The sequence below is a fragment of the Populus alba genome, chromosome 1 (assembly GCF_005239225.2).
Source record: "Populus alba chromosome 1, ASM523922v2, whole genome shotgun sequence".
Lineage (NCBI taxonomy): Eukaryota > Viridiplantae > Streptophyta > Magnoliopsida > Malpighiales > Salicaceae > Populus > Populus alba.
Genome location: NC_133284.1, coordinates 16,052,363 through 16,196,110, shown reverse-complemented (window position 1 = coordinate 16,196,110; position 143,748 = coordinate 16,052,363). Strand labels below are relative to the sequence as shown.

The following is a 143,748-nucleotide window of genomic DNA, read 5'->3' as shown; positions in this document are numbered from 1 at the left end:
GAAAGTGATTTCCTGGAAAAATCACTTTCCGGAAAACAAATATAACTAAAAGGGAAAACATTTTCTTGAAAACCAAGCCAAATTTTTTTTTAACTTTTTTTTTCGGTTGATCAAATTTTCTAATAGCAAATAAATACAGAAAATTTTAAAAAATAATTTTTAAAATTTTATTTTCAAAAAACATAACATGATATTAATTCGTTTTTATTTGCCTTATTTTGGTTCGTGTTAAATGTGCGATAAAAAAGACAACACTTGACTTCAACTTCTTGTAGCTGGGTTCATCCACATCATCTTATTGAAAAGCGATATCCATGCATCAATGTGACGTATTCCAAGCTCAATTATTGATGGAGAACATATGCTCTCCACTGAGTTGTCAATAGCCCAGTCACTCACTCCACTCTTTAACCCTGGGTATGGTCATATTTGGATTTATTTTTTAAAATAATTTTTATTTAAAAATATATAAAATAATATTTTATTTTATTTTTTTAAAATTATTTTTAATATTAGTACATTAAAATAATTTTAAAATATAAAAAAATCAATTTTAAACAAAAATAAATAAATTTAAGCTAACTTTCGTTTGAGCCGTTGTTCCAAACAGGAGTTCTAGGTACAAGCTGTACCGGGCATTTCTTCAGGCCAATTTTCTTTTATAAATAAGATAAAAAAAGAAAAAGAAAAAAAATAGAGGCATTTTCTTTAATTATTGTAATAGTATTTGTAGTTTAAAGTATTATTTGTTTAGAAATATATCAAAATAAATTTTTATTTTATTTTATTTTTAAAAATTATTTTTAACATTTACACAAAATGATTTAAAAATATATTAAAAAATAATTTTAAATAAAAATAAATAAAATTTAGCTAACTGTCGTTTGAGTCGTGCTTCCAAACATGAGCTTAATAAACCATGCTTCCAGGTACCACTGTACCAGACTACTAGCCATCTTCTTAAAGCCATTTTTTTTTTTTAATATAAATAAGAAAAAAGGGAAAATAAATAAAGATATTTTCTTGGATTATTGTGGTAGAGATTGTAGTTTAAAATGCTTTTTATTTAAAAATATATTAAAATAAAATATTTTTATTTTTAAAAAAATTATTTTTGATATTAACAAATTAAAACAATTTAAAAACATAAAAAAATTAAAAATTAAAAAAATATATAATTTACATTACATTTTCAAACAGAGCTTATATGCGCTCCGGTTAGTCCGTATTTGTAAGTTTTCTAGCTTGTTTGACAGTGTGGTAGCGGTTGCTTTTCAAATAGTTTTTCGTGTCGAAAAGCATGTCAATGATGTTTTTTTATTTTTTAAAAATTATTTTTAACATCAGCACATCAAAACGATACAAAAAGTACAAATCCAAACTCAATTTTTTTTTTTTAAAAAAAAAAATTTAAATTTAAACAAAACACAATTTCAAACGCAGCACCAAATATGCTTTTCGTTGTGCTTCGGAACCACCAGATGATAGACGTGGCTCATTGGTAAAATTGAGATGGTATAATTACAACTACAAAATAAACAAACTCTGAAGGGTGTTTTACTGTAAGTGCTAGTACTATGGTGCCCTCGTAGTTCACTATAATGGCTTTTTTTTTTTAATCATTAAACTTCTTTATTGGTTACATCTTATAGTGTCTTGGTTTTTGTTGTTTTGTGAGTGGATGGTTATTTATTTGTTTTTTCATTATCTAGAGATTTAAAGGTTTTTATCACATTTTAATCTTGATTGGATGCTAATTAATAAAATATAGTTTTAGTTTGTAGTTTAAAGATATAATTAAAAAATAATAATTAAATAATAATAAAAATCACATGGTCATTTTGAAAAAGTACTTTTTATTCCATTTGTTTTTTCTTTGACTTCCTTTTTTATCCCTTTATTTTTTATATAATTTTTTGTGTAAAACTTCATTTGATTTACCTTCTAGTCTTTGATATTGGGAGATAAGAGAGAACGTAGTTAAAAAACAGGGAAATGAGAAAGAAAGTTATTGACTAGCCAATTTACAATAACAAAAAAATCATTCTTAATTAATATGGATAAGTTAAATTTAATGAAAAAAGTTCCATTAAAATGTTTTTTCTTTTAATATCATTAAATAAATAGATTGAAGTTTTGGAATTTTTTGAATCAGGTGATTTCTTAGTTTTTTAATGATTAAAAAAAATTGTATTAAATATGAATTTATTAAGATTTATGAGGTGTTTTATATGTTTTCCCATTAAATAAGTTAAGAAAAACCTGCTTCCAAATACATGAAGTGTAAGAAACCTATAGACCATGAGATTTAGATTTTAGGACATGCTTATAAAAAATGGTTAAGGTCCGGATTCAATTTCTCGAAACATCCTGACACATTAGCCTCTCAATAAAATTCTTTAAATTTTGAATTCTTCTCTTCCTACTCTAAGTTAATTTATAAATTTTATTTTTTTCCCTTGAGGCTTCCTATCACAAGTTTTTTTTGGTTTCGATTTAATGGCTCTATACGTTATATAATAGGGTAATTCTTTAATTTTTTCCTTATATTTCTAAGTGAACCAATTTTATCATTAATTATACAATTAAATTAAATTTCTAACACATCTTTCTAGCAAGATTTTCAAGCTAAACTACCATAATTAGCTATGTAATTTGGACATGAAAAGCATTTAATTTATCTAGCTTGCAATGATACTTTAAGAATAAAAAATAATCATGCACTAAATAATTATGTGACTAATTTGGATTATTTGACCTAAAAAACTAGTCAAAATACATCATGATGTATAGAAACTTAACTTATATTTTAAGATAAAACTGAATCAATTGAAAATATAATATTAAATTAAAGAACTACTTTATTATATAAGGATAGATTGAGAATTTAAACTTTTTTTAAGAAACAAAATCAATAAAGTTTGTTTGACAGTGTGGTTGCGGTTGCTTTTTAAATAACTTTTCGTGTCAAAATGCATGCCAATAATTTTTTTTTGTTTAAAATTATTTTTGATATCAGCACATTAAAATGATTTGAAGACATTAAAAACATATTAATTTAAAGTTAATATAAAAATAAAAAAAAATTAATTTTTTTTAAAAACGCTTTTAAAACATAAAAATAACTAATTGGAGAAACTAAATCATAGATTTCGTTACAATCTTCTATTCCAAATTAAATTCAAAATTAATCTTTAAAATAAAAATTCATATATAAAATCATTATTCAAAAAAAAAAAAATTAACAAAAAAGATAGTGTTGCATTGTAAGTTGAAAATAACACAAGTAAAAGTAATATTTAGTGATAAATTTGTCAATATTAATTGTTACTGCAAACTTATCCGGTCATTAACTTTAGAGTATGAGAGAATTAATTAAGTTGTGTGTAAGTTGATCTAGATACCCCCCCCTCTCTCTCTCTCTCTCTATATATATATATATATAGTAAAACATAACATCCACCGATTACTGCCGCCACTGCCATGAGCCTAGTGAACATAAAACAAAACAAAAAATGATACGAGGGAGGGTTTCAAATTGTTTGTAATTAAAAATAAAAATAAAAAATAAATTAAAAAAAAACATGAAGGTTTTTCATGTTCACCTTACCGCCTATAGAGACACACTAGCCTTGATACCTGCGCAATGCTGCAGGTGTCAAAATCTGTAATAAAAATTAAGTTTAGATTGTTAAATTCAAGCATAACAAAAGCAGCGAGAGGTAAATATTTTATGCTTTATACATATAGCTAGAGAATTGAACGCCAATGAGCGGCAAGTTGTATTAACAACGTAGATGATGAAGACGCCCAATCAGGTTGTGATGTTGGAAAAGCAAGCATTGACTAACCCAACGTTAATTGGTTTCCTATTGGAAAAAATAAGTGTAACTGTAAGTTATAAATTTTATAAAGCAATAAATATTAAATGTTCTTAAAGATAAATTAGTAATGCGAAATAAAGATGTAATTATTGTTGAGCATGTGAGTTCATAAGGAAGGGAAAGTAATTAGAAGTAGATGCTTACTTTTTCAGGTGATGAAACAGAGAGGTGCTGCTTCTTTGAAAGTTGGGGTGCAGGATTGTCATCATCTTTGTAGAGATGCTCCTTTGATGAGTCTGCGTTCAAGGGTTTTGGGTGGGGAAGCTGGGTGCTGAATCATATGTTGAAAGGAAGTACTTAAGGAATGGGAAATGTAAACAATGTGAATGAAAGACAAAACAATTTATTTATTAGTAGAACAATTAAGTAATAACTTTCATAGGATGAATGTAGAGCAAATATGAGATAGTGGTGTCTTGGAAGTTAATATCTTGAAATCAAGAAATAAGAATAAAAATAATGATATAGCTGACATAGCATCAGCATATTAGTCAACTCAAACTCCATGTGCTGCTGGAAAATACATGGATGTGAATGATCTTTCAGAAAAGTTGTAGAGAATATATACATTCACAACGCAAAAGACAAAAAAATCTGCTTCCCACACATGTTCAGAAAATGACAGATTTTTGTACCATGTGTTCTATAATTGAATAACCCACTCAAAATTACCCTGTTGAAGAACAAAAAGTCTTAGTTTACTTCTAATAAAACTCTAGTCAATTTCAAGTTCGTTGTTGCCTAAAAAGTGAAAAAGATCAAATATAAACAATTCCTTGAGTGACTGTTCTGGTTCAGAGAACTGGATACAAAAAATAAAGCAAGGGGAGGGAGGCATTGCAAAATAACCAGAAAAGATATACATGTCGAGCAGCTACACATCTTATCCATGGACTCTACAATGCATTTTCAAAGAAAAGTTACAGTATAATGGTGACGGAAAAAATCCCAAAATCAATTACTAACAATCCTACTATTAACATATGTCAAATTTCTTAACACCATCAAGTGTTCATCATCAGAAATGTGGAGCTCATCGCGTAGGCTTGTCAAATTTTCTTCATCTTCCCAACTCAAAGGCCCTGCACTATACAATGCCTCAACAGTAGAACAATAGGCATGTAATTTTGACCTATGGACTTCAACTCCAAATTTCTCATCATAGGATGGGGAATCTTTTATCTTATATTCTGATCCATTTGATGATTCAGCATCACTATGCAAATCCTCTAAATTTTTATCACATAGGTTTGGACAGGGCAAATTGTGACCATAGCTGCCTACAACACTACAACTACCAACGGAGGACATACAACTATCAATGTCAACAGATACTAAGAATGAAAGGGAAGACTATTTATAAAGTTGTAGATCAGGCAAGGAATAATTGCTAAAGGAATGCATATAAAGGAAATGAGATAGTGGCCTCGGCTGGTGTGTCATGTTTGCACTGGAATTATTTGTTATGTATGGGGAGGCAAAGCAAACCTGTCATGTGGCTCAGGATCATTGAAGGTTAGTGCTCTTTTTGACTGGCGATGGCAGCTGTCATGGAACGTGTCTTTTTGTGGAGAGGTGTGCTGCTGTGAAGCTGGAGTTTGAATCTGAGATTGATCTACATTCAAGGGATCTGCAATGTTTGGTGTTGGAGGGGTGCAAGTCCTGGAACTTCCAGCAGCAGAGGTTATTGAGGCTGTTGTGTCAATGTTTTTAATGGGGCTAGGTGGGCTAACAGATGCTTCAGTTGGTATGTCGTCGAAGATGTTGCAAACATATATCTCACATCTGTCGAGAACAGATTTGTATGCTCCAAATCGAAGTTGAAATATTTTTGTCTTGTTTAATTTCTCAATCATTTGAGGTGGAACAGTAAATGGGTCAGTGAATTGTTTGTCGAACACCAAATGATGAGCTGAAACATTGAAAAAATACTCAGCTGTCTTGCCAGAGAGAAGAAAATTCATGACATCTTCACCATCGCTGACGATGCAATTAAGTCTGAACCTAAAAGATATGAAAAAGAGCTTCAGTTAAGAATGAAATAAAAGCATGGGTTAATATATGTTTCAGCTGAAAACTCAAGGATGTTTTTGTATGCATATTAGTTGAACCATGGGACTGGTGCAGAGGATGGATAGTCATGCTCTATGCATCGTAAATTATTAGGGAGTCCAGAGAGTGGCTTGTTGCAATCTGGACAGCTTTGACACCACCATCCCTTGAAGAGATCATAATCAACTATGAAAGCTTTACATGTAAATCTTTCATTCTGCAGGTGTCAATTAAAGTACAAAGTCATACATTTTTTTTCATAAAAATGAAGGCTATGCAGTGTTGGTGATTGCCAACAGTAGTGTAATCATAATAATATATTTAGCTGGAACATTAGGAAATCAAACGAATAGAAATTAAAATTTCAGGTGCCAAGGAAAACTCCACTTTTGACCGATTGAGACTATGAAAAATCAGTTTATGGTGTACAATACAAGCTGAGATCTTTATTTTTCAAAAAAGAAAAAAAAAAAGGTGGGCAAGAAGAAAGACATTGAGAGGTTTGTTCTAGAAATGGTATATGTATTTAGGTAGGAGGGGTAATGCCAAAAAGAGAAAGGAAAGGTATAAAAGAAAACGGCGGGGAACGAAGGAATTGACTGATTGAATGATTTCAGAGTTCAATCACTCGATTCAATAGGAAGAAGAGGAGTCGGAGCTAGTTTTTTATTTATCCAAGAAAGAGTGCCAGTGGAGCGGAAGAAGAAGCTTGGACAGTAGACCTGGCTTTTTCCGGATCGGTAGCAGTGTGAGTTTTTTTATTTTAGAAGAGGATCGTATGGAAAGGTGCTTTCGTTAAATTTACCTCTGCCACGCCCATTCTTTACATCAGTGGATGGGAGGAGAGCAAGTCAAGTGGATGAGCTGAGTGGGAAGATTCGTTTACTACGTATATAAAATGGGTCTGGAAGCAGCCATCAGATATAAAATTATAGACCTTAAACTTCTATGCCATGATTCTTGATCCTAGATACTATATTTGATGATCTATCTCTATTAGACAATTGCTAGACTTGGGCATCACGACATGAGAGGAGTTACACTGTGTTTGATTGATAACCACATTGCAATAAGTAATATTTAAAAAATAACATCATAGATACCTTGTGTTCGTATGGGTCCATACAGAGGATCTCTCTTATTGTCCTTCTATTTTCATTTATCTGAGTTTTCAATGACAGGACAGCTCCTGATGATGGAGGCAGCTGGTGTAAGTCAACAACCATTTGAGCATAGCTATGGAAAGATAAAGAAAAAGGTGTTGAGAATTAATTTAAACATTAATACATAAATTGGATTTGAACAAATGCAAAAGGTTCGAAGAATATAAAAATTTACTAATGCTTGTATGCTAATAATTCTAGCATGTCCGGGTTAAAATACCAAACTGAAGCTGTGGTGCTAATTAGATTTGCAGATCCTATAAAAGATGTAACAACCACATATTTATCGGTGTATATTTAATGCGAAGAGGTTATGAAATTTGAACTGAAAAGCTAATAACATTGAATGATGGCAGGCTTGATGATAGAATGAAGGAAACCTTTAAATTCAGAGACACGAAAACCAACAAAAGCAACGATAAGAGGAGAATCTTGTTCTGCCAAAGAAGCGTCGTCAAAGCTTCGAGCAATGTCACCCCATAAAGTGATACGAAGCTCCTCGCCTCTAAACAAAATAAAAGTATATTAGACTAATGCTAGGAGGAATTGAATATAATAAATAATTTGAATTTATCATTAATCGTATATTTTCAAGGATGAACTCCCTTTTGTCTTCAAGTGTTTTCCCCCGAACCAAAATCTTTTCAATTGGTTGTATTGCTTTCAGCCTACCAAGAACATCTATATAAATAATTGAATAATCATGTTAGTGGAATGAAAAAATTACGCATGATACAGTTTGGTACATAAGGGTAAGAATAAAGAACACCTGTGAGAAGTCTTGATCCTTTTTCTTTGTTAAGGACATGTGCAAAATCTGTGAAATTAAAGTAATATCGTGGAATTGAAAGTGGGGGAGAATTGAGGCGAGTGACTTTGGTGTCAGACTTAAGATCAACAACAGCTTCATGGCCAACAACAACATTCATGTACCAATTTTCAAAGGTGTAGAAATTTTTGACTTTATAATATCCACCTTCAGTAATGATTGAAGAAAAATGTGCAGCATCTCTAGATTTGGCTGATCCTTGTATTGCACCACCCTTGTTCATTAAAAAAAGGCAAATAATTGGTGTCATTGCATAATTGTGTGGGAAATTAAAAAAATGGACCAAACTTGGCAGTAGATTATGTAAGTATTTGAACATAAGGATGCTAAGGGGATTGACTATATTTCTATTCTAGAATAGTTTGATACCTTGATTGGTCCTAGAAGAAGTGGCTGCAAAAAAACAAAGCATGCAAGCAGAGGTAAGAATTTGAAGAAAACAATAATAAAGATCATATTAGTAGATATGTTACATACCTCACGATCAACAAATAGGCAATTGAAGTTTGTTGCTTGTCCATTTTGTTTTGGAATCCAAACACGACATACTCGAGCTCGGATTAAAGGGTAGAAAACATATTTTTTAATGCTATGTAAATGAATAGTCATCACTCTGCATTTAAAAAAAGCAAGGAAAAATTGAACAAATAAGTGAATAATTAAACATGAGAAATTTAAAATATAGGAAGATAGCAGTAGATCCAAATGGAACCCAAATCTGAAAATATAAAGATAATATGGCAGAAAAGTGTCATCATAAAAGCATAAATTCTATTTAATTGCAGGAAATATAATTCAGATCATGAATACATGTGTATGGCAATTGATTATTTTCATACATGTATGGCAGAGGTGAAAGTAGTATATGAAACAAATTAATGGTTAGGAACAATAAAAATCAAGAATTATGCTTTTACAATAGTAGTATTTTATGTATAAAGATGTTAAAACATTGGAGAAAAGCTTGGTTTAAAACATGGGAAACTAAAGTTAAATTTTGAGAAGAGAGACGTTATTTATTGATTTCCTATCTAGCTGAGATCTCCAAGGAGAATGTACATGAACAACGTGAGAGCATGAGTTGTACTCCGTGTGTTTCTACAAAGTTTGTTTTTATATAGCAAAAAAAAAAAAAAGAGTTTCCTGTAACTCCTTATTAGCATTTTGCTAAACAGGAAATCTTGTCTCCAAGTTGTGTTTGTTTAATTAGCAGGAAGGATATGGGTTTTGATTTTCTCCCTTTTGAAAACATTAAAATCGATGAATGGTTACTTAATTCATGTGCTGGTCATGGTAACATGATTTTGCTACTGTATTTCATATGCTATTTTACATAAATATAATATCTTCTTGCTCTAATATCTACTTATTTAAGTTATTTTCTTTTTTTCACTGTACTCCACACAGTTATCCGCGGATAGCCGATTCCTCTAAAACCTTAATTCCCAGGTCGAGTGGGGTGATTGTACTGTTGAAGAAAGAAATAAAGCTAAGGAGATGCAAGTTGATTTTAATATTTTTAGTGCATAATAAAGAGTGCATGAAGACAGGATATGTAGAGAATCATATGATGATATTGTTGAGCAGATGCTACCACCAAACAAAGTAAAAAAAGGAAAAAAGTAAGAAAGAGTTTCAAAGTAAAAACGCTGTCACTTTGAAACAACAGCTATAAGCAGTGGAAAAATAAAGAAGATTGATAACAGTTGAGGTTTCTTTAATGTCGAGAACAACTTTTTGCAGCTGAAGAAATAAAGGAGTAGATGAAGAGTATGATTTTAACTATTAATAAAATGAATTGATTGATGTATGTGTGATATTTAATATAATTGAAATAATTTTATAGTCGTGATGCGTGGATCGACCAAATTATCATGTATTTGTTGAAGAAGCAAAGATTTATATTGAAGATTATCAAGAAACTTTAAAGAAGACTGGTTATATACTAATAATTGATAGGTGTATAAATCAAAAGATAATTTTAATTACAAATTTCTTATTAAATTGTCTTAAAAAAATCGTGTTTTTTAAATTTATGGATTTATCAAGTCTTTTGAAGATTTATGAGTTGTTACAAAAAATGTTGTTCAGAGAGGCTGTTTTGTATATTGAGCTATAAAATATAATGTATTTAGTAATCGGTAGTGCTTTAAATTATGTTATTGAGAAAGACTCAAAGAAAGACTTTTCATTAATGTTTTAATCTTTTTGTGTTAATTGCTGCGCCAACTTTATACTTAGAATATTAGTAGAATATGCTTTCAGCTAGTTCTATTTTTGGGCATACTCTATATTATAAAATTATACACAATCATTGTTATGCTTTTTGTGTGTTTGTACATCGTTAAATCCTCACAAATTTTTTGAAAGGGTAAAAACATTTAGATTGTAATATTTTTGTATATTTATTAAAAAATAAAATATATTTTAAACTGTATCATTACTGAATAATAAAGAAGGTCGCATCTTTATATGACATGCAATAACTATTTAATTAGATTGAAGATCTTAGCTTACTGATAAGCTTAAGGGCAGTGGACTGTCATACAATGTTAAGTCTAATTAAAAAGAGAGCATAAAGAAGTTTGTTGGATTATTTATAAAGTCCAGGTAAGTTTTCACCTACAAAGAAATGGAAGCGGAGAAATTGTCTGGATTAATGTTGGCATAGATATTTGAATCAGTTTACTATATATATATATATATATATATATATATATATATTATATATATAATATGATGTAGCATTCCACGATTCATACGTAAAGAAATAAAGAGAAAGAAAGAGAGAATGGTTGAAGGCGCTTCTGTTGCAGCATGTGGTGGAAAGAAATACCCTGGAAAGTTAAGTTTGAGGGTGTTCTTCAGTTGCGTTTTTGCAGCAATAGGAGGTTTGATTTTTTGTTATGATTCTGGTATTCCAGGTGTGTAATAATGTAGAATCAAGCAGTTTATTTTTTAAGATGTAATAATCCTATCTTGATTTTTATGTGCTCCTAACGACTTATTTATTTTATATACTAATTTTATGTTTATGATGTTTCCTTGTGTTGAAGAAGGAAAAAAAAATTAACAATGATTTGCATTGGGATTTGTTTTGTGTTTAGTGTGAATGAATAATTATATTGTAGGAATTTGAGGTTAGTTGATAAGAGGTTTTGAAGATTGGAATTAGCCGTGGGTATAGCCATTGAAAATTTTCTGTTTTAGTAGCTGTGTGTCAATTGATAGAGAAAAATTGAAGAATTCATTTATTTTATAGCTTGATTGCTCTGTTATCTTTGTTTTTTGCAATTGCTGTCTTTATTACTTGCCTGCCTTATTATCTGAATTGTCTATCTCTGTGCTTTATCTTGTTTCTAAATTTTTCTTTTTTTATCTGTGGTCATCATCGGTTGCATCATTTGTCATTGTTGCGTTTGAAAATAGAAGGATGTACATTTATACATATAGTCATTTTTTACTGGATATTTAAATATTGTTTGCCTTCTCCATTGATTGAATTTTCTTGAGGTCTATTTTAAACTAATATTATGATCCTTGTCGCACCCGACATCGCGGGCGACCCTAAAAATAATTTTAAATCTTTGAAAGAACGGATTTCTGGCATCCTGTTCTTTCATGGGAATATTCTTGTTTAAGGAAGTCACCACCTAGTATTCATGGCACTAGGAACCCTAACTGGCCAACAGAGATTCTACGGTACGTGACTGGTTACATAAAAGGGAAGATATTATCACCCTTTAAACGTCCTGCCTAAGGCAGGCTGCATTGCTATTATTGTCATTATTGCTAACAATATATATTTTTTTATTATATCATGATGGTTTGCATATAATATTCCTGACTCTGGCGTCAGTGAATATTAAATTAACGGATATTTCCAACTCTAGCATTGGTAATATTACGTAGATTTCAGAGTGAATAAATTTAAATAATTACCTTTTTTTAATCCTGACTCTGACGTTGGTGAATAAACAAATAAAAATCAATGTATATTTTTTTTTTTTGTTTTTTTACTCATGCAGATTATTTTTTTATTTTTATGTAGCTAAATAAAAAATAAAAATAAAAAAATACAATAAAATAAAATAAAATAAATTTTTATTAGTATTTTTTATTCTGACTCTTGGCGTCAGTGAATAAGCCAATGAATTTATTTATTTTTTTTGCATGCAATTCTTATTTTTAGCTAGATAAAATGCAACGAATAAAAATAATATAAATTTAAACCGGTGTTTTTTTTATTCCTGACTCTGGCGTCAGTGAATAAACCAATAAATTTACATTATTTTTATTCATGCATATGCATTTTTCGTTATTTTAATTTATTTTATTTTATTTTTATTTTTATTTTTATTTTTATTTTTATTTTGGGCTGGGCTGGGCTAAAATCCCGCCCAGCATATAATCTTTGGCAGGGCTCAGCTCAGCCCACATGGGCTGGGCTGAGCCCAGACAACCTAACCCGGGTCACTGGCCCAAGCCAGTGACCCGGCTATAAAGAAAGAAAACAGATGCACGCGTGAAACAATTTCACGTGTGCATCAACAGTGCGAAGGTAATTAAATTACCTTTGCACTGTTGCAAATGTTATTCAACACGAAAAGAACAGAGAAAAAAGGGAAAAGGCGCACCTGTTTCTGGCCCCGATTGAAGGAGGCTGCAGCGTTGAGGGAGTTCGACTGCTTGCTGCTTCAAACGATGCTGAGGGGTGGTTGCAACGCTGGTGGTGGGTTATACTGCGAAGGGCGAAAACAGTTTCAGATGAAAAAAACTGGTTTCTAGCAGCTCGGGCGAAAGCTGGGTTTGATGTTGTTGTTCTTCTCGGTATCTTCTCTTTTTTTTCTGTGTTTTTTTTGTTTATGTTTCTATAATGTCTTTTTGCTCTGTTTGTTGGTTCTGTGTTTTTCTTGTTTGCTCTGTTTTTCTCGTTCTTCTCTGCTTTTTCTGGGTAAAATTCCCTGGGTTTTCTCTTTTTTTTTTTTCTTTAGGGTTACTGCTTCTCCCCTTTTTATAGAGACACCCCGCTTCAGTCCTGCCTTTGCAGGACTGTTATCTTCCATGAACGAGATTGTGGGTGAGAGCCGTGATCCACGATCGGATCAATCTGTTGCAGATTTTCGGCCTGTTGACTCGGGATGGAGAAGATGAACACGGCTGTTCCACCCGCACCGACGACGTTTTGGCAACACTGGATTCCCAATATCAACGGCACCGTTTCAGCAACAGTGGCATTTTCATTTTGACCCCTAAACTTTGGAATTGTAACAGTTGGATCTCAATTAAATAAAAAATTCCTTTTAATTTTAGCCCTTTTCTGGATAAATTCTCAATTAAGTCCCTCAATTGGTGGCAATGTTTACAAAATAGTCTTTAATTCCTGGATTATTCAATTTGGTCCTTAATTAATTCTTTCAATTCTGCCCTTTTTTGATAAATTTCAAGTAAGTCCCTGAATTATTTAATTAATTAAACCAAAGTTTAATTAAGTCCACAAACTTAATAATTCTTTTAATTTCATTAATTAAACTAATCCAAATTTTAAAATAAATTTTCAAACTTATCAATTCTTCAATTTCTGACAATTTATTCTCAAATCTGATATTTTTATCCCTAAAACTTCAAATTTGTTATCTTAACCCCATTCTCAAATATATATATATATATATATATATATATATATATATATATAATCATTGATTTTATATTCTTTATAAAAAATTGGGTATGACAATCCTATCAATTGGAAAAAAAGTTGAATATATGTGGTAATTGCAGGATGTTGCTGTGAAAAAATTCTCATGGAGCAAGACTTTCATGTTGAACGTTTTAAGGAATTTCTGAGAGAGGTGTGTTTTACCTAAAAAACAATGCAGGATCTTGTCTCACAAAGCATGAGACTGAAGATGAGTGGATAAACAACAGGACAACTTTCATGGAACAAGCTGGCTTTACTTTATCTAAATGAAACCTGAAGGCATTCAATGTATTATGAAAAAGAGTGATTGGTTGACTTTAGTTTAAATGAAAACCTGAAGATGTTTAAGTGTATTGACTATTTGGATGCCTTTTTAATAATTTTAAAGATGGTGAGATGTCAGATAATTCTTTATTCGCTTAAGTCTGTAAATTTTACAGAAGAAAAAGAAAAGCTAATTACAGAGAAAGAAAAAACGACAACATAATTCCTCAAAGTATTTAAGACATGTCTATACATAAAATAGAAAGAATTATGTTGAAAGAAATATGGTTTTATATATCAAAACAGAAAGAAATAATCCTCACTGATTAAGTGGTCTTCTAGACTAACTTTTTCAACATTTTGTGTGGCCATTTATTACATGGAAAAAGCATTCACTCATTTAATTTTTGTGGAAACATAAAGACTGTGAAAAGGGAAAAAAAATTTAAGACACAAGAAATTCTTTTATTTGGTCGGAAAGGCAAGAGAATGGACATAAAATGGTCTTTAAAATCACGAAACTATATTTTTATTAATGTATTCTTTCATCCCAAACTTTGCAAGGAAATTAGAGAAAAGAGATGAAATGGAATTTTATAATGAAACAATGAGTGTCTACCATCAATGATGATGCATTTGTAGGCTAATCAGAGAAAGAGAGCTAAATGCTAAGGTAAAGCAAAAGACGACGATCATGAATGAGATCACCTTCATATTATTTCATTTTTTGTTCATACGATTTTATCAAGTGGCTTTCCAGGTTTAAAGGTGGCAATTCTTACTAAAGGAAGAAGATGGTGTGTTTAAGTGATTTGTGATTCTAATTTTATATTTATGCCACCGTGCTCTCAATTGACTTTTAGAGAAAGTTTATGAAGTTTATGACCACTAATCTATAGGTCCATTATGGCTACCATGTTTTGCTGATGATTTTTTATCTTCAGCGGAGAATAGAAAGACAGCACAGCCATCACAAACACTATACGCATAGTTTCTATATATTTATTTAATAAGTTAAAATTCTTATCAAATATAGTTAATCATATTGGGACCAAGATATTTCTATGAAGTAGGCAACAATAAATCTCATAGGGCTAGCATTTGTTATCTGACACATAGAATTAATTTGTTAGGAGTAAGGATCTCTTGAATATAAATGTGGAATATTTCTTATCACAAGAGATGTTTTGAGGAAAAAAAAACAAAGATTTGTGATTTGGAAATCTAAAAAAGATGTGGATTGTTGTTTGTAGGTAGCAATATTGACAAAATGTATGAGATGTGCACTGCATGGACTAAAGGCTGTGAAGAAAAAAAAAACTTACATGAAACAGCAAAGGCAGGGAGCAAATTCGTTGATCCAAAGCAGAAAAATAAATTGCAGACGAAGTGACAGACTAACCTGAAAAGACATGAAAAGACTTTATAAAAAATAGAGGAGCATGAGAAATTATTGTCCGTATGCAGCAAAAAACAAAAGAAGCAAAAATTTAAATATATTATAGTTAAAATGGAACTAATTTTTTTTTTTATGTTGAAAGAAGACTCATAGATGTTCAAGGTTATGAATAGAAAATTTTAACACACAAAAGATACAACAACAAATACAAAGATTACCTTTTGGTAATAATTGAATGATATCTTTGTAAACAATGTTTTTAGCATAACATTATGGTTTTCCTTCATGATCGAAGGAAATGATTCTAAGCCCATTCTTTGATGTAACTCTTGACAAAGCAACATATAATTGACCATGACTGAAAACTTGTTCTTTCAAGAAGACACCAACAAACTTAAGTGATTGTCCTTGGCTTTTATTGATAGTCATAGCATAGCAAAGCCTAATAGGAAATTGTCTTCGTTTGATTGTGAAGGGGCATTTTTTATCATTAACTGGAAAGACAATCCGTGGAATAAAAACTCGATCTCCAATGTTAGAACCAGTAATAATTTGGGCCTCAATAATTTGATCGGCAAGCTGTGTAACAATATGTCTTGTTCCATTACATAAACTAGCAGAGGGACTGAGGTTCCGAAGTAACATGATCGGTGTGCCAATTTTCAATTGGATAGAATCATTAAAGTCAAGTTGGTTGATAAATTCAATTGGATACAATAAGTCAATGTTGTCAATATCACCAGAAGTTGTTTGGATAGAATCACAACTAAGAAAGTTGTATTTATGACCAGGTATAATATCAAGGATAAAATTATTAATCTCAGAAACAGTTAAGTTCTTCGGTGTAACAATTGCCCTGTCTTTAAAATAGAATGGGTCAAGATGAGCCCTTTCAATGTCAGGATATATGGCAGAGACAACAGCTGCAATTGGAGAATCAATTATTTGAACCTGAAGCTCACATGGGATTTTGATAAATGTTGCATCATGATCATCTGAAACAGCCAAATCACATATTTGTCCATCACCAATCAAAAGGATCCACTCTGCAAACTGTCTAAGTTCATCTTTTTGACCTGGGCTTAAACCATCAGCTGATAGCCGCATATTTTGATTCAAAGTGAAGAATGTGAATGCAGACCAAAGCAATGAGCTAGTAAAAGAAGCATTAATAATTTCTTCTTTTGTTCCTCCAGGTATAACAGGAAGAATTTGTCGAAAATCCCCACCTAATAAGACGGACTTGCCACTAAATGGATTGTTAAGTCTAAGAACATCTCGTAGAGACTTGTCCAAAGCTTCAAAACAAAATCGGAGCCTCATCCCAAACAATGAGTGATGTCATCTCTAGCTGTCGTGAAAGGTGAGTTTTGTGTTTAATCTCGCATGTTGAACTCTCACTAACTTCTAATGGAATTTTAAATCTAGAATGGGTTGTTCGCCCTCCAGGTAACAGAAGAGAAGCTATTTCAGATGAGGCAACAACAAGAACAATTAAACCTTCAGATCTAACTCGATTAATAATTGTATGCCATAAAAAAGTCTTCTCTGTTCCACCATGACCATGAACAAATATGACCGCTTGTCTCTTTTGTAGTACAGATGTAATAACAGATTCGTAAATGTTTCTTTGACATGGATTAAGAAGTGGCATAGCCAATGAATGGTTATTTCTAAGCTCAACAAGATCACAGTCAAGCTCTTCTCTTAAAAGCTTGTTCCTGACTTCGTCCATCAAGCGACCATTTGGCATTGGAAGTTTATGATCTTCCAATGATGTCCCGGAAGCATTTAAAAGTTGTTCAAGTTCATACAACATGTCGCATGTCGGAAAATCCCGCGCGCATCGGCTGGCGATTTGTTTATTATTTGTGTTTTGCTTGGTTCATTGGAGTCGCCACCTGGTATTATGGTCACTAGGAACCTATGGTCTGCGAGAGTCTGAGTAAGGGACTGGTTGTGCAAGGGGAAGACGCATCACCCCCAGTGCACCCTACCTAAGGTAAGCTGCAATGTTGCTTGATTGTTTTTTCTAGGTCGAATTTCTATTCGTTGGTCTTTCTAAGATTCAAGGTAGATCTATCTTCATGAGAAAGTCTCTACCTTATTGGATTAAAACCTAACCGTTCTAACGTCTGAATGATATTTATTTACATCTTGTATCTTTAATACTTGAGGGTGTACTTTATCATGTAATTTTACACCTTTCAAATATTAAAGTCTACATCTAGATCTTAGAAAAAAAAGATTGGCAAAAGATTTTTGATATTTTGGCCAAACCCTAATGGATAATCATAAACTAGTTATGATATCCATTTTTTGGATTTTTTCAAAAGGTGAGAAAGATGCAATTTTTTTTGAAAAAAAACATGCTTGGAAAATATTTAGGGCTTGGCCGTATGCGATAAAATATTTTTTCTTTTTGATATTTTTTTTTAAAAAATATTTCAAAAAAACTAGGTATTTTAATACCGGACTTGTATCTTACAATGTAAGTATACAACCCAATATAAGCAAACTTGGTGGAAAAATATTTGAGAAAACCACAAAATTTTTAAATGATTTTTTTTTATATTTTGAAATTTTTTAAAAAAATAAAAAAAGAAAAACGAATAAAAAACTAAAAGGCATGAACAGTGAACAGTGACGGCATGAACAAGACTAAAGGCATGAACAGTAGACATGAATTATAATTCACGTCTACTGTTCATGCGTGAACAGTGACGCGAAGAAGAAGAGGAAGGTGAGCGGACCACCTGGCGTGGCGGCGATGGCTGGCTGGAGGAGGAGGACCTGAAGCTGGTGGTGGAAACAGCGGTGGAGTTGGCTGGAGCGGTTGCAGCTGGAAAAGGAAGAAAAAGAAGAAAATCTGCAGCAGGAAAAGGGAGGAAGGCTGGCTTTTTGGCTTACTTTGGACCTGATTTTCTCCTCCCTCTAAGCACGAAATTGGCTCCTATTTATAGGGATGGAAAGAGGGTAATCTTTTCTTCAACGGGGAAAAAGTCTCAGCCCTTGATTCGACTCGAGGAATCCAAGCCGTTGGTTCAAAGTGTGCACCTCGAACTGCAAAATTTGGCAATCCAAGGCTGCAGACTGCCCGAGGGTGCCACTTTGGGCCAATAAACGGAGCCGTTTCCAAGATTTTCGACCCGACCGGACCACTCCACCGGATAAAGGGATTTCAGGTGAACATGTCGGTGCATGACTTGTCGGATTTGGGGAATAAACGAGGTAGAAAATGCGCCTGGAAGTCTGCCACTTGGGCAGCTTCACGAGAAAGATGATGAACAGTAACCCGTTTTTTTTTTTTTTTTAAGCAAAGTCGTTTTGGGTTAAAATTTGGGATTTTTTCTGATTTTCAATTTAGTCCTCCATAGTGCCAGCCTTTATTTTATTTTTTGATTTTTATTTTGAAATTTGGGGAATAACCCAAAATTGGGTTATGACAGTTGCCCCCTCTTACAATGCTTATGATAGAAAGTCTCGTAGGAGACTTTTAGATAGTAAGCGTTGTAAAGAAGAAAAAGGGAAGATTTTTTTTTTTTTTTGAAAATTCAAAGATTTTGAAATGGTCGAATTGTCATGGGTGACCTACCCGGGTGAAAAACACAAAGATGTTTTAAAGTGGTGAAAAATACAGAGATTTTTCAAAGTGGTGAGAAGTGCGAAGATTTCTCAAAATGGTGAAAAATACAGAGATTTTTCAAAGTGGTGAAAAATGCAAAGATTTTTCAAAGTGGTTTTGTTGTAATGGGCAACCGGCCCAGATGAAAGGTTTTGAAAAATACAAAGATTTTTTCAAAGAGGTGAAAAATGCAGAGATTTTTCAAAGTGGTGAGAAATGCGAAGATTTCTCAAAATGGTGAAAAATTTTAGAGGTGGTGAGAAATGCAAAGATTTCTCAAAATGGTGAGAAATGCAAAGATTTCTCAAAATGATGAAAAATGTAAAGATTTTTCAAAGTGGTTTTGTTGTAATGGGCAACCGGCCCAAGTGAAAGGTTTTGAAAAATACAAAGATTTTTTCAAAGAGATGAAAAATACAGAGATTTTTCAAAGTGGTGAAAAATGCAAAGATTTTTCAAAGTGGTTTTATTGTAATGGGCAACCGGCCCAGAATGGAAAGCAAAAGGAGTTTTTAAGGTGGTGAGAAATACGAAGATTTCTCAAAGTGGTGAAATTGTTATGGAGGTGGTAAGAAATGCAAAGATTTCTCAAAATGGTTTTATTGTTATGGGCAACCGGCCCAAATTGAAAAAGTTTGAAGGTGGGGAGAAATGCAATGATTTCTCAAAAATGGTTTCATTGTTATGGGCAACCGGCCCAAATGGAAGATGAAAAGTGTTTTGAAAGAGGTCTGATTATAATGGGTGACCTACCCGGGCGAAAAGGCAAAATGTTTAAAAGGGACGACATGATAGGACTCGATGGGGAACGAGGGCTGAAGAGCGCACTCGAAAGGTTGTAGGGTTAGAAAAACACACTACCTAAGAGCTGAGTGCTCCAAGGCGCACTCTAAAGGAGGTAAGGTTTGAAAACGCACTACCTAAAGTAGTGAGGGCTCAAAGGTGCACTCGAAAGGAGGTAAGGAGGTAAGGTTGGAAAACGCACTACCTAAGGTGGTTAATGGCCCTAAGGCGCACTTAAAAGGAGATAGGGTTGGAAAACGCTCTACCTAAGGAGTTGATGGCCCTAAGGCGCACTTAAAAGGAGATAGGGTTGGAAAACGCACTACCTAAGGGGTTGATGGCTCTAAGGCGCACTCAAAAGGAGGCAGGGTTGGAAAACACACTACCTAAAGTGGTTGAAGGCTCTAAGGCGCACTCAAAAGGAGATAGGGTTGGAAAACGCACTACCTCAGGGGTTGATGGCTCTATGGCGCACTTAAAAGGAGGTATGGTTATAAAACACATTACCTAAAGTGGTTGATGGCCTTAAGGCGCACTTAAAAAGAGGTAGGGTTACAAACATGCACTACCTAAGATGTGAGGGCTCGAAGGAGCTCTCAAAAGGAGGTAGGGTTGGCAAACACACTACCTAAGAGGGTTAGGGCTTAAAGGCACACTAAAAAAAGAGGTAGGGTTAGCAAACACACTACCTAAAGGGTGAGTGCTCCAAGGAGCTCTCAAAAAGAGGCAGGGTTGGAAAACACACTATCTAAGAGGGTTAGGGCTCGAAGGCACACTAAAAAAGAGGTAGGGTTAGAAAACACACTACCTAAGGGGTGAGGGCTAAAAGACGCCCTCAGAAGGAGGTAGGGTTGGAAAACACACTACCTAAAAGGTTAGGGCTCGAAGGCACACTAAAAAAGAGGTGATGGTGAGACACCGATCTGTCAAGGATGAAAGTAATGCATCATGATCAATATGCATGTATACTTACCTGAGAAGTATAGGTCCCCTTTTCTTCATGGAGTTCTCCTTTTTCAAAAGTTTGAGTCTCTGATAGTAAGCTTTGATGGCTTTTGTCCCCCTTGCTTACTCGAGAAATATCTTACGATCTTGGCCTCTATGAAAGACTTGATGCCATCATTCTTCTTTGTTCTCCGCCCCTTTTATCTCAAGGGTTGCCAATTTTGCCCAATAATTTCTTCGAAAGGGAATCATGGAGTCGGCTCTACCAGATGTTTTGATTGCCCCCTAGCTTGATCATGCCCCAAGTATTCAATTCGGGTTTGGGGATGAGGCTATGTGAAGGAAGGTTTGATAAGGAGTTGTTTTCATGCAGAATTTTTGGAATTTCAAAGCTATTCCAAACACAGAAATCATATTGACATCGATTCAAAGTGAACTCATTCTGAAGAAATTCAAGTGATTCCTATTGAGAGGTTATCAAAAGTGATGAAAACTTTTTGTTTTGATTTTGGTGAAAATGTGAAGAACACGAAGTGACATCTGGTTGGTCACAAAAGGTTGAAATTTCAATTTTAAGGGTTATTGAGAACCGTTGGTGAAAATGTGAAAAACACGAAGTGACATCTGTTTGGTCACAAAAGGTTTAAATTTCAATTTGAGGGTTATTGAGAACCGTTGGTGAAAATGTGAAGAACACGGAGTGACATCTGGTTGGTCACAAAAGGTTTAAATTTCAATTTGAGGGTTATTGAGAACCGTTTGTGAAAATGTGAAAAAACACGAAGTGACATCTGTTTGGTCACAAAAGGTTTAAATTTCAATTTGAGGGTTATTGAGAACCGTTTTCAAAGCATTCATTTTATTTGCATGAATAATGATTTTATTTCGCATGAGAAAGCATTGCCTACCGATCCAGATTGCTTGCCTTTGATCAGAAAGGGCTTGATTAGGCACATAATGTAGGCTTGGGCTCTTGGCTATGAAGAAAAGGATATTTGTAGGCTCAAAAGGTGTTTAAGGGATTTTAAGACTAAGGATCACAAGTGCTTATATCCCAAACTCTTTTGTTCATACATTTCTGGACCTTGAAATTGATTTGTAAAATGGTCCACGGTGCCCTCTAGTGTTGGGCTTGGGCTCTTTCTCTTTGTTTTTCTTTTCTTAATTGGATTTTGAGCATCATTGCATTGGCCTTGTTTTTTTTTTTTTATGCTCAGAATTTTGGATCCTTTGGATCTTTTTTCATGCCCCCTAACTTTGTATGGGCACCTTTGATGATTGAGAAATTTCTTTTTATGCCCCCCAGTATTGTTTAGGCACTTTCATCGTTGAAGACTTTTTCATGCCCCCAAGAGTTATTTGGGCACTTTCAATCATTATGGATTTTTTGCACTTGCCCCCTAGTGTAGGGTGTGATCCTAGCCAAAGTTATTTTTCAAGAAAAATTTATTAGGCTCAAAAAGGGACTGCAAATGATATATTTCAGTCTTGCGAAAGGATTATCAAAGATGGCCTTTCTTCATCTCGAATGCATGCGTTTAGGATCGGTAAGCCTTGCTTTCATGCGAGTATGCAGAGTGATTTCTCATTATTCATGCAAATAAAACCCAGCTTTTGGAGTCACTTCATGGTGTTTTTTTTTTTTTTTGGTTTTCTAGGTGTATGGTTACCTCTCTAAGGAATCACCTGAATTTCCAGAACTCGTTTGTTTCGGACAAACATCAACATGATTTCTGTTTTTGTACTAAACTTTGAATTCCCAAAAATCCTTGTGAAAACATGCACAATTTTGGAAGAAAGGGGAAACACGCCCAAAGATTCTTGACGCAATGGTTTCATGCTTGAAGGTTATGCTCAATGTGTTATTTGCATGAAACAACAAAAATAAAGGCATGTGATGAACACAGGAAAACACAAGAAAGGCTCAATGGACATGGAAAGTCTTGTGGAATTTTGAGCCAAATTGCCAACAAAAACTGGAGTAGGTTGAAATAAAAAATCAAGTTTTTGGAGGCATGATCAAACAGAGGTAGTTATTTTGACAGAGCAAGAACAGGCTCCATTCTGCAACGGTGATGCAATTCCCCTTCAAATTGTGTTGAGGCTCTTGATCATGTTGGCCCCTAATTTCTTCGGGTTGAGTCTTTGTTGGGGCTTTGAACAAAAATGACTGGCCGATTGGAAGGACCTTCACTAGAGGCATTTCTAAGTGTTTCCTCGAGTAAGCTAGAGGTGAGTCACACTTTTGTTCAGAGACTCTAACTCTTCTTGGAAATGGATGCTGAGATGAGCACGCTCTTTGTCTCCAATGTTTCTCTCAAAATCAGGTGTTGTAGCCTCAGAGGGGACCTATCTTTCATCTGGGTGCATGCATGACAAATGTATGAACATGAAGTCTATATGATGAACTTGCCCTTCGAGGGGTGACAACATGGTCGTAAATCTTGTATGATGGAACAAGAATCATGATTTTTGCCCAAACTCTACAATGAAAATTTTCTGAGTGACGACCATGGTGTCATCCACAAATCTTGAGTTCAAGATGCTTCAAGAAGGGTTCGCCCCGATGCAAATAAATGATAGCACATACAACCTAAGGACAGGTTCTATTCATTGTATGAACATGGGTAGGTTTTCTATCTGGTCTCAAAAGGGTCTATGAACTGCCCAGTGACGACCTCACGTGAAGGTAGTATAGGGGTTTACATGGAATGGTTGGGGCACCATGTGACCGCCATTACCGAGTAAACACTCAGCTCATAGTTGGATGTTTCACAAATCTGAACCCCGACTAAAAGTCATGAGATAGACTGCTACTCCCCGCCTAACTTAGAAGCTTGTATGTGCTTTCAAAAATAAATAAGTGATGCATGAAACAATTCTATAAAATGCATGCATAGAATAAAACAAGACAAAAATGGCAAAATTTAAATACATCAAATACACAAAGCTTAGTCCAATATTGTCAGAAATAATACCTCCCCAGTGGAGTCGCCATTCTGTCGCATGTCGGAAAATCCCGCGCGCATCGGCTGGCGATTTGTTTATTATTTGTGTTTTGCTTGGTTCATTGGAGTCGCCACCTAGTATTATGGTCACTAGGAACCTATGGTCTGCGAGAGTCTGAGTAAGGGACTGGTTGTGCAAGGGGAAGACGCATCACCCCCAGTGCACCCTACCTAAGGTAAGCTGCAATGTTGCTTGATTGTTTTTTCTAGGTCGAATTTCTATTCGTTGGTCTTTCTAAGATTCAAGGTAGATCTATCTTCATGAGAAAGTCTCTACCTTATTGGATTAAAACCTAACCGTTCTAACGTCTGAATGATATTTATTTACATCTTGTATCTTTAATACTTGAGGGTGTACTTTATCATGTAATTTTACACCTTTCAAATATTAAAGTCTACATCTAGATCCTAGAAAAAAAAGATTGGCAAAAGATTTTTGATATTTTGGCCAAACCCTAATGGATAATCATAAACTAGTTATGATATCCATTTTTTGGATTTTTCAAAAGGTGAGAAAGATGCAATTTTTTTGAAAAAAACATGCTTGGAAAATATTTAGGACTTGGCCGTATGCGATAAAATATTTTTTCTTTTTGATATTTTTTTTTAAAAAATATTTCAAAAAACCGGGTATTTTAATACCAGACTTGTATCTTACAATGTAAGTATACAACCCAATATTAAGCAAACTTGGTGGAAAAATATTTGAGAAAACCACAAAATTTTTAAATGATTTTTTTTTTAATATTTTTGAAATTTTTTTAAAAAATAAAAAAGAAAAACGAATAAAAAACTAAAAGGCATGAACAGTGAACAGTGACGGCATGAACAAGACTAAAGGCATGAACAGTAGACATGAATTATAATTCACGTCTACTGTTCATGCGTGAACAGTGACGTGAAGAAGAAGAGGAAGGTGAGCGGACCACCTGGCGTGGCGGCGATGGCTGGCTGGAGGAGGAGGACCTGAAGCTGGTGGTGGAAACGGCGGTGGAGTTGGCTGGAGCGGCTGCAGCTGGAAAAGGAAGAAAAAGAAGAAAATCTGCAGCAGGAAAAGGGAGGAAGGCTGGCTTTTTGGCTTACTTTGGACCTGATTTTCTCCTCCCTCTAAGCACGAAATTGGCTCCTATTTATAGGGATGGAAAGAGGGTAATCTTTTCTTCAACGGGGAAAAAGTCTCAGCCCTTGATTCGACTCGAGGAATCCAAGTCGTTGGTTCGAAGTGTGCACCTCGAACTGCAAAATTTGGCAATCCAAGGCTGCAGACTGCCCGAGGGTGCCACTTTGGGCCAATAAACGGAGTCGTTTCCAAGATTTTCGACCCGACCGGACCACTCCACGGGATAAAGGGATTTCAGGTGAACATGTTGGTGCATGACTTGTCGGATTTGGGGAATAAACGAGGTAGAAAATGCGCCTGGAAGTCTGCCACTTGGGCAGCTTCACGAGGAAGATGATGAACAATAACCCGTTTTTTTTTTTTTTGTTTTTAAGCAAAGTCGTTTTGGGTTAAAATTTGGGATTTTTTCTGATTTTCAATTTAGTCCTCCATAGTGCCAGCCTTTATTTTATTTTTTGATTTTTATTTTGAAAATTTGGGGAATAACCCAAAATTGGGTTATGACACAACACATAGTTCCTAAGTTCTTCATTAGATAAACAAACATTCAACATTGAGAAAGAAGATCTCAGATGATATTCAATGTCATCATGCATACAATGCCAAAAGTGATCGAAAAGACAATTTGGATCAGCAACCTCGCAAAACATAATAATATTAACAAAAATTTGCCTTAGTTGCGGAGAAGAAGCTGTTGGAATAGCCTTACCAAATGCATCTGACCACTCTTTATCATCTCCTAACAGCCCCAAAGCCTTGCATGCAAGCTGAAAAGTTGGAAACATTGTACCAGAGACTTGCCGCAAGTCTTCAAAGCTCTTAGCTCCTCTAACATGATTAAGTAACATTCTGAGAAAATACAACTCCCCCACTGCAGGATGGACATACACAATGCGACCAAGGAAAAATCCACGTGATCTAATAATCCATTCTTTTTGCTTAGCATCCCAAACATACCTGCTTGGAAACTATGAGTAAAAAAGATCTCGTGCATTGACATCAACTCTATTGCGCTCAAACCACTCTGTGAGCATTGTCTTATTAATGCCAGGTCTTCCAAGAACCGACGATAAGGATTGATTTCCTGAAAAAAAACATATGGTGTTGTAACGGCAGATGGACTTGAAGTCTTTTAACAGCTGGGCTCCTTGAATGGATTGGGAATTGGAATAAACGTCATACTGCTTCATATGGACAAATGAATCTACAGTTCAGATAAGCTTGTATTTCATCATTAGTATCTTTTTTCATAACCATTCTGCATCGATCAGCTCCTTTGCTAACATACTTAAAAAGATACTTGATAAGCAGAGATTGACAACAAATTTCAACATTAATGTGTGCATTGTATCGAAGCAAAAGTTCTTTGTTATACGGGACAACATGACAATTTGACAGGGAAATGCCATTTTTAACAATGTGACCACTAGGTTGCATGTGTTGTTTATAGTAAACAAAGCCATTCTCACCAAAGATGGTTGCATCTTTGTTTTTATTTGGAAATCGTTTGGAACATTTATTCTTTTCCATACATTGAGCCTTTGGATTTGCAGCGCCGCATGGACCATGCATCATAAATTTTGAAACTATCTCAAAGCAAATAGGATCTTGATGCTTGTCAGGTATTTCAGCTGAAATAATAGAGTCAACATCCTCAGGCGAACAAAATTTGAATTCTAGAGCTAGCCAAACTAACAAATGAGTATGCGGCAAACCTCTTTTTTTAAAACTCCACAGCGCAAACATCTAAAAAAAGAATGCAAGTAAAGAAGTAAAAATGGGTGTTTGCAGAAGGATAAAAATAGGAACTTGAAATTTAAGAAATAAAAAAGAAATACCAGCAATTGTTCGTCCGAAAGGTTTTCCGGACTTGATGAATGACATCATATCAATTAGCTTGGAATGAAATACCCTTGCGATGATGTCAGGTTTGTCCTCAGGTTGATAGCTCTTTGTTTTTTTAATTTCTCGGCAAATTTCAGGCCAATTAACATTGCAGGTAAATGTGATAAAAAGATCAGGATTCCCATAACATCTACATATGGCCACAACATCTTGGTAATTATTAACCATATACCAAGGGCTTCCTGTTAAAGAAGATGGAAGTATAATTTTCCCTGTAGTTGATCCATCAATATCACCTCGAGCAATAGCATCATGTATTCCTTTGTAATGCTCACTTCTAAGATTTTCTTGGTTTGCACGTATAAAATCTAAATGTTCCTCTTCAACATTAACAAATGCATCAACCAAAAATTGTTGGTACAATCTTTCGCCTTTTATGAGAGTGCTTTCTTGTTTTTCTCTTTCATGAATGAGATAAGCATAATAGGCTCTCATTGAAACCTTTTGTCTTTTTTTAGGTGGTTACTGCTCTTGATGAGCTAATGGAATATCAGTGTGGAAACCATCCTCACCATATGGAAAAAGAAGTGGGTAATGAAGGGACATAAATTTTGGATGAAGCTTTGAGATCCTCTGAAGTGTTCCAGATAAACTTTCAATAATTATGTCCCGATCAGATTGACAATGACCAATGTCTCCAACAACCAAACCACCAATGTCATTTAAAGAAGGATCATCGTATTGCCTTGAGTCATCATCTCTTTTACCAATTAACCGAAGTTTGAATTCTGGAATGTCGACATCCCCAAACCTTTGTCCAGCATGACGGAACAAACGAACTAATTGATTAGATGAATCAAACATATTGATCAGACCAACAACAATCTCACTATCCAAGATTGATTGAAAATTTTCATTGCAGAATGGTTGCAGACGGTTAGAAACCTCATTATCTGTATCGAAAATATAAAGCTGCGCAAACTTGGGGCCTTTATTATCCATGGGAAGAAGAGAACCCATAAAATAGTGGCAGTATCCATTGACCTTAAAAACATAAGATCCAGGTTAAGAATTAGCAGAATGATCAACCACAGCCCCCATAGACGTGAAAGCGAACATTGAGTTATAAGCATGAATTTCACGCCGAAAGTTTTTGGATAATGAACCATTGTTTGGGTTAAGGAGGTTATCAAGGTAGTTAGGTGTTTCTTGTGGAGCAGGAAGCACGACCTTCCCATTATTACAACAAAGTGTAAAGCATGGGTTTGTTTTGGATGAACGGGCCAAGCATTCTTGCAACCAAAAAAAGAGCATTGCAATGCTTACACTTGTATGTTTTATCACCAAAATCAATGTATTCAATTAAATAACCTGTAAAAAATGAAGCTAAGATACTTGAAGGAATGATATAAAAAGAGGTAATTACAAATAAAGCAAAAATGGCCACAAAAGGTACATGATTGGATTACATACGCCTTTTTTTTTCTGATATGATGCTTGGCTTATAGTAGATTGATGATTAACGGTTTGCTCAGAGAATCCTTTAGATTCATGACTTGAAACTACATCACTACAGTGAAATGAAGCAAGGGCGGTAGATTGTGAAGGATTGGATAGCCTTGTTGCACTAATTTCATTAGTTTTAGTTTGCACTGTGTTGCTTGATAAGGAGAAGGTGGTTTGTATATCTATGTGCTGGCGTGAACAGACCAAAGTGCCAACCCCTTGAGTATGTTGTGGAGTAGGTGGTGTATTTGAAGAGCTTGGGTTATCGGATAGCAAGATTCTATAAACAGGGGTTTCATAGCCATTCAAAACAAATTGTGAGGATTGAGAAGATGGCGTATACGCATCCGGCTGAACATGTCCATCAGGACTTGTCATGTTGATGCTCTAATGAAACCATGGAAATAAAACACGAAGTTAAATGAAAGGAAAACACAAAAAAACCATGATTAGTACATGATCATGGCCAAGTGAAGGAAAACACAGGGATAGAGAAAATCTTAATGACATGTGCTTTCTAAAGAAACCATGTAAACATAGGAATAATAAGTAATTAAAAAACAAAACATAATGAAATTAAGTGCTGGCCAAAGATTAATTGGCTTGCAAGGTGAAGGAATTACATTAGACTGAAATCTTTGATATATTATGAGACATGATGATAAGGCAGGCTTAGCTAAGAACACAACTCCTTGGTTCAGGAAAGGATGAAGATATAACAATAAAAAATCAAGCAATAAAAAAAAGGGCATTACATGTTGCTAAACATAGAAACACCATAACCATGATTAAGCATGCAAGGAAATAGAAACGCATAAAGTAAATAACAGAAAGGCACAAAACAAACCTGAGAAAATACCGACGATAAATAAAAGTGGCCGCTTTAAAAGATCTGAAAAACAAAGTTAAATTATAATTAATATGTGCAAGAATAAAAACGAATAAACATGTGGTATAAGGCCTAGACAATGAGGCATGAAAAAACAAACAGAAATAAAAATAAAAGATGAGGCAACATGTTTAGGTAAAAGAAATTAAGATCACAATTTCAGCAAGCGCTTAAAAAAAAAACCAAAGGAAAAAAGGGAAAAAAAAACCAGAACAATCTTTGTAATTTTTTTAATAAGAATGTCCTGTGTCCTGCAATGTTTTTTAAAAAATCAAAACATAGGATCAGAAAATTTTTTATTTTCGAAACTGTACTATAACCCATAGTTTGACTTATGCAAACATTGCCAAAAACACTAAGGACCCGTGACCTGCTTTCTTTATATGATCATTAGACATGTGAAATCTGTTGCAAGCTCATACCCCAAACGAATAATAATAATTAATCTAACCTCATCATAAAAGTATAAGTCTTATGTTATTTCATGAAATGTCACCCACACCATCAACACATGTATGGCAGTTATGAAGAAAAGTGTCTATTTGTACATATCAATGAATACTCTGAATTTCTCTTTTCACATCAGATGTAAAATGATACTGTGTCAAAAAAAAATTTTCTCTCAAGCACAATGGAAAAAGTAATGCCCACACCTCTAAAAAAAAAAAAAACATGTCTTAATGAATATAATATAATCCAAGCTTCAATTCTGATGGTGAGAAAGATATATAAATTAATATTGAATATGATGAATCATATGTGTTCTAAAAACCAATACTTATGAGCAAAGCTAGTTTGTTTTTGTCGCCAGCAACGAACGGCCATGTAAAGGGAACAATGAACTGCAAAGGAAAGCATAACAAATCATGGCCACCCGAATACTGAACAAACAAAAGTTGCAGGAAAACATACCTTCAAATATTATAAGAGAGGCAGGAGCTGAGAGAACTGGGTCGTTAAAAACACCATTTCAAAATAGCACCATCCCATGCAATTAAACAATTAGAAAGCACACTAACCAGAATAAAAATGCCAACGAAAATTGAACATGAAACAATGAAAACGGAGGCAAGCTTATGTGTATAATGATGCCAACGCCACATCCATTTAATGCACCATTAAAGAAGATTAGCCAGCTTGACGTTATTCTAAATGAAGCCTGAAAGCATTTAATGCACCATTAAAAAAACACTGGCTGATTTGACATTGTCCAAATGAAACCTGAAGACGTGTAAGTTCATTGCTTCTTTGCATGGCATTTTAATTATTCTAAAGGTGATTAAATGTCAGATAATTCAGCATACCTTGAACCCTATAAACCTCACAGAAGAAAAAAAAGACCCAATTACAGGGGGAAAAAAATGATAGTCTAATTTTTCAAAGCATTTAAGACACTGGTATCATGATGTCGCTTTTTTCAATCTTCTGCAGTGACAATATATTTTGTGGGAAACCGAGCGAGACACTCTACTACAATGCAGAGACGATATATATCTTGGTGGGGAAAGCTACAGTACTTTCCCCACGCGTTTTAATGAAACTTGAAGACGTGTAAGTTCATTGCTTCTTTGCATGGCATTTTAATTATTCTAAAGGTGATTAGATGTCAGATAATTCAGCATACCTTGAACCCTATAAACCTCACAGAAGAAAAAGAAGACTCAATTACAGGGGGAAAAAAACGACAGTCTAATTTTTCAAAGCATTTAAGACACTGGTATCATGATGTCGCTTTTTTCAATCTTCTGCAGTGACAATATATTTTGTGGGAAACCGAGCGAGACACTCCACTACAATGCAGAGACGATATATATCTTGGTGGGGAAAACCGTGGGGAAAGCTACAGTACTTTCCCCACACGTTTTAATGAAACCTGAAGACGTGTAAGTTCATTGCTTCTTTGCATGGCATTTTAATTATTCTAAAGGTGATTAGATGTCAGATAATTCAGCATACCTTGAACCCTATAAACCTCACAGAAGAAAAAGAAGACCCAATTACAGGGGAAAAAAAAACGACAGTCTAATTTTTCAAAGCATTTAAGACACTGGTATCATGATGTCGCTTTTTTCAATCTTCTGCAGTGACAATATTTTGTGGGATTTTGTGGAAACCGAGCGAGACAACTCCACTACAATGCAAGACGATATATATCTTAGCGGGGAAAACCGTGGGGAAAGCTACAGTACTTTCCCCACGCGTTTTAATGAAACCTGAAGACGTGTAAGTTCATTGCTTCTTTGCATGGTATTTTAATTATTCTAAAGGTGATTAGATGTCAGATAATTCAGCATACCTTGAACCCTATAAACCTCACAGAAGAAAAAGAAGACCCAATTACAGGGGAAAAAAAATGACAGTCTAATTTTTCAAAGCATTTAAGACACTGGTATCATGATGTCGCTTTTTTCAATCTTCTACAGTGACAATATATTTTGTGGGAAACCGAGCGAGACACTCCACTACAATGCAGAGACGATATATATCTTGGCGGGAAAGCCGTGGGGAAAGCTACAGTACTTTCCCCACGCGTTTTAGAGTTCTTTAATTATACTTTGCAATCCTCAGTGCAATTTCAACTGTTCATAAAGTGCTCAATAGTCACTGCAACTTTTTTTTCATCTTTAGTCCATCTAATTTTTAGCTTCTTACATATTAGTCATAAAATCTTATTTTTCTCACATTTCAATTCCTAAAATCTTATAGAGAAGAGAAAATCATCTGAAAGAAAAATGAGAAAGAAAATCTTTGTTTGACAATAAAAAAAAAAAAAAAGACTCATTTTAGGTTTGTAATGAAAAGGGAAGTTTGATGGAAGTGATTTAATTATTTAATTATATATTTATAAAAATACATTTAAATCTATAAGGTTTGTTTTGATTTTTAGCATGTGATTTTGAGTATTGTGATTGATTTCAGGGTATTTTGGGATTGAAAATAGGATTATTGAGGTTTTAAAATATCTTTTTATGTGTTTGAGAAGAAAAAAACAAGTTAAAATTTGAGTTTGAAGAACAAAATTAATCAAAACCTAATTTTCTAGCCATATTTGGTGGCTAAATTAGTTGCGGTGAATGGCACCCCTGTCTCTGTATAGGCAAAGAACACGTCATACATTGTTTATAATTGAACCTGTTTGAAAGTATGGTTACAATTGTTTTTCAAAATATTTTTTCACTCGAAAATATATTAAAATAATATTTTTTTATTTTTTAAAAATTATTTTTGATATCAGCACATTAAAATAATATAAAAATATCAAAAAATATTAATTTAAAATAAATAAAAAAATAAAAAAATATATTTTTTAAAAACATTTTTAAAACATAAAAATAAACAAGAACAATGGACACCCAAGCTTAGCCTTTTAAGGCAATGACATTTGATTTTTTTTAAAGGATATACTCGCAGGTTTAATTTTCCAAACCCAATTATGTTCGTGGGCCTGAGCTCGATTCCTGGCTCTTCACCCTATTTTTGTTCATTTTTAATTTATTTGTTTTACAATTTTTTAATAAAAATATCTTTAAATAAAGTTAGTAAAATAATATTTTAAAAAATAATATAAGATTAGAACTTTTTATATGGTTATATTTAAATAATCATATATGAACCTCGTATAATTTTTTTTTATAAAAAACAATTGCTCATAAATATTCAATAAAAATAAAAATATATATTTTATCATTTAATTGTTTCATATAACTTTCTTAAATTAATTATCATTTTTAAAAAAAAAAAGAGATGAACTGTTTAAACTAATAATAAAACACAGCACAGACATTGGGCAATGATTAACAGAATGACAACGGGAAGACCTCAAACGACGTCACAGCATCAAGAAAAGAATAAGGCCGTGACAGCGGCTTTCAATTTAGAATGTTAGATAGATTAACTAGATCTATCTGCTGTTCATAAAACTGTCGGCGCCAGGTTTCTGATGCCCATGTTCTCTCTGACAGAACATGAACAACCTGAGGTTTGGTTTTTGTCCAAAAGGCACTAGCACTATACGTGTGCTTATATGTGCATGTTTTGTATGTGTACAAGGATTTGACTCTCTACTTCAGCTCCCGCAATCCGCGCCAGCCAGAATCCGACCCGGTTCCAAAAGGGTCCTTGTTGTCGGTGATTTTGGTGCAAAAGGAGATGGTCTTAGTAATGATACTCAGGCATGTCATCATTATACGGTTTCCACTATATACACTACGTTTTTTTTAATGTTTTATTTGATCTGTGTCTTCTGTTGTGCGACGTGGTTTGGTTACTCTACTTGAGTGTTGATCATTCGACTTGATAGGTTGTTTTTGTCAATGTCAATGTGGTGTTACATGTTGAATGATGCCCATTTTATAAGAATGCATGATTTTTGTTTAGAATCTTATGGGCTCTGTATGGGGTATTCGATTTTGAGATTCTGAGCAAATCAGCAATCATGTATATTTTGGACAATTTTGAGTAACTTTATGTGTGGGTGTACCATGTCTAATTGAATGATTCCCATTTCTTTTCTTTTTGGTGGAATGTATGAGCTCGTTTAGACAACAAAACTTTAATTTCTATTGCAACTAGTGAACATCATATTTCTTGAGCACAGCTAGTTTTCTGTTCGAGGAAAACTTGAACTTGTTATGAGCTTCAGGCTGTAGATTTTAATTTCAACGTGGGGTTTGGGTTAATATATTTCTTTCTGTTCTATTGGAATGTAAAGAAAATGAATGTTGTAAGAAATCAAAATGATGCTCTCATCTTTGTGCACGTGAATGGTCTCACCAAATTTTCGATAACAAATGAAAGTCAGTCATTTCAATTTTAATGGTTAAACAATTGTTGTTGTGAAAACTGAACAATTTTTTATTTCCTCTTTGTTTTCCTCCATTACCTGGCTATACGATCAGCCATCATGTTTTCTTTACCAAGTCTTGGTAAAGAGTTTTGAACCTTGCCTATTGAGATGCAATAGACTGCATAATACCAAGCAGCCAATTATCTGCTTTTCAAGCAAAAATTTCAGATCTTTTTAAGAGTTTGTTTGGACTTTTTATGTCTTACTATGTATTTTAACCATGTGCAAAGTTATTGTAAAGTATAAATTCTCTTGACGTGGTATTATTTATTGGCTTACAGGCTTTCAAAGAAGCTTGGGAGATGGCTTGTTCTTTCCGGGGTCGAACCAGGATTGTAATTCCAGCTGGTTATAATTTTCTGGTCCATCCGGTTGATTTCGGAGGGCCTTGTAAGTCAAAGGTCACTCTTGATGTAAGCATAACAACTAACTGTTTTGTTGTGATTTGCATCATTTCTTCCTTCTATGTGAATATTGTTCCCCTATCAGTTACTGCATTGGAATTGTGATTTAATAGATCTCTGGTACGATTGTTGCTCCTGAAGACCCTGCTGCTTGGAAAGGTTTAAATCATCGCAAGTGGCTCTACTTCCATGGGGTAAAACACCTTACAGTAGAAGGGGGAGGAACTGTCAATGGTAGGGGATGGTTATGGTGGGCTCAGTCTTGCAAGATCAACAAAACCAATGTATTTCTGTGACTCGTACCTAAATCTTTCTCATATTTTTTTTATTCACGCATTTTTTTTTAACTATAGCTTCAATTGTTTGTAACAGCCATGCCGAAATGCTCCAACGGTTAGTGCTGCTTTATTCTTTAAGCAATGCAGTTAGTTCCATTAATTTACTTATTCTGTTGTATCTTTCATCCTATTTTTTCCTCAAGAACAATGTTTTCCTTTCACTTTTTAAACACTCTAATCTAGTATAGTAATCGTGCTGCAGGCCATTACTTTCCACAGGTGCAAGGATTTGAAAGTCGAGAATCTTAAGGTGGTCTGTGGTCAAAAGATGCACATAGCATTCACTAATTGTCTCAGGGTTATGACTTTCCATCTTGTAGTGAAATCACCTGCTGTTAGCCCCAACACTGATGGAATCCACATCAGTGCATCCCATGGAGTAAAGATCAAGGATAGTGTTGTTAGAACAGGTTGGTAATTCTGGAAACTGGCACATAGTTTTATTATTAGCATCATGACGTAAATGTGTTTTCTCTTCCTTCTGTGTTTGCTTCATAAGTTTGCAACTTTTTGATGCATGTAGACATTTCTTTATAAGTATAATTTGATAATGTTATTTGCAACTGCAAAACAAAGAGAGTATGTTAATAATTTTGCTTATGACATGCCATGCAGGAATCTTCATTTATGAACAGATATTTTTATTTCATTTGAGTTCATTTCAACAATTCTTTTAGTTGCTTTGATAGCTGCACTTGGAAGTCATGTGTCTTTTCATTTGGGCTAATGATAATAGTTTAATCAGGTTTGATTGAGAATGAAATAAAAATACCTGCTGCAACACTATTTAATGTCTGTTTCATTCTTTGATTGTCATGTGTGATGACCTCTCTGCTATAATAATTTTTCAACATGTGTGATGACCTCTCTATTATAATATTTTTTCAATTCCATATTAATATCAGCTTGTTAATGGATATATTCCTTGTAGCTCGTTAAATGCACAAGTACATGATATTTCTGTGGTTAGGCTGAGCACAAGTGGTTAAGACTTGGCTTATGATGTTACAAAAAAGTTCTGGGGTTCTAGTTTTACCTTACATGCTCAGAGCAGAAGTACAATGTTCCATATATCCATTATATTTTCTCCATAAGATGCTGCCCATTAAAGTATAACACAGTATGTTTAATTGAAGATAGTTTGGAGAAAGAATCTCGAATTGGATTTTCTTGAAGCTAAACTTTTCTAACTCAGAAAAAGATGGTTAGCTAGAGTATATCATCTTAAGTTGGGATTTTAGGGATGGATTTTTTTTTCTTTTCCCGAGGTTCACAAAAAAATTCGTGAGATATAGGACCAGAATGATATTGTTTGTGCAGAGGATTGATTTGGGAGATATATAGGCTATTGGGTTATGGAGGCCTAAAATATAGGCTATTGGGTTATGGAGGCCTAAACTTGATTTTTTAATGAATTTCCCAAGAAAACTATCGATGAACACAAGATATAGGTGGTCGATATCAGTTACAGTCTTTTATACTGATGTGTTAGCCTGGATCGGAGCTTGCCATCAAAATATCACTTCATTATGTGCAAATTTAAATAGAGCATCATATGTATATTCTTATGATACACCCTATTCAATCAATCACAAGTTTCATACAGTGAACTTCAAATTCAGTTAATGGTCTATAAGAGCTTTCCATTGTATCAAAAAGTCACTTACCTTGGATTTAACCATAGATATATTGATTCGTTGATATTTGGTTCCTTTAAATAAATGGTGCTCAAATTTTTAAAAAGAAAAGAAGAGTATCTATTTTATTTTAGTTGCTGATATGGTGGAACAGAACATGATGATCCCTTTTCCAACTCCATGTCTTTCAAACGAAGCTTGTGAACTTGTGGTATGCAAAGCTTGAGGCTTCACACTTGCATTTTTTATGCGTATTTTGAGTGGAAATGTTATCATGAGTTCCAATTTTGCATCTAGGAGATGATTGCATCTCTATAGTCAGCAACTCTTCACGAATCAAAATCAGAAACATTGCCTGTGGGCCAGGCCATGGTATAAGGTAATAACAAAGCCCGGCACTCTCTAGCACTGCAGTATCATGAACGTCTTACGTTCTTAAACTTTTCTTGTTTGTATTCATTAGCATTGGGAGCTTGGGGAAATCAAACTCGTCATCATTGGTGCGGGATGTAATGGTTGATGGAGCTTTCCTTTCCAACACTGATAACGGGGTGCGGATAAAAACATGGCAGGTAAAGTTCTATCTCTCTGCCACACACCTGAGCACACACAAATCTCTACGTGCATCTCTGAATGGATAGACAGGTGTTTTAACTAGTGAATTCTTTGTAATTAATCGAATCCTGACCTCTTTGAACTTCACCAGGGAGGTGGTGGTAATGCCACAAATATCACATTCCAGAACATATTCATGGAAAACGTATCAAATCCAATTATAATAGATCAGTATTATTGTGATGCACACGTGCCATGTGCAAATCAGGTATGGTACTGGCCTTTATCAGATTTTAGAGCCAGGAATATGAAATTGTTGACGAATTTATAAGCAATGGGCCACGCTTTTTATGAATCATATTGGACCTTTAAATGCATATAGATTTGGCCAGCATCTCACACTCATCACACGATGGTCAAACATTCAACAATAAGGGTTACAGTGACATGTTCCCAGTCAGTAGCCTTAAGGAATGCGTCCTAGTTAATCGCCACTGAGACGGTTGTGTTGGATAGCTACCGCTGCATGATTCTTTTTGGCTGGTATATAATTTGAATGCATTTCTTGAATTGAAGAGATTATATGACTTATTAATGCCGTGGAATGCAGACTTCAGCTGTTAAAGTGGAGAATATATCCTTTAGGCGTATCAAAGGAACTTCAGCAACTGAGGAAGCTATAAAATTTGTTTGCAGCGACGACTTCCCCTGTAAAGGACTATACTTGGAAGATGTTCAACTTCTGTCACACACAGGGGGATCGACAAGGTCTTTTTGTTGGCAAGCTTATGGCTCAAGCCGGGGTCTAGTGCACCCTTCTCCTTGCTTCTCATGCAGCGAAGGCTTCATCAAGGAGAAAGTCCCATCCCACCTCCTTCAGTCTTTTTGAAAACAAACTGCACAATTTAAAAAGCCAAACCAGAAGAGAATCATGGTCCATGTTTTTTAGGACTCAATTCTCTGTGATAAGTTTAAGACATGGTAATAGAACAAGGGTAGAGAAACAGCTCGTGAGAAAGGGGAAAACTTGCCGTGAACTATAATCGTGTGTTGTTGTCGTGTATTCTATTTCAATAATCAGTATGTACAGGTGTATTGCATATACACAGGGAGTGATTCAACCAGCACCTGCTAACTTTAATGCAAGCTTCTCATTTCTGTTTTGATAGGTGTTTTATATATATATATATATATATAAAATTCAATAAATATAATTCAAATTCAAAATAAATTAATTATAAGTTATGTAATACAAACATAATGTCAAATAAATATAATTTTAAAATTTAAAATATTTTTAAATAATCAACATTAAATAGATTTTTAATTTAAAGTAATTCAACTTAAACAAAATATTAAAATATTATGAAAGTAAAATGTTTTAACACAAATATTTTAAATATAAAGCTAGATCAATGTTATCAAGGCTAATAGGATCTAAAACATTTCTTGTTTTGCGCAAATTTCTACAAAGTATAAATATGAAAAAAAAAAAAAAACATGAATACAAACCATATATATTAATGATAAATCTAATTTTAAAAAATTAATATCATTGTTAATAAAAATTATAATAATAATTTTCAATATTATTATTAATATCATTGTTATTGAAAATAGTAATAAAAAAGAGCTTTTTATACTTGGGTGGTTTTAATTAATTAAATTGAACCAGGTTCCATTTGTTTCAATGACTTTTCAAGACCGGAACGAAACATGTGAAATGAAACTAGAACATTCCATCCGAAATTTAGCCGAAAAATCCAAAACGGATCGAGATTTGAAATGAGATGAAAATTGTTCCATTTTGTTCCCTTTTTTTAATTGATATGAAATGTTTTGGTTATTCCAGACGAAACGAAATGAAATTGACAACATTGGTTTAATAAGCTTTGTATTACTAATAATACAACAAATAACTATATCTAGTTGAGCCTAAAGTTATGTTTGACCATATATTACTTCAATACTTCTTAGCAAGTTGAATGGAATAGGTACTATATTCAACGAATGGGATAGGTACTATATCTAACTTGAATCATAAAAACATAAATGGAGATGATAAGAGAGGTTACCTTTATTTAGCACATTAACAATCCAATCATTAAAAACAATAAATTGAACTCAAAGTTTCTTTTGAGAAATCATATCATGTACAAAGTGAAAATCAATTTTCACATATTACAAGCAAGCATGTAACACTAAATTAGCAGACAGATAATGGCTTCTGAGTTATCACATTATACTAAATGGTGAGTTGTTCTGAAAATACAAAGTTCATGAAGTAGAGATTTGACCATTTTGAATTCGATAATAGAATTGACAATAGCTTTATATTTGACATCTATATAAGAGTGAGTAACAATGTGTTGTTTGCTAGATTTCAAAGAGATCAAGTTATTCTGAGTTGAATAGCATAATAACTAGTGGACCTTTAGTCATCAATACTACCAACCTAATTAGAATCACTAAACCTATTGAGTGAGAGATAACTATAATGAATTAAGTGCAATCTAAATAATAAAGTACCAACAATTGAATATCCATGACAGAATGCATAAACTAACATATCTTGTTAATTGCAACGCATATATTAGGTCAAGTGAACATGAGCTACTAAAGAGCACCTCTAATCATCTAAATTGTATAGGATTTGAATAAGGAATGCTAGTTGATTTGGACAAAGAAGAACCAGCAACAATAGAAGTAGTGATTGGCATACACTCAAACATACTAGCTTTATTAAAAGATCATCATTGTATTATAATTTTGAAAGACAAGATCATTTACATTGGAAGAAACCTCGACTCCAAGGAAATAATTAAAAAGGCCAAGATCATAATAGTAAATTTAGTACCTAAACGTGTAATAAAATGCTTTAGAAAGACTGAATTGCCACTAGTTAGTAAAACATCATCAGCATAAACCAAAAGAAATATCATAGCCTTAATAAAACGAAGAATGAATAAGTATTAGCTTTAGAGCTATTAAATCCAAAGGAGACCAGTAACTAACTAAGCCAATCAAACCATGCATATGGTGTTTTTCAAATATAATAAAGAGAATGACTAAGTTTGTAAACATGGTGTGGCAACTAAGGATAAAAAAAAATCAGGGGCTAAGTTATATACACTTTTACATCAATAAACCTATTAATGAAAGCATTCTGGACATCAAGTTGATGTACCAACAAGCCATGAGTAACACTAACACTAAGCATTGTCCAAACAGTACAAGGCTTCACTACTAAACTAAATATTTATTGAAAATCAACCCTTTTTTTTGTTGATGATAGCCTTTGTCCACTAAACATGTTTTGTCGTGTTTAAGAGTTTTGTATACCCTACATTAAATCTTGTATACCTACTCACAACCTACCATATTCATAATAGGGTATTATGGTACCAAGAACCAAGTATCATTAGAAGTCAAAGCAAAAATTTTAATATTCATAGTTGATTGTCGTTTAAGATATCATTTAGTCTTAGTAAAAGATAATGGTTTAGGGATAGAGTCGGAAAGGATGCTAACAACGCTTTAGAAGGACAAGTAGGATTAAGTCATAAGATTATATGATGTTCATTTTGTACATTTAGAGGAGATATGAAAAGAAAAGAAAGATGATGTGGTAGTGAGCCAAGATCAACAAGAAAATTTAGACTTAGAGTGGTAGATAAGAATAAAAAGAACATTAGAAAGAGAGTGGCAATATGATGAGAGAAAGGCGAGGGGGTGTGGATATTAAAAGGAAGATAAGATGGACTTAGAACATGTAGGTTTTTGTTTCTAAACTACTAGAGACAAGACAAATTGAGAAAAAAGATTATTAAAGAGTTTAGATGTTGGTAGGGTGACCTAATCAGTAGAGATAAAAGTCAACTATGAAGAAGATTGAGAAGAGAAAATACTAATTAGACTAGTGAGAATGAAAAGAAGGGAGAGGGAGAGAGAGAGAGAGAGGAAAGAATGACTCATTAACAGTACAATGACAAACAATATATATATTATGAGAGTGAATATCCATACTTTGGTAACTTACATATAATGAAGAATGTTATATATTAATAATATAATAGTAATTTAATAGTAAATTACTATAATACTACTAATTCGAATAATAATAATAATAATAATAGTAATATAAAGTAAAAAAAAGGTTAAAAAAAAAATTATTGATGTGCTTTGTCAAGCCTTGCAACAAAAATCTCAAGACATTTTAAATGCTATGCATTTGATGACTAGCACAAAGACTTTAATTCAGAAGTCAAGATATGATGGTTAAGAAACTCTTTTAGAAGAAGTTACATCATTTTATAAGCATCAAGGCATTGAAGTTCCTGATATGGATGCTTGTTTTTCTAGTGTGGGACGATCTCATTGTAAAATAAAATCAGTAACATTTGAACATCACTACCGAGTTTATATATTTACAGCTATCATTGATTAGCAATTGCAAGAACTAAATAATAGATTCAATGAACAAGCGATCAAGCTTTTAAAATTGAACACAACTTTAGATCCTAAAAATAGCTATAAATTATTCAATGTTGAAGATATATGCTTACTTGTTGACAAGTTCTATCTTGAAGATTTTTTTGACCAAGCAAAAATTCATTTGAGATTTATGTTGCAACATTATAAGCTTGATGTGCCCAATCATCCAAACTTAAAGAATATATTATCAATTGCTGATTTATGTCAATGATTGGTTGAAACAGAAAAATCAATAATTTATTCATTCATTGACAAGTCGATTTGGCTTATCTTGACTCTTCATGTTTCGACAGTAATTACTAAACGAGTTTTCTCAACAATGAAGATTATTAAAACAAGACTTCGTAATTGAATGGATGATGATTTTCTTGTAAATTATTTAATTGTCTATATAGAAAAAGAAATTGCTGAAAGATTCACAATTGATATGATAATCGATGATTTCTATTCTATGAAAGAACAACGAGCACAATTAAAATAAATATGTAAGAATCATTCTTTATTATTTTTTATTTTATTTCAAAGTTTATTAAACATAAATAATGCTTCGTTTTAGCTAATATTTCTTATATATTTTGTATGTTTGTATTTAATAAGTACAAAGACCAATAAAATTAAAGTGATGAATACATCATGAAATTAAAATTAACTTCATCGCTTTAAGTTATTTTGATATTGCTCTAAACCTCTTACCCTGTATAAAGATTATTATATGTTTTATAATATATTCTTTAAATAAAACTAAATCATATATTTTATTTTTATTTTTACAATTCATATATAATAAATTTAAAAAAATATTATATTTTTTTTATTTTCTAATAAATAATTCTAACTCCGTCCATGAAGACAATGTGGCTTCAAGTAACCGAGAATGAAAAGTAGTTAGCAATTTCACAGAAAAAATCAGCTTTCGCTGCCTGTATTTTGTTTTCTATTTGTTGTGCTACCAAGCTAAGAACTAACTTGACAATTCAAGTGACAGGCGGCATAAATTTAATGAATCATGGGGAATAAAAAATCCTATGAATATATTTTAGACCAGTGCCGCATCGATTTCTAAGCATTAACAAAATTGTTGATTAACCAGTATCATTGCCTATTTGCTAGAAACAAGTCAGTGTACTACAGATTTCTGCAAGAAAGCCAGAACAGATTACTGCATGTCATCGAGAGAATGATAGAATACAACGATAAAATACGGAATCAAAATTTCATTATGATATTCTTCCCAAGTCTTTTTTATTTATGTGATGGTTTCTTTTGAGTTTTTGGTGTTGCAAATGATAGCATTTGTGTCACAGCTATAAAGAGGGAACATGCTAAAATACATCATGCAAATTTTAAGCTATCAGTAGTGCCAACATCTGGACACTCCAGAATCTCAATTTGCAGCCATGAACAGTTTAGAGCAAGAAAAAAAAAATCCATTTACTTTCAGCTGAAACAACATTCAAAGTTGAACAGCAGAAACCATTTGGAACATGCTGGCAGAACGAATAATCATATTTTTCTGTGCAGTTCTTCCAGAAGAACAAAAGAAAAAAAAGAGAATTTAAAGCTATGATTACTACATAATCAAATTGATCAGGAAGCATCAGATAATTGATTTCACCATGTCCCATAAATTGGATTTCAGACTAAAAGTTAACCTCTAGCACCAGCTAGCGAGAACCAGGCTTTGGGCAACCCTCAGCAAGAGGTAAGTCCAAATTTTCCACAGTTCTGAATGTTCTTGGGACCATCTTGTCAACATAAAGAGTTCCTTCCAAATGATCACACTCGTGCTGTAGGATACGAGCCTGCCAACCAGAAGCATCCACTTTGATAGGCTGGCCATCGCGACTCAAACCTTCAACCTCAACATCAAGATGTCTCTCCACAATTGCTCTGAACCCATCAACACTGCAAAAATACCATAAGAAAAAAAAGATTACCTGCATTGCTCATCAATTTAAAAACTTTTCGCTATCCATAAAGAAATTAACAATTTGTTATCTGCTAATGGAAACCAATAACACCTGGATGGTATCTTGGTGAAAAGAGAAGGAGGAAAAAAAAAACAGTGGTAGAGAAATAAGTGCACCTTTAATCGATAATTATTCTACCTGTTACTGGTTTGCAAAATGCAAAATATCGTGGCATTGTAACTGGGGGAACAAATTTGATCCATCTATTCACCAAAACGCTAGCAAACAGAAATCAACTTGGGGAGACCTCTCATATCAAGGCTCATGAACATTTCTTATTTTAAATGTACAAGATCAACTTCAGCAGGATGAAATCTTCCAACGAGAAGAACATTGCATCTGCCTTCTAACATTTAAACCTCCTCTTTTCTTTATTAAAAGAAGGGTACATTTGTAAGTGAGCAAGTGCTTCAAAATTCACAAATATAGCATGTATAAGACTAGAGGTGCCCACCTCTCATGCATATTTCCATAACTTAGTTTTGACACCATTAAAGTGGAAGCATAAGAGGTGAATTTGGTGACAGTCCTACGCTCCATCATTTTGCATGAGTGACTGCTCTCGGGACCTGAACCTGCACCCTTAAGATTGAAAGCCTAAGACTTCTAGTTTTATGGCAGAACCAAGCAATGACCCCTTATCTCGTATCTCTTCAATCTTGCTCATTCATCTCGTTCTCTAGAAATTTTTATGGTGCCTAAGCTGTCATATTGTGTCCTACATCTTGAAACTAACTCAAGCAGCCTGATTATACAGTGAGCCTCAACTTCTGTAATATTTGTCAAGATATAAATGCATGGAAACAGAAAGGAAGGGAAAAGAAAAGCACAAACTTAAGCACTTACAAAACAAATAGCTTTGTAAAGAATGAGCTTTCAACTTTGTGTGAATCAGAGTGTGTCAAAGATACATATCCGAATGATCTGATTTCAGCATACAAACAAAACTAGGAGCCTAAAATGAGTGTGTGTGCACAAGTATCAACAGAATTGCCATGGTTCTTTCAGGTTCACACTCCATAAGTCTTAAAACCCACCATTTAATATCGAAAATTGAGGGTAAAAAGCCATCCCCATGCATGATTATATGAAGATAGTTAAGTGAATTTCCTAGCAATATACACAATCACTAGGGGAACTGAGGAAGCGGAGAAGGTAGGACCAATTTCTTTGCTTGTTAACAAGGGATGAAATGTCAGCTTCTGGAAAATATTTTCCATAACTTTTTAATAAACTTCAGACAACGAAAGGTGCATGTGCGTATTATTTACTTTGTTTTGTGCACATAAGAATATGTACCATGGTAGAACATTTAGTTATAATGTAGCATTTTATTTGGAACATAGGTAAAAGGTCAAAAGTGAAAAAAGAACTACGCAGCAGGAAACCAAATTTCATCATGGATCTTCCATCTTACCTCAGACACCCCTCAAAAAAGAATGCGGTCCTATTGCTCTTCTTCTTAAGCTTTGGGTTCACGATCACCTGCCCCAAATTAGCTAATAAATTGTAAAAGTAAAGTGAAAATTCTTGGATGCTGAAAATCTATATATTTATTGGAATGTTCTCCATAACCAAACAAACAAACGTACCAAGAGATCAAAAGGGCGTCTGTCTTGTGCTTTAGTCTCATTCTTGGGTGCATAACCAATATATTCTGCTGTATCTTCCAAAACTATGATCTGCAGAAATGAAAAATGGTGAAACTTTTGTTACATGGAGTAGATTTCTTGTGTTGGGATTGCAAGGCATTTGCAAGAGCTGAAACCCTTTGGATATATAGCACATCAAATGGTTTGCTAACAATAAATGTCGTGGTAGTGGGGAAATGGTGTCTTGGATTCTCAATCACCTGTCAATGTTTTTTTCCTATTCCTTTGATTTCAATGCAGACTAAAAACTTAAACGCTGGCACTTGAGAACTTTTCATCACTCAAAATCTATAAAACCCAAAACTGTAATCTACTTAATTCTACTTCAGTCTATCACCATCACCATCTAGCATATTCAAAGTTGTGCTAAACAAATCTTTAACAGGTAAAGATGGACCCCCACATTCCCTAGATTTTCACAATTTTGTATACCCTCAGTTCCATGTAAGCTAAAAAGCATTAACAATCACCAAACTTTCTTTAAAAAATAAACAGAGGGAAACAGAAAAACCAGCCCTTAAGGGGATTCCAATCTGAGGAGCAGCGAGACCAACACCAGGAGCCATTCTCATAACCTTAACCATATCATCAATTATCTTCTGTATCCTCTCCGACCCAATTTCCTTCGGGTCAACTTCCCGGGCGGGCTCGTGCAGAACCGGGTCACCCGCTTTAACTATATCAGGTAAGTTGGTTTTCTTCTTTTCTCCCATACCGAGAAGCCAGCCCGCTTTGGCTGTGTGAGAGGAAGAGAGAGATTTCCGGGTAGTGAAGTGGGGGTTTGGGTTCATGAACTCGGGTTTTGGAACGAGCATTCGGGTAAAACGAAATATCGGTGGGAGAGCGGTGGGTTTAAAGCATTTTTCAGCGAGTGAAATCGGGAGGAGACGGAGAGAGCATCGGTGGAGAGACTCCATATGATATGATGATGAACGTTGAACTCCGACTGCGAGCAAGATGAGACTCATGAGAAGGGGTTTTAGGGGGGCGGGGGACGAGTTGGGCTGAAAATCCATTGGGCTATGCTTATGATCTGAACATGCTGGATGGGCTTTAATTAGGCTCTGGGAAAAGCCCATACTAGAAAAAAGTTATTAGTCGAGACCAACTCAAAATTATAAGATTACCCATCACTAATAGCCGGCCCAACTCACTAACTTGCCTCTTTTTGACATTTGGTTGTGATCCTTTTTCTTATTTTTTTCATTTTCTTTTCTTTTCTTGATATAGAAGATTGGAAAAGGTATTCATTTATTAAAAAAAAAAAAAAAAAGACAAGTCTTTTCATCTGAAAAAATTAAAAAATACATCAACATTACAGCTATTTTTTTACAGAAATCAAAACCAGAATTTATAATAGTCATCTTAATATTTTGTACTCGGGATAATTTAATTTATAATACTAATTTTTATTTCCTTCAAAATTAAAAAATACAATGAAAAAATATATTTTAAATTAAATATATTTTATATTAAATCTAAAAATAAAAATTAAATTTGTGAAACTAACTAAATATAAGAATGTGAAAAAAACAATATAATCGTTTACATTGTTAAAAAGTGCTTGTATGTAAAATAAAATATTTTACTGTCCATTTTTTTTTTAATTTAGAAAATATTAAAAAACTTGTAAAAGAAAACTATGAAGAACCACTAAAATATATTTTTTCAAAGTCACCATAAATTTGAAAAACTAAAAAACTAGTTTTCTAGATAGAGAAGCATTGTATTTGAACAAGAAATCTTAAATTTTCTTTTTCTGACTTGATAAGAGTTGAATTTTACACCTTGTTTCTATTATTTTTCTATGTTTCATTGTTAGTTCTTTGATTTATTTATTTATTAGGATTATATATATATATATGTTTTTGTAGGCGCTTTGGAGGAGGGAAAATAGAGTTTTTCGGCTTTAAATATATTGGTGTAAAAAATACTTCAAGAGAAAATAAAGTTTTTTATTTTTTAAAATTTATTTTTAATATTAATTCATCAAATGAATTTATATTTCAATCACATTTCAAAAAACAAAAACAAAAAAGAACCACCTCCATTCACCGACCTAAAGAAAAAAACAACCACTCGGCCTATATGGTTCCAAGTAGCAGAGGGGGCATCCAACTTTCAGGAAGAATTAAATATATTTTTTAAATAAAAATTATTTTACAAAAATAATTGTTAAGACAAAACCAAACAAGCTCCAAACATATGTCGTGATATCTTCTAAACCAATCCAAAAGCATTGATTTATTTCTATTTACCGGGGCAACGAAGAAAAATTCCACAAAAAAGAAAACTTTCAATAGATTCCTTCTCATCAAATGAATAAATAGAATGAAGCAAGATGATCATCTCCACATAGGATCTCATTTGCTTTGTTTTTATTAACAGTACAAGAACCAACCAACAAAAAGGAATATAAAAAATGCACTCAACAGAGACCAGAGACCCAGAAGCTGCTTCTATTGACCATATGGCACCAGCCAACCAAGTTGTGTTCTCCCCTGCTGGACCACTGGCTTCATTGACGAACAAGATTCATAGAATTTTATCGACCATATTGCACCTAAATTGCTCTCTCCTGCTGGAGCATTGGCCTCTCCTGCTGCATCGTTTGAAGGTTCAAGCAAGAGCATGATCGAGCGACTTCGCCCGCCAGAGGGATCACTGGGAGATTATCACAGTTGCAAATCTCGATCATGAATCCATCAGGGTCGTGAAAGAACAACTGTTCAACCTGAATCCCACCTTCCTCCACTAATGCTCGCACATGCTCAATTCCCAGTTCTTTCAGCTTCTTCTCCACTGCTCCCATGCTCTCACACTGTATACGACGACAGAAGTTGACGCGTTACATTTAGCATGCATATTCCTTCTTCTTAACATAACAAGAACATTTTAGCTTTTAACAACTTGTTAATTAGATGGTGAAATCACTCTGAATAAATTCCAATTCTTAATAAATTACCTGAAACGAGATATGATTGTCCTTGGGATTAATTTCACTTTTCCTTGGCATCTTTTCTGGGTTTTCTGATCGCAGTAAATGAATTCCAATTCCAAAACCAAATAGCCTGCATGAACAATCAAACAGAATGATGAAAGATCAAAAAAAGAAATCCCTTTATGAAGAAAGTTGTGATGTTTTGTTTTTTGCTATGAAGTCAATTTCTTGAGATCTTTACAGTATCGGGTTGCAAGGGCCGGGGGGTGTAAGGCGATTTACGTACCATGCCCCATCAAAGTTGAAAGATCCCGGCCTCCTTATTGGCACAAAACCAAGAACATCCCGGTAGAAATTAATGGATTCCTCAACTGATCTACACAAAAGTGAGATGTGATTCAAAAGACTTGAGGTGGAGTGAGTTTCCCATGTGGTCCTTCATTATCAAACAAATCCAAGAACCAAAAACAAAAGGCGAATGATTATGAGGCGAAGAAGTCGAAATGGTCACGGCAACTCCGATTATGCAGACGGATAGAATCTGTGGGTTTTACTTATAGAAGAAAGAACACGGTGGTGATGATCTCTTCATGTACGCCACGTGTATTTGGATGATTCCGACACATCAGAGCCCACATGCTGAGTAGGCTTCTCACCTACTCTATCGGGTCACGTACACGTAGCCTTACCCATTTTTAATTTTCTTTTCGGGTTGGATGGCATGAGCACCGCCTCCATGCTCAAAAACTCCACGGCTTATTAGCTGTCTTCGTACAGTAGTCATTTTCAATGACGTGGAATTTGGATAAATTAACACACAACACCCCTACCATGATGGGCTGGCTATTTGCCTTTTGGAAACAAATTTGAGACCGGGAGAGTTTTCCCGGAAAATCAGTGATTGACTGGACGGAAGTTGTTTGTCCTCATATTTATCTTTTTTCCTTGGCAATATTGAATGTTTCCAATTATTATTATTATTTTTGATGAATCATAAGTTTTATTTTTTATTTTCTTGTATTTGTCTTCTTCTTTTTTCTAATTTAGTTTTAAAAAGAATTTAATGAAGTCTTGCTAATTACTCCTCAAATACTATAAAACTTTTAGAATGGTTTTTTCATATCCAATATCATAAGAAAATGTTGTTGTTAATTGTTAATTAAAAAAAATATGAATTCATTGTTTTTTATTATATATTGCGTGACATCCTATTATTTATTTTAATTGACTCTCTTTTAAAAAAAAGGATATGCATACGAAGAAAAGTGAAAATCAAATACATAATTTATAGAAAATAATAAGAGTCAATATTAGAGCTGCAGAATCAAATACATAATTTATAGAAAAGAAAGAGTATGCAAAAGCTGCACTTTGTCAAGCTTGTTATGGATCATTACGCCTTGCAAGAACCTTTGAACAGAAAGCTGCAGAACTTCTGGAAGCTATACCAAAACCCTTTCTTTCGCTACATCTTCGATTTGAACCTGACATGGTAGCATACTCAGGCCTTTCTCCTGCCTCCATAGAAGCCATTGAAGCTGCAAGGGGAGACAGAAAACCATGGACTGGGGAGGTGGCTCGTGTTTACATGGTGATTTTCCAGTCGTGTGTTTTTCTTCCCCGTTATCGTGTGATATCCAGGAATGACTTTCGTGCATTTAAAATTACTGTCGCCTTAACCTGTCTAGAAATACTAAACTTTGTAGCAAATGTAAAAACCAAAACAATTTGTAGAAAGTGGAATTTAACTGCAGATCGCACATTTAACCGCGGATCAACAAGAATTTCAGGTATGAAACATAGAGTCAAAACTAGAGCAACAGGTTGAAGCTTCGTTCATCATACTAGTGCTAAAAAGTATCATTTGAAGTTGCCTAGTCAAACACAGAATCCTATAAACAACCAAACTCAATTCACAACGCGGCGGAAGGCGTTCAGGTATCTCAATCACAAGACATTATTGTTCTTGCCCAAAAATGCAGCACCAATTGTTTGCTAGCAATTCCCACTTTAATCCAGATCTGCAAAACCAGAGACTAGCCATAAAATGTTACTCTGTTGAGCACTGAATGCATCAATCAATGAGGTCAAATTTCTAATAGAATGCCACAAACCAAGAATGTGTCAATTCAAATTCATTTTCTGCTGCCAAAAAGCCCCATTAAAATATTCCACCTTGTGGCCGTAGCCCCATTACTTTGCAACAGCATCCTTTTTACAGGTCTCCTCTCTTCCCTTTCAGGCTGTGCCAATTTTGATTTGTGAATTTTGTCCTGTACAGTTACAATTACGAAAAAGGTAAGAATTCCTACCATTTGAGCAGAGGGATGGATTTCAAGAACAGGAAAGGATGCCTTTTTCCCTTACGGCGGGACAAGAAGCATGTATTCATGAATCAATTTCATTAGAACCCTCCAATGTGTCTTCTTTTTGTTCCTACCTATCCGTTAGTAAATATACATGAATAGAAGTGATTCAGTCCATATAAAGGTTATGTAATCTTTCAATACAGAAAGAATCAGTTCATGAATAAAAATTCCAGAAACTCAATCTTCTCTTAGGTGTGACTCCTAAGAACTCTAGGTGTGAAGCTTCGTTTTCTATCCTCTAGTGCGACTCCTAGAAACCATTTTAGAGTGGCTAATAGTTTTTACAAGTTCCAGCAATTCAAATCCCCCCCATATTCCAATCATCAAACAACCTCCATTTAATTACTAAACATCCACACGTTCTAGCCCAATCAGTCCTATAGCTATTGACCATCAAAAGATCACCTCAAACCCTAAAATAACTGTTCACATCGTAGTTTGCAGCCTTAAAACAGCCTCCAGCTGTCCTGCATCACATACTCCAATATAAGTATATAACAATGAAAATAGAAAAAAATTGTATCAAAACATCAGCCATCACTCTTAACATTTATCAGCTTATAGTGATTTACTTAACACAAGTTCAAATCTGAAATAGAAGGCATTTAGAACAATGAAGCAGTAAGTTCCACAAATCAACTCGATGCATCTGCTAAGCCCAGCAAACAAAAATGTGCAAAATATTTGATGCTTACCAACGATGCCATCTAAGTAATAGATATGAAAAAGATGAAACCTTTTCAGCTGGCTATCGAACTCTTAGTCAAATGAAGCTGCAAAAGTTTCACAAAAAAGGCATCACCTTAGAAATGAAAAATCAAATCAGAATTTTAGTTGAAAGCCAATTTCTATAACACATCTGATGAAAATTTGCCTAACATACAAGTCAGGGCAGAAGACATGGTCGTATTCATAAATAAATGCCCCACACAATGAGGAAGTTGCATGATGATTTTAAAAAAAAATGTCATGAATCCAAGCAGACAAAGGTGAATAAAGATGGCACGAGACATTGATTTTCAGCAAGTATAGTGATTATTGACACGGTGAAAGTCCAAAAAGCACATGCTCCAACACTCATGGATTAGAAAGAGAGATCATAGGATTTGAAACAGATAAAGGAAGAAATTGCATGAAAACTTACAAGAATCATGGCACCATCCACTAGAAGTTCAGAACTTTCATTTCACCAGGAACTTAATCAAGGCGCTAAAATCAATTAATCGAAGAAAGGGGAAGTTCCCTGTTTGATGTTAAGGATGAAGATATGATGTCCATTTAGTTCTGTTGTTTGATATAGTGAAAAGAATAGTCCCTGCTGTCAAGCTGTGGTGTTACAAAATCAGGCTTATCTGGGTATTTCCATCACCCCAATTCAACTTCTAGACAATACAGCTCTGCAAGGAACTCAAATGACTTGAAGGAAAAGGTGGCATTCTCCTCTTGGCTAAAATCAAGATTACCTTAGCCTTGTTAAGCTGCCCATTCTTCTTTAGCCCTTCAAGCAGTGTATGAATGGTATCCACGTTCAAAAACCAGTTGGTTCTCATGCAGTCTCTACACATCGTATATGCCAAATCAAATTCCCCACCCTTGCATAAATAATGAACCATTATTTGGTCTACTTTAGCATTAAATTTATGCCCCTTGCCACGTAAGGAAAAATACACCAGTTTGGCCATCTCAAGATTACCAGCAAGGAAGAAGCCTTTTAGAACCAAATTATATGCAACCTCATCGGGCACAATCCCGATTTTCTGCATCAAACGCATCGCATCATTTGCATGCCATGCCCGTCTTATATTGACCAAATACTGAATCCTAACATTAAATGTTGCAAGATTGGGTAAACACCCCTTAAGCACCATAAGGTTCCACAATCCATTGCCAATCTCTGCTTTGTTATTCTTATAATATGTCGATACAAGTGTGGTGTATGTGATGACATCTGGCGTTACCCCTGACTTTTCCATCTCTACCATGAGCAGATATGATTTATCCAAAATACCCCTTTCACATAAAGCCTTAACAATAATGTTAACTGAAACTATGTCAAACTCGATATCAAACTTCTTTGGGGCCTCGTTAACAAAGGTCTCAATTGTTGCTAAATCACGGGTTCCAGTCAAAACCTTGAGTGTAGCATTGAAGGATTTAACGGTCCTTTTACAGCCGCGCAAATGCATATTATGGAAAGTATCGATAGCATGCTCTATCATTCCAGCCTTTCCATACAACATTATAATCCTCACCATAAACCCTTTGCGCCTACCCTGTGGAAGAGTCTTTTGGTGCTCAAGTAAATCCTCAATGTAATCAAACCTGTTAACACCAGCTAGGCGAGAAACGGTATCTTCAAGTGCAAACCGATTCTCCGCAACAAGCTTATTCTCAGCATTGGCCTTGAAAAGATTAAATAGCTTTTCAAGGTCTCTCTCAGCTTTAAGCTTAAGAAGGCTGTGAGTTAATGCAACGGCAGCAGCAAAGTTGCGGAATCTGCGAGTGACTCGCAGAGAGAGCATATCTTGATTTCTTCCTCAAATTGAAACATACTCATGTCCCAACCTCAAGATTCTATGCAGTAATGTCAAAAAATCTTCACAGTCCATTCAACAAGAAAAACGCAGGAAAAAAAAGAGGATTTCTATCAAACAAACACAAAAAGCCAGCCCACATTCAAGAGCCTAGCTTGACAAGAATCTTAAAAAAAATGCATCCCCACGACATATGGAAAGCTCGCAGAGGAATTTTATCAAACATAAGAATACCCGTATGCTAAAACCATGATCCCAGGCAACGAGTTGAAGAAATCTTCAAAACCCGTGTGGCAAATAGAAAAACAAAAAGGATGAAAACTCAAAAAAAAAAAAAAAAAAAGAAGCAGCAAACTTGAGATAGAGAGAGTAGGGGCTATAGAAACAAATATGCAAAAAAAGCGAGAGTGGATATGAGGGAGAGAGTGAGGTTTGGCTCTTCAACGGAGACGGGGGGTTAGGTTTTGAAGTTAGGATTTATGCATTTTTGCCAAGTGTTTTGGGAAGATGATGGAAAGCCGGTGTATCTGCGAACGGTTATGAGGGGATTCGGGCTTTGTTTCGTGTCAAAAATTTGACCCTAAACTCATTCATGGAAAAGAGTTCCACTACGAAGAGGATTATACGAATACAGAGGTGAGCAGTCGCTATAGATTTTTATTTAGAAATATATTAAAATAATAATTTTTATTTTTAAAATTTATTTTTATAATAAACACGTTAAAATAATTTAAAATAAAAAATCAAATTTTTAAAAAACATGTGACTGGAACATAGGTGTGCTCAAGATGTAAAAAATGAGTGAACGTCGGGACACTCATTTTAATAAATAATTTAGGAAAGAAAGAACTGTTGAACGATCAGTCATCATTATATATATATATGGAATCCAAAGAAAAATACAAAAGAATTAAACTAAAATTATCCTCCAGAAAAATAAATAAAATAGAGCATGGAACCTATTTGGTTGTTTCAATTCATCAGGTTGCAGGTTGGCTTTGCCCCTCACAGTTCTGTTCTGTGAAGGCGCTGAAGCTTACCTGATGAAAATCGCAGTATAAAAACAATAAACATCGGCTGTAAAGGGAAAGATTAACTTGAAAAACTCATAATCAACTCATTTCACTAATTCGGCTTTCATTCGAGCATCTCAGCTTAAAATGTCGAGGGAGTTAAGCGTAAGCAGTAAATGTGGAACAGTTAAACCAAATATCTAACAAAACAATGATCATCTACCAGTTTAATGTATCAAATAAACCAACTCTTTCTTTTGTCCAACTTATAAAATGGCTAATAAAATGATACATTCAAGGAAAAGCCAGGACAATGGGTACTAACTACTACATTGCAGCTTTTGAATTTTGTTTCAGCCATTAGTCCTTTGAAGTTATGACAAGCAATCCCAAAGCGCCGATAAGAATATACTGCAAGAAAAGAATGAAGGTCATTAATTAAACAGGGTGTTTATTTTGTATCACAGTGACAGTCAAGAAACAAGATTTCACTTTTGGCAAATGATTGACAGAGAAGATGTACCTTGATAATAGGCTTTTCAGTCATTATAATAGTTACCCAACCAACATATGGTAAAAATCTGCAAAAATGAAAGCCAGCAACATGAAGAATCTACTTGATACTATCAAGTTCTAAAACTTTTTTTTTTTTTTTGGGGGGGGGGAGTAAAAAGCATGACACAAGAAACAAATCCTGGAAAAGAAGATAGAGTTACAGTCAAAACTTTTTACCCAACAGCTCTGCCCATGATGTGGTGCCGCTGAAGCCAAAGCTGCCCTTGAGCATATAAAAGCCTGTCATCCCCATAATTGTTATCTCCTGGAAAAAGTATCATTTAAGTATATCAGGATTTTCAATAGAACAACAAATTTTTTTTGTGAGATCATATGCAAATTTTCAACATTGAGAAGGGTTGTACAATGATAATATCTAGAAGAAGCCACCACCTTTTGTGAGGACATCAACTTCCCCAGTATCTTGCCTTTCATGGACCTGCAAAAAAATTAAAACTATGCCATTACATAGCAGTAGGATGATAACTGACTAAAATATGTTTGCAATTAATGATGAGACGCCTTTTAGTTTTCTCCCTTATTTTCATGAAAGAAGATTTTGATTTGAGATCAGGTTAAGGAGGTCATATCAGCTACTATCCAACATAGTTTATTTATCCTGGTAGTTTCTTTGCAAATGGACATTGTTAACATCCATCTCCACATACTTGAGGTGTGTTTAACTGATAGGCAAACAAAGGACATGTTCCTCCCAACCCAACTATCACACACAACCCACATACTCTCACTAGTATTGGCATCTGGTATGCATCACTTCAATTTTGTTGTTTCAAATGTAGTGCCACCCAGCTTATCCAAAGTAGTTTTCGATATCAATATGGCATTAAACTAAATGTGCAGTAAGGTCAGCCAAATCTTTACCTTAATCACACGATGGACAATTGGAATTTCACGACCCTGATCAATGAAAAAGTATTTTCAAAATGAGCATATTAATGGGGAAAAGAGGCAGAAGCATGACAAAACATGAGCAAATATTGAAGGAGAAAATATTCCAAGAACATCTATAAAATTTGTATTGAAACTATAGCCCCAAATAATCACTCAACTGAAAATTCAAAACTACATCACATTACAGACCATTTTTTAATTGATATGCTAGATTATATTTTAACATCCATTTGCCTTTTAAAGTGTTATGGTAAAAACTTGATAACAGTTTTCCATGAAAAACAAAATTTTGTTTCACATATAACTGATTTACAATTAAAATAAATTATTAAACTCCATCTTTCAACCAATATAAAGGTAAAATCAACATGGTAGAACTTCTTATAATCTGATATATGCAATTGTTCAATAAATTGACGGTCCTTTCCCATTATCTCCCATCATAAGATTGCAAGCTTCTATTCATTGATAAAGGAAACTATGTTTTAATGTCATAGGAATATTAGAACTAAGCTTGAAATAATAGAGAAGGGTAAAACTGTGTCAAGTTATCTCAAACCAGACTTAAAAGCACATGAAAAATCTTCACAAACAGAAGGCCCCTAAAACCAAATGTGTTCCTCTGATATCCATGCTCAGATGCGCAAGCATATCACTCAGGACAAGAACATTGGACCTCAGTTTCTATAAAATCCAAACCTAAATACTTCAGCCATCAGTATAATCAAGCATACAAGTTTTACGACAGTAGTACTTAATATTGCAAAACCAAATATTTTTATAGTCAAAATTGATTGTATAATAGAGTTATAGTGTCACAAAACCAAAAACTCATTTCAAAGCAATTGAAAAGAAAGCAGATGCTGGAAAACAGAAGGAAGCCTCATCATTCTACATAAAAGCAGACTGAGAATGCAACCAAGAATATTATGCAAACAATATATATATAAATCTGAAACTTACATCAACATTAAAAACAACAATTTCTCCTGTGCGAATAGGATCTTTACTCATGTGCAAGAACAAAATGTCACCCTGTAAAAAGTTAATATAATTAATCAAGCATTCTGATCAAATACTATAGATTAAAGGAGTTCAAGTGCAAAGAAACAGTATTATCATCACTGAAACCAAGGAGAACGGTTAAAGCACTAAGAAGAACTTTATACTGCAAATATTTAGTTGAAGCATTACTACAACAATCTCCTGAAATATTCAAAAATGAATTTACTAAATCAACTAGCTAATTGAATATTGATGCTAGACTTCATTGAAAATATTCAGAAGGAGCAGAGTACTTAAATACATAAATAACAAGCAAATGGTGTCCTGTAAGTCTTCCATTGCATCCAAATCAATCATTTACATAATGTGGTTTCGTGTTGCCACTGTTTATGCTTAACCTGAAGCATTGGTCAGATAATGCAAATAGTTATGATAGCTATGTACAAGAAATGGGGAATCAAATTTTAACAAGGTCAATAACAAGAGAGAAATTCAAGCATGGAGGAGCAATGTTAATAAATATTTTTAGTCCCCATTATTTGTGATGGTTAAAAACTGTAAATTCAATTCAATTTCTCCTTTCTTTCTAATTAAAATGAAAATCCTATGAAAAAGTGTGTAATTCTTGTCAAGGATATACCAAGAGTATTATGCTAAGACAAAGCATTCCCAAAAACAAATTGGCCACCACCACTAAATTGTAAAAAGGTGCTCGCAATCAAAGAACTTCAAGAGAGAAGGTAAAAAAAAACAAGGGGAATGCATGAAGATGGGTAAACATTTTGTCATAAAAACCCCTACATATATACAGGTAACTGTTCACAAAAATTGACATGGTACTTTTGACTTCTTTTGAAGCCTCCAAGAGACAAGGTCATTTGGCTGAGAAAACATCAAGGCTGAGGAAGAATTCAATCTCAGCTTCCATAATTGTGAAAACTGGTGAAAGAAATGATTCTGATCCTCCATTCTTGACAAAATAGGGGAGAATGCACGTCTCTTCCTTTATTATTGTTACTGTAAGTGTATATTATCATATATTTAGATAATGAATTAAGAGTGAAGAATGAGACAACACGACTGATTATAGATCATCTTATACCAATAATAATTCCCATGATTCCCATGTTAGTCTGCTTACCCTCTTGAAGCCAGGTTCCATACTTCCAGAGAGAACAACCACCACAGGAGATTCACTGCCAGTGATGCACATCAATGCCTTCCATATTATTAGTGCAGATGTAACAATCATTCCTGGAGCCAAAAGAAGAAGGTTCAAAACACCAGATATCCTAGCAGAAGGAATACAACAAAACACCAGCACAGAGTTCTCTAGAACTGCAGTTTTCTTCTCTAATGTCGAACAGATTGTGCTTGAAAATTTGAAATTCAATAAGGCATGCTATCTAAAGTGTCAAAGTGGAGGTGAGGTAACTTAACCAGTTGCAAACAAATCACAAATGTAACAGGAGTATTCAATGTCATAAACTGAATTATCTAGCTTACATAATTAAGGAACTACAACAGATCGAATATTAGAGAATCTAGGTATTACCTGCTTACTTTTATTCTATGCTATTCATTTTATGAAAGGGACTAAGAATAGGTATTACCTGCTTACTTTTATTCTATGCTATTCATTTTATGAAAGGGACTAAGAATTTGCATGCAAGGTTCTTCAATTGAGAAAAAAATGGAAATCTAAACACCTAATCATGTCAACCACAATCCCAGTCCCAAACTAATATAAACAAATTACAGTAGAATGGGATTTAGCTTAATTAACCGAAAATTGCATTGAACCATGCAAGAGATAGTATTTACATTAACAGATTGCAATAATTTCGCAGTTTGTTTTCAATAAATGATTAAATGGCAAGCAACCAATTGGTACAGAATCATGGTCAGCCTCAAAGGCTTAAACCCATTATTCACTGATAACATATAAAGACAATACAGAGTCCAAAAATGAAAATTCTCAGGCAATTTTGCATCTGGTGTTTTATGGTCTATTCATCTCGAATAAAAAAAAAAAATAAGCTCATTGTACGATTCGATATGAATCCAGTGACTACATTAAGCTCACTAAATTTCAGTCCTTTATGATGTTGAAGCTCCAAATTTGAAACCAACTGAAATTAAAGCCCTTCTCAGTATCGTCACTGCACGGCGGTTTCACCCACCAGGCACCACATTCCATGCACAAATAACCAGGCAATAAAAAAAATAACGATAAAAGGCATAAACAATCGCTCTCTTAAAGAACCAAATGAATTCAAACTCTGAAAAAAGGAATTACATAATGTATCTGTAAGAAACTGACCTAAACTGACGGCCTGGGTGAGTAGCTGCCGAATCTGGATCGATTTAATGGAGTCTACGGTGTCTCCGATCCAACCCATTTTCCTTTTCTTCTCTCTTGTGATTGTGATTGATTCTACCCTCTTTCTTTCTCTGTGATTTTAGGCTTTTCAAGACAGTGTAGAGTATACAGTTGTTAAAAACGTTTTTTTTTTTTGAAGACCACATGAAAAATATAATATAAATTTAGATAGCGAAGTTGAATAGTAAAATTATAAGCAAATGTTTTTAATTAATTAATAATTATATATTGATAATTTTAGATAAAAATAAATTATATTAAAATTTGATAAAATATATCAATAATATTATAATTAATGAATGATTTAAATGAAAATAAAAAAAAATTAAATAACATGAATCAATAAATTAATGATATAAATAAATAAAAAATTATAAAATAAAACTTTTCAATACAAGAGAATCACTTACTAGTAAAAAGTACATATAAAGCTAATAAGAACTTGATTTTTTCTATTACAATAAATTCTAATTGATTCTTTATGGGTTGTAAGCTAATGAGCTTAAACTAATAATTAATTAATATAGATTTAATAATAAAATAAACCCCTAAATAATATCTAATGCAGTAAAAAAAATCAAATTAAAAAAAAATTCAAAATTAAATAAAAAAAATAAAAAAATCTTTATGTTAAATTCCTTCATGTAGTCTAAATCTCTAATTTTCATATATTTTTGATATATTTAAGTTCTGATTTAAAATATATTATTCTCTTTTGTTTGGATACATTACTAGGTCTACAATATATGGTTCTCTCTCGGTTGAAAAAGCTTCAAATATCTAGTTTCCAATTAACCTTTAACCACAACAAAATTCTATTAGTAGCTTTAGATATATCCAAAATAATATACAAGGTCTAGTTTTATATATTCGACAAATTTCATCTATTAAATTTGACTAATCTTGAAATGTTATGTTTTTAAACTCTATTTGACTTTAAAAATTTATTACAATATATTTTTATGTGTCTAATATTTCACTGTAAAATTTCAGCTCTATCCAATATATAATTTGAAATATATGTTTAATTTTAAAAAATTAATTAGTAAATATTTTAAGATCAAATTTAAAATTGACTTCATTCATATTATAAATTTATAAAATCAGATCAAATTTATAATTTTACTGATAAATCTAATTTTACTAATTTTCAAATTTTTAATTTAATTTTAATTATTAAATATATAATTTTATTAGTTAAATCGTAATTTTGAAAAATAAGAAGCGTTGCTTTTGTAGGAGAACAGCAGCAGCTCCTTGCTTGCCGCGGGCAAGCATTAAACGACATGTCAGAGATTTTTAAACGCTATGTCGATATGTCAGTTATACAGAGAATTTTTCCCGAAGGTAATTTCAAATCTTTTTTCGCACGATATGATATTTCTTCTATTTGTTTCGTTAAAAAAATAGTTTTTTTTAAAAAAATATATATTTATGAGAAAAATATCTTTTCAAAAAATGTGTTATGTTTCATTGTTTTCCTGTGTTAATTAAATATATTTGAAAATAATTAATAAGTGGAGGGACTCAAATAAAAATTGTTTTGTAAAATATTTAAGAAAGTTATTATTTTAATTTCAAGATTATTTTTATTTTATGATAAAATATTTTTCATTCACATATTTTTTTCAAATTTTACGTTAAACAAACACAAATTTTATTTACTAAAATAAAAATATATTGACATGTAAGTATGTAATCTTTTAGTTATTATCTGTACATATAGCCAAAAAATATAAAAATAGGATGTGGGGTACCTACATTATATAATTTTAAAAAAATATTTGAAAATATGATAGTGGTTATTTTTTAAAATATTTTTTATTTAAAATTATATATTTTTTATTTTAAAAAAATTACTTTTATATTAACACATCAAAACAATTTAAAAACTTAAAAATAAATTTCAAATAAAAGAATAATTTTTAATATTATTTTAGAGATAACATATTCTCGTTTTTTTAACACTAATAACGGTGCTGGTGAAATATAGATCTTTTAGTGTGAATTTCAATTATTAAAATTTATTTCACCAAGTTAGTGGTTTGTTAAAATCTTTTACAATTAATAGTTATTTTAGTTATTTCTCTTTAAAAGGAAATTCAAATTATTTATTTCAAAATCATTTTATTCAACTCCAAACTACTGAATTCTAATTGATGCTGAGGATTATTTCATATGCTTGTTTAACTCTATTGAAAATATCAATATACAAGTAAAATAAATGCAACTAGTTATGCTGCTCAAGTTACGAAGTGGATTCAGATTTGAAGTGTCTTAACATTATGTAAATTCATAACATGGCTTGATAGATAGAATGACATTGTTTTTTTTAACATAAAAGACTTATTAATAATATTATTAAACATGATACAGTAAGTTAACCTTAGAACCTTCCATCCTGACTCTCTACCTAGCCTAAGCTTCAAATTAAATCCATATTGAAGTTATTCCAAAGTAACCTCGATCGATTTAGAAGGTCCAAAAGTAACATGAACAACTTGTCAAAATGTGATTTTGCTTTTAAAAAAAAAAAAATATATATGACATTTTTTTAGATTAAAACACAATATATATTTAATCATCTGAGTTAATCTAAGCTAAACTCTAAACCTTAGATAATAGACATGAAAAATAATAAGCTATATAGGGTCCATGTAATCTCTTTTTTTCTCTATCCTTCTTCTCTTCCTAATTAGGTTTTTATTAAACTTAATGAGATGAAATTCAGAACTAAATTAAAGATCTAATTGGGGAGGGGGGGATTTATTTTCAAAATACTTTTTTCAAATATAATTATATTCATTTTTTATTTTATCAAATTAATATAGAAAATCAATCTTAAGAATTAAAATAAATTAATTAGATTAAATTATTTTTTTAAATGAATTAAATAAAATTAATTAACCAAAAAAATATAAGAAGAAATGTTTTCACTTGATGAGTGAGTTTATTAACATTATGAAAGAAAATGAATAACATTATTAAAAAAATTAATAAAATAATTAAAACATATATAGTATAGAGAATGAAAATTGGTTATGTTCACAAAGAAAATTAAATTTAATGACGGAGAGGTCGGGGGGTGAATGATAACAAAAAATATCCATTTGTGGTGAGATTATTTTCTTGGAGTTTCAATTGTGTTAGATATTAATTTTATGTTGTTGAAAATATTTTAATTGATATATAACTTATTTTATTATTTATTTTATTATTAAATATACTTGAAAAAATAATTTAATATAAAAGAAAATTGTAATATAATTATACAATTTTTTTAGCAATGAAACATATATTTTATGATGGTCACAGATCAACCAATATGATTTTAATGAGTGAAAAAATTACTAATTTAAATTAGATAAAAAACAATAATGCTCATTTTAAACTAAAGGGAAAATAATGTCCATTATTACCCCAAACAATGCAAGTTTATTATAATACATAGACAAAATAAATTCATTCATCAACCGAACAATCGCTGTATTTTATACGTCAAAACCAAACACAATATAATCTTTAATCTTTTATTTCATCTCATCGCCTGGTTATCGTCATCTATTTTATTTTAAAATAATAATTAAACACAGCAATCAGCCACACTAGCAGGCAGGCCTGCAGTGGTCTTAGAATTTTGCAGTCCATAAAAGAACATGCTAGAAAACTACACCTCCTGGGTTTTAGGAATTTAACGGGTCAAATTTACTTTGGATATGCCACACACACACACACCCAAATCTACCAACCAACCACCTGAGCCAAACCTCAAAGGCTCGAAAAACCGTTTTCTTTATTTTTGCAATAAAACAAAGAACAGAGTTAAAACTATTCTTTTTCCAGATATTTAGGGTTGACATGAGATGTCAATGCATTGAGTTGGAAGTTTAATCGCCCCATGCAACTGCCTAAATATACACGGACATAAACAATACACAAACTTTAACACCTTATTTGGTCCAAAACTACTTTATCGAAAGAAAACAGTCAAAATAAGTACAAGACAAAAAAAAAAAAAATCCAGTCAGTATAAATGAGGCACACAGGTCATAAGGATACATCCCAGAATAAATCCACTTCCTCCGCCCCAACATGGCATGTCGAGAACTGCAGAATCTTCATGGACACTAGACTTAAATCCCCAGTAATTGTTCCAATCAACTTCTTCAAAATCCATTCTTAATGTGCAGTGTAAGAAACCGTTGATACAGCAGTCAATAACCTAAAACTCGCGTCCTTTATATGGCATTTCCTGTATGGAAACAATAAAATGTACATAAGTTGGCTAATACCAGTTCCAGTGACCTCATATGGACGGAAAGGTAAGTTACATTCCATTTTCAAGAAAATAGAAATATGCTCCACCCCAGCTGCATATGCCTAATGCATTGCATTCCTTCATCTTTCACTGCCACATATCCTCCTCCACGGGAAAAAGATAATTAAATAAAACATTCCTTAAATCTTCAACCACATCATACCAAGTCATGACTAGTGAATTGATGGTCAGAATTCAGTCCTTCCCAAAAAAATATAAGCTTCAAATATTACTTCTATTTCTCTATTTGTTAAATGGAAAAATAGCTATTTTAGGCTTCTTTGAAAAACAAATTATGCACGCTGTTCTCTATTTCAATATAACTTCAGAAATATGATAGCTCCTCGCTCATCATGCAGATGAAACCAGCTTCAGTGTCTTTCTTATAGAGCACTCATTATTATGCAGCAAGGAAGAAAAAACAGACAGGAGAGGTCCTCCCTATTAAAATTAAAGATCAGAAATTGCTTACAGGTTGGTAGCTTGGCATGTACAAGACTTGCCTAGGGTGGCCAAGAAGCATCTGCTGCCCGAACTGCAGTTACATGTATACAACTAGTCATATATATATGTGTGTACATTTGGATAACTATCTAAACAATTTTACATTGAGGTGACATGCCCTGAAGAATCCCAAAATCACCTCAAACACGATTAAATATGGTACCTGAGGTCCACCTGGATGAAAATATGCTTGTGGAGCTTGCAAAGGTGCAACCTGCGGATTAAACATGACAGGCTGTTGCCCATTGAATGAAGGTCCAGGCTGCAAAATCTTGGAAGTTAGTCACTTCTGATAACTGAAATTGGATGTAAAGTTCAAAAAGAACCACCCACACCATCTGTTGAATACATATTCTTACATCTAAAGGACAAATCACCATTCCCAGAGTACTTGTAAGCATTGAGAGATAGAATCACACCATTGAATCAAGATAATTCAAGAATGATATTATAAATCAGTTTTACATTTTTCACTATTATTTTTTAGTTCATTTCTACAGAAAAAAGAATCATCCATCAGTTTTCCACCCACAGTATGGAGACTAAAAAGACATAAGAAAGCATCACTGAACCTAGCTCTTCTTATACTTAAACTAAATACAAAAGGCAGAACAAATAAGCAATCAAGTTATATCTTAGAAGCAATAAAGTCAAGTCAGTACTTACTCCGACTCCCACAGGCATCCCATGCATATGTGGTGGAGCAGAAAGATTAGGTTGAAAATAGAAGGAACCATCTGACAATGGGGAAGGGGGCCTAGCAGGTGTTTGAGAAGGAGTGAAACTCTTGGCGTTGGGATTAAGTTTAAATTCCTGATAACCAAATTAAAAAAATAGAAAGAAAGAACACTCAAATATATTAGCCAGTGTCAGAGAACTATAGATAATATATTCTAAAATATGCCGTGCCCTTCATATGTATGACAAATAGAGTATGTTCCATGTGCTTGTGCTACTGCTGACAAATAGAAAGTATATCCATTCATATATACAATGTTGAACCAAACAAACCTTGGCATGGGGATTTAACGTTGACTTCTCAGAAGATAATGAACCCATTGATGAGCTTGGTGATAAACCAGGACCGCTAGAAGCTGGCAAGGCACCTGCACGATCAGAATTTGATGATGCGGAACTACCAGGTCGTCCACGAGAGTTTACTGGCTGCAAATCTACAGCTCCCTTGGCAGATGCCGCACTGTCTAACAGTTGACCAGGGGAACTAGTCTTTTTGTTATTTTTTGAAAAGACATGGGATGAAGGGGTATATGCAGTGGTATTAGAGGATAGCCTCCCTTTATCAGATTCATTTTTCTTGTCATCCAATGACTTAGAATCTACAGAAAAAAAATAGAATGATTGTTGAAAGATGAAGAAATTCAAAATGCGCATGTGCCATTACCGTAGGTATTGTCAAATAATCATTTAAACTCAAAAGCTTAAGCTATTAGAAGAGACCCCAAGATATAATTTATATTACCCTCCACACCTTAAAGTGAAAACTTTTTAGGCTTGAAACTTGCACAAGTCCATTAGTATCTTGTGCTGAATTATTGATTTAATTAAATAGAATAGGGGTGGTGAAATTTGAACTTATAACTATTTGGTCATCAAAACTTTGATATCATATTAAAAAACTATCTCAATTCAAAAGCTTAAGTTATTAGATGAGACCCCAAAATATAATTTATATTGTTCTCTAACAAGTACCCTACTTTTCTACGCAAAAATTGCAACACTAAATAGGCCAAGTGTAGCTGGAAAAATGTAAGAAAGTAAACTGAACAAATTTTTTAAATAATTGTTTCTTTATGACATTTTCATAACTCACTTTATTTTTTGACAAGTTTATGCAATGACTTCATAATAAAAGAAGTTCATACTACAACTTAAATGAATGAATGAAGTAAAAGCATTGCAAAATTACTGACTCACCCTTACCTTTTGATAATTGAGCATCCTCAGTTAGCTGTAATTAGATGAATAGAAATGAAGAACAAGTTTATATTAGAGGCATCACAATTAAAGACAACTAATAAAGCTCTCTTCCAAGTTTTCAGCCAAAAAAAAATTAGTCATTAAAATTTGACTCACCATCTTCTCTTCTACATGCTCCTTAATGCTGTCAAGTTCTCCATGTTCAAAATGTCGATCCTCTTGGGCCCTATTACAAATGGAATTCAAGAATTTCACAGCACGACAAATTCATTTGTCCTCCCAAAAACCATTTTCGTGTAATGAAATGCAACTTAAATTATCATCAAGGAAATACTGAATTAAATACAATAGTAAACCTGCTTCCACCATCTGAAGTGGACAAACTAGTAGGAGGTTCTGATGCCAGCTTTGCAGCATGATCATGAGATCCTGGATGATGCAAATCTGCACAAGTGCTTGATTGAGAACATTGTACCTCATCCTGAAAAGAAAGATAGAAATACAGTACAAGTATGACAATAAGTAGTAATTCCTTGAAAAAGAAATAACAAATCAAAACTAACTACCAGGCAGGGGATGCTTAAAATAAATGACTACATAGTGCTCCATGTTGAAAATATGCAAAAAATAATTTTTAGAATTATAAAGCAAGTAAAAAATATGCTCTGAATAGAAATGCTAAACAATAATATCTACATAAACTGAAAGTGATTATTTGAGAAAATACCAAGGAAGAGGTTGATAACACTCGAGTCCCAACATTGCTTTTTGCATGGGTCAAATCAGCAGGCTTCTTAATGGAAGAGGCAGATGGCCCTCCAAAAGTTTCACCGTTGAGAGAACTCAACACTACATCATCAAGTTCTTCATGCCCACCATCATCAATGGCTCCACCTCTATAGACTGAAGAGAATCGGGTCTCCTCATCAACCTCAAAACTTTCATGAAGATGGATGCCTCTTTCCTGTTGGATAAATTGACAAAAAAAAATAAGACAAACTTGCAGAAAAAATAAACCAAAATAGAAGCAGAAAATAACATTAGGATAACCTCACCTCTGCTAAGTGAAGGTCTCTTGTTTCCTCACCCTCGATCTCTCTTGCTATCCTCAATGCTTCCCTTTCCAAGTTTTTCGTCTGAGGACCCCTCTCCAGCTTTGTTGTATAAAGTTCCTCGTCAAAGGTGCTTTTTACTCCAAACAACATTTCATTTGTTTCAAATTGATCCCAGCCCCTAATATGCCAATAAACAAAAATAGGTTTCAAATCAGTAATAAAAATAACATGGGGATGAAAAAAAAAAACAAAAGAAATTTTAAGATGCGTATATCAAAAAGGTCCCGCAGGGGGGGGGGGGGGGGCGCGGGCGGGCAGGCTATCAGCCAAAACTCCAATGTCTATGTGACACTGGGTTCCAATTCAATTATAGTATCAACCACAACCTTAGCCTACCTGTACCTGAACTTCAATACCTCTATTTTCATAAAGTTAATCAAATCCTGAAAAACCTAACCATAGTTAAGAAGCAGGGACAGCAGAGAATATGTCCACCCAAAGACATCATTCAGGGGATGTAATCTATTGAAAGCAATCCTTCCAGAATAAGGTTTTCTATGATATCTTGCTGACCAGTTCAAATTAATACTATAACTGTGATGGATTTAAATGGGAGAGGATGGGAAAACATGATTAGAAAGCTGCAAGAAAACAAATTTAATTCACAAAAATACAAGCCACTGACAGCAAGTAAAAAATCAGTCAGTTGATATTCTACTCTACCAGAGAAGATTAAAAACAGTAGAACAATTACCAAGAAATTTGGGGAAAGAAATACTTAATATAACAACCTATTCCAATGGCCATCAAATATGTTCTCTAATTCAGGGCATTGTGGCTCGTCTTCGTCAGGGACCCAAGGTTCCAGCTCTCTCTCTGTTTCAACAAGTCGTGACTGTGATATAGAGGAGTCGATCATAATTTCTTGCTGCTTTGCATGTTGGAGCTCATTGGACATCCCATCTATGGTAACAGAGACATCCTGGCATCATATATCATAGAGCCTGATTAAATCACCACTAAACAAAGAGCAAAAACATAAACATCCATATAGCCTGACACAACCAACTTGTCCTCTACAACATTAACTAGCTAATCAAATGCAGTTTTTTTCCTTTTTTGTTCTTTGTTATCCAATAAATATCATCTCAAAGGTTCCATTCAGAACCACATGTAAACAACTTGAAAATCAACTTCACTCAAGAAGAGACCATACTTGAGGATGCAGAATAAAAAATAAAGGAAATGCAGCAGAACCTTTGCAATAACTTGTACAACTTCTTTTCCAGGTAAAATCAAAGTCTTTGATGGAGCCTTGCTGACACACTCTGCCTTTTGGCCTCGGAGAGAAACATCCTTTATCAAGCGAGCCATTTTCAAAATTATTGCTGAAATTGAAAAACAAGGGAATGCTGAGAAGGAAATAGACTAAACACAGGATTGCACATGATAGTAGAGCATAATTAGAATCAATTTACAACACAGTTAACAACAAGTGTAAAATCTCTTCAACTAAACTAAATCGACAAAACTTACCAAATTCCTTTTCAGCATTTGTTGTGTAACATGTTCCAGAATATACAGATCCATTTTTCAGCTGGACCTCCACGGGATGGCCAATAAGACAGGTTGTTAAATATACTAGCCGATCACGCAAAGGACTCTCATAAACTCCAACTTTTCCCGTTGCACCTATATCAACATTGTTAGAATTGGAATATATAATCTAGAGTGACAAGAGCTTCAGGCCATGGAAGCCCACCTGCATTACTCGATCTATTGGCGTGTGCTTTTCCAGATTGCACCTTATTTTCAAACCTTGTCCCCCAATCTTTTTCAGTTCTCCGACGACCAAAACCATTAGCAGAAGATTTGGGCTGCATAGCCTGTTGCAAACTCATCTCAACAGCAGCACCTTCCTCTGACAAACAGAAACAGGTTTAAAGTCAGCTCAAATCAATGCACTACAGTGTGGCGCCAAAGATAAGTATAGATACCTTGAAAGCACATATAGATGCAATAACAAACAGATTTTAAGGGGAAAAGGGTACGCCAAAAATTTCCAAACATGTGGAAGCAATATGGCCATAGATGGAGTAAAACATAGAGATATAATTTACCCAGCCCTGACAAGTTTGAACCAAACACCTTGTTTAGTAACACAGGTGCCATGCAGTTACTGGTTAAGCACTTGCATAACTGACATGATACTACCCACCGCCAACAAGATGTGACAATTTCAAAAGGCTATATTCATTTGTGTTATCCTGTTCATTTAGTGATCTTAGCAATATGGGTTATTATCTCAGTCTTAAACACGCAGCTTTAAATTAGTATAACATGTAAAAAAGTGCCGATGCATAACTTAGTAAAACTAGTAGCACCCAACACTGGAAACTACATTACTCATTTCAACAAATCTAGAATAGCCTCATGTCAATAAGAATTTTAATTAGCTCAGTTGCTCTGAAACTCAGTCACACCGTTCCTCTCATTTCTGGAATTCTTACCCCCTTACTTCCAGTACGATTTCTTCTATTATAAGAATGCATTCTCTAACCAGTCTCAACAGACCCTTGATAAATTCTTAATCCAAGAGATCATCATCCCTGCAACTAGAGCGACACCCTAAAAAGACAACATCAGTTGTCTTAAAAATTCACCTTTCCTAACAATCAGAACTCAGCAGCTCTTCGACATAACACAAGTCAATCTGACAGCCCTTATGCATCTCATCTCACAAAAATCAACACATAGACAATAAAACAGTATAAAACCCTAAAGTTGGTAACCAGAAAATAAACAAAAGGCTGAATTAAAGTAACCCTAACACACAAATTGCTTATTAAACTATTATGATTCAAAACTTCAAGCAGTTATTTGATTTGATTACGCTTGAAAATACTGAAAGTGTGAAATCAATGGAGACACAAAAGTAATTAGGAAAACGATCGTCATTTACCTGCAATAAGCTTTAAATAATTAAGCTGTAATTTACTTTTGACGCAGCGTCGACGACTCGAGTGGGGGGAGGGGGGGGTGTTAGACTCGCTGAGTTAGGGTTTTTTATCACAGAGCGTAAATCACGAGGGGAGAGTGTATATACATGTATTAGCGAGGGGAAGTGAGCGGACTCGGTGTGATCGATCGAGAGGGGGGAGGGGGTGGAGTTTTGGGTATGTTATTTTGAAGAGAATGCGAAATACAGAGGGTGGTGATAAAAGTTGAAACGGAGGAGGAATGATCAGGTATATACGAATGTAAGGGAGTGTTTGGTGGGCGGAAAAAAAAAAACCTAAAAGAAAAGGAGAAAACTACGAAAGAAAATAGTATTTTCTCCTTCTTGGCCTTTTAAAAAAACATTTAGCAAAGTACTCAAGGTAAAACAATATTTGCATTGGGACAATTTTACATAATTAATTAGGGATATGACAGATATTTTATGTTTTAATTATATAGTTAATTTACATCACTAGCCTTGAAAGAAATAATTTTCTTAGCTTCTACTAAGGGTTAGTTTTGTATTTTTATTGAAATATGAACAATAAAATAATATATCTACTATTAGATTAAAAAAATAACTGACAATAGGGCTTTCCATAATTTTAATTTTTGTTGTATAATAAAAAGTTATTGGTGTCCCTTATGTCAAATAATTTAACCCTTTGGTTAAAAAGTATTTAAGTTATTTTATTGTTGGTTTTTTATATATATAATTAATGAGTTGAGGCGGGTCATTTAAGTATTTTAATAAATAAAAAGGAATTATAAAAAATAAAAAAAAAAAAAGTTGATGCGTGTACAAGCGTTAGCATGCCAACTCCGGAGTCTTAGGATAGTGCATGCAGCTGATTCAAAATACCAAAATTATCTTTTCAAGGTTGTTTTCAATGCACCTCGGTGTATTCTCCATAAAAAAAAAAAGTGCATGCATAAATAAGTTTGTTGGTTTGTCGCCGGTGATAAATCCTTTTTTTTTTCTCCATCCTTACCTCCCTCTTCCTCGGTCATTATGTCTGTCTACCTATAAGTTTTTTAGATCAACCATTAAACTTCTCTTTTTTTTTTTTTTTATTTAGGCCAAGTTGTTTTGGTTATTGTTTTCTTTATTTATAGCAAGTTCTTGCTTTATTAGATTTGGTTTTTTTATCTGATTTCTTTTTTGATTTTACCCTCCATTATTATTATTTTTAAGATTTCATCTTTTTTTTGTATTTACATGGGGTGTCCGGGCCAACTTGCGCGTATCTCGACTAATTCCCATGGGTTTTGAAGTTAACGACTAAATAAATCTTTAGTAGCCAGATTTCATTCTTATTTTTTTTTATTGTTGTTTTTTTTTCTTTGCAAAGTTTTTAAAATAGTTTTTTTTTTTTTACTCAAATTCATCATTCAACTTTTTATTTGTTTGGATTTTAGCTTCTTGGTCTAGGATTTCACAGATTACGAGTTTTGAAAATTAACCAAACTTTAGAGAGTTCGTTCAAGATTCATTTGTTTTTTTTAATTTTTTTAAAAGTTGATGTTTTTTCAGTTTTATCCTTTGATGTTTATTTAATTGAAGATTATTCTCTATTTTTTTTCCAACTTTTGTATCCTTTGTTTTTTTATTTGATTGGTTTCTTTTGTGTCTTTTTACTTTTTTTTTTTATTAAGTTTATATTCATAGATAAACTTAATTCTTGAGTTAAATAGAATTGATTTGTTGAATATAGGTAGATAATCACTCTTTTTTTTTACAGCGTTGCTCTAGCGACCCATACAATTTCTTTTAATGTTGTCATGCACTCTTTTGTAGTGGGGTTTGGATCGTCCCATCAAAGGTCTTTTGGTAGTAGGCATTGTCCACAGTTGAATGATGACGAGTCTCCAACGTTCTTTTCTTTCTTCTCTTTTTAAGTATGATAATGGTGTCTCATTTGTTTTAGTTAATTGTTACCATATATTTTATTATAATTCATCTGTTGTTGTTGTCTATGGTTTAAATCAAACTATTACACTACTTGATCTTATTGGATCCAGACAAGTTAATGACTCAAACATCGAGTTTTTTTTTTTTTTTTTTTGTATTTACAAATACTATAGTTGCCTAAACATCCATGTTGTATGTTAAAAAAAATAAAATAAGACCACGGCATAGCACGGGTCACATGTCTCATGATTTCACTGTTAAACGTTTAAATAGAATGAGGTGTGGTTACGGTTTTTTTGTAGGAAAAAAAAAAATAAAAAAACATGTATTTTTAGCTTTTAATGAGATGTGGTTTGTGCTTTAAGAGGATTGTACCTACAAAAAAACTTAATATCATCTCACCCCACCTCAATCCTAAACATAAACTGAAGAGGCATGTAAGAATATGGTAGTAGTTGCTTTTCAAAGTGTTTTTCACTCAGAAATGGATCAAAATAATATTTTTTATTTTTTAAAAATTATGTTTGATATTAGCATATCAAAACTATCAAAAAACATAAAAATAAAATTTTAAGCAAATAAAATTTCAAAATCTACCCAATCTTTATATGGAACACAATGTCAAATAAGGCATAAGTGTGTGTTTAAGAGTGCGATGAGGTGAAGTGAGTTTGAGTTTTTTTGATAGGGTCGAAAAAACAAAGCACCAAAAAGCATATAATTATAGCTTTTAGTGAGGTATGGATAAGGTGATTGGTATTGTGGTAACTTTTGTGGTTATGGTTTGAAACAAGTTGTTTTATAAAAAGTAAATTTGATTGAGGTTAGTTTGGTATCTATATATATTTGGTTAAAACTGTAGTTGAAATTAAAGTTAAACAAAAAGTATTTTAATGTGTTTGGTTAAGAATGTTTTTCAAATTGAGGTTATAAAATAAGTAAAAAAGATATATATTAATATTGATGGTTTTTAATTTAATTATTGTAGATTTAACTACTACTATTATATCATGAAATAAATAATACTTATATAAAATATTTTTTATTGTTTCATTAAACTATCTACAATTTCATCACGTGTGAAATCCATCTGAAAAGGACTACAGTTTCCTTGGTTTATTAAGCGCGCAACATCATGTAAAATATCATTAGGAACAAATTTGGGATTGCAATCAAATTCTACAAATGTTACGTCATCAATCGATCTCCTTCTAATTTATGTAATGTCATTGAATAATGTTAAACACTAATTTTTTGAATAAAATAGAATTGAAAATAAAAATAAAAGTTGATTTTTTTTTAACTAGGTTGGACCCAGTTCAACCGGAACAATGAAGAGTGTATTGTTCACTTAAGTGAACGATGGAGAATAAATTAAACTCTCCACTGTGTGGAGAGAGGAGAAGCAGCTTGGAGCTGCTTTCAGTTGCACTGCGTTTTAAAAGCAAATTCTAGTAGGTCCCATTAGCAGTAAATTGTATTTTATCAATTACCAAACGACTGATACAATACGTCTAGCAGAGACGCAAACACACCCACATAGACAAACAGGCTCTAAATGAGTTGTACCTAGAAAACCCAAACTCACTTCAACTAAATATATCGTAAGACCTTGTTTGGTTTTATAGTCTAACTGTATTTTTGAAAAAAATTAATTTTTTTTAACATCAAATTATTATTTTTTATTTTTTTTAATCATTTTGATATGATGATATTAAAAAAAAAATTAATATTATTTTAATGTATTTTTTAACAAAATAATACTTTGAAAAATAATATTTATCACACTTCCTGAAAAAACTAAGTTTAACTTAGGTAGATTTTAACTTTTGAAGGGAGTGATATTTTTTTAAGAACATTGAGGGCCAAAGTTTTTAGGGTTATTGTGTTTGCAAAGGTACTCAAAATTAAATTTTCAAAATTCCATAAATAAGTTCAAGAAAACTACCAAGCTAAGAAAAAAGTTGTTTGGGACAAAATATTATTGTTTTGTTTTTCAACTCCATGTTAATCTTTGATCTTTTGTGTCTAAAATCTTGTGTCAATATAATTCATGCTACGATTAGAAAATTATAAAGCTTTTGTTTTGAAAAATCTAACTAAGAACCTATTTTCACTTCAACAAAACATATAATTATATTAGTTTCATTAAAAATAAAAAACTACCAAATACACAGTCAATCGCTAAATTGCACATGTTTATTTACCTTATGGTTTAGCACTGAGAGACCATTAGGAGTTTTAGTTTGGTACGGCTAATTTTTTTTTTAAAAAAAAACATTTTAGGGGGGTGAAATTTAATTTTTTTTTTTATTTTTAAAAAATTAAAAATCTAATTTATTGAAGATGGGGCTGAAAAAAAATACCCCTCCTTGCAGGCTCTATCCCTGTCAGCCCCCTAATTCCGATGATATTTTTTTTTTGTATGGTTTTATTTTTCTTCCTAAACAATATATTTTCCACGTGTTTGTGTCCAATGTAATATTTTAAAATATCATATATTTAAGACAATTAGATGTTAGAAAAATACCAGGGATGGACGTGAATTTCCTCACATGGTATCTTCATCTTAAAACATCCAAAATTTGCAACCTCACCGTCCTCAGTTCGTTTCTGCATCTTCTGCAGCTTTAACAACAGCCTCATCATGCCAGAATCCTTGTCAGGATTCGTTTAGCTCTAGAAATGGTTCCCATATATATAGCCACCATAAACTACAGTTCCAAGGACAAGTCACCTGAGCGCCATCACTTCCTTTCAATACATTTTCATATGTAAGAACACAGATATAGGAATTATACAAATGCAATTGATGAATATTAACCAATAATAATCAAGAGAGAGAAAGAATAAAGATAGTAGCTGCGATTCAGTTTATATCCACTGATCCATTAACTTGTAACCTGCTCTGCTGCTTCCTTCACAATTACTTTTAAAGAAGAAATCAACAAGCTTCGATTCCATTGCCAGCGTTGTCTTCAAGCTCTGATGTTCAGGACAAGCACAAACTCACAGAAGGTCTGTCAAGACTGAATCACTAACATTGTCCTGAAGCCTCACACCTCTGCACAGACCAAAAAACAAATGACACAAGTTTCAGCCAAACTTTGTTCAAATAGGAAATAGGGACCGCCAAATTGAGTGCAGCTGTTTGGCAACGAAATGAAAAGAGCCGGGCCATGGAGTATGATAACAGATAAAAGAAAAAAAAAATTTCTTTAAAAGATTGAAGGAAGTACTTGAGAGTGCGGTAATGATTGCTTTTCAAAGTGTTTTTTCTCGAAAATATATCAAAATAATATTTTATATTTTTTTTAAAAATTATTTTTTATATCAACACATCAAAATAATTCAAAAATATATAAAAAAAAAAAATTTTTGAGAAACACGGTTTCAACCGTGTTCTCAAATGTCCACTAATAGAAAGTCGACAACAAATAGGAACACCAAACCAACGGGCAGCAGCAACTTGGAAGGAAACATTAGCCACAAATCAAATAGCAGAAGAAAGTAGCTTGACATTGAAATGAAAGATCCAATATTGCTAGAAATCCATCCACGATTTGCTGGATCCATGAAGATTGACATCATCCACAACATGGACATGGAGCAACAAGGACATGCAAAAGGTCTACTGTTGTAGCAGCTATGGTCAAGACTCTAGAATGGATATTGCCACAAATGCTCAGACCAGAATACAAGACCTGGACGAACAGCAAGAACCAAAAGAAAAATGCACTCTCCAAAAGAAAAAAATTGGCCCCACATCAGAAGGCACATACCACTTGCAATCACAGTTGTAGGTTGACCTTCTCAGACCACTTAAATATATCTGAATAAACTTGATCTCCCCCCAGTTCTTCTCCTGTAGCACCAGCTGCCACTCTCATTACATCCTCAATCAAAGCAAAGTTTCCCATTATATCAACATGAGCACCACTTTGGGTGCCCCGGCCTTCTAAGAAATTTGCCGGAGGAGAATGAGCATACTCTCTAATGTACGTTCGACTTCCTGAAGGGTTGAACCTCGTTTTCCCACGCCAAACTTTAGCACACATTAAACCTGAACTTAAAACAGGAACAGTCTCATCCCCATCAACGGAATAGACTCCACCTTTCAGACAGCTGTCTTCATCTTGTTCATCAGCTGATGTATCAATCTGAAATGGAATAGCGCACTCAGCTGAAGGAGATAACTTGTAAACATAAGCTCTTTCGGTTGGTACGCCCACTCCATACAGGGAAAAAATCTCCATTTCTGGGGCATTGGGCAATCTGTAAAACCAGAGTGAGAGGTTATCAGCAATCGATGTGAAGACCTTGTAGGACACTCATCACTAGGGCATTCAATCAGGTAATTGGATATCATGGAAAAGAAATGAAAAAAATAACAACCCAAGAGACTTGATAGCAGAAAACATTTGAGAAAATGGAATTCAAAAGTGGATTTGTGACACCAAGGAAAGAGAAATCTTAAATATCAAGAACATAATTTTGTACAGTGCATCTATGACAATTGCAGACTAGCATGTTTATTAACACAACTGCATGTTTATAAAAAAAAAAAAAAATCAACATCAGAGAATCTCCCATGTTCAAACTTGATAGTGTTGATTTAGCTTTCTTAGTGGCGCAATAGTCATTCAAAATTTTCAAATTAATTCTTAGGGTTTATATCTCTTAGCACAATTCGCACTATAAATCAGTATATAGTTTGGCTTCCTTTTAAAAAATAGCTATTTATAGTTGGCACGTTTATACATAAGCATACCTGTGAAATGGGAGTGTATGCAAGCACTATGACTAGAAGCTATTGTTCAACACATCACAAAACTACTGCCAAGAAGGCTAACATATCACAGTTTCCATGCATAACTGACTAAGCGGACAGAATCTCACTTTGTCTCCAAGGGGTTTGACCAATATTTGTAGTGCTGGTATTTTGGATCATCCAAATTGTCAGCAATTCCATAAGAGAAATGAGCACTGCCACGCTCCATCATCTTTGGGGCAACAAAGCGCAGCAGATCTACCATAGATTCAGCAGTATAAACCTTATATTCTGCAACAGCTTTAATACCTCCAAATCCCATGTCATGGTACTCTGTCCACACATCGCGACAGGAGGTGTTTGCAACACTTTGACCTTTAACAGCATCCTGCATGTTAAGATAGAACAAAACATATTAAAGAGAATGGGGCTTCTTAAAAGCTAATTCTGATGTGTAAAAGCACTAAAACTCAGAATGAGAGATTAGTATAATCTTTCTGTGAAGAATAGACAGTCATAATTAACAAAATGAAAAATTCTAATCTTAAAACTGACCGCAAGAGACTAAAAGGTAAAAGTTATTAAATCTGCATAATATAATTTGGTCAAATGGTAAAAGGAAAAAACTTGCACAGATAAGCTAGAAATTTAAAGATATAGCTGTCTTTTCAAAAAATTTAGGAAAACAAATAAACTTACCCTGAAGTCAATCCTCTCAATGTCAGATGAAAGTGCCTCAGCTACATCTTTCCCAAATGATATGATCCTTCCATAATTAGCTCTCTTTGTTTGAGAGATCTCACTTTCAGGGCCATCTTGGCTTGCTTTTTGGGTGTCAGTATTTCTTTGCTTACTCTTCATAGGAGTATATCCTTCCTCAGGTGACCAATCAAGATCACCCCAAATAGTGTCTCCACCTTTAGGAATCATTGACATGGTTGAATCCCATGTGCGAGACATTCTCATTATATGTTGCATTGTCTGAAAGCCATTATCCAAGACACCAGGTGCAATGGCCCTGCAGGTTGAGGGATGTTCTAAAACATTCACTACAAACAAGACCAGTGCTGGTATACAGATATATAGATAAATTAAGACCAGCAGTCGTGCACAGATAATCAAATAAATTGTGCCAAGTAAGTCCATAAGAGCAAGAGCCTCTAGGAAAGCAATAGCATGACCAACTGTCCTTCAGCAATAAAAGAGCAGTTTCTCATCTCAAAAATTAAAAAAAAAAAAAAAAAAAAAAAAGCAGATTTAAGAACAAAAGGTTGAAATAGGACGAGTAGAAAGCAAGAAAGATATTAAAAATCAGGCAAAGAAAAGAAACCCAAATCTCAAATTTTGCAAGAAGTATAGTGGTTCCAATTAGAACTGTAGTAGTGATTAGCCCCTACCAAAAAAATTGTCAACAATGATATCACAATGTGAAAGTTTATGCCTTTAATAAATAAAATTTCGAATCATTCAAACCAATTATCATTTGTACTTGAGAAAATAACTAAGACAGACAATAGATAGAGATTAGACTAAGAAAGTTGCCACTCAAGAACCAATAATTCAGATGTCAGTGCAAGAAAAGAAAAACTTCCTCAGAACACAATATAGCATAACACAATACTTGCCCGTAATAAGTTTCTCCCGTTTAACATGCAAATTGAGGAATTTCTGGCATGCACAAATTACGTTGCTCCAAAAGTTTACATGCATTGCCAGTGTTTCAGGTCACAGACAAGAGGAATTTTTGTCCAAGGTGTGTAAATAGTAGGCTACTGAGTGAGACCTTTAGGACATCTCAGAATGTCATCAAAGAACAGACTTTGAAAATGAAATAAATGGAGTTAAATAGGTCGATATTTATGGTCATCATCTAAGGGGAAAATATTCAAAATGATGTATCATTTTGCTGCAAGTTATGATTTCCCCGTGTGAGTCACACTTATCTTTAAACAAGCCATGAGAAGCCTTTACCCATTAACTACAGTAGAGTTATAGCCATAAGAACCTTGCTACCCATCAGCTATAGTAAAGTTAAGCTAGAGATCGACCTGGCAACTGCAATATCCTTCGCTTCAGCAGAGAAAAGACCAGCAACAGCTTTTGGAACACCTAAAAAAGGTCCACCAATATTAATCACTGCCTTGATATGCTTAGCACACCAATCTGGACCACCCCCGCCACCCATTGGAGCTGGTGCCTCCACCCACTTCATAAAATGCAGAAAGTACAAAACACCCATGGAATGTGGTATGATAACAGCCTTGTTTCCACCATTTGCTTCAACCATAAGTTCAATAGTACTCTTGATGCGGCTTAATGTTTGGTCACGGACCTGATTAATTGAGTTCAATAAATAAATTCATTCATGGTGAAAGTACCAGGTTCAAAGAATAAATAAATTCTGCCAGCATAAAGGACACAAATGATAAACTTAAGTTCCTAAAAAATAATAGACAGAAACCTCAGTGTTCTGAAATGAAAGTCTCCAGTCATATGATGCCATGTACATTGTCTTCTCCTCATATCCAATGCGTGCCAAATTAGCAATCAAAACTGCCCAAACAAAATATCCCGGAGCAAAGTAATCGGCTGCCACAAGTCCACAGACAGGCCTGACCCTTATACCAGGAGGATCCAATCCAGTTTCATTGTCTAGAGACATATGTTCTACCCAGCAGAGAGGCCTAAGAAACACCCAACAAAGAAAATGAAGAATCACCAGACAAAGCACAAAAGGCATTTATGAAACTCCATAAGTTCACACACAACTAACAGTGAGAAAGCTGGAAATGATATCTAATCTGGACCAGCAGTGTTACCCTTAGGAATGTCTTTATAGACTATTGTTCCAGATAGCTACTGCCTCACTCTTTTTCTGCGGTGTAGCATGTAGTGTATAAGGTCCTAGTCAACCAGGAGAAGGGCAAGGTCATTTTCTCAAAGTATCAGTTAAGGTGATCGAACCTGACTTCATCATAAGTGCACATGATATCAGACATCGCATTTGCCTATTTATAGATGGAACAATACCAACTAAGAAGCAATTTTAATTGACAATAATTCTCCACCTTCTTCCATTCTACATCTCAAACACCAGTCTTGCGAAAAGGAAAGCCATTTAAAATGAAATATTGATACCAAGATTTCCAAAAACGGAAACAAGTTGATTAATCAACCAAGAACAAACTAATTTGTCTCCTAGACAACTGGCCACATTCCTTCCCGTGATAGTTACACCACACAAAATCAATTAGAGATATGCCGAAATCAAATCTACTAAGAATAGGAAAAGAGGCCCAAAAAAACTAAACCCTAATGAAAACAATGACAGGCAAAGCCTAATGAAAACACTTAATCAGCAGAGCTCATGAAAAACTCAGCACCTAAACGCCTCCAAATTAACAAACCCCATGTATTATATTTGGCAAAGAAAGGTATAGACTCATTGAAAGAACAAACCACTTCTATTTCCATTTCAACGGATACCAACACACAGAGAGTATTCTATCAACAGTAAGTGAAAACAAATGAAAAACCCAACAATCATCCATACCTACCACTTCTATTTCCATTTCAGAGGACAGGCGCCCACACACCAAACACACAAAGTATTCTATCAATAGCAAGTCAAAATAAATATAAAACCATTCAATCATCCATGCCTACCTTTTATAAACTTCACCGAAAGTTCCGCCCCAAAGCCTTTTCCTAAACAACCCGTCAGCACACTGATGCCCTTCCCACAGCTCAAGCCCTGCAGTTACAATTCCAGGAACAAAAACCACAGGATGTTTTGCCTTGAGTCCTTCTTTCCTCAACTTTACACCAGGTGGATCAGGCAAAGGACCAGTGATTGCCTCAGTCACATATTGAGGGAGAGAAGCAGGCACAACGTTGTAAAGAAACAATAAAGTCCACCAGGTTACGCATATGCACCCAACAATCCAACAACAGTTGTCTACACATGACCATTTTGGTTTGGATTTTTTGTCACTCTTCCTACTGTGTTTGTTTTTGCTATAGTCCTCCTCTACTTCTTCCTCCTCCTCCTCCTCCTCCTCTTTTTGTACTGAGGTGTTCCTGGGTTCGACGGTTTTTCGGCGACGAACGGAGGCCATTGTTTCTGGGGGGGGGGGGTGATTAATTAGCGTAAAAGGGAGAAAAAAAATGGAAAAGAGCAGAATCTAGTACAGGAAATAGAGAAACAGAGCAGTTTGAGTTTAACCGAGAGAGTCGAACAAAACATAAAAATGGGCCTTTTAAGCTAAGATGGGTTTTCTCTTATCTATTTAAAAAAAAAAACTCGAAAACTTTTTTATTTGAAAACGTCCTATGCGTGGAATGTTGGTTGATTTAAAATATTTTTTTATTTAAAAATATATTAAAATGATTAATTTTTTAGATTTTTTATTTTTTAAGTTAGAATATTAAAATTAAAAATATTAAAAAAAATTAATTTAATATATTTTTCAAGTTAAAAATATTTTAAAAAATTATTAAAAACAAATGCAAAATTAAATTAAAAAATAATATAACGTTTTTTTTAACTTTAAAATGTATTAAAATAATATAATTTTTTATATTAATACATCAAATTAATTTAAAAATATAAAAATTTAAAATTAAAAATATTTTTTAAACATAAAAATAAATATCTCTAAATAAATACTGGTGTTTTTTTCATGTTCATGTGGTATTTTCCATTAGTAAGGAAAGTTAAAATGATCACGAATGTTCTGAAAGGTGCTAGCATCTCTCTCTTCCTGTAATAGGCACATGTTGTGGGACAATCATTCGTTATCTATTTCTCATGATAATAATAATAATAATAATAATATAACTGTAATGTTTTCAAATTTCAGAAAAAAAAAACCACCAAAATAAATCTGGTTGTTTGTTTTGTGTTTTAAAAATGTATTTGGTTCCAAAATATATTAAATTGATATTTTTATAATGTTTTTTTAATAATTTTAATGTGCTGAAATTAATAAGTAAAAAATATTAAAAAATAATTTAAATATATTTTTATGTAAGAAAAATATTTTTAAAAACTTTAATGCATGACCGAACGCACACTGACCGACCGTCTCCCTTTATAATTATATTTTCTGCATCGAGTTTTTCCTCTTTTGACTGAGAAATTTGCTGACCGTAAGGTTGGATCGGACGGTGAAGAGGTGGGATCCATGCAACAACACATGCTGTACGTGTGACTATATGCGGGCAGAATGTAATGGGTCCCATAGTGATGGCCAAATAAAAGATATGGCGTGGCTGGTTGTTATTGGGTGATGGGTCTCCGGGCATGTAAAGGCCACGTTTGAAAATGTTGTTGAAATCATATTTTTTAAAAAAAAAATTAATTTTTTTTATTTAAATTAATATTTTTATATATTTTAATTTTTTTATTTGTTAAAATCAAAAATAATTTTTAAAAAATATAAAAATATTATTTTATCACATTTTCAAATACACTTATAAAATAGTTTTTTAAAATGAAAATTCAATTAAATTTAAAAAAAAAATCTAAAAAATTTTTTTTTTAAAAATAAAGTCTACCAAGAATATCTCCTAATATATCTCTTATTCCTGATTGAATGAATGAATGGTGGAGGATGGGTCGTTAAAGGTAGCCTCGTGTTTTTGTGCTTAAGAAACGGTCGGCAGTTTCTTAAAACTGATAACACCTTTTTACATGCAATTAAAATAAACTTATATGAAACTGAAATTAAATTGTGATTAAGCTTTTTTAAACTTAATTTTAATTATCCTAGAAAAAAACCTTAATAGTGACTAAGATGGAAATTAACATATACGAGGCTGTATAGTTTCTAAAGAGGAAATTTCAAAATTCAACTGCTGTTCTGTTCATTTAATAGATTTGAAAAATCATACTTTCTTCGATGAGTTCAGAGGAAAAAAAAGTGATACCATAGTTTAGATTTTAGTGCTTGAAATTATGTTATAAAATGAATTTTAAAATAGCTTTTAACTTGAAAATATATTAAAATAAAAAAAATTATATTTTTTTCTATCAAAATTATAAAAATACTTAAAAACACATTAATTTAATATTTTTGCAAACTAAAAATATTTTTACAAGCACCTAAAAACAAAAATACAAGTTATGACAAATACTCGCAAACAAATATTAATATTGTTAAGTTAATAGCCATTTATTATTTATTACCTTTTAATCAATTGCATATTCTCAGAAAGAAAATAACTTGTGTATTTTGCAAAAATATTAAAAAAAAACATTTGCATTTTAAGAAATTTGAAAATAAAAACAACAAGTATTGAAAGAAAATAGTAAGATATATTGTCAAACTCACATTTATAAAATCAAAAAAACAAAAAAATGTTTTAAGCCGTGTTTGACAAAACATATCTTAAGAACACAAAAAATATATTTGTGTTTTGACTGACAAACATGCTCTTATTTCTAGAATGGGCTCAGATCAGCCATATGGCCTGGGCTTAGGTCTAGTCTTGGCCTGGTCTATTTGGACCGGCAGCAACATAGCCCAAAATAAAATAATAAACTGGCCCATAAACAATAATAGGTGCTCTCTTTTGGCTTAGAAGATCAAAATGAAGCATTTCACCAATATTTCATGCCATGCAATCCAAAGAAAAAGTCACCATTGCTGTCTCATTTAGGTACAAAACAACATGCTTCCTTTTCCCTTCGTTTTTCTCACCAAAAAAATGCATTATGAAGGCAGTACCTTCCCTTCCTTTGGCAAACCCAAAGCAACAAATATATAGTAAAAAGATACCTATAGTTTATTAAAAGTTTTACCTCACAGAAGCTGGAGTGTTGACATCTTCCACGGTGATGCTGGAGTGAAGCTGCGCTGCTGAACGAAGAAGAAGTTACTCTGTTGAAGACTTCAGCCTCTGCTGATGAAGACTCCTGCTTCAGATGGCGGCGGCCGGCTACTAGAATTGTAACTCGGCCACTGGAACACTAGAGCTCTCGGATGCATAGAAGAAAGGTTATTGCTGGTGTTGGAGGAGCTAGCGGCTGGAACTGCTGCTCAGAAGTGATGCACCCTGCTTTGCTAACGACTGCGACACTGCTGGAGCAAGCTGATGTTACTGCGCTGCTGTGTTCAGAAGAGAAAAGCCGTTGTTGCAGCTTGTTGGCTCTTTCTTTAATGCTTAAATGGACTGGGAGGCTGCTTGATGCTGAAGAAGGAGCTGAAAGAGGATGTCGGTCACTGCTGTTGAACTGATGAGGAGGAAACAGCTGCTGTTGCTGAACAAAGAACAGGTGTTTGCAGGCAGCTAATAAAGACCGAGATGTTGCTAATGTTGTGCAGTGAAGATGAAGTTACAAGGGTTGTGCTGGTGCAGAGCTGCTCTTCGATGATGATTTAATAAAAACCACGAACAGCTGAGGAAGATGTCAGTTGCTGCACTGCTGAGAGAGGCGACTGCAACGCTACACTGATGTTGCTCCCTCAAACAGTTGTTGTAAGAAGATGCTTTTCACGGCTGAGATCATGGTGGCTGTGCTGGTCTGTGAACAAGCCACTGTTGCTGGAGAAGAAGAAGTCACAGGTGGCCAGGAGAGAAGGGTGAATTAGTTTTTCTCTTCCTCTCACGCAGTAACAAGCTAGGATTATTTGTTAGAGGGAATCAGAATTAATATAATAAGATATAATATTTTTTTCTCTAAATATTCAAGCCATGGATAACTTTTGAACCAATAAAACTGATATTGACGAGGATATTTTTTACTAGTCATTAGATATTAAGACATCAAAAATTAATATGACCCCAGATTAACGTATGTCTTTCAAATTTTGTTTTCTTGATTAACCAGGAATTCCCAAATTTAAGGACGATTACTTGGATCTCTAATTAAATAAGTAATGTCGATTTTAGTAAGAGGTTGCTCATTAATCAACGCAAATTCTTTTGTAAATTAAAACACATTAGGGCTGCTTAACCATAACTTCAACATTACAAATTGAAGTTGGTTCACAAGGCTGTGAGTTATCAATATATTTTTTTTAAAAAAAAAAAAACAATTCTTATTATTTTGTTCATGACTCAAGCTAAAATCAAAACATATATCGTAAGAAAAAATTGATAATTTTGGTGGCTTCTGCTAAAAACAAAACATAAAAAAAATTCAAATATAATCAAAACAAACCAATAAAATATATCTAATTAATTAGAAAAAAATCACTATAACAATAATTCAAAAAACAAATGGGTAGAACTAGCATATCTGAGGAAAAAAAGGGCGTAAAAATAATAGAATTATTAAAAAAAACTTCATCAAATTATTAACAAACATCTCAAAACAAAACAAAAATAGATTTTAAATTTAAATCACCTTGTTTTGTTTGATGAAAGATAAATTAATTGATGGCTCCGCTTTAATTTTTTTATAAAAAAATTTTGTTCGCAATTTGTGTTTTTATTTCTCTGTTTGATCGGCCGCAGAATTTATATTAGGATAAATTGATAATAGATTTTAAATTTAAATTACCTTGTTTTGTTTGATGAAAAATAAATTAATTGATGGCTCCGCTTCAATTTTTTTATAAAAAAACTTTGCTCGCAATTTATGTTTTTATTTCTCTATTTGATCGGCCGTGAAATTTATATTAGGATAAATTGATAGCTATATGGCTCTGTTTTTTATTTAACAAATTTCTTTATTTTTTTTTATTTCCACGTGTGTCAAAGAGTAAATTGGAAATCAAAAGTAAAGTCACTAGAGTAAATTGGAAATCAAAAGTAAAGTCACTGTAATAAGGCCACCTTAACCTCTGGGTAATGAAAAAAAATTAAAATGTCTTGAGAGGAGTCCTGAGCCCCTGCTTGCCCCCCCTTGCTTCAGCTCCTGCTCTCACGGGTTTTGTGTGTCTACGGGACGTTGGAGAAACTTTTTTTATGTATTTGTTTGTTTCCTTTTTTTAGTATAAGTGTACTTCTCGGTTCTTTGTTGTGTGATTTTTTATGCTCTAACTTTTTTTATTTTTTTGTTAATGCTCTCCTCAATTTTTTTTTTATTTGTGTGCGAGGAAAACAATTTGTTTTTTTTTCCTCTTAATTGTTTGGACTCCAAGTAAACTTGATAACATCAACACAAAATCACTTTGGTTTTTTATTTTTATTCATTGCATTTTGGTCCTTTTGTTGAAATATTTTTTGTTTTTTGTTTTTTTAAAAGGCAATGTTAACGTTGATTCGATGAGAAAATAAATCAAAAAATTTGAAATAAGCACGTTAAAAACTAAACGTATTGAAAGTAAATTTTTAAACTTTTAATTTTTTTGAAAAGACGCTGAAAATGCCAAAAACAACGCAAATACATGAAAAATTTATTTTTTTGAATTTGTTTTTGTTGTTTTTTTGCGATTTTTTTGAAAAAAAAAAAATAAATTAAAGGTTAAAAATCAAGTTATGACAATTATAAAGAAAATGAAAGGAAAAAAAAAAAAAAAGCTTTATTAGATGTGGATGGTGTTGTTGTTAGTTTTTGTCATGTAGCTAATTAGTTAGTTACACGTGACATTAATTTATTAATGTAAAACATATTTAATTTTATTTAAATAAAAGCTTTATTTTTCTTTAATATTTATTTATATTTAATTGATTGAATTTAATGTTTGATAAATAAATTTTGAGTAAAGATAAAGTCCATGTAACAAAAACACTTTGCAAAGAAAATTATAAAGATGTTATAATTATGGGATTCCTATTAAATTAAAGGATTGTTCATAAATGTTCTTTGTCAATAATCTCTTAATATTAGAAATTTATTAAAGCCGTAGAGACTAATACATATTATCTATTTTCTTTTATGAAATTACACCTAAAACTAATATATAGACGGTTGTCATAAGACATGTATATTGAACTGAATCGCATGAGAATTTTATATGGAGATACCATTTATATTTATAAAAATACTCACATGATGGTTGCATATATGATCTTAGTCTTGAGATCACGAGTTTATCTTATATAGAGAGTGTTATGTTTTGATCTTCTTATATGTTATCTTGGTAAATATAACAAATGGACAGACATTAGATATAATTTAAATTATATAAAGGCATTTGAGTAATCAGGAGAGTATTTATCACTCTAGATGAATTTGGAAAAATGTTATGCATGTTCTCAAATAGTATTAATTGTTAAATCCTTGCGCAAAGTAGAATGAGATTCGAAAAAAATTTCAAATCTTATTCAAATGATCAAATATGATTTGACATGATAGACATACTTCATGCTAAAATATTTAAATCAAAACATTATTAATGAAGAGATAATATTTAGAAATAAAGCACTAAAATGTCTTTAATTCAGGGATTATAATTGTAGTCTTAGAATAATAAAGTAGGGACTTAATTAATTAAATTTTTAAAATTATCCTTAAATAATATACAGATATTATTTAAGAGTCAAATAAATATCTTGTCATTTATAGGGTTTTTAGGATTCCATATAAATATAAAATTATACCTCTTATTTTAGATATGTTATATGCTAGACAGAAAACTATTTAAGTCACTGAAATAAATAGCTAGCACTTTAAGCATAATAATCTTCATCTTCTAAATAAAGATTTAGAAGATTTTTTATTGGTAATTGTATGGATTATCGTTGAAGACCGAACAATTAAACGACTTGTGGTTTGCAACAACCCAGCCTTTAAAGAATTATTCACATAAAAAAATCTTTTAAGTAATAAATTCATAAATAACTCTAAATTTATTTAATAAGATCCCAAGAACTCTCAAATATTACTTTAAATTTATCATTTTCACTGCGAATAAAGATTTAATCATTAGAAATTAGATCAAATATTACTTTAAATTTCAGGAACACAACAGCTGTGATTTCTAAACATTGAATGAATTTAACAGTTAGAAATCAGATCAAATACAAGTAGGTACCTCTGTGGGGGTTGATATTAAGGATCATTGCTTTTGTATTGGCTGCTCTAACTCATGGAACTTGGAGGGTGAACCTTGGTCGCCTGATTTTGTATGTTGAGTTGGAATGTTGCCCTATTACGCAACATTGTTGTTTGGAAATAAGATTGGTTAGCAAATCACATGCCTAATTTTATACACTAAAATGAAAAATATAGCTAATACAAAGGGAAAATATAATAAAAAAACAAAACAACAAATAGTCAGGGGTGTGTTGTATCTTGTAGCACGAAGATCAAGTAAGATCGCATGATGCAACTTTCTACAGATAAAAAAAAAATATAGATAATGTGTCACTTGTTTTTTAGAATCCAACGACCACTCTGGTGGTGGAAAATTTTTTCTTTCTATTTCAAAAATGTGTTTTTACTTAGAAAAATTGATGAATAATTTTTAGAACCTCCAAAAACTCAATTATCAACTCCAAAACCCTTCAAAATAGTTTAAAAACACAAAATCCAATCAAGAAAGGTTTTTCTCTCTCGACCTCAATTTGTCTTTCAAGGCAAGGCATAATTAAGCTCCGAATCAATTACCATCGAACTCCCTTCGCTGAATAGAACTTGTTAACACCAGAGAGCGATGACTTTCATGGTCGAAATCAGTGTTAACCAATGATTTTCTCTCTTCAACCTAAAATTGGTGAATTTTTCTTTTCTCTCTTACTTATTGGGACTAAAATGTAAGAGAAACAAACTTTTAAGTCAAGTTTATATTACAAAAATTATAAAGACTATCAAGATAGGAAAAGAAAAGTATGGGGACCAAAAAAAACTTTTCCCTCCAATTGTTTTTATTAACATGATGTCCGGACACTTGTAAGCACCTAAATTAATCCTACAGGCCCTAAAGTTAACGACCATGTAACTCTCCAGTGATTCTGAAAGAACTCAAACTTGTGACCATTAAAAAACAAAACCAATACTTGACCAGTTGAGCTACCCCTTTTTCCTTCAATTTCACATGGCCACGAGGCTGTTTCTTATTTTACACTTTGCCTTTTTATTGAATTTTTCTCCTTTTAATAATTTTTGACAAATTAGGAATATAAGGATGCAGTTAAAAAAATTGAGTATCGAATTTGAAAAATATCTCACAGCTACCGAAACTTAGCGAGTAGTTTTAGTATAATTAGTAATTGATCATGTTTCTTTTGAAAAATCAAATGAGGCAATAAAAATGCAAAACAGAAGACAAAAATACTATGGTATATACTAATATACACATTTTACTATTCACATTGATAATGTAATTATTTTTGTGCCATAAAAAAAACAATGGCTTTAGTGTCAAGGATATTTTGATATTTTCACACGGCCTATTAGCCATTATAAGATTAATTGAGGGAGGGTGAATGTGTCTTTTTAATTTTTTTTAAAACATTAAAATTACTAAATTACATTTAAAATTACTAAATTACATTAAATCTTTTAAAACTTGCATGTAAGAGCTTTTTTGTCTTTTTATTTCTCCAAGCACAATAAAATGGTTGATTTATCTGTAGAAGACAAAAAATTATTAGAGCATGAAAGGCATGCTCTAGCACCTACAACACCTTTTGGTTTCCAGAAACACCTTTTTATCTTGTCGTTGGAACCTTCACGGTGTTTTCTTTTTATTAGGTGGCATGTGATGGCGGTTATAGGATGAATTGTTGTTGACAAAACTTTCTTTTTTCTTCCTCTCTTATTCCCTCGAAAATTGTACTAGTTGTTCAAAATTTCAGGGTTTTCCTTTTAGTTATTGATATTTTAACTTCAATTTTTATTTTTTGTTATTTCTAATTTTTGTTCTCAGTTGTTTTGTAAAAGTTTTATTTATTTTAAATTTCAACTTCAATTTCAATTTGTGATATATTAATTTTTTTTTTAATTTGATCCTTATTACTTTGATTTCTAATTTCTTTTCTTGATCCTTTCATACAATTCTCTTCAATTTCATCCTTCAATCCAAATTTATGATATATTATTTTTTAAATTTGGTCCTCATTCTTATTTTTTTTTTCTTTTTCTTAAAATAATTTTTCTTTTCAGTTTCATCCTTCAATCAAAAATTCATAGTTATCCATTTATTTCAATTATGATTTTTATTTTTTTAATTGCTATTTTTTTTAATCTTCTCATATAATTAATTTTTTTCTCGATTTTATCCTTCAACATTTGATTAGTTAGGGACTGGGCCTCATGATTTTTTCATGAATGAATAGTGCTTTCCATTTAATGACTCGAGTCATAGGTTTGAAAAGTTAACGCTAGTTGACATCATTTATTTTGTTATTTTTTTGTTTTTGATTTCATTGTTCGACATTTTTTTTTAAAAAAAAATATTGGCTTTGTGGTTTTCTTTGATTTCTTTCTATTCGATTATCCCAATCTTATAATATGGATTATGAGCTTAGCAGGTTAATCTAGGTTGGCTCGCCTTTTATTATTTAAATTACATGCCTTTGCTATACTAACTTGGGTTGATTCAAGCTGTATTTTTTTTTATCAAATTTTATCTTTCCTTGTTTAACAGGTTGAAAATTGAACTACATTATTTTTATATTTTTGAAAAAATGTTATCATGATCCCTTTTTAAGAAACATTTGGTCTATTTGTTATTATTATTTATTTTTTTATCAACTAATTAAAATAAAATAAATTTATTTTGTCAACAGGGTTTTAATATCTAAATATTATATTCTACAAAAAAAAAAAAAAAACACATATAAAAACAATTCCCCGGCGTAATGCCGGCCCAAGTCTAGTCCTTTCCTAAAGCCTTTCGCTTGAGTAGCCCAAGTTACTTGCAAAGACGAACACTATAATACTGATTTAAGAATGCTAAGCATATGCGTTATATTAATAGCTCCCACAATCACATATGGTATGCAAGGACATAGTTTTGAAATCTGGTCTGAATTTAATTGAGTTGAGCTGAAAACTGAGACTAGGATTAAAAAAAAAAAAAAAAAAAAAACTCGGTGAGTTAACTTGTGACATGGTTGACCCGGTTACAAATCCATTAATTTTTTTATTTTTAATTTTTTACTTGAAACGATATCGTTTTGATTTTTTTAAAAACTTAAAACTCGAATCTTAAACTAACCTTATTGAACCGAGTTTTAAAACTATACAGAAAGTTGCAAAAGTAGTGTAGGCTTAGCTGGAAGACAGCGTATTCTAGATAATTCTGCTCACAGCACGCACTCTCTACTTTCCGCTTTCTCCTTCGAAGAGAGGAGAGTTGTTGTTACCTTAAAACTTCGAAGAAAAGCATTCTCGTGACCAACCTTTTCCTTAACTCGCAAATTATTGTTGTTAAATGCTAGCCAATAATTGCTGGCTACATGCTTCAATTCTTCAAGGCAGCTAGCTAAGTATTTCTTGAATCCAGACTATGAAAAGGGAAACTAAGACTATCGAATTAAAGATTAGGGTTTAGGAGCTAGCTACTTGTTCTGTAAAGGGGAAACAGACGAGGTTTGATGTGTACCGATGAATCTCATAATGTTTATCAAGCATTAATGAATCTGAACCTAACATTGGTGCCCGTTTCTTTTTAACATCTTAGACAGGTTTTTTTTTTTTTTTTTTATTAGTATGGTGAATATTGTTTTTAAAGTGATTTTTATTTAAAAATACATCAAAATAATATATATTTTTTATTTTTAAAATTTATTTTTAATATCAGCATATTAAAACGATATAGTAACACACAAAAAATTATTAAAAGCTAAAAAAATAATCATCGTTCAAGTCATTTATAACTATCAAAATAGATTTTCTTGGTTTCCACGGGTTTCATGCAATGACATAGGTTTGATAGTGGTGTTTTAGAGTCTTAATATTGCATGGAAAAAACAAATCTAAGTTAAGAAAGATAAATCTAACTCGGTTTGATTTTAGGTTTTTTTTTTTTATCAGTTTTGGGGTTTTTAGATTGATGGGTTGGTTTTAAGTGCTGGTGAAGTTTGTTTTTGGGTTGAAATGACTAAAAAATTGTATTGCAAAAAAAAAAAAAAACAGTCACTTGTTTTTACAACCTTAACAATGATGTCTAAAATCTAGGCTCATAGACGACATGTCATCTACATATTTCTTTAAAAATAAATAAAAGTGGATGACAAATTGTTTATCCCTTTAAAAAAATATTAAAAGAATTAAATGAAGCTGAAACTCGCTTCCCAAAGCTTAAAAGCTCATTCACACACTTGGGGTTTTTCTTATCATAGCTCATGCATGCTTGGGTTAGAGACTCACGCGCTTGAACTCTTCCTCCCTTTCTATCTCTCTAAAGAGAGAGGGGGGATTAAGTATAAATTTAAAAGAAAAAAGGTATAAAGTTAAGCCATAACCTTTGAACTTTTATTTTTTAAAACTTTTGCTTTTTTTAAGTTGATACATTTATTTAATGTCTTTATTTAATTTATTTTTCAATTAATATAACATCTGTGATTTTTTTTTATTTAGTTTTTTTGGATAAGGATGTTTTTAAAATTATTATGTGAAAATTTAATCTTTGAAGAATTTTTTCTGGTTTATTTATAAATTTTTTTTTATCTTTTTTTATAGTTGAACTTTATTTTTAAATAATATTTATAATATAAGCATCTTACATATTTTTTTATTTTATTCAATCATTTTAATACGTGTCTGTTTCTATATATTTGATTGAATAAAAAATTTTGTAATCACAATCGTGTAAATATCACATATTACGAGATTAAATATCTTAATTTATATTTGTTTCTTGAATTTTTTAATTTTATTTTTAGTTATTATTAATAATTTTTTATTTATTAACACATATAGTTTTGAATTTATTATTATTATTATATATGTATATCAACCTTTTAATTTATACTTACAATTTTTTAAATTAGAAAAATACATTGTTAAAATCTATATATATAATTTTTTTACATAAAAAAATATCTAACAAGTGTCAAAAAGTTATGTATTGTAACACACGGAAGAGGAGAACGACGAGGAGTTGCTTTTTACGGGAATCCCGGAGGACCAGAGCTAGGAGACCCTTTTGGGCACCACCTCCTTATCCTTGGCATTTTGTGTGGGGCCGCCTAGCACGTGCTGTCACGCGATAGTCACGCCCTTCGTCCTGCTCACAGTCACACAGGTCTAGGTATTTTTTACAATAAATAATTACTATTTTTTTTTCAAGTTTTAAAAAACGACATATGAAAACTTGTTTATTTTTATTTGACAGAGAAACAAGTTAATTAGTCTCTCCTGTTTCAAGAACTATATATTTAGTTTTCTTTCGTCATTTTATGTTCTTTTCCATTTTTTTGTTTTTAAAAATAAGAAAGGAAAAATAAATAGATATTATAGACAGAATAATGAAAAAAAGACTTTTTAAAATAAATTTATATCAAATCAATTGGTGTCAACACTCATCAAATGACTAAATAATTAATTTTTAAAATAAGAAGAATTAATTAATTCGGTTATCAAAACTATAGACACTGATTTATATTATATTCCTTTAATTTTTTGTTTTCCTGCAAATAAAAGTAGCAAAAAGTTTTGAAGACTTAAAAGGAAATGGTTTTAAGAGGTTTTTAAAATTAGATTTTTACATTATCAAAATTATATTTTGAGAGCCAAGTCAAGTTTGAGAGTCTGACAAAATAGATGTTGATTATATAAACAAGTTTTAAGCTAAGATCTAGTTCGAGACTTTCAAGATTCAACTAGGGATTATTTTTAAAAGAATCACGGTTCGCATTGAATTTTGGTTTAAAATAACTAAAAGTTAAGTTAGGATTTCATTTAGGGTGTTTAAGAGTAAGTTCGAGACCAAATCAAAAATAATGAAAATTAGATCTAAGACTAATGTTGTTGTCCGAGGTGCTTGGGAGTCGATTCAATAACATGTTTGGAGGCCTCATTTGGATGCTCGAGGTTTATTCTAAGATTGTGAGATGGTGTGGAGTGTTTGGTAAGTTCTAACTAGTTATGGGGTGTCCATGATTCAAGCTTACAAAAAGTCCCTATTGTCTTTTTATCCATGACAAGATCTAGTTCAAGGGGCTTAAGGTTTATGGGAATATCATATTGAGTTTAAAATCAAGTTTAGATCATTTAAATTTAAACTGAGTCTAGTTTCAAGGAGTTTGAAAAATGAGTATATAAAGCTTAGGTTTTATGTTAGAATTGGGTTTGGAATACTTAAATGTGGATACAAAAGCAAAATTAGAATCTGAGTCCGGGTCAAAATCAATTCTAGATTACTCAAAATTCAAACGAGAAACGGATTCGAAGAACCTATGTTAGCTAAGGTTCAAGTTCAAGTACACTAGGTTCGGATTGTGATTAGGTTTGGAGTGGCTATGATGTGGATTATGTTTGGATTGCAATTAGTTTTAGAGCGCTCAAGGTTTGGATTTTGGACCGGGTTTGAGGCATACAGGATTGGGTCCAAAGGTCGAGTTTGGAACCCTGAAGAATGAGTCGAGATCAAGAACATGGCTTTAGGGTGTTAGGTCGAGGTTAAATTGATTTTAGACCGAATTCAAAGAACCTGTAATTTTTTTTATTAGGCTTTTCTAAGAAAAAAATTGAAATGAGTTTATCGAAGCTCTTAATATAATTTGAGTTTTAGAAACACAGACCTTGACTTTTTTACCATAAAAAATGGCCAAAAAATCAATCAAAAGATGATGAGTTATTTACCCAAGCAAGCAATGCATAATATATTATATTTTAAAAAATAAAGCTGAACAACATATTATTTGCTCGTTGAAAAAAAAAAAGGCACATGGTCTTGGCTTTCTAAGTCTTGCATGCTTGGGCTTTCACGTTTAAAACACAGACCTTGACTTTTTACCATAAAAAATGGTTAAAAAATCAATCAAAAGATGATTTATCCACGCAAGCAATTAGGGCTGAGTATTTTCGATTTGATCCGGTTTTGGACCAAAATTAACAACCAAATCGATTTTTTTTTTTTAAGTTCTTGAACCAAACCGAACCGAAAACTGGTTCAAACCGATTAATTTCGGTTCAGGTCGGTTCAGTTTTTTCCCCTTCCAAACTGGTTAAACCGAAATTATGATGCTCAAGCAAATTTCATATTCAATTCACTCCTTCTCCATGGAATGTTACAAGGCCTACCAATTGCAATCAAATAGAAATCAATTCCCAGCAATTCCCAGCACCCAAATCTCATCATATTGAGGTCACAAAAGATTAGATCAAGTCCATGATTACTGATTCAACCAAAAGCATTTCCAAAAACAATTGAACAAAAGCATGATCTGAGAGATGAACCTACTAAAACTATCAAGCACCACAACATTTGGGCCAAGAACATGCAGATCTGAGAGATGAGAGACATAGATAAAAAGTATGGAAGAGAATAAGACAAATTTGATTTAAATCATTTGAGGGATGAGAGATAGAGAATAAGGAAAGGGGGCGGCTGAAAGAGATGGAGCTTAAGCAAAGGAGCATGAAGCAGGAGCTCAACAACTAATAAGCAACAATCATGGAGCCGAGCATGAAGAAAAATAAAAGAGGAGAGATGAGGGGGAGATGCAGAGAGCAAAGGAAGGGGGGAGCAAAGAAGGAGGGGGGTGGCGACTGAATGTAGGTTTAGGGTTAAAAAAGCATGAACAAAAATAAGAGAGGAGAGATGAGGGGGAGATGCAGAGAGCAAAGGGAGGGAGGAGTAAAGGAGGGGGGGGCTGAATGTAGGTTTAGGGTTAAAAACTTTCTATTTATACTTGTTTTTTTTTAAATGGTGGCCTGGTTGAACTGGTTCTGTAACAGCCCGGCCCAACATGCTGAATATTGTCCGCTTTGGGCTTTACTGCCCTCACAGTTTTGTTCCTGGTGACGCGAGCCCACTTCTGAGCCTGACGCCCCAAAACGCGTTCGGCAGAGTTAAGCAGCGGAACCTAGCACCGAATATTGTCCGCTTTGGGTCCCATAGACCCGCACGGGTTTGTCCTTGCAGAAGCGAGCCCAACCGTGGGGCCTGACTTCCCAAGACGCGTTCTACATGTTAGCACCAGCACTACTAATAAGGCCAGCAACACATCCCTCACCCGCCGATGTGGGATCTTACAATCCACCCCCCTTAAGGAGCTCGACGACCTCGTCGGCACAACCGAACAGCCAGTGAAGTCGGCTCTGATACCAAATGTATGCTGAATATTGTCCGCTTTGGGCTTTACCGCCCTCACGGTTTTGTTCCTGGTGACGCGAGCCCACTTCTGAGCCTGACGCCCCAAAACACGTAGAGTTACGCAGCGGAACCTGGCCCGAATATTGTCCGCTTTGGGTCTCACAGGCCCGCACGAGTTTGTCCTTGCAGAAGCGAGCCCAACCATGGGGCCTGACTTCCCAAGACGCGTTCTACATGTTAGCATCAGCACTACTAATAAGGCCAGCAACACATCCCTCACCCGTCGATGTGGGATCTTACAGGTTCGGTTCGGTTCAATCGGTTTCAGACTTTAGAAACCGAAACCGAACCGAACTGGAATTTTTTTGTGATTTTTTAATCGGTTAATTCGGTTTTTTTTTTTGTTCGGTTTTTTCGGTTTTTTTTTCCAGTTTTCTCGGTTTTTTGATTTTTTTACTCACCCCTACAAGCAATGCATGATATATTATATTAAAAAAAAAGGTGAACAACATATTATTTGCTCGTTGAAAAAAAAAAGGTCTAGGCCTTCTAAGCCCTGCATGCTTGGGCTTTCATGTTTGGTGTTTTTCTAAGATGTTTCTTTGATTTTTTTTTTTTTTAAAAGGCTTTGGTAAAAAAATTCTATTGAAATCAATTTATTAAAATAATACTTAAATGATTGTCAAATCATGACACTATTTTTAAGAAGATTATTTCATTTTATAATGATATTAGTCTAAGATGCATAATTTTTAAATAATTTGTTCGTTAATATTAAATAATAATACAATTTATATTTTTATTATTGATTTTTATATAATCTTCTGAGATTTATTGTTCTCATTTTTTTCCAAATAGGTATTCAAAAACGATAAATTCATGAATTTTTAATCAAAACTTGCTTTTATAATAATAATAAGTTTTTACTTAAATGCAATGCTTCTCAGGAAAAAAAAAGGCATGTTTTTCATCAACACAATAAATAAATACATGAATAAAAAAAATAATTTTTTATTAAAAATATAAATTTTTATTTTTTCAAATCATTAAAGTTTTAACGAATAATTTTTATTAACTGATGTTATTTTTTGTTCAATTAACTAAGCTACTAATAAAAAAACATTTTTTTTCTCAATATAAAAAAAAAATCAAACTAGTGCTTCTCCAAGATAATACTCATGGTTAAAAAGGCTTTATATATATAAAAAAAAAATACAATTTACAAAGAAAAGGTTATTTAAAAAAATGGTTTGTTGGCTTTCTCCCTCGCTTAACTTTCATTATACTGCTGGGGTCTCACATGGGGTCAAGGAGCACAAATTGGCATATAGCCAGCCATTCCCTCAGCAAAGTGACATGTCACTGGTTCCGGGTTTTGTGGAGCCTAGCGAATATTTTGAAGATACAAGTTGGTGGATCTCTCTCAAAATCTTTGACAAGTCTTGTTACATTTTTTTTTTTTTTTGTAGTTATTATTGTTTTTAAAAATACTTTTTATTTAAAAAAATATATTAATAATATTTTTTATTTTTAAAAAATTATTTTTGAGATCAGTACATCAAAATGATTTAAAAATATCAAAAATATATTAATTCAAAGAAAAAAAATAAAATATTTTTTAAATATTTTTAAAAAGCATTTTCAAACACCCTCCTAAAATAAGTCCAGCCAGGTGTAAATAAAAATCACCACCAAGAAGCGATAGGATGCGGCAGGGAAACAGAGGCCTTGTGGTGGGGGTGAGGGATGGTCCTACCAGATCATAACTTTCCCTTCTTGTGGTCAGTTACATCAGAGTAATCATCGTCGTCAAGGTCCGTCTTGCATCTTTTTGGTGGCCTAAAATGCGTCCACCCTCTACACAAATCCATGCATGTCCCTTCCTCTCATTTATTATTTACTGGTTTATGTTTTTCAAAATGTTTTTTTTAATCTAAAAATATATTAAAATAATATTTTTTTAACTTAATCTTTTATATTATCCCATCAAAAACAATCTAAAAATATAAAAATATTATTTTGAGCAATAAAAATTCAAATTTAAAATAAAAAAATAAAATATTTAAAATATTTTTAAAACACAATAAATAAATAAATTATAAATAGGTGAGGGACATTGTGTTTATTGTGGAATAGGAGTGGTCACACTTCAATTGTGATTATTTGTACGATATATCGATTTTTTTTTTTTTTTATAACATGGGTGTTCGGGCCAGTTTGCGCGCACCACGACTAATCTCACGGCTCACTGAATATTTTGCAGACCCAGTGAGCAGGTAAGGCACCGCTGGGGTGACAGACATACACGCTGAGGCTTGAATCCAGAATGCAGAGGTAAGGAAACCCTTGCCACCACTGGACTACAACGTGTTTCACTGCGATAGAATTGTTAGATAGCTAGGTATTCATGCTCCTTAAAAGCTTCCCTCATTTTGTTTTGATGCTTTCAAAAACTAGTCGAATTCAAACTAGCATGCTTCCTTTAAATTTTTACCTATCTGTGTGCGTGTCTATACACAGGAGAGGAACTACAGAATTTTATCATCATAAAAACTACAAGGTTGGAGAGTAAATATTTTATTTTTGGAGGGGCTAAATGCCTAATTATTATGAGAATTTTAAAAATTCAAGCATATTTTATTTTTGGAGAGTAAATATGTTTAGGAAAGTCGTGGCTAAAAATTATAAAGTTTTGTAAATCATATGCTTGAATCATTATATCGGTTGTGATTATAGTTTTTAAGTATTATTTTCAGAAAGTTATAATTTATAATTTTTTTTAAAATACAATCACATCTAAAAATCACAGCTAAAAGCCACGAATTTCCTAAACATGCTCTAAGTAGAGTTTTTTATATAAAAAAATAATATCTAAACTAGCATAATTAAAAAAATAATTCCTAAACTAGCTAGGTAGTCAATACCAGCATGTATTTCTTGCACAACTAGGTGTAAGCAAAAAATTTTTTTTTTAGTATGGATACATTCTTTGCCAGGAATTTATACATACAATAATCAATATACATGTTTTATAAAGATTTAATTAAACATAGTAAACAAGACAATAGGCAGGAGAAAAAAATAAAAATAAATAATGAATGAAACATTAAAACCCACCAAAACTCTTCCGATGATTCTCCTAGTTTCACCTAAGCAATCTTTACAAAATAAATTCACAAACAATATAGAAAACTAAATTTAGAGCTTGTGGTAAACCATGGATGCTATCTAAATCTCTAAACCCTAAGAATCTCAACTTTTGCTAACAAAAGACGTGTTCTAGAAACGCCCCCTTTGGACCACCGCAAGTTGGTGGTTGCAAAACCCAGGTGGGATTTACTGATTCTAAGCAGTGTATAGAAGTTAGCGAGCAGAAAGAGGACAGCTTCTTTTTCGCGAAAGAGGATTTCATGAGTGCTCCGTGCAGTGCCTATCGCCGTCATCATTGTATGCAGCCACCCTCCTTTTCGCCCATGAATTGATAGAACCTGGAAAGGGCAGCCATGCAGGACTCTCCATGGAGTGCTCGAAAAGTGCCAGCCCAAAATCCCTGTTCAGAGACTGGCTCCTTGCCACCTTCGTGTGGCAGCATTAACCCTTTACCTGCCACCTATGTCCTCCCGGTCATGGTCATTGATTATATATATACCCGCAGGTCATGCTTGTTCCTTTATTATATATATATATAAAAAAAACCCTCAAAGAGCTCAGTCATGTGAGAAATTAGTGTTTTTATATTTTGTTTGATTAGGGATAAATTAGTATTTTTATAAATAAAAATGATAATAAAAAAAATTTATTGATGAGCGTTAGACAAGTGTTAGCGAGTAGATGCTTCTTGTACCTTTCAAGCGACGCATATTTTATCATTCGGTGATAAATTTTTTTAATTAATGTGTTCTCTGAAATGTCCAGTGAAAGCGAAGCTTATGGGGTGTCACATGTTATTCAAATCACAATGGTTGACTTTTTCCCTCCTTTCTATTTTCTTTTTTTGCTCCTTGAAATTTATGCCAGGTTAGCCAAAAATCAGATTTATCCTCCCATTTATTTTGTCTTTCAGGTTGTCCTTTCATTTATTTTGTTTTTCAATTATGATATATTTTTATTGTGATTGGTCTTTTTTTTTTGAATTCTTTTTAATTTTTTTTTAATTTCATCCATTTCTATTTATTTTTGTTTTGTTTTCATATCAACATGGTACTCATTCTCTTGATTGTTGTTTTTTATCCTTTTCTTGGTTTGCTTTTTTTTCTTTCTTTCACTTTTGTCCCTCAATTTCTTTCATTAATTTTTATACCAGATTTGATTCTTATTGTCTTGATTATTATTTTTTTTTAAAAAAAAAGTTAGCAATTTTGTTCAAGATTTATTTTTGTTTTTTGTAGGATCATCTCATTCTCATGACCACAATTGCTAATTTTAAAAATTAGCCTGATTTTAACTTTTTTTTTTTTTTTAAATTTTTTTATTTGATATTAAATTATTAGGCCTTGAGTTTTCTATTCATTTTCTCTTTCTTTCCTTTGAGATTATTGTGTGTTGCAGGTTAGTCAAATTAAAGCGAGTTGCTTTGGATTATTTTTTAATGTATTTTTTATTTTATACTTTGATGTTGGGTTATTGGATCTCGAGATTTCTTATTTTTTACACCTTTTTTTTTATCGAGTTATCTTAAGTCATATGTTTGTTAGGTTAACTCAATGCGACTTGGTTTTTTTTTTTCAAAATTTTGTTTTTGTTTTTATTTAGCTTTGATAATTTTTTTCTAGGTTGTTTAACACGTTTACTTTATAATACCATCACAAGAAAAAAAAAAAAAATCAAAGTCTTCCATATATGTTCATGGGCGAGCTTCTAAAATTTTGTCTTTAATGAAGGTAATTGAGTAACTATTTATTTATGTTAACTTGTTCGTGATCTAAATTTTAGCCGAGTCATGAATAAGATCAAGTTTTCTAACTTTAACTTGATCAATAGCGAGTTGAGTTTATGTAATTTTTTTCCACCTTTAGAATGTTCTCCTTTGTAGCTTATCGAGGTTCTTTTAGTTGGATGGGTATATATATGTTTGTTTTTTTTATAAAAGTGAAGGCAGAAGCCAAACAAAGCTCGAAAGGAAAAGGATCCTAGCATCCATGAATGTCAGTGCAATTATTTGTTTGATTTTGCATTTTAAAAATATTTTTATTTTATTTTAAATTATTAATTTATATTGTTTTTGATATAGTGATGTAAAAAATAAAATTTTAGAAATAAAAAAATATATTATTATAATATATTTTATAAAAACAATTTTAAATACTCCTGCATTAAGAACACAAGCAATGAAAAGAAAAGAAACCTCACATCCAAATTACCCAAACCAAAAAAATAAAATAAAAAACATAAAACAAAAGATCGCGCGCCCGCATCCAATTCCACACCAGCGGACACACAGCGGCTACCTTTGCTTTGCCTCTTGACTCCCACCCCCTCACATTCAATTACCCACTTGCACATTCAAGAGGGAATGTGCTTTTCTTGTTTCTGTTAGAGAGAGTGAGTGAGAAGGCGTTGTGCGTGGCTTTCTTTCATAGCATTTCTTAGCTGTTACTCATTCTGACTAGCAGTGTAGACCATGTAGTGCAGTAAAGAGGAAGTGTTTTTAAAGAAAGGAGCCCGTTGTTTCTTTTTATCAACACTTCAAAAACCTCCTCTCATTCCTCCATTAATGGTCACCTCTCTCTTTCTCTCTACCTCGACATTTATTTTGCAAAGCAAACCGCGGGATCTCAAAGAGACTGAACCCATCTGCAATTCAATCCTTCCTTTTTCTCATTGTAAGCATTGCATACATTGATTATATATGGAACATGGTGCTCATTTTGGTGTACAGTTTTTTTATTTTTTCTTTCTGTGTATAGCATGCCTCTGATCTGTGTTTTTGGGTCAAATAGATTGTGGGTGTAGAGGAATCGTGAGGCGATGTTGACTTGTATTGCGTGTTCAAAGCAACTTAACAATGAATCTTTGCAACAAAGGGGGAGAGAAGAGGATGTTGATGTTGCTGCTTTGGAGACACCGAGGACTAAGCCGGCCATCAAGGCTCTCACTGCTCAAGTATGTATACCTCTTCTTGCTCTTCGTTCACTTTTTTATCTTTGATTGCTGCAATAGAGTCAGAGATTTGAGTTTTATTTAATTTTTTTTTTTGAACTAGAGCCCAGAAAGCACCGAAGCATACAGTAATGGAAGAAGGTTGAATTATACTGTGTGTTTTGACCATTTGGATTTAAGGGGTTATGTTTTATTTCTTATATTTTTGAAAAAAAAATAGTGTGAAAATAAAAAAAAAAATCCCATGATTGCTCTTTTTTTTTGTCCTTTTGTTTTTGCCTAGTTTCCGCAAAACCCAAAATTTTGCCCTTTGGCTTTCATCAAGGGGGTAAGCGACGTGGAGGGGCTGCCCGTTTTCTGTTGCATTGACACTTGCCGGAAACAAAAACAGTGAAAGAAGAATTGGAATTAATCACTGTGAGATATGGATCTGATTTACTACCGTGTAGCACAATGGTACTTCTTTCAAATTTATTTTAAAAAAGAAAATTATAATGATTGATTGGCTTGGGTTTTTTTTATGGATTGGAACCAAAGACCAGATCAGCAACATGGGTTTCTTAAATTCATTTTTTCTAGATTTTGGGTGCGAAAGGCTGATGAATAGAATTAGACCTGGAATTGTCTTCGTTTTATTGCAAAATGATGAAGGATTATTGTTATTATTTTTTTAGATAAAGGATATGGCAGTCAAGGCATCAGGAGCATATAGAAACTGCAAGCCATGTTCAGGATCCTCGAGCAATAACAGTAACCGGAACTATGCCGAGTCTGATGCAGCCTCAGACTCAGCCAGGTTCCACTTCTCGTATCGCAGAACAGGAAGTTCCAATTCGACCCCGAGAATGTGGGGGAAAGAGATGGAGGCAAGACTAAAAGGGCTATCAGGTGGTGAAGGCACACCTGCTTCAGTAAGTGGCCGGACAGAGTCTGTGGCTTTTATGGAGGAAGACGAGCCTAAGGAGTGGGTTGCACAGGTTGAGCCAGGCGTGCTCATCGCTTTTCTTTCATTGCCTGATGGTGGTAATGATCTGAAGCGGATTCGATTCAGGTACTGATGCTGTACATTTATTTTCTGCTGTCTTTTATCTAATTTGTTTGAATGCAATCACTAGTTTTCTGGCTGCGCGTGTGAATGTGTGTGTTAGGGAGGGGGGGTGTTGAGATTGTTGTTTGTAGGCGACCTCTTTCTTGATGCTGAAAGGTTCTTCATTGTTTGTTGGTTGGTGTGAAAGTGGGAATTGGGCCATACCTGGATTGTCCTTTCTCTCTTGTTCTTAGTATGGTGTTGAAGGTTTTGATTTGTAAGGGTGTGATCAAATTTCTTTGGTGTGGTGGTGGTGAACTGGTGATTAAAGTTGAGAATTGTGGGATTCTCCATTTTCATTATGTAGGTGCGTACAGATGATTTTCTTATTGCATTAACAATATGGTTGGGTGGCTCTAAATATGCTGTGGTTGTCTTGCTAACATTCATTACAGCTTGATCATTCTGAATGGTATCTGATTCAAATTTAGGGTTAAAAATTAAATTAGGTTCCTTTTCTTGTGTTCTACTCGTACACTGATAGATAGGGAAATGGCATCCCATCCTCTATACAGGCATGTCGTGATTTACTTTGGTGTTTGAGATGCTGCAGAGGGCAAAAAACTTGTGAGTCAGCTGTATCGTAACAGTAGAAAATGTAGGAACCTGATCAGTGAATTACATTGCCTAGTGAAAGTAACCATCCACGACACAAATTGGACTTTATTTTATTACACTTATGCAGGCATTGTTTGTTTCATTAGTTTACTAAAAACTATTTTATAAACTTTTCTATGTTTGTTTATTATTAAAAAAATTAGTTAATAGAAAATATTTTTTAATCAAAGAAAAATTTAACTTGATTTCTAAAAAAGTATATTTTTTAGTTGGGGAAAATTCAAAAATATTTTGTTATTTGTTGATTATATCAAATTTGATTCTTAATCTTTTGATTGCTATATATTTTGTTTTGATTTTTTTTTTTAATTTCATCCCTTCAAATTTGATTTTTATATTAACTTTGGTCTTCATTCTCTTTATTGTTATTTATTTTTCTCATATCCTTTTCTTAATTGAAATTTTTTATTTATCTGATTTGATTTTATTTATTTTATTTTAAAATAATTTATGATTTTTTTTTATTTTCATAATCTTTCAATTTTTATATTTGTTAGATTTGATCTTTATTTTTTTTAATTACTATTTGTTTTTATATAAAATAATTTATGATTTTTTTTTTTTTTCAATTTCATTCTTCTTTAACTCTTTTATCTGTCAGATTTGGTTCTTATTATTTTAATAAACTTGAAAAACAAATTAAAACACTAGTAAATTATTTTGAAGGCCATTTTCTATTACATAGCCAAATACTAGAAAGTGTTTTTCAACTCATTTTTTTATCAAACTATCAAATATTGAAAAATAATTTTTTTTTATAAGAATTCATTTTCAATAGAAATTAATTTCCAAAAATAAACTATTTTCCAGCAAATAAACATAACCTAGGTTTTGCTTGTCTACTTACTCTTTTTCTGGAATCAAGAACAAGCTTATGCATTACTATCTGCATTCTGCATTTGGAATCATCCATCATCCCCCACCTTGCCAAGAAGAAAAAAGAAATAGAGAACTTTAAAGAATTATGAATAATGTTCCGTGTCTTAACTTGTGGGCTTTCTGGAGAACCTTAATGGACTAGTTTAGCATTCACTTCTATCCAACAATTATGATTTAATGAGGAATATTGCCTACAGCTCCAGAAGGCTTGAATAAGCAAGATAATTTCATTTCTTTCACTCTTGGTTGATTCTTTGTGCTCAACCTATCATTGCTTTGGCACTTGAAAAACAATAATAACTTCTGTAATCTTTTTATGATCATTGTCATGCCAACCTGATTACCGTTCATATTTGTGATGTTCTCAATTGTATATGATTTTTCTTCCTGATAAGTATATATGATGTTTTGAATTATGATAATATGGTCCATTGGTTCTTGCTGTGGAGACAAACTAGCTTCCCTCATACAATAGCCATGTGAACCTGTTAGATGAGCAACCATCAATAACCAGCTGCTTTAAAGTTTTAACACTTGAAAAAATTGGATGATTCATCCTTCTCCAACATTCTACTAGGGATGCATAGATGTTGACAGTCCCTATTCATCATTTTGACGTTTTGATGTTTTGATTAGTCGTGAAATGTTCAACAAATGGCAAGCTCAAAGGTGGTGGGCTGAGAACTATGACAAGGTCATGGAATTATACAATGTTCGACAGTTCAATCATCAAGCAGTCCCACTTCCAACTCCACCAAGATCTGAAGATGAGGTGAGTGTGAATTAAAGTTTGAAGTTTAGCAATATTTGGTTAGGGATAGGAAATGTGTGCATCTGATTTACTTGGAATGGATCATTTTCTACTGTATGGTAATCAGCATGAATCTTGTTAGACTGTCGATGAGCACTGTTGGAGTCCTCTATTATTTTTTATGAACTTCAGTTTTGTAGGATTTCATATGATATTGACTGTCGATGGTATTTAGTGCTCACAGTTACTTCATTGTACTATGAAGAACTTGCAAACTGACATTGATGATAGAACTAGTTACATCGTTTAATTTTTACCTAATCTCCATTTGCAGAGCTCAAAGCCTGAATCTGCCAAAGACAGCCCTGTGATTCCTCCATTGGGCAAAGGATGCCCGCACAATTTCCACCTTCCAACAGGAATGGGTTATTCTCCATCAGATTCACTTGACCACAACCCAATGCAATCCCACCAATATTATGATTCAGCTGGTCTTGCTTCAACACCAAAGCTCTCTGGCATTGCTGGGGCTAAAACTGAGACATCATCAATAGATGGTTCAGTGAGGACTAGTATGTCAAGAGAGTCTGATCGCTCAGAAGAACTTTCCATCAGTAATGCAAGCGATATGGAGACTGAATGGGTTGAACAGGATGAACCAGGGGTATACATCACTATCAGAGCTCTGCCTGGAGGCTCTAGGGAGCTTAGACGTGTCAGGTTCAGGTCAGTGGGTTTTAATAATTTAGAGTGTGAAACTGCTTATCATTTTAGTTATTTGGCCAATAATTGAACAAGATCATTGCTGACTGAACTGGCTTTTCTAGCATCTGCTTTGCTGGGCTAGAACAACTCAACAAGGCACTTCATAGTATATGGGGATATTGATTAGATTTTGGAAGACTTTTAGAGCTAATAAAATATAATTTGATCCTTTCATTTATACGAGTCAAATCCTACCTGCACTACAGGCTCATGCCATCTATCATAATGGCTTAGATAATCTTATTTGCTTGTGAAAATTTGTCATGGAGTCGTGGATTTCTCATGGATGATCTAGAAACCAAGGCTGTCTTTTAGGCATTATTTGTGATTACACTGTTCTCTGATTGATACCATACTGTTAAATGGACAGTGTTGTATATTTCCAAAGTTTAGTGATCGGGCCTCTCATTTTCCAGTTTTACATTATCCATGAATGAACCAACCACATAGGGATTGACAATATGCTTTGCCCGTAAAATAATCATCAAAATCATCTGTCATTCGACGTGGATGTAAAATTCATTTTTATATGCTTGATGCAGCCGAGAAAGATTTGAAGAAACGCAAGCAAGGTTGTGGTGGGAAGAGAACCGAGCCAGGATACAAGAACAGTACTTGTAGATTAGCAAACAGAAGAGAAGGCGGTGCTAGGAAAATGTGTCTACCTTCAACTATACAAGTAGGCATTCCATGGATCTTGCGAGCTGAATAGATGAAGCTTCTTGTATCACATGTGCCCAGTCCCATGTTTTGCTTTAATATTTCTTGATTCTTTCCTTTCTTCTTCTTCTTCTTTTATGTGGGTGGATAATGTGCCATTATTAGGTGGCTTTGGAGTTTGGTGAATGGGGTGTAGAAATTAGATAGTCCATAGGAAGTGTTAGTTATGGTTATTCTAGATGATCTTTAGTAATATACACTATCATTTCGCTCATAATTTAAACTTGTCTCCTCATTTTAATACTCCCTTTTGAATCATAACTGTAGGAGCCATTGTTGTCCATAAAATTAAAACCCAGTAGTCATTTCATTGCTGCTAAATGTACAAAATCTTGACACCTTGTTTGTCATGCTTCTTGTTTTTGGTTTTCAATGAATCAATGATGAGTAGTTAGCTGATTTCCTGGTACCTCACTTGATTGGCATGAACGGGCAAGAACCTCGTACCTTTCTCTCCCTCTTTCTTTCTCATATTGTTTTCGAAAGAGAGTTGATAGATGGATTTACGTGCTGCTCATTTTTAAACACAGACCATGCTGACTCATTTAGTTTTTTTTTTTTTTTGTCTTATTATTATTAAAACACACATTTGACGATCATCAAATCACTAATTCGAAAATTAACATTTTCATATTAACTTAATTAATAAGATATTATCGGTTACTATCAGTCAATAAAATAATTTTATCGTCTCTAGTTTTATGTAGTGAATCTTGTAGAATCTAATATAGAATGGTTTTTTTAAAAATAAAATTAGAATTGTTTTTTTTTAAAAAAATTTAGCAAAATAATACAATTTGAAGTGAATTGGTGAGATAGCAAAGTCACGATTGAAAAATATTATATTTAAAATTGTTGTTGATGGGAAATGCTCTATGTCAAAAAAATTTAAATGAGTTACACAAATTACAACAAAAAAAAAAGAGAGAAATAAAGAAGGAAGACTCTAATTATAATATTATTTGTGCCATTATAAGGATCCCAATGAAACATCCAATAACACTAAAAAAAATCACCGTTGATAATAATGGTATTGTTTGATTTTTTTCATTGAAATCTTTTTTAAAATAATAATGGTGTCATAATCGAAACTTCGATGTTTTTTCAAGATTTATATATTTTTTCCCTTCCTCTCTCTCCTCAAAAGTAATTGCATGTTTGTCTTTAGACAAAAAGTATGACTCACTCTAGTCATTGTTGTTGACTTTATTTGGTATTATTGGATTTATCTCGTCGATATCTTTTTTATGATACTAGTGATGTTATGATTAGAGTTTTGATGTGCTAATGAGGTCCTTTTATTTCGTTTTTTTTTTTTTCTAATCTCATCTCTCTTTATTGTAATTTCTTACTTGCTTTTAGGCGGAGATCGTGTCCTACTCTAATCATCATTGGTGACATTTTTTAGTGTTATTGAATTTGTTTCATTGAAATATTTTTAATGATATCAGCGGTGTTATAATTGAAGTTTCAGAGTGCCTAGGTCTCTTTCTTTTTATTTTTTTTTTATTATCTCTCCTTGTTATAATTTATACAGTTCATTTAACAATTATTTTGACTTGTCGATTTCTCATCAACAACTGTAAATGTTATATTTTCAAACCTTAATATATAGCATGCTTGCTATTTCACCAATATGTTTTTTTATTTATGTTATTTGACCAACATTTTTTTTAAAATGGTGTTAATAAGCAAAAATACCCCTTACATAGCTTGGTTATAAAGCTTAACTAGGAAGTTAATCTGGTTCAAGACCAGGGTCACATGGTAGGCGTTTTGATTTGTGGGTTGGTAAGTAATTTTATGGTGTTTAGAGAGTAATTAGTGACATTTTATTAGTTACTTTTCGAGATTTATTTTAAATTAATATAGAGATATTATTAGGAAAGGGAAATCATTTCTAAATATATTTCTATAACTTTTGAAGGATCATTAATTTTATATTCTTTTTTTTTTGTATTTTTTTCAAAATGAATCCTGATAAATAATTAATAAGATACTACTAGCACCATAGAACTTTTTGTGAGTTAGTTTGCAAACTTAATCTATATATATATTTTTTTAAATAATCATTTTGATAAAATACCAAGAGAGAGAGAGAGAGAGAGAGAGAGAGTGGATTTACATCTAGAATGCCATGACCGTGACGCTAAGCACAAGACAAGGTCTAAGCTCAAAATTAATGGTTCATAGTATGTAAAAAAACCGAAGAATTCAAACCGATGCATTATTATACCCCTTTGGGCTAAGGACGTCAACGAGATTCTCAATACCCTTCATAATAATGATGGCTTACATAATTTTCTAGAATTATAAAATCTTGTTTTTCTTTTTTTTGGCATTTAAAATGTAATTTTTTAAAATATATTTTTTATTTTTTTTCATTTATTTTTTTCATATTTTTTATATCATTTCAATATACTAATATTTAAAATAAAAATATTATTTTAATATATTTTAAAAATAACATATTAAAAAAAAAAAACCGATTTCTTAATTACTCCATGTACTCTCCATGTCTAGCAGGTGATTTACAACTTTAAATATTTCCATATTTTCCAAACATAACCGGGCTCATAGCATTGTATTACGGATATCCATGTTTAAGTAGATGACCTAAATGACAACGTTATTTTCTCTCAACAATTCTATATAATTATTAGGGGCTATCACCTCAAATTACAAAGAAATTTAAAAGAGATTCGAAAACAGTGTATGTTTACCAACATTTAGATTACGACAATGTTTTTTTTTTTTTTTTTATAATCCTTGAAGCATTTTGTTCTATAGTTGCTGAATTTTTTTTTTAATTTTATTTTTTTATAATATAATTAAGAATTGAGCTTGATAATTTATTTTAATTTTTTTCTTATAAAATTCTCATGTTATTAAAAACAACATCTCAATATTAAGTTGAAACTCAACTTCGTAAAATCAAATTTAATTTTATTGCTTATGAAAAATTAAAAGTACAGAGACCAAAATTGACACTGAAGCAAAAAATAACCCCCGTTTTCTTAACTATACATGAGACATATTTTTAAAAATTTTGGACCTCAAAGTTTTTTTCTTCTTGATCCCTATTTATTGAGGTTTCAACATGTCGGTCCTCCATTTCATTTGTTTTGCATTATAATCATTAAATCTTGTAAGGAGAGAGAAAATTAATGAAAAATGATGGAGGAGAGTGAAAGCGGTCGATTAACCAGATTCTGTGAGCGAAAAAGCTGAATTTGGTGTCATTAAGTTCTTTTTTATCAGGAATGCCACTAGAATGTTTTTGAGCTTCTATATTATCAAAAAATATAAATCAAGGTCGATAAAGAATTGTTTGGGTTTTACTTTATGTTTTTGGACCGATGTAATAGTATTTTGAGTTAATAAATTGATTCTAAAGATTCTAAAGGTGTTTATTAGGTGAAAAAAAGTTGGAAAATAATTTTTTTAGTCTAAAATTCCCCTGCTCAACTTTTTGGCCATCTTTTTTATGGTAAAAAAATTGGGAAAGCAAACAAAGTATTGTTTGCCATAGCAAGTAGCATGTTGTTTGGATTGTTTGATTTTTTAAAAGGATGGATGACATGTCGTTCTCCCTTAAAATAAAAAACTAAAAAAACAAGTTGCACGAGTTTGGCCTTGCACACTCCTGCAAGCAAAACCTTTTTTTTTTTTGTTGCTTGATGCACGCGAGCCCTATCTCTTTGGCCTAGATATCTAGCTTTTTTATGGATTTTTTCTTAAAAAAAATGGATTTTGATTAAAATACACTACAAAAAAATGTTTAACATAATATTTAAATTATTATTCAATCTAGCCATGATTCTTAAACAATATTATAAGTTTTTATGAGAATGTTAACAATTTCTTTTTGAAGTATTATATACCTAATAAGCAAAATAATAATAATAATAATTAAGAATATTAAATGAAAATAAAATTTATGTTCATTAAAGTTTTTAATATATTTTTTACATGATTTTCTCATATTTATTACATACAATTTACCTTCATTCACATAAAAAAAAATTAAAATATTATTTTAATATGTTTTTTAGAACTTACTTTTGAGACCATGATAGTTTTTTCTTTAAAAAGCAGTGCACACAATTAAAAATCATGATTTTTTAAAAATAATAAAGATATGCATTAATAAGAAAATGAAGTTTAGATTGAAGAAATTTATTTTTTATACTTCTTTAAAATGGCTGAAATATTTTTATAGACTATTATTTTAGTTGTCGCTTCCTTTTATTCAATAAAAAATGACCTTAAAATAAGAATATGACTCTCTCATTAAGAAAAGTAAGACTTTTTATGGTAATATTATTGATTGCCATGTGGATAATCATGTATTACTATGATATGAAGAGTTTTTAAAATAATTTGCTCATTATTATTGAATGAAAATAAAATATTTGTTTTCTTAATTTTTTATGTAATTCTTGGAATTTATTGTTCTCATTTTTTTAAGAGAGTTTCAAATAGATGATCGATTCTTGATTTTATTATTTTTTAATTGATGTTTGTTTTCAGATCATAATGAGTAGTTGCTTAAAAAACAATACTTTTCATAAAAATTAAAAGTTTTAGAAAAAACTAGTGAATGATAAAATTTAGTTTTTTTATTAAAAATATATGCCTTTTCCTTTTTATTTCAAACCATTATCGCTTTTCTCAGCTTGGTTTTTTGGTGTTTCTTTTTATTTAATGAACTATGATGCTAATAAAAAAAAATTATATTGTAAGAAAAATTCACATGAATTAGAAAATACAATTTTGATTAAAAAAAAATACATTTCTTCTTGACAAATTTATTCATTGTCTTCCTTTGAAATATATACTTTTATAATAATTTAATTAAATAAAAGTTGTATTCTAAAAAGCAAGGTTGTTAAACGTGGCTAGGGTGACGATCTAGATTAGGGGTTAAAAGAGTCAATCTAGTTTGACCCAAGTTGACTTAGTTTGAACCGAGTCATTCCAAAACATCATTATTTCAAAAAAAAAATTTAAAAAAATTAAATTAATGTTTTTGTTTTTAGTTTTCATGAAAAGTCTAATCAGGTTTTGGCGAGGTTGACTAAGTCGTGGGTGCACCCACCAAGTGAGTTGGCCACACTAAGTCAACTCCAATTTATTTTAGTTTGAAATTGAGTCCAGTCTAGAGATTGAGTCAATATCAATTTTTTTTTTTCTAAAATGTAAAAACATATTAAAGTATGAAGAATGTTTTAACAATGTTATTAAACCTAACAATGTGGATTAATTTTTAAACCTTCACTCAACTTTTTACTAGACCCAAGCGTTTTAGGTGTGGTAGCCAAGCCAGACCTAAGACACGTGGATCTAGTAGTTATGCCAGCCCAAACGACTTGTGTTTGGCAGTCATACCAAATCCAAGAGCCTTGGGTTTGACACTCAAGTAAAGGTTAAAAGACTACAATACCCCTATTCAAACGTTTAATGACCAATTAGTCTATGAAAAACACTGAAATACTCCCATAACCAGGGCTTCAATGTTTTCAACTAGAGAGCATAATAATAATTTAACTTTCTATGAAAAGACAACATTAACCTCATCCTAAGCCTACAAAGCTTGGAAAATACACTAAGCAAGTCTATAATGAACTATATCTTCATCCACAATACACTTACATACGGTTGCGAGGCGCAAGCCACTTGGGTCTAACGACCAGGATTTGTATAATTTTCATTAGTCAGACAAAGGTAATTGTTTTGTTAAGTATCAAAATACTCATGTAAATGTGTTAAATGGTTTCATTACATCAAACTAATAATTCTTCGTGGACTTCTAATGTATTGTTAAGTTAAAAAGCAATAAATACCTTGTCAGACCCAAGCGTTTGGGTATGGCAACAATGCCAGCCTTGAGCCTGGGTCTAGCGACCATGCTAGACTTGTGTTTGGGTCTAGCATGACCTACGCACCTGGGCTTGGCAACCATGCTAGAACCATGTTTTTTGTTTTTTGAAAATATAGGAATACACCTGTAATTGTTCTAAAAACATATTTATTTTGTATTTTTCATCTTTGTCTTTTTAATCAAATATCTTTTTTATCTTTTCTAAATTTTTTTCTTCTATTTTGGGACATTAACCACATGTATCCCTAAAATTCACTCAGTTGTTTTTATTAATCTATAATTTTAGTGAATAAATCATCTACAAAATTGCACAAATAAAGATAGTCAAAAGGACATTAAGTCTTTTACATATACAATATTTTCTTTTCCTACAACATAATGTATAAATTCAAAAGTTCAAAAGTTTTCTTTTATGATCATGTATTTCAAATTTTCGTATATACTAATAGTTATAATATAGAATGAACTCTTCTTATAACAAACTTTGATTATTAGATCATGCAACAACATCTTGAATTTAAAAAAGCATGAACCCTTTAAAAATTGTCCAACACTTGGATGAAAACATAAAATTAATATTTTCAACCACAATGCATGCAAAAAAAGGAATTTTTTTTTTTTTTTAGAAGACTTGAAACAAATAACTTATAACTCAATATTTTTTTTATTTTTTCCTCTTCGAATATAACAAATTTATAAAATAAGTTACATAAATAAAAAAGAGTTTAAAGTTAGAGTGTGTTTGTTTACGCGGCTGCGGTTGCGTTTTAATTAAACCACATATTTTAGTCGTTTGTTAAACATGAAAATGAGATTTTTTGTTTATGGGTCCCACATTACTTTTGCATCCAAAACACAGGGAAAGAAAAGCAAGGAATTCTTGCTTTTTGTGCACTGTTTATGCTAATTGCACTATTCACTAAATAGTACAATTAGCATGAACAGTGTACATTGATGCACTATTCATGTGAACAGTGCAAGAGAATTGCACTGTTCACTTAATGAAGAGTGCAATTCACTTGTATTGTTCACGTGAACAGTTTTAGGTTTTTTTTTCAGTGTGTTAATTTTTTTAACAATTTTTTTTTTAAAAAAAATAGTTTAGAGTGAATTAAATTCACTCACACTATAATATCAATTTTATACCTGATAATATTTTATCTAATTTTATTACATGTTCAAAAAATTATGGGAACTATAGTTCTTATCGGATGAATTTTATACGTAATGAAATTATAGATAATTTAATGGAATAATAAAAAATATTTTATATAAAGTATTATTTATTTTATGATGTAATAGTAGTAATTAATTCTATAATATTTAAATTTAAAACTATCAATATTAATATATATATTTTTTACTTATTTTATAACCTCAATTTAAAAAGCATTATTAACCAAACACATTAAATTACTTTTTATTCAACCTCAATTTCAACCATAATTTTAACCAAACATATATAAATACCAAATCAACTTTAACTAAAAGTACTTTTTATAAAAGAATTTTTTTCAAACCACAACCACAACAACTACCACAATACCAAACACACTAATGTCTACTACATATGAATGAAAAATTCTACTTGAATAAGGCTGTGTTTGTTTATACAGTTTAATCATGGATTTGAAAAATTTTAAATTTATTTACCCAGACTCGTGGGTCTAGCATGGTTGTCAAATCTAAGTGTGAATTGTCAAGCCCAGACACGTGAGTCTGGCATGGTTGCCAGGGTTGGGCGCTTGGGTCTAGACCCAAACGACTTAGGTTTGGCACAATTTTAAACCCAAAGGCCTTAGGTTTAGTAATTATGCCTGATTTGACAATCAATAAACAAATAGAATAATTATAAACTTTAGTTGTGAGGAGAGAGAAAATAAAGGAAAAAAACACAAACAATTGATCACCAACGCCAATCCAATGTTTATTTGCCTACACGTGTCCCACCATGTGGAAGAGGATATGATTGTACATTCAATGAGACAACGGATGACCAAATTTGGCCACTGGAAAGCGTCATATGCACCTTCTTTATGGCACGAGCGCCACCCATTCGCTATGGAAGAAAAAGAAAGCAAAAGAAATGTCTCATAAAAAGATGAGAAATTAAAAGTGAAACTACTATCATAATCCATAATAAAAGGTCTCTTGATCTACAGTAATTTCTCCACACTATTTAGCTTTTGTTATATTATACCTTAATGCAATTAGAATCTCATAATTATAACCACTTTATAATTTTATTTGCAAAGTATTTTTGTCGAAAGAACTTTATCTTTACTTTAAATTTATTAATCAAATATAAATAGATAATAAAGCTAAAGAAAAATTTTAGGGTACTGATGATAATTTTTTTATGAATAACCAAAATGTAAGTCTTCTTTTAAAAGGTCCAATGTCAAGGTTCAATTTTTTATGAATAACCAAATTGACAAGTTTTTTATTTTTAGGGACTAATGTCAAATTTTTCATAAAATAATAAAAAATAAATTAAAAACAAACTAAAAATAATTAGAATAATTAAGGGCAATCAAAAAGATTAATTTAAGAGAAAACATATAATAAAGGTAACATTCCATAATAAAAGATGTGGTAACGGTGGCATTGTTCTTTCCTTAGAGATAACCAATCCTTTACCTAAATATCTGAACCAGTACTAATTTTTATGATTATTAGTTCCTTCTAATTACTAGGTGGCAACTTCTAATTTTTCTCGATATATACTTTTCCCTTCAAATTTGAAAAGTCTTGGTCGACATCATGGTGTGACGCCGATAATTCATTATATATGTTTGCTTTAAAAAAAAAGACTCAAGTAACAAAGACTCAAGTAACCTACACTCAACAACAAAAGTTTATTTCTAAACTTATCTATTTCTCATTTACAAAGCTAGGCTTATTTATATGAAATAAATAATTTGCATGAATAAAATGAAATTTTATCATACAATAAACTAGAAGAACATATTGTTTTACTATTTCTTTTATTATTGCCTAACATTCATTTGTAGTTTGTACAAAACAGGGCAAATGAGCGGTCCCTTATTTTTTTATTGTTCATGGTTTGCTATTCATTTTCAGTCTTGAACTTTATTTGTTTTACATTTCAGTCTTTAAAATTTAAGGAAAGAGAGAAACTTGATAAAGATTTGGAGAGAATAGAGAAAGTTATTGGTTGATCATATTTCGCTCATTAAAAGAATTGATTTTTATGCGATGAGTTTCTTTCAATGAGAGAAGTGATATTAATATGTTTTTTTAGCTTCCATGTCATCATAAAATGTAGATCATGGTTAAGGGATAGTATTTTTATTTGATTTTTTGTTTTTGGAATGACTTAGGGGTGTATTGGGGTTAAAGATTGGTTTATCATGTTTTTTAAGGTGTTTATTAAGTATTTTCAAATAAAAATAGGTTGATAATGATTTTGAGATCTTAAAATCCTTGACCTAGCTTTTTGGCTACTTCTTTGATGCTTTAAAACTAAACTAGAAAATGATGGGTTAACTGCCTCTAAAGACAACATGTCATTTTTTTTTTTTTACCTTTTCATAAACAATAAAAAGATAAATGACATGTTTGTCATACTTAAACTTAAAAAAAAATAAAAAAGACCTGGTGTGTACACTTCCCTCTGTTTGGCCAGATACTCAAGCTCAATCTTTTAGGTCTAGGCACATACCTTTTTATATGTTTTGTTTTAATGTTTTTTTTTATTTATCGAAATCCACTATAAATAAATTGTTTGTCATGATATTTTAATTAGTATTTGATGTTGGTATTGTTCTTTAATAATGTTATGTGTTTTTATAGGAATGTTAAAATTTTATTTTCCAATTATTACATGCATAATACTCAAAAACAATAATTTTAAAATTTTCTTCATGGATACTAGGTGAAGATAAAAGAATTTTAATTTATTTTTAAATAGATTTTTGAAATGGTTTTATCACATTAATTAGTTTTTTTCCCCTTCAATCACCTGTAAAATATTGATACATTACTTTAATATTTATTATTGAAACTTATTTTTGAGATCATAATAAATTTTTATTTAGAAAACAGTAATTATAATTAAAAAAAAAAACATGCTTGCATTTGAACAATAAATGGATTCATTAATAATGGAATGAAGTTTAGATTAGAGAGATACAGTTTTGCTCTTTATTTTCAAATGGTTGAACATTTTGCTGTTTATTTAAAAAATGTGCTGCTAATAACATATTATGTTATTGTTTTATTTATTTATTTATTTATTATGATTGTATTATCAATGGTTTGTGGAGAATTATGTATTAGTTTTATATACAAAAGTTTTAAAATAATTTGCTCATCAATATTGAATAACAATAAAATATATTTTTGCTTATTTTTTATTGTATTTTTTTATTTAATCATCTCAAATTTATTGATTAATTATTTTTATTTTATTTTTTAGTTGAAACTTTTTTCCAAAATCATAATAATTTTTTTCTTAAAAAATAATGATTCTTATAAAAAAAATATATTTTGTGAAAATAGGAAAAAATACGTGAGCTTGAAGATTGACTTTTTTTTTTTTTTTATCAAATATATATATGCTTTTTTCCTTTTTTGTTCAAACCATTTAAGTTTTTTTTTTTCTTATTTTTTTTGGTTTTTATTCAATGAACTTTGTTGGTAATAAAAAAGACTATTTTTTTTTGTGAATCTTTTTTACAAGAATTAGAAAAAAAAAGTATGAAAAAAATACTTTTCTCCTTCATACTTTTATTTGTTGTCTCTATGATGATTGCTTATTTTTATTAATATATAATTAAATAAAAAATAAATGCCATAAAATAAAGTTATTAAATTTGATAAATCTCATGAACGAGTTAACCTTTGTCAAATTAAAAAGTTCTCGTTTTAATATTTCTGCATAAGAAAACAAATGTTAAAAAGATGAGTATTTGGATTTCTTTTTAAAAAAAGTCAAATTGAGTCCTAATGGTTTGACTATTGCAATTCACCTTCTAGATTAATTTAGTCACAAGTTGACCCTCGCCCAATTTAATTCAAGCACAACAAAGGTTAAAAGCCAAGTTGATTGCTACATCTCTCTTTCATGATGGATTGAAAATATTATTCATAGTCGGAATTTTACATTTAAAATGACGATTCTATGATGCTTCAATATATTAAATTTTGTTTGAGATTTTTTTTATTCTACTAGAAAAAAAAGGTAGGACAAGCTTGTCCAATTCTTTACACAAAGGTTAAACTAATTGATTCGGGTTAACATAGGAATAAAAATGGCTATTATTATAGTTTTAAAACTCGATTAAGGGTTGACCAAAGTAACAGGCTGAGTTGAACAATGACCGATTTAATGTAAGGATAAAAAAAATTATTATCATAATTTTAAAACCCGACTCAGGGATTGAATTAAGGCCAGTCCAGGGTCATGGGTCGGGTTGATCATTGACCTAGGTCAGACATTGAAATGATTGTTATTGCAGTTTAAAAACTCGACTCAGAAGTTGACTCGAGGTCAGGCTTGAGTCGCAGGTTAGGACCATCAACACAAGTTAACATAAGGATAAAAATGGTTATTATCATAGTTTTAAAACCTAACTTGGAGGGTTGACTCTAGGCTAAGCCTAAGTCACAGTCCAGGTTGATCATTGATCCGGACAATGTAAGAATAAAAATAATTATTATCATAATTTTAAAACCTGACTTGGGGGTCGACCCAGGTTAGACTTGAGTTACATGTTGGGTTGACCATTGACTTGGGTCAATATAAAGATAAAAGTGGTTGTTATCATAATTTTAAAACCCGACTTGGGGATCAACCTAGTTGACCAAAAACAACATAATAATATAAAAAATTATTAGCATTGTTTTAAAACCCAACTTCGGGTCGACCTAGGGTAAGGTTCGAGTCACGACTTAAAATGATCAACCTAGGTTGACCCAAAAAAAATAATAATAATTAAAGCAACATTGTTTTGACAAAAAAAGTCAATGAATGTTTTACTTGTGTTTTATCTCGGGTTGATTGGGTCGTAGGTTGCCTTGAGTTTTTGACCGAGTCAGGTCAGATTAATCCTTCCTCTATTTTTATTAAACTCAAAATATTTTAGACCTTGAGTTGATTGAGTCTTATCTACTGTCTAACAAACACAAAATAAAAAAAATTGTACAATCTACTCCAAAGTGTATCAAATAAAGTACAAGACAATTATTTCTCCAGTCTAGTCCAATCAATATTATCTAGCATACAAAACATTACTTAAACATAATAAATTTTCATTTATTATCAATAGATTCTAACTCACCAATGAATAAATTCTTGATTTCATATTAAGATGTACTTCTGTGTAAAATACTTTCTGATGAACATGAAAAATATTTACATCTAATTGTTAAATTTTAAATAATTAGGAAATAAGGTCAAGAAAAATGATGTACTAGGTCGTGGGAATCAACAAAGTATAGAAATCACTAGCCTTGGTACCCGCGCGATGCCGCGGGTCATTTTTTTTGTATAAAAATATTAAAAAAAAAAATATTTAAAAATCTTGGGTTTTTTTGCAAGGCCATACACAAAGAATTTTGTGTTTGGCTGCAACGTCTGACCTAGAAGTAATAGTTATAATATTAATAATAAAATTAAACTTGCATAACCCAAGTTTAAATGAGCCTGATTGCAACACTGGACTTAAGAATATTGGATATGGGTCTGGCTATAAGGTCGTGTCATAAAAGTGTGATAATTAAATAAACTAATTAACAAAAAACAAAGAAAAAAAATTAACAAGAAGTAAAAAACTAATGAAGAAAAAAAATGAATTAATTGGGTTAACCCTTTAAACCAGGTTATGCCGTAAAACCTTGGATTGTTAAGCCCAGGATATGTATCATGAAAGTATAAAAGTCTGATAATTAAATAGAAAGAAAATTAACTTTAACAAACTAAACTAAATGAAAAAAATAACTCGTCAAATCAAGTCAACCCATCAAACCCGAGATCCGTATCATGAAAATCTGATAATTAAATAAAATTTTTTTTAACATTAACAAACCAAATAAAAAAAAAATTCATTAAAAAAAATTAAAAAGAAAAAAACAAAGCTAATATTGTAGTAATCCATAGTGTTTTTTTTTTTTTGAAAAAAACTACAAAGCTAAGTTTTCAACCAGATCAATATAAAAAAAACGACAAAGACTATTTTTTTTAAAATCAATTTTGGGTAAAATAAATGAAAAAAAAAAACATGTATAAAAAAGAAAACAAAAGCGGAAAAAAAAACACGTTGGGAAAGTACAGTGTTTTAAAGAAATAAACAAAAAAACTACAATTTCAACCAGTTCAATAGTAAAAAAATAAAATCAACAAAAAAAATTCTGAAAAAAAATGCAAAAATTGACAATTTGAAAAAAAATAAAAACAAATAAAAAAAATAAAAAAACATGTGGGGAAAGCTAAAGCTAGATTATCATTCAGCTCAATATTGAAAAAATAAATTCGATAAATATAATTTTTTTAAAAAAATATATAGGGAAACACTACAGCAAAACAAAAACTATATAGGGGAAACACTGTAGCAATCCATATTATTTAAAAAAAAAACTACAAAGCTAAATTCTCAACCAACTTAATATATATATAAAAAAATCTACAAGGATCATGTTGAAAAAAAAAATCATAAAAAGAAAAAAAACCAATGTATGAGAATATTATAGCAATCCACAATGTTTTAAAGAAAAAAAACTTATATAGTTAAATTTTTAACCAGCTTAATATTTAAAAAAAATTAGTAAAGATAATTTTGAAAAAAAAATTAAAAAAAAGAAAAAAAAAAAGACAAAGAAGTCAATTTTGGGTAAAAAAAAAAGAAAAAAAAGTAACCAAAAAAAAAAAAAACAAAAGCAAAAAAAAAAGAAAATGCTACAGTTAAAAAACTGCTACAGGAAAAAAAAATGTAAAAAAAAAAAAATTGATTCTGTTAAAAAAAAAAAAAAAAATCACAGCTGCTACAATGATTTCCCCACGCGTTTTAGAGTTCTTTAACTAGATTATTTGCCAGCATTGAGTTGCAGAATGGTTTGATTTTGTTTTTAATATAATAAAATATCCAACATTATTGATGTGTTTTATAATAAAAAAATATAACAATAAACTTAAAATATGATGCATGTTATATAATATTATTTTTTAAAATATTGATATGATGATTTATTAAATAATAATTTATTTTTAAATTTTGAAATAATAATAAATTGAATTAACTGTAGTTAACCTATCAATTTTTTAACTCCAATTAAAAGACTGTTAGAAATCTATCACTAGAAAATTAAAATAAATTATGAAAATTAATTTCTAATCAACTTAATATTGAATAATAAAATTAAAAAAACTAAATAAATAAAAGAAGATTGAATTGTTTGAGGGTGAAATTAAAAAAATTAATTAAAAAAATAAACCGAATCAATCCAGGTTAACTTGCCATACCCATAACTTGAGTCATGAGATCAGGATAGCCTCATAAAAAGCAAAAAAAAAAAAAAAAAGAACCCCAATTAAAAAAGGAGCAAAAAAAAAATAAAAAACAAAATCAACTCAAGTTAACTAGCTAAACTTACAACTCAAATTATAAAATCGACATAATTCTATTGAAAAAAATAAAATAAAACATAAAACTCAATTTCAACTGACCTAATATTAAATGATAAAATTAAAAAAAATTAAAAAACAACCTAATCAATCCGGATTAATTTGTTAAAATCAATAATTTAAATCATGAAATTGAGATAAATTAATAGAAAGTAAGTGAAAAAAAAAATGATACCCACTTTTAAAAAATTTAATGATAAAGATCGAAATTAAAAAAATAAAAAGTTAAATGCATAAAACCAATATATAATTGTTAAAGTGGATGTCTTTTTTTTTTTTTTTTTTTTTTATAAAAAAGATAAAAAGCAATAACATAAATTTCGAAAAAGAAAAGAAAAGAAAAGAAAAGAGTAAACAGGGAATAAAAGTAAAAAAAAGGAAGGGCAAATCCGGATTGAAAAAAAGGCATTAAAAGAGAGCTAAAAAACATTTTCAAAAACCCTCTTCCAAACAAACACGTAACATAACCCCTCCCCTCTACCCTTTTCTTCTTCTAAAGCCGTCTTCTTTTCCGCCTTTCCCTTCCCTTCAATAATTAAAAACATAAAACCCTAATCCCAAACCTAACCCTAATCTCTCTCTTTTATTATTATTAAACCCAGCAATTCTGATTGCTATCTAATATTTTTGGTTTTGATATTTGATTATTGAGAGTGTGTGAGAGAGATGGTTACTACAACAGCTGCTGCTGCTGCTGGTGCTAGTGCTAGTACTAGTAGTGGACAGCAGCAGACGCATACACTGTCAGCGAAAGTGAGGAAAACTATACAATCGATCAAAGAAATTGTGGGTAATTTCTCCGATGCTGATATTTACATGGTCCTTAAAGAGACCGACATGGATCCTAATGAGAGCGCTCAAAAACTGCTCAATCAAGGTTTATGCCTTTTCTTTTTCGCTCGTTTTTTTGTGAAAAACATTTTGACTTTGCAAGTTGGAGAATAATGCTAGAGGATATGGTTTTGTTTTTAAATTCTCGCTAGCAAGTTATTTTTTTTTGCCTTGGTTTTGGTGTTTTTGGCATGTTTTGAGTAATCGATGTTATTTCGTTTTGCTTCAGCTTGGTTGTTGAAAATTATGGTTTCTGTTGGGTTTTTCAAAATCACATTATGTTTAGTTTTGCTGCCATTCTATGCTTTTGGTGTTCATGCTGTGCTCTGAGTAATGGGTATTAGTTGCTTTGTGCTGATATTTTAGTATTGAAGTAAGAAGTTTAATAGTAGTGCATAGTTTTCAATATGCTAAGAGTTGAAAGACAAATTGTTTATGATATTTTTATTCCCTTGGAAGCAGTTTGTAGTTGTTGGTATGTAATTTGAAAGTAGATTGTTGTAGGGTTCATTCCTAATTTTTTAATTTGTATTTGGGATTTTAGAGTGGATGGGGAAGGGAGGGGAACTATAGAAGGGGGGGAAATACCCTCCCATTATTTGGGTTTAGATGTAGTGAAATGAAAGGTTAGTATTTTTCCTTTGTTTGGTTAGAGGATGAAAGGGTGAGGCAATAATTATCTGATTACATAAATGCTATTAAAATAGATGTTTTTCTCTCTTACATATTGGTTCAGAGGTCCTTGATAATTGTTAAATATAGCATAAGCCTTCAGCACATCGTTGTATAATGTGAGAATACTTAACTAATGTTCTGATGTGCAATTTCTAGAACATGATATTAATGTGTTTGGCATGTTATGTTCATTCTGGCACTTGAGTCACAGCAGTGGTCAAGAACGAGATTCGTCTATTGATTATCATTGCTCTATGATCATCTAATGTCCACACAACTAGGTGCATTATAGCTCTCTGTTCTTAGTCCATGGTGCGTGATCACCGAGCCATGGACATTGGCTTATGGTACCTGTTTTGGAAGTTGGATAAGTAGGTTGGTCGTTGAGCTTCAATTCTTCAAACGTTGTGTGTGGTTATCACTTGAGTTGTAGGAAGGTTCGGAAGAATGCTGCAGCTATCCATGATTTCTTTTTGGAAAATCTCTTATTGTTACAAATAAAAATATGGGTTTCTTGAGCCTTTTGATTGGTCCTCTAAGATGGTGTCTTCATGTGCTGTGATTTTTCCCTCTTCGACTTGTGTTGGCTACTTTGTTGGTATGGTCATACTTTAAAGTTTTCTTGTTTTGTGTGTTAGTGGTGTAACTCTCTTATTCAGGTGAATTCTTATTTGGTTTTCTTACCAGATCCGTTTCATGAGGTAAAGAGAAAAAGAGAAAAGAAGAAAGAGGTATGAAATTGTGAACATCTTTCCAAATTGCCTCATTGAATGCTGTCCTGTTGTTTTGGTATAATTTTGCTATTACTATCGTGATCTTATAAGTGAATTATTACTTATTGTGGTGGAGGGACAATATGCTTTATGCTTGGCATTTGGAAAGTGCTGACCTGCTAAATTCTTGTTAAACATGATTGCCATGATCACTTGACATTTGATTCTATAAATTCATTAAAGTTGTGGAGCTAACATCTTCCATTACATTATTTTCTGTTTTTTCAGATGGAATTTTGCATCATATAGTTATGTTCAATAAGTCCAATTTATGTTTATTGTTTACACATAATTAAGAATTTGCAACTGGTCAAATTAAGGAATATATCTCTGCTACCTGTAAAATCGATTATGCAATGCGAGATTCAAGGAAAATTTGCCTCAATTTAATTTGCAATTTCAAAAATTCAGAGGGTGTTGAAGGCTCTTTTGTTTTGATATGGCATTGTTGTATTCTGCTTGTGGTGAGTTTGTTGTTTGGAGATTGTGTTCTCATCGTTCTCATATTTATGCTCTCTTACTCTTACATCTCCATTAGTTAATTTTTTTTTCTGTCAAAAAGTTTTTAAATACACTCGAGAGAAAAGCTACTAAAACTGAACATAATTTACATGGTTTTAGACTCTTAGGTCTTTTTTTGAAAGGTACACAGTCCTGTTTCCAGTTGAAGTTCAGGCGTTTTATATTAGAGTTACTGTGTTTATTTCCCTGGCAGTGTGTTTGCTGATCTAACATTTTACTCACGAGTATATATGTTTATGGCCTCAGAATATGAGTTACAGAGGCTCTGTTGATTCAAGAAAACATTCTGAGAATTTTGGTCAAGGGATGAGACCTCATACATTTTCAGATCGTAATGTTCAACGAGGAGGCTATACTCGAACTGCTTCACCTGGTAATAGAGGAATCAACAGAGAATTCCGTGTTGTGAGAGACAACAGAGTTAACCAAAATACAAGTAGAGAACCAAAGCCTGCTTTGCTGCACGGTTCAACATCAGCAAAGGAGCAAGGCAGTGAAGTTGTTACCGAAAAAGGGTATGCCTTTTCAGGTTCTTTCACAAATTTTTAATGCCACCCCTTATCTGTTTGTTTTCACCCTCTTACCCCTATTATCAGCATGGCTGATGCAAAAATGTTTTGTTCTTGTTTGTCAGAGACTGATAAACAATCAAGGTTCTCTACTTAGGCAGATCTGATCTGATCATGACCTATTAATAAATCATAATCCTCAGTTTGAGAGGGTCCGTGCTACAAGCAATGGTCATGAAGTCACTGTTAATTAGTTATAAGCATTCTGATGCAGGACAGCTTAGGGGGGCTGTTCTGGTTCTGACTTTAGGGGCTGTTTAGGGCAGTTTCAGTCTGTATTAATGTGGTTTTCTGCTAGAGTCACACTAATAGGGTTTCTAGGAGTCACACTTGAGGATAGAAAAACCTAAGCTTCACTTCATACTTATTTATAGAGTGCTAATAGTCCAAATCCAATAAGGACTTAGATCCCTAAATAAGAAAATACTAACTCTATGTAGAATAGGGAAAACCTAATAAACTAATTACTTCTTAGGACTAATAAAGTACTAAATAGAAAATAAAACCCAGACTTGGACAAATTTCCAGATTTTCCATAAATCAAAGAAATACCTTGTCTACAAAAAGACACAAGTTTTTCTTCTTTTGTTGTCCACATCACATTTGCTTTTATGCTTACATAAGTAGCTGCTGTATTACTAGGATAAATTTTAAATTCTACTTTTACTTTTTTGAAAAAGAAAGGTAACAAGCTCCGAAAGCATTTGCGGTCATCCTAGTGTGAAGGAGGGTTCAGTCAATGCAGTCAGTGTTACTGTTATATCATGTGTGTTTTCATCAATTTGAAAGTATCTGCAATCAAGCCAAATTACTAGCTTTCCGAACCTTCAGCCTTAGGTTATTAGGAATAGTGTTAAAAAGCCCTCAAAGCCAATTCATTTCTAAGCTCCTAGGCTAGGCACTCTTACCTAGGCTCACCTGAGGTGACCAATGAGCATCTAGGGTGCAAAGCTCTTTAGTTAAATAGGTGGAAAAATGATCAATTCTCTCTCTTTCTATCTCTTGTTTCTTTAGGCAAATATTCTCTCTATTTTGTTCAGTTCCTGTATCCTCTCTCCCTGTTCTCTCTCCCCCTCATGTCCTTTTTTTTTTCTTAGGCTTAGTTGAGTGTTTTTTTAGCCATTTAGCCTTTTTCTAACATTTGAGCCAATTGGCTATTTTTTTTTTGAAGTAAAGTGCACACCTGTTCTTGTTGCCTAGGTTCTAAGAGCTCTTGGTGCTTTAGCACACCTGGCTTCTATTAACAAAACTTAGCTGGTGAAGGGAGGCCAAGCTCTTGCAGTTTCTGGTTTTTAATTGATAATTATTCTGGTTTTCAATGTTCTAAATGATGAATTATAGATAATGAAGAAACATTTAATTTCCACATGGGATGTTCTTATGCAAACTTAAGGAAGCTTGGGTAAATAGGACTTTGAATTAGGTATTGTGGAAAGGAATAAAGAAACTGAGGGAGCAGAGGATTTTGGGTATTCTTTCTAATTTTATAAAGGTCATTCTTTCTCCATTTACACTCCACCTAGAAAGTACGATTTTGAGAAAATCTTTGGTTATTCGGGTTTCTACATAGAATGTACAGAAGAAAAAAAGAAATCTAGTGTATACTATTAAAGAATTGAATATCATCTTTACTGAATAAGAAGTGACAAGGGAACTCCACTTTGTGGTTTTGCTTTGCATCATACTAATGATAGATCCTGTGTTTTTTCTTATTTTATCATTATATTTTCAGTTGAGAACCCAACTTGCTATTTTTGAGGCATTGAACATGATCCGTATTTTTCTTTTAGCAGTTCAACAGGAATTTCAAGCAACTTAAAGCCTTCTGTTGCACGGAGTTCACACCAAGCTTCTAACGGGCCTATTGATTCAGAACCTAGACACAACAGAGATGCTAATTCAAGTGTTGGTGATAGGAAAGTGGTATCAGAGGAAAAGCGGTCTATAGCTTCTAATGCTACTACTTCAAGGGTACAAGTGGTGAAATCCAATAATTCTCAACAACACAATGCATTGCAAGCTTCAAGCAATCCTGTTGTTGGGGTGTACTCCTCCTCAACAGATCCTGTGCACGTTCCATCTCCTGATTCCAGGTCATCTGGTGTTGTTGGGGCGATTAAGCGTGAGGTTGGGGTGGTGGGTGGTCGTCGCCAGTCCTTTGAAAATGCAGTCAAAGATTTGTCATCAAGTAATTCATTTTCAGAATCATTTCGTCCTTTCACTGCAATATCTAAGACTGATCAAGTCAGCCAAACTGCTGCAATTGAACCAATGCCCAGCGTCCCTGTTAACAGATCATTCTTAAACAATCAGTATAACAGCAGGCCACATCAACAAGCCATGGGTCATCCTAAAGGTTTTACTTCTTCCATAAGTCTTTTTTGGTTAGTTAATTGTCTTTTAAATTGTTCTTGGTGCTCTTTTGATAACAACAGTATGTGATGTCCTTTTCTGGTATGAACAATCCATTTCTGGTTCATTTATTTGACATCTCAAAGGAACTCATTGGCATTTCTCTGTCCACTCATGGTTGTTATGGAGTGATATTTCTCTATCCACAATATTATTATTATTATTATGGCACGTGTTGCATCATCAGGAAGTCGTTATGTCCTGGTAGAAATCCAAAACATTACACCAGGGCTTTATTGATGCCATTTCTGCGAGGGTGTAATTTATCAAGCATTTAATGCTGTCCAGACTCCAGAGTGTTTTAGCAACTCCTTTGCTTTTGACTTGAAAACTGATAGAAATGACCTAATGGATTTCAATATTAACCACTATGTCTCCTGTGCTTAATCTCATTCTATCATATTTCATAATTAATTTTAATTTATGAAAATTGTTCACCTTTTGTATTTTAGTTGTGCTATTAGCTTCTTTCTGTAGTTTGTACACCTGTAAGTATGGGGGACATTAATGAGTAAATTGAAATGACTGGCCTGCTCTGCATTTTTTTTTCAAAAATTTCTGGGACATGATTGACCGAAAAGGTTTTTTGCAGCTTCACAACATAACAAAGAGTGGAAACCAAAGTCGAGTCAGAAATCAAGTGTTACTAGCCCTGGAGTGATTGGAACACCTACAAAATCCAGTTCGCCTCCCACAGATAATTCAAAGAACATGGAATTGGATGCAGCTAATTTGCAGGACAAGTTTTCACGAATAAACATCCATGAAAACCAGAATGTAATCATAGCACAACATATTCGAGTCCCTGAGACTGATAGGTGCAAGCTGACCTTTGGGAGTTTTGGAGTGGGATTTGATGCTTCCAGTACACCTGGATTTCAAGCAGTTGGGATTTCAGAAGAATCAAATGGGGAATCTGCCATCAGGTCTGTTATATTTTGCATAATTTTATACATAGGTTTTACAAATTCAGATACTTGAATTGGGAAAGCTTTGGATTTTTTTCTCCATATAATTGTCTCAAGATGACCCATGCTGTTTTCCAATGTGAATGGTGGTAAGGATGTCATTTGCTCTGAACAAATATAGGTAATAAATAGTAATGGTTAGAGTAAGTCTACTAATGTAATAACATCAGTACTAAGTATAGATATCACCTGAAGAGTAAGGATAGGAATTTTAAAGTAGAGTGAAAGTAAAAGAAAAGTTGAAGAGAATTATGATTAAAGACAAGAAAAAAAAAGTACTATTAAAAAGTTGAAGAAAATTTTCATATTAAAAACAGTTGATCAAACATTGTTAACTGAAAATTCCAATGCTAAGTTCAGTGTTCTAATCTGAGCTAAATATTTAATAATACTGGTGATGACAGTTTACCAGCATCTGCTCCGGAGTCTTCCAGTGATGACGCTTCTGGTGGAAAGCAGATTGAGTTGCTAGATGATCAAGCAAGAAATTATGGATCTGATTCACCTGCAGCCAGTTTAGAATCAGAACATCCATTGCCTGTGAAGTCATCAAGTCCTCCAAACTTGGATAATTATGCTGATATTGGTTTGGTTAGAAACAGCAGTCCATCCTATGCTCCTTCAGAGTCACAGCAGCAGCAAGATCATCCTGAGTTACCAAGCTTTTCGGTGTGTTCACTTCTTGGATTAATGAAATGTTTTATGCCAGCTTAAAATGAATGCTTACCAAGTTGCTTGAGTGGTGACAAAACTTTCATTTCATTTCAAATGAAAAAATAAAATTAAGTTTCATTACATGGTCATTTGCACATTTTTGTTTGGAAATTCTGATGTGATTGTGTGCAAGCAGGCATATGATCCCCAGACTGGCTATGATATATCATACTTCCGACCCCAAATTGACGAGACAGTACGAGGTCAGGGTCTACCATCTCCACATGAGGTAAATTTATCTGCTATAATGTTTTTTAGATGTCCAAAGTAGCATGCTTCTATATCCCTCCAACATGCTAACATGCATGCTTGCAAAAGTGCACCCAACCAGTTTTTTATATATTGACGTGAATTGGTAAGGAGCAGTTGTCGAATTGGTTCTGCAAAAGTACATAGTGTACGTGCTGGTTGAAATTGTCCTTACAAACTGTGTTATTTGGGAAAACAATTGCCACTTGTTTGTATTTTACTTGTTCTCCTCCTTGTGTTGTTTTGAAGAACACTTCCCTTTTTTGGCACTTAGCTTTTTAAAAGTTGGCAAGTGATGTGCGTAAAAGAACACTTCTTTAGGCATTATATTATATTTTGCATTATGGCTTCAATTAATATTTGTTACCTTTTATGACTTCAGGCCTTAACCACTCATACAGCCAACAACATTCCTGCATCAACAATGTCCACGGTGCAACAGCAGCCTCCAATGGCTCAAATGTACCCACAAGTTCACGTCTCACAATTCACAAATCTTGTGCCATATCGTCAGTTCATCTCTCCAGTTTATGTACCACCAATGCCCATGCCTGGCTACTCCAGCAGCCCTGCATACCCACATCCTTCAAATGGCAATAGTTACTTGCTGATGCCTGGAGGTGGCTCCCATCTCAATGCAAATGGCCTCAAGTATGGAATCCAGCATTATAAGCCAGTTCCTGGCAACAATCCTGCTGGTTTTGGAAATTTTGTGAGTCCAAGTGGGTATGCTATAAATGCTCCTGGTGTGGTTGGAAGTGCAACAGGCCTCGAAGACTCATCTCGGATGAAGTACAAAGATGGAAACCTTTATGTTCCTAATCCACAGGTAAAACATTATTGATAATAACTATCTAACGTATAGTTCTAATGAGTACACAAGGAGCAATTATGGACACATGTCTTCCTAAATGTCACTAGTTTGGATCATTGAGTTTGAATATGTTGTTGTAACTAAGCAACTTCGCTGAAATTGTTGTGCTCTTTTCCATTTGATGATGTGTGCAACATATTTTCCTGCCATTTGTTTGGCTTGGATGGTCAATCACATTGTATATGACATGCATATCCTTGTACCTTATTGGCTAACCATGCAATTATGCATTCATGGCATGCCTATGCACATTGAGGGTGTTCTTGTGGTTCGAATGCCGCCTCATTTATCCAAATAATAAAAGAAGCAGCCCAATGTCATTCTATTCTTCAATTGATTTTCTGGATTTATGTTAACTGCTCAAAGATATGAATTGGTCCCTGTTCATTTCCTTTGTTGGTTGCTTTTTAGTACCCGGAAGATTAATTTGACCTTCAAATTTGCTGTTGCAGGCCGAGGCATCTGAAATTTGGATTCAGAACCCAAGGGAGATCCCGGGCTTGCAATCTGCTCCATACTATAACTTGCCTGGGCAAACACATACTGCTTATTTGCCATCCCACACTGGCCACGCCTCCTTCAATGCAGCTGCAGCACAGTCTTCTCACATGCAATTCCCAGGCCTGTATCCTCCTACTCCACAGCCAACTGCAATGGCAAGTCCACACCATTTGGGTCCCGTTATGGGTGGTAATGTTGGAGTTGGTGTTGCCCCGTCTGCTCCTGGGGCACAGGTGGGTGCTTATCAGCAACCTCAATTAGGCCATCTCAACTGGACATCAAACTTCTGAAAGTAGATGTCAAATCTAACCCCGTGCTTCTAAGGGATTCAAGCGGTTATAGAAATTTAGATTTCTTTGTGAAATGTGTTACCTTTTTATCTTCTTTTCTTTAATGCAATCAAAGTAAAATTTTAGGCATTCTATTTTGGTCCGATTTAGGCTGCCTTCTGCTTACCACATCGTCGAAACTCAATCCATGCACACCGATAGATATATAGGGAAACAAGGAAAAGAGCGTGTTGCATGAATTTTATACAGGTGGATTATGGCTTTTCTAGGGGTGGCTTATACGCTGACGTATCAAACCCCACTGTCTGTTCTTATAAGTCGGCACGATTGGTTTGTTCTGCGTATATGAAGTCCCTAATAAGTTAAAATTTAGTACATTAAGTTAAAAGTTTTGTTTGAATACTATTGAAAAAAAAATATCAAGGGGAAATAATATATTTTTATGAAATAAGCGCAATAATTATCTAGTTGTGATACAAAATAATAATATTTAAATATATGTTTTTGAATGGTGATAACATGTAGTTTTGTCACAAAACTATAATTTTTTAATTTTTTTTAATATTCTTTATGAATTGAAATATATATTTTTATCTAATTTATAAACTAAAAAATAGACCATTCAAAATATCAAAAAGTTACTATTTTTAATTTTTCAGTGTTAATGATGTAGTCAGGCTTGCAATAATGAGTGATTTTAAATAGTTATGTGAGAGTTTACCACAACTAGATGAGTATATGCTCAAAATAGATTATATGAATAACTTAGAAGGTGTATTTTTGAACTAGCAAGCTATGTTTAAGTCCAAGAAGAGGTCTGATTATACTAGATTAGAATAATAATTCAAAAAAATCATAACTTTTAATTTGATTATGCTTGAATTTCTGGAAGAATTTACGGAGGTTGTATTTTTAGAATAACTATGAAATTGCTACTTTAAATTTTAAAAATCTCACACCAGACTCTTGTTTTTAATAATAACCATTTATCCATTAATTTTAAATTTAATTGTTGTAGTATTTCAAAATCACAACATCCAAAAATATATTATTTCTCCTGGATATTTTGCTACTTTGTTAATTCCTTTTTCTATTTTTTTTTTAATATTCTGTATGCTAAGTGCCCAATTTATCCAAAACTGGTCGAGTATATCAATGTAACCTTGTTTGTTACCGATGCCTTTGTTTTGTGTTTGATCATTGTTACATAAAGAGTTGACGTGTGCAGTTGCTTGCTGTCGTCGTAGTAACGCGGGTGTGGAAGAGAAACATAGGGAATAGGATATAGTTTTGTTCCTTTGGAGAGAAAAAGGGAAAGGGAAGGAGGCATTTTTGTACTGTCGTGTCTCTGATTGTCCTCTTTTTAGAGTGAGATCTACTTGCTTTTGTTTCTCGGGATCGCCATTAAATTCCTTTTCGTGTTCCATGCTTCTCCACGAGCACAACTCACTGGCCTCATCCCCACTCCCTACTTTAGCCAAAAGCACTCACGCAGAGGAGGACCTTCCTTTATCTGTCTCTCGTATTTTGCATCTTAAGGACATGATAACCTCAATCTGAAATCAAATTCCAACTCATTGGAATGCTGCTTTACAAGTTATCTTAAGTACCCTTCGAACCTTTACACCAATACGACACGGACAGCAACTACATATCATGTCAAGAAGAAAGAAGTGGAGATCGATATTCGTATCATTATTGATCCAGGTAGTCAAGAATCTGGCATTTTGAGAAAACATCTTAGTTCGAGAAGTACTGCAAGTTGTTAAGTTTTGCACGAGGTGTGTTAATAGATCTTCGTTTGTTAGACGTGCCATTGAGAGCTTGTTGAAGAACTCAATGTCCTTGAAGGGTTCTTCTTCATTCCAATTGTTGAAATATAAGACTCGTAGTTTAGAGGTCTCAGGAATCAGCTGGTTTTGCTGTTACGTAAGTAGTTTACTGCTAATCACAAGGGCCCCGAGATTTTTCCTTTATAAAATGGGAAAAAGAAAAAGAAAAAGAAAAAAGAAGTGCAGTTGGTGTGCAATCTGGCAGATTTCGAGACAATCACGAGCTACTGCTAGTGGGTTTCAAAGCAATCAAGCATTGCTTTCTAATGGGAAATCTTAAGTGGATAATTATGGTCACTCGTGCAAATATTTCAACTTGGTGGCCTGCCTCCCTGTGGTTTCTGTCATGGCTTTCCCCTTCTTTTTTATGGGCTACCTTTTACTATGAAGCACCGAGACAAACGGAACATTGTAAAGGCTTGCAATGAATCAGAGAATAATAATAATAAAAAAACAAAAATAAAATCATGTGACGGCAATATTATTATGTTGAGAAATTAGCTAAACCCACCAGAAAGAAAGAAATAATCGTTAACATGAGAAGCTTTGTTTTGAAACTAATTAGCAATATTCATGCTACCTTTAACTAAACTGTTAATTGTGGTTAATTAATGAAGAGCGAAAAGGGACCAATAACGAGTTCCAATCTGGTTTATCAGAAATCAACTTCTTTTATATATATATACAAGAAAAATAGCATTTATTAATCAAATTAAATTTGAGGTTAGGTTGTCCTTCTTTGCGGTATCCATGATGAGATCACACATCTCCTTCGGCAGTTTGGCAATACGAGGAAAAGTTCAAAGATGGGCCAAAGCGATTTAGGATCTTGAGTGGAGCTAATGCTGGGTGACCCATTGTTGAAATGGAAATCACGAAAAATAAAATAAAAATGATGAAGCATGATTTCTAAGCACAGAGGATTATTGAACCACGGAATGGAGTGGATGCTAGGGTACTAGGGCACTTTTTCAAAATCAAATTCATGATAGAAATTCCCATCCATTCTGGAGGCCACTACACCAGCATTTTCCAGTGGATTACGAGCTCTGTGACTGAGGATTTGAGGGATCAAATCAAGCAACATGCACCCTTTGTCTTTAATTATAAATTGCACCATCGATTTTGATTAGCATGCATGATGCTCACCAATTTCGGTCCAATCTATATTGATAGCTTAAAACCACTGCATTAGCAGCATCAAGATCCCACTAATGTGCCAAAATCTACAGAAGAGAGACAACTTTTGTTTTCTTGGCAACATTTCCACTTGTGTTCTTGTCGATACCATAATGGAAATTTATGTGCATTTGGACAAATCACCTAATTACAGTACACCGTGTGCTAGCAAACAATGGCTTGTGATGTGTCAAATCCGATGTAGGGTGGTGGAGGCTGGACTCTACGTACGTCCACCAAGAACGTCTTCAGATTCCTTCTCAGATGGGATGATGGTAGTGGGGAAAGGTGGAGAGAGCTTTTTCTTCGTTAGGGCATGTCAATGGACAATTAGCTGGATCTTGGGTCCCCAGATATGGTCATTTCACGATCTGATTGGAATCTCCTCTTCCATTTTACTTGTATCACTCCCATGATCGGAAAGGAATCTCTCAACCTTCTTAGAAACCCTAATCCCCACTAACTTTACTAGGATAGCCGAAATATTTTCCATTAATCTGCTTCTCTTTGACGTCTTCAGCTGATCAGTTTGCCATGGACCACCAGGGAAAGCAAAACAAGGTTATGAATACGCTCTGGGAGCCCTTCTTTAAGAGAAGAACATATTATTGATTTACGAAGTGCTTTGTAGCTTTGAATGGACTAATTAACTAGTAATTCCCTTGGCAAATTCATTAATTAATCTTGTTTTGCTACTGGAGATTGGAGACTATAAAATTCTATTCATAGAATGGGATTTACTTATTTTTTGGTTCAAGAGAGTCCCATTTCAGGTCTTGCTGGAGTTTAAATTTTATTGTGTAACCATCCGATAGGTGATTCAGTGATATGAATTTAGGATTAAGGATTTTGTTTATCTTGTAGTTTCAAATTCGAGTTTTATGGTTGTTAATATTAATGACTATTAAGATTTATTTAATTATTAATTTTAAAACCTTTGTGAAAATTAATTAAGATACAATACAAGCTGGCTCGAACATCCTATATTAATTGATTGTGAACTCTAGCTAGCTCCTTGTAAAAGAGAAACATAAACGAAGCTCTCCTGTACAAGACAATTGAACATTGACACAATCGATCTGTGCTCACAGTATAATCAATGCATATCGACAACAAAAAATGATGAAGAAATTTCGTGGGCTTGAAGGGAGGTGATTAAAGGAAAAGCCAAAGAAAAGGGAAAGAAGTAGAAGATCAACATTGCACACGCACATTACTTTTCTGACGTTTCCCTTCTCCTTCTCCTTCTTCTTCCTTTTATTTATTTATTTATTTTTTTTTAATTTTTTTAAAGTAGGAGTACACGCATAGCTTAATCATGCCTTTTCTCTTTTTAGCCCACACTTTCACTTGTTCTAATCCTTTTTTATACTGTTAATAGATCACCTTTCTTTCTTAATTAAATCAATTTCCTTGTGGCCTAATCCTTTCTTTAAAGTATTATATAATCAAATCACATCTTCTTTGTTATTTGGTGTAGCGAGCTCTAGTTTCTTAAAGTTGTTCTTCTCTTGTATAAAGTCTCGGAGCCACGAGTGCAATCATCGTGCAAATAAGCACCATGCACCCACTATGAACATGCTCTCTCTAGCTCCCCTTTTACTTTTCAAAACTAACGTAGACGATTGAACAAGCTAATTTCCAAAAAAAAAAAAAAAAAAAAAGAAATTCGCAACGCCTAGCCAAAGCTGAGGGATATTAATTAATTTGTATTTTTTTATTATTCGATAACGTCTTTAAAGGATACTGTACGCTTTGAACTCCCTTTTGACGGCATGCCGAGAACTTTGAATTATACGTACATACAATCACATGGGACTCTGAATTACAATGTATAATTTGTCTAAAGAAATTAAAGGTCCTTAGATATTTCTCTTTAGTTTAACTGTGGAAAACGTCAAGAATACCTGCGCTACTCACCTTTATGCCTGTTTATTTCTATTTTTAAAAATATTTTTTGAAAAATTTAATATATATATATATTTTTATTAATTTTAAATTAATATATTTTTAGTGTTTTTAAATTATTTTGATGTACTAATATCAAAAAATTATTAATATATATTTTGACATAAAAAATTATTTAAAAAACAATCATAATCAAACTACTAAACAAGTTTTTATAAACCTTTTTTTTTTTAATTATAAGTAAACATCTTGTCGAAATTATAAAGGAAATCCAACAAAATAACCTCTCTTTTTTAACCAAACAATTATTCAATAGTTTAAGAAGGGGATGAAACGGGGGTTGTGCTCTCAAAATTTTTCAAAAAAAAAAAAAAAACTTAATTTTAATTAATATAGAAGTTGATCCGAAAATACTCTTTATTATTGAATAAAAAAATCATTAGACAATATCTCAACAGTGCTTAATGGTATTACAAATATCAGCTTATAATTTATTTAAGAAACAATAATTAGAAAATCATTTTGCTTTCATTGACTTCTAGAGTAATTAATTATAAACCTTAAACTTGCTTCATCAATATATGCTATATCCATATACCTTTGTGATAATTATAGACTTGTAATCAAAAGAATTAATATAATTTAAATTAATATTTTTTTTGTTGAGTATTTTCTATATTTTCTTTGCACTCAATTTGTAAATTATCAATGAGGACACCATTAATGATATCATCACTATAATTATTGTCATTGTATATGATATCATTATCAATATAATCATAATAAAAATAAATATTATAAAATAGTGGATAATACAAATCCATATTTGTCTTACCATAGACAAGATCATCAAAATCTCCATGATATTCATTATAATCTACAACTTGCCTACTATGCTTATGCCTCCAAAAACATGTTCTCAAAACTGGCCATGAATTTATAATCACTATCCTCTAGTCTTCTTTTCTTCATCGCTGTTAATTGACAAAATAATTCTTCAACTTGCCTCTGCAACTTTATTACCACTAATCAATAAATCAATTTTACAATATGTCTTTGCATGTTTTATATCACTAGTTCTTAAACGACCATTTACAAAGGGAGAAACACCTCATCTTTTCTTACATAAGCACACCATGCTCTTCTACTTCTTTCAACCATGGTTATTCCAACACATAAAAAGAAAATAATCATCGAGATCTTCGTGCTTTAATACCAACTAACACAGAGCTCTAATACCAATTAATGTAGATGAAAACAACACAAGAAAGACAACAAGAATAATCAACATAAAATTTTCCCGAATAGGATTACACCACAAACTTTAATTCAAAATTTTATTACTAAATATTTCTTTTCAAGTTGTTTGTCTCTATAAAATGTTTACAACTCCTTAAATAAATATAAAACCAACTTAAACAAATTAATTAGAAAACTTAAAAATGAAAAAAAGTAATAACAGTTACAAACAATCTAGGAAAAATAAAATTATTAAGCATATTATTTAATTTTCTATATTAAATAAAAAAAATAAAAATATTTTTTCTTAAAAACCTCATGCATCAACATTTTTAAATTTTTTATTTTTAAATTTTTAAATTTAACATTTCGAAGTTTTACTTGAACCTAATTTTGATTAGTTGAAATACTTTTAGTATTTTAGATAAAAATAATAATAACGGACTAATAAGTAAAAAATTTGGGTTAAGTGAAATATTGATAATGTAAAACTAATTCGGGTAGAAGAAAAAAAAAAAGAATTCTTGTCAAGTAAAGGAAAAAAAAAGTTCCAGGTATGCGAGCAATTACCCCAAATGTCAATTTTTCACCAGAATGCTAACCACGTTACCTTGTCACACCCTGAAGTAGCTCTAGTCCCTGTTATGTATAAACGATACCCTGATTTTAAAGAATTAAGACGTTGTAAGCGAAAAATATTTTATATATTAATATAATATTTTTGTTTTGATAACATGGTAATAATTTCAGGACTTCATATAATTAATTAATATATATATAAATTGATTTAAATACCCATATTAATAAAATAAAAGAACTAGCTCCTAAAAAATTGATATAGCGATGATTAATATACATTATATTAGAAAGTACGACAGGAGGTATATGAAGTTAAAAAAATAAATTAATTTATAGATTTAGAATTAAATTATATTATTCATTATTATGATGATTTTGAAAGGATCAATTAAAATTCAATTTTTTCTCATTCAAATATAACTATTTAATTATCTCCCATTTGATTCAGTATTTAATGATAAATATGTAATTTTGTAATAAATTGTTTGTTATAAAAATCCAAAAACGAAGTACATGTATTTTTTATTATTTAAAATATCTCTTATACATGTATGGTGCTTTATCAATTATGCTATTACATTAACAAATATCACCGAATTAAAAAAAATGTTGAGGTAAATTTCTTTTTATTTAAAAGTTGTAAGACTGTAGTGAATAGTTAAACTTCTATGAAATTCATTCATTATTTGTTAACAAAAGGCAATGTTCAGCATACCTGTTGCATAATCTTACAAATAACTATTTCTCCACCATTAAAACACAAAAATAATATAAGTAGCTCATAATATATTAAATTGCAAATAACAAATGTATACTGATAATTAAGATAACATAACATTTTATTGAAAATTAATCTAACTATATATTTATTCACAATTATCATACCATATAATAATATTTAATTATATCTAATAATCTCTTCAACTCATTCAACTCGAAATCAAGTCTGTAATATCCATGTATGTTTGAGGAGGAACAATATCATCCCAACTTGTGGATGGACCCATGTTGCTCGTGGACGGGCCTGAGATGCTTATAGATAGGTCAACATCCCCAGCATTCCCACATTAGACATTCTCATCTTCCAGTAATTCTACTTCAAGATGTTTAACCCCTCAACCTCTTAAATTCCACCACGACATAAATTATGTGTGGTATTGGTCACAATACGCTTCATCTCATTTGACACCTTTACGGATAGCCATTAGTGCTTTCAGAGCTTTTTATACCAAGTAATTAATATGTATACATACATTAATAAGTCATAATTCACAATAAAATTATTTTAGTATTTAATAAATGTAAAATAATATTACATATCAATCAATAATGTAAAACATTAATGATCCATTGCTACTTTCTGAGCATCGGGTTGCGTGGACTTCTCAGGAAACGCAACCAGGTCGGTGTAATGAAACAACATGTAATGGATTTATACCATGTCATGTAGGTATCTATATCAATCATAGGTTGTCAATCCTCAAAAACACGATCTCTCCAAGTATTCCAGAGATTAAGGTAAGATGCATGAATTATCAACTAATTCCCACTCGCACTTAACTTGACGATTAACGCTGTGCAACTCCTATTTGGTATCAAGATAATTCGGTATATGCTAAGATAGTTTAAATTGCTGCATTATCCAATTTAGACAATGCATCTCAACAATGTTAAAGCAGTGCAAAGGGACTTGTGCTAATCAAATGCCATATCTCTCACAGCGTATAAGCGAAGTTGAAAGTATCAAGTCTTCCATATATGGAATCCATATAACCAATCAGAGTATATAAAATAGTCATCTCAAATAATCAATTGAAACTAAATAATTACCTTTAAAATAACAAAAAATTACATACATTTGTAATATATATTTGACATGGTCGACATGCATCCAACTCATCTCGATAAAACTAGTGGAAATGAGTGAGATTTACTAAGAAATGTTTAGCTCCTCACCATCTGACAAGACAAGCCACAAATCCAGTATATCTTTTTACATTCAATTTATATAAATAACATGTTGACTATAATCAATTATATTTTATTATTACCTAAAAGCAATGAAGAGTGGCCTCTGAGTGACAATGTCAATCATGTTATTACCTCAGCTCTTTGAACGCCTGATATAAATATGCTCTTATTTAAAATGTCATTAATTCTAGTAATCAAATAATTTAAAATACATATACATAAAGAAATAGAAGACACCCAACAATTTTTTCTCTTTTTTAAACATGTTTTGCATAGTTGCCGATATAGCATGACTCCTCCCTAGATGTAATTTTGAACGAACTAAAAATCATCGAGTATCGTAAAAAAGTACAATGAAAGTGTTTAATATACCTCTAGGAATGAAATACAAGTGGTGAGGGTGATTGGTGATGGTTGGTTTAGTTGAAAAATCCAACACTCGCTAATGATAATGATAGAGAGAGAGTGTGGCTGCCACAGGTAAAGCTAGAGAGAGAGAAGGATGAGTGTTTTAGGGCTGCTAGAGGGTGGTTTTGGTGGAGAAAAGAGAGATCTTGGCTGGTGGTGAGGGGAGGAGGGAAAGAGAGAGGATAGGAAAGGAGAAAGAGAAAAGAGATGCTTGGTTTTTAATTTGAAACAAGTCGCATATATCATCTGTGACTTATTTAAATATGCTAGTTTTTTAATTATTTTCTTAACTGTGTTACTTTATTAATTTTTTTATTATGTTAAAAAACAAAAAAGCTTCTTAAAATACGCAACAAAACAAGTTTATAATCTATAAATGACACATTAATCACCTTGTTGAATTACATAATAACCTTTTGTTCTATAAATAATTAACACCTTTTTTTCTCTCTCTACGTGACCTTTAGCTTTCCACCCTAAATTGATTTTGAATTCATGATTATTAAAGACATGAATTCTTTTTCAAAAACTCTTAGTTTCTGGAAATTAATTAAAATTTTGCAAAAAGACAGAAGAATTTTGTTAAGAGAAATTTAAGCAAACACTTGAAAAATATAAATGCTCAAAACATATCTATATATACATCAGATTCTATACCTTACAACTTGCTAAAAACATTGCAGAAAATAACTTTGTAATTTTTTTTTTTATTTGAGAAATAAATACCTTAATGATATTTAGATCTTGTTTGTTTTTGTGTTTTAAAAATATTTTTAAAAGATTTTAATTTTTTTATTTTAAATTAATATTTTTTTTTGTTTTTAAATTATTTTGAGCATTGATATAAAAATAATTTTTAAAAAATAAAAAAATATTATTTTAATATATTTTTAAATAAAAAATATTTTAAAAAATAAATTTTTTTGACAGTCTATCTCTTTTAAAGGATTAGTTTTGATAAAAAGAAAGCTGGCATGGCAAAATATTTTGAGCGGACAGAAAAAGACACGGTAATTATTACTTATCACGTAAGTACAGGAGGTGGTAAAGTACATATTATTATTATTATTATTATATACATTTCTTTTCTTCATTCGAATTACGATCTTGTTCCCTGTTTCCCATGAAATGTATTATCACCCTTCATTAATTATGACATGTTCGGCAACGCCGCGTGTCTGGGTCTTTGAAAAAAAAAAATACTTTTTTTAATTATTTTATTATATTAATATTAAAAATTTATTTTAATATATTTTTAAATAAAAAATAACTTGAAAAACAAGTATTATATTAATACTAAAAAACCTTTGATATTTTTTATCGTGACTCAAACATATTTTTAAAAATTTATGATTTTTTTAAATTGATTTTTTATATATTTTTAAATTTTTTTAATATGTTAATATTAAAAATAAATTTTAAAAAATAAAAAATATATTATTTTAACATATTTTAAAATAAAAATTATTTTTAAAAAAACATCTACCGTATTATTTAAAATATTCGAAGTCAACGCAATCGAACTGTTAACTCATGTTTTAATTTGAAAAGAAAATATAAAAATCCAAGAAAAAACTTTGAAGAATTTAATACAAAAGGCAGCATTATTTCTGTTCACTTGATTGCTTGAGGGCATTGTAAGTCAAAGCATCCAATGAGCCGCCCGCATTAGTTGACTGTGCAAAAATAGGCAATATTGCTTAGGCAATAATTCTTCACAGTATGATGGAAGTGTGCAACCTCCATAGTTCCCACTAGATTTGTTACCCGCAGTTCACCGCGGGCAGAGCAAATTTATTTTTGATATAAAAAAATATTAGGGAAAAAAAATCTAAGTCTCAAGTTATTAATTTAAATAATAAAAAAATAACAACAACCATTAAACTAATAAAAAAACAATAAAAAATGAAAATAAAAAAATAAATCTATTCAGATTATTAAACAACATAATGCTAACCTAATAGAAAGCAAGCTTAAAAGAATACAAAGCAAAACTAAAAAAATTAAAAAAAACATAAATTTTTTTTTTAAAAAAAATCAAGTATAACTCATATAAATCTTCTAAACTTAGTCTAATCTTTAAAATTTACAACTTAAACCAAATTTCAATTAAGAAGCTTAACTCTTAATAAATTTAATTTTAATTAATAAAATCATTGAAAAATATTAATAAAAAAACTTGCAAAAGCCCAAAAAAAAAATGATGATAAAATTTAAAAGAAAAAAACTTATGAAGGGTGAAATTTGAAATTTTTTTTTTAAAAATGATTCAAAACAAAATAAATAGCAATTAAAAGAATGAGGATAAAATTTAAAAAATTAAAAAACTCATAAGGGGTGAAATTAAAAAAAAATTATAATTTGATAGATTATTTATAGATTAAAAAATAATAGGAGGCTAGCTTAATAGAATCAAACCAAAAAAATAAAAATAAAAAATAAAATAAAAAAAATAAAAAATAAGAAAACATCAAATTTAAAAAAAAAAAAAACCAAACAAATCCCGAGTGAACCTTTTAAACCTAGTCTAATATCTAAAACTTATAATTTATGAAATCCTAAAGCTTGGTTCAATTAAAAATCTTAACTTTCAACAAATTTAATTTTATGGAATAATAATAATAATAATAATTACATAAAAAAAATAATAATGGAGATAAAATTTGATTTCTCATCCCCCATGAGTGGAAAATCACTTTCCTTTAATCAAGAGAAGAAAAGAAAATAATTCAAGCTGTTTTTTTTTTTTTTTTTAAAAAGAACATGTATGCCTAATCACGCACATTAAGAAGTTAATCCCCTTTCTTTTCTTTATAGCAAATGCAAGAAAAAAGCAAGGATCTTATGTCACTTCATGTGAGAAGAAACAAAGTGTAGACACACAGTAAACAAAAGTGTTGTAGTAATTACAATAGCAATTAATTTATTGCTATCTTGTTAATTAATAATTGATATTCCACGTCACCACTTCCAACCAAGCATTGGCCCCACCTGGAAGAGAGAGAGTGTGTGTGCGTGGCCTTATAAGAGCATGAGAAAGAAAAGAAAGCACGGAAACTCTCTGCAACCAATTCTCAATCATCTCCTCCTATCCTCCTCCTTCACAGGCGTGGCTTTTGGCTTTCATTACTCTCTCTCTCTCTCTACTCTCTACTCTCTTCTCTCTTTAAGCCATCGAGCATACAACAATGAATATGTCTGCTTTGTTCGTTTGTCTTTTATATTTCACATAGTGAGAGAGCAAAAGGACCAGAGTTCCAGTCTGTTTTGTCTTGGTTTTCTCTTTCACATAATCATTCTGGCTTCCATTATCATCTCCTTTACTTTCTTTACCTCTCTCTCCCCCAGCTTTTAACACTATTTGAAGCAGACAACAAAGATAAAACAATATCATTCAATCTGCTACTATTTCTTGCGTGGTACTACTGTACTTCAAACAACATTCTCTATAAAGATATAACATGGATAGATGGGAGAAACCACTAAGAGATGATAGGTATAGACACCAAAGGCAGAACCCATCTTTCTCCTCTACTCTTCTTGATGTTATCTACCGTTCCATAGACGAGTCTGGCAGTGGCAAAGGAGAAGAAGAGCAGCTGATTTTGTACAGAGAAACCATGAGAAAGAAACATGAGATCAATCATGGCTTTAAAGGTGAGGAAATGACAAGTTTGCAAAGAGCATGCATGATAGAGAAGTGGATGGAGAAGAAAGTTAGCCACGAGAAGGTCTCCGTTAGGAGAAAATCCATGGCTGATTTCGACAAGAAATCTCGAAAAGATTTGGATTCTGTGCTGTTAAATTCAAGCTCGAGTTCCTCAGAATCTAGCTGTGGTGGTGGTTTCTCATCTTCAGAATCCGAATCAATTTATGGTGTCAACTCATCAAGATCATCAACAACTAGTTACACCATGCAAAGGCCTAAGCCTGTCAGAACCAGCATTTCTGCTAGGCCAGAGAAATACCAAAGACGTGAAGATCTTCATCAAACCGACATGTTTCAACATCATGAGAGGAATTACGCACCAAACCAGAAGGCAAAATCTGAAGGCAGTTTTGTCAAGACAAAATCAAAGGCCTTAAAGATTTATGGTGATCTCAAGAAGGTCAAGCAGCCTATATCGCCTGGCCGCAGGCTTGCGAGCTTTCTCAACTCTCTTTTCACTACAGGCAATGCAAAGAAGGCCAAGATTTCGACGCCGGGTGGAAGTTACGAAGAGCGGAAGTTGAAGTCCGAGCAAGCATCTACATGCTCTTCAGCCTCTTCATTTTCAAGGTCTTGCTTGAGCAAAACCCCTTCTTCAAGAGGCGGGAAATTGAGTAGCAACAATGGAGCCAAAAGGTCAGTGAGGTTCTATCCTGTTAGTGTGATTGTTGATGAAGATTGTAGGCCTTGCGGGCATAAAAATCTATATGGAAGTGATCGTCAAGAGATGAGTAGTACTTTAGTGGCAGCTGCAGTTACAACTGCTACAAGAAACAATGTTCCCACAAGTGATGAAGAGCTTAAGTTGCATGTCATGAATGAAAATCGCCGAATCGAGGAAGTTGCAAGGGATCTCTTAAAGAACTATCAAAAGAA

The 143,748-nt window shown here is 32.4% G+C and overlaps 11 protein-coding genes across 18 annotated transcripts in view; 4 read left to right on the top strand and 7 right to left on the bottom strand.

The window, feature by feature from the left end:
• Positions 1-15,562: 15,562 nt before the first annotated feature.
• On the bottom strand, positions 15,563-17,111 carry LOC118034864 (uncharacterized). The gene is made up of 2 exons (XM_035040296.1): positions 16,694-17,111; positions 15,563-16,590 (listed from the first exon to the last, which is right to left on the bottom strand). Exons 1-2 carry the CDS (start codon positions 17,109-17,111, stop codon positions 15,563-15,565), a joined length of 1,446 nt encoding a protein of 481 aa, XP_034896187.1.
• Positions 17,112-32,812: 15,701 nt separating this feature from the next.
• LOC118034924 (probable polygalacturonase At1g80170) lies at positions 32,813-37,897 on the top strand. 3 transcript variants are annotated; one of them, XM_073408945.1, is made up of 9 exons: positions 32,816-33,185; positions 34,141-34,272; positions 34,377-34,547; positions 34,636-34,656; positions 34,804-35,011; positions 36,539-36,617; positions 36,702-36,810; positions 36,945-37,061; positions 37,404-37,897. In XM_073408945.1, exons 1-9 carry the CDS (start codon positions 32,979-32,981, stop codon positions 37,680-37,682), a joined length of 1,323 nt encoding a protein of 440 aa, XP_073265046.1. In that variant the 5' UTR covers positions 32,816-32,978; the 3' UTR covers positions 37,683-37,897. The 3 variants fall into 3 exon arrangements, with proteins under 3 accessions (XP_034896260.1, XP_073265046.1, XP_034896259.1); XM_035040368.2 differs by having other exon boundaries at positions 32,817-33,185; positions 36,536-36,617; XM_035040369.2 differs by lacking the exon at positions 36,945-37,061 and having other exon boundaries at positions 32,813-33,185; positions 36,536-36,617.
• A 4,882-nt stretch (positions 37,898-42,779) lies between these two features.
• Positions 42,780-45,940, bottom strand: LOC118034858 (peptide deformylase 1A, chloroplastic/mitochondrial). The gene is made up of 4 exons (XM_035040291.2): positions 45,425-45,940; positions 44,850-44,939; positions 44,675-44,742; positions 42,780-43,192 (listed from the first exon to the last, which is right to left on the bottom strand). The coding sequence occupies exons 1-4, from the start codon at positions 45,923-45,925 to the stop codon at positions 42,952-42,954; spliced, it is 900 nt and encodes a 299-aa protein (XP_034896182.1). The 5' UTR covers positions 45,926-45,940; the 3' UTR covers positions 42,780-42,951.
• Positions 45,941-47,185: 1,245 nt separating this feature from the next.
• Positions 47,186-48,307, bottom strand: LOC118034913 (glyoxylase I 4-like). The gene is given in 4 exon segments (XM_035040355.1): positions 47,186-47,730; positions 47,875-47,980; positions 48,137-48,252; positions 48,254-48,307. Coding segments are annotated over 4 exon segments (519 nt in total). The 5' UTR covers positions 48,293-48,307; the 3' UTR covers positions 47,186-47,472.
• A 1,559-nt stretch (positions 48,308-49,866) lies between these two features.
• LOC118034853 (pentatricopeptide repeat-containing protein At1g80150, mitochondrial) lies at positions 49,867-53,756 on the bottom strand. Of its 2 annotated transcripts, XM_035040284.2 has the most exons (3): positions 51,364-53,756; positions 50,915-50,992; positions 49,867-50,123 (listed from the first exon to the last, which is right to left on the bottom strand). In XM_035040284.2, exon 1 carries the CDS (start codon positions 52,739-52,741, stop codon positions 51,602-51,604), a length of 1,140 nt encoding a protein of 379 aa, XP_034896175.1. In that variant the 5' UTR covers positions 52,742-53,756; the 3' UTR covers positions 49,867-50,123; positions 50,915-50,992; positions 51,364-51,601. The 2 variants fall into 2 exon arrangements, with proteins under 2 accessions (XP_034896175.1, XP_034896173.1); XM_035040282.2 differs by having other exon boundaries at positions 49,867-50,992.
• A 117-nt stretch (positions 53,757-53,873) lies between these two features.
• LOC118034854 (uncharacterized) lies at positions 53,874-58,744 on the bottom strand. Its single transcript, XM_035040285.2, has 8 exons — positions 58,562-58,744; positions 57,380-57,492; positions 56,197-56,268; positions 55,204-55,239; positions 54,715-54,760; positions 54,499-54,586; positions 54,290-54,347; positions 53,874-54,177 (listed from the first exon to the last, which is right to left on the bottom strand). Exons 1-8 carry the CDS (start codon positions 58,638-58,640, stop codon positions 54,127-54,129), a joined length of 543 nt encoding a protein of 180 aa, XP_034896176.1. The 5' UTR covers positions 58,641-58,744; the 3' UTR covers positions 53,874-54,126.
• Positions 58,745-62,375: 3,631 nt separating this feature from the next.
• Positions 62,376-69,676, bottom strand: LOC118034820 (polyadenylate-binding protein-interacting protein 4). 2 transcript variants are annotated; one of them, XM_035040238.2, is made up of 15 exons: positions 69,399-69,676; positions 68,199-68,357; positions 67,973-68,128; positions 67,694-67,824; positions 67,228-67,418; positions 66,437-66,614; positions 66,109-66,345; positions 65,738-65,862; positions 65,538-65,607; positions 65,379-65,412; positions 64,455-64,780; positions 64,110-64,256; positions 63,607-63,705; positions 63,412-63,474; positions 62,376-62,873 (listed from the first exon to the last, which is right to left on the bottom strand). In XM_035040238.2, the coding sequence occupies exons 2-15, from the start codon at positions 68,335-68,337 to the stop codon at positions 62,844-62,846; spliced, it is 1,926 nt and encodes a 641-aa protein (XP_034896129.1). In that variant the 5' UTR covers positions 68,338-68,357; positions 69,399-69,676; the 3' UTR covers positions 62,376-62,843. The 2 variants fall into 2 exon arrangements, with proteins under 2 accessions (XP_034896129.1, XP_034896130.1); XM_035040239.2 differs by having other exon boundaries at positions 65,385-65,412; positions 69,399-69,675.
• Positions 69,677-74,086: 4,410 nt separating this feature from the next.
• LOC118034818 (phospholipid:diacylglycerol acyltransferase 1) lies at positions 74,087-80,286 on the bottom strand. 2 transcript variants are annotated; one of them, XM_035040237.2, is made up of 7 exons: positions 79,786-80,285; positions 78,581-78,803; positions 78,168-78,451; positions 76,819-77,137; positions 76,248-76,507; positions 75,131-75,623; positions 74,087-74,412 (listed from the first exon to the last, which is right to left on the bottom strand). In XM_035040237.2, exons 1-6 carry the CDS (start codon positions 80,235-80,237, stop codon positions 75,140-75,142), a joined length of 2,022 nt encoding a protein of 673 aa, XP_034896128.1. In that variant the 5' UTR covers positions 80,238-80,285; the 3' UTR covers positions 74,087-74,412; positions 75,131-75,139. The 2 variants fall into 2 exon arrangements, with proteins under 2 accessions (XP_034896128.1, XP_073261215.1); XM_073405114.1 differs by lacking the exon at positions 74,087-74,412 and having other exon boundaries at positions 74,847-75,623; positions 79,786-80,286.
• A 20,347-nt stretch (positions 80,287-100,633) lies between these two features.
• On the top strand, positions 100,634-106,646 carry LOC118034908 (protein Brevis radix-like 2). 2 transcript variants are annotated; one of them, XM_035040349.2, is made up of 6 exons: positions 100,634-101,044; positions 101,162-101,324; positions 101,996-102,372; positions 104,542-104,677; positions 104,991-105,382; positions 105,964-106,634. In XM_035040349.2, the coding sequence occupies exons 2-6, from the start codon at positions 101,190-101,192 to the stop codon at positions 106,040-106,042; spliced, it is 1,119 nt and encodes a 372-aa protein (XP_034896240.1). In that variant the 5' UTR covers positions 100,634-101,044; positions 101,162-101,189; the 3' UTR covers positions 106,043-106,634. The 2 variants fall into 2 exon arrangements, with proteins under 2 accessions (XP_034896240.1, XP_034896241.1); XM_035040350.2 differs by lacking the exons at positions 100,634-101,044; positions 101,162-101,324 and adding an exon at positions 101,533-101,777 and having other exon boundaries at positions 105,964-106,646.
• A 14,469-nt stretch (positions 106,647-121,115) lies between these two features.
• On the top strand, positions 121,116-130,179 carry LOC118034812 (uncharacterized). Of its 2 annotated transcripts, none has more exons than XM_035040226.2 (9): positions 121,116-121,546; positions 122,863-122,906; positions 123,717-123,985; positions 125,833-126,395; positions 127,044-127,377; positions 127,824-128,088; positions 128,270-128,362; positions 128,765-129,211; positions 129,709-130,179. In XM_035040226.2, exons 1-9 carry the CDS (start codon positions 121,336-121,338, stop codon positions 130,045-130,047), a joined length of 2,565 nt encoding a protein of 854 aa, XP_034896117.1. In that variant the 5' UTR covers positions 121,116-121,335; the 3' UTR covers positions 130,048-130,179. The 2 variants fall into 2 exon arrangements, with proteins under 2 accessions (XP_034896117.1, XP_034896116.1); XM_035040225.2 differs by having other exon boundaries at positions 125,830-126,395.
• A 12,028-nt stretch (positions 130,180-142,207) lies between these two features.
• The window catches only part of LOC118034856 (protein BIG GRAIN 1-like B), a 1,874-nt gene continuing 333 nt past the window's right edge, over positions 142,208-143,748 (top strand). The window contains exon 1 of the mRNA XM_035040288.2: positions 142,208-143,748. This exon is cut by the window's right edge and continues 333 nt beyond it. Within this exon, the coding sequence (XP_034896179.1) occupies positions 142,625-143,748 (1,124 nt within the window). The 5' untranslated portion in view covers positions 142,208-142,624.

Bases quoted from the DNA above. Each gene is read 5' to 3' on its own strand.
- LOC118034864 (XM_035040296.1), bottom strand. From the start codon at position 17,111: ATGTTGTATGAACTTGAACAACTTTTAAATGCTTCCGGGACATCATTG. The intron at 16,591-16,693 runs GTGAGAGTTCAA...TTTGTTTTGAAG, and splicing joins TAAAATTCCATTAGAAGTTA to CTTTGGACAAGTCTCTACGA.
- LOC118034924 (XM_035040368.2), top strand. From the start codon at position 32,979: ATGAACAACCTGAGGTTTGGTTTTTGTCCAAAAGGCACTAGCACTATA. The intron at 34,273-34,376 runs GTAAGCATAACA...GTGATTTAATAG, and splicing joins AGTCAAAGGTCACTCTTGAT to ATCTCTGGTACGATTGTTGC. The intron at 36,811-36,944 runs GTAAAGTTCTAT...GAACTTCACCAG, and splicing joins TGCGGATAAAAACATGGCAG to GGAGGTGGTGGTAATGCCAC.
- LOC118034858 (XM_035040291.2), bottom strand. From the start codon at position 45,925: ATGGATTTTCAGCCCAACTCGTCCCCCGCCCCCCTAAAACCCCTTCTC. The intron at 44,743-44,849 runs GTACGTTTGTTT...AATTTGGGGCAG, and splicing joins GACGCCCTTTTGATCTCTTG to GTGATCGTGAACCCAAAGCT. The intron at 43,193-44,674 runs GTAAGATGGAAG...GTATTTTTGCAG, and splicing joins TTTTTTGAGGGGTGTCTGAG to TGTTGATGGGTTCAGAGCAA.
- LOC118034853 (XM_035040282.2), bottom strand. From the start codon at position 52,741: ATGCTCTCTCTGCGAGTCACTCGCAGATTCCGCAACTTTGCTGCTGCC.
- LOC118034854 (XM_035040285.2), bottom strand. From the start codon at position 58,640: ATGGGTTGGATCGGAGACACCGTAGACTCCATTAAATCGATCCAGATT. The intron at 54,587-54,714 runs GTGGTGGCTTCT...TACTTTTTCCAG, and splicing joins AGTTGATGTCCTCACAAAAG to GAGATAACAATTATGGGGAT. The intron at 54,178-54,289 runs GTACATCTTCTC...CTTTTCTTGCAG, and splicing joins CTGAAAAGCCTATTATCAAG to TATATTCTTATCGGCGCTTT.
- LOC118034820 (XM_035040238.2), bottom strand. From the start codon at position 68,337: ATGAGTTTGCAACAGGCTATGCAGCCCAAATCTTCTGCTAATGGTTTT. The intron at 66,346-66,436 runs GTGAGGTTATCC...TTTATCCAACAG, and splicing joins GAGACCTTCACTTAGCAGAG to GAAAGAGGCATCCATCTTCA. The intron at 63,475-63,606 runs GTACCATATTTA...ATGTAACTGCAG, and splicing joins TTCATCCAGGTGGACCTCAG to TTCGGGCAGCAGATGCTTCT.
- LOC118034818 (XM_073405114.1), bottom strand. From the start codon at position 80,237: ATGGCCTCCGTTCGTCGCCGAAAAACCGTCGAACCCAGGAACACCTCA. The intron at 78,804-79,785 runs GTAGGCATGGAT...GGTGTTTCTTAG, and splicing joins TTCGGTGAAGTTTATAAAAG to GCCTCTCTGCTGGGTAGAAC. The intron at 75,624-76,247 runs GTGAGATTCTGT...CTGGTTTTACAG, and splicing joins TCAAACCCCTTGGAGACAAA to ATTGCCCAATGCCCCAGAAA.
- LOC118034908 (XM_035040349.2), top strand. From the start codon at position 101,190: ATGTTGACTTGTATTGCGTGTTCAAAGCAACTTAACAATGAATCTTTG. The intron at 101,325-101,995 runs GTATGTATACCT...TTATTTTTTTAG, and splicing joins TCAAGGCTCTCACTGCTCAA to ATAAAGGATATGGCAGTCAA. The intron at 102,373-104,541 runs GTACTGATGCTG...TGTTTTGATTAG, and splicing joins CTGAAGCGGATTCGATTCAG to TCGTGAAATGTTCAACAAAT.
- LOC118034812 (XM_035040225.2), top strand. From the start codon at position 121,336: ATGGTTACTACAACAGCTGCTGCTGCTGCTGGTGCTAGTGCTAGTACT. The intron at 122,907-123,716 runs GTATGAAATTGT...TTATGGCCTCAG, and splicing joins AAAGAGAAAAGAAGAAAGAG to AATATGAGTTACAGAGGCTC. The intron at 128,363-128,764 runs GTAAATTTATCT...TTATGACTTCAG, and splicing joins GTCTACCATCTCCACATGAG to GCCTTAACCACTCATACAGC.